Source organism: Camelus dromedarius, chromosome 33 (genome assembly GCF_036321535.1).
Source record: "Camelus dromedarius isolate mCamDro1 chromosome 33, mCamDro1.pat, whole genome shotgun sequence".
Lineage (NCBI taxonomy): Eukaryota > Metazoa > Chordata > Mammalia > Artiodactyla > Camelidae > Camelus > Camelus dromedarius.
In genome coordinates, this window is record NC_087468.1 from 11,395,372 (window position 1) to 11,496,645 (window position 101,274).

Sequence of the window (101,274 nt, forward strand, 5' to 3'; positions counted from 1 at the left end):
CGCATACACACACACACACACACACACACCCTTTAAACCCTCGTTAGATGCTTCAGTTTCCTCAGTCGGAAACGGGGCTCCTTAGCCCCTCCTTGCCTGCATAGTTCACAGGACTGTTACCAGAGGAAGAAGCGGGTAGAAAAGGGCTTGGAACAGGATAGGGGCCTAAGCAGACCTACGTTTCGCTATGGTGAAGAACCCTGGGGGCCGAAGGCTGGAGCTGGAGGTGGGGGAGAGTACGGGCGGTGTATCCGGAACCATTTTGAGAGAGTCCGGGGATTCAACCGGTCCCGTCCGTCGAGCCCACAAGATCTTAGGCAAGCGGAGCGTATTCACCAGAGTACGCCCCGCCCACACTTCCGGCGCGCGACCCGGAAGCGGAAAGGAACCCGTCTCTTTCTCTCTCCAGTGCGTCTCTCCTGCGTTGTTCCGGCGCGGCGGGAGTTGAGAGTCACAGCCGTTGGTAGCGTGTGTTTCGGGGGAGCGGCGCTCTGAGACCCCCGAGCAGTCGCAGCCATGGCGGATGTGACCGCCCGTAGCCTGCAGTACGAGTACAAGGCGGTGAGTGTGGGCTAGCGGAGGGTTCCGGGCCGGGGAGCCCGGTGGGGAGGTGGAGGCTGAGGAAGGGAGTTTCAGTCTGAAGGCCTGCTGGAGAACCACGAAAGCAGAGTATAACTCAAATTGGGCGACGGTGGGAGTACACGGCAATATGAATAACCCCACTGGGGTCTGGGGCTGACGGGATGGGCTAGGAGCTCTGCTAGGAGTGTTTGTCCCTTGTACCCTAAGCGCTATACCCACCCCCTTTCGTATGTCACTCCCGGCATGCCCAGCACTTTTCTCAGGTGGGTGTTGTGGGCAGTGATTTAATTGCCCTTTGCTCATGCGCAGTTGTATGATGCTCTCAAGGAAAACGTCTTTTTATTCCAACTAATCGTTATCAGCGCTTAGTTGCTCCGATTCTTAACTTCCTTTGTTATCAGCTGGTGTGTAAGAATTGATCCTACTCATGTCAGAGTTTCGATAATACTGTGATATTTTCAGAACTCGAATCTTGTCCTCCAAGCTGACCGCTCTCTCATTGACCGGACCCGCCGAGATGAACCCACAGGAGAGGTGCTATCCCTGGTTGGGAAGCTGGAAGGCACCCGGATGGGAGATAAGGCTCAACGGACCAAACCACAAATGCAAGAGGAAAGAAGAGCCAAGTAAGTACCAAGAGGAAAATGATTTTTTTTCCATCCAGAGTCCACTTTCTCTTGGCATTTGAGCAGTGTTTTTGCTGAAATGCTTGGTGCAAGATGAAACATCAGTGGCATTAAAACAACCCAGTGAAGGTAAAAACAGAATTGAAAAGTTCTTTGATCTTAACCAGTGTACCTGAAGTGGAAAACAATTTTTAGACCTTTCTCTAACATATGTGTTTCTTGTTCTTAGAGAGATCTTAATTTTCTTCATGATGTTTTCAAGACTCTTGATATTCCCTTTTCATAATAACTCAACTCTTTCTTCTATTATTAACTTCCCGCCCCTACTTCTTTTGTCTTCTGTTTTTTTGTCTCCACTTCCACTTTTGTTATAAACTATCATCCAAGCATCCATGTGTGTAAAAGACAGGTCTTTTGGTTTTCGTTGTTTTTTTTACTTTGGGGAGGATATATTTCAAAACTTTAAAAAATCATCGAACTTTATCTCACTGTTATCTTTTGACCCTGATCATCTCTGTCTTCCTCCTCTCCACTGATGAAGTCTTGAAAATTCATAGACCTAGTTTTGGCTTCTTTTCCAGGAATTGATGGCAGTAGCTTCCTTTGAAGCATCAACTTCTCTGGCAGAAAAAGAAAATGTGTTTGAGGGCAAAAAAGGGCTGATATTGTCATACAAATTAAAAAGGATTATCTTAACTTTTTTTCTTACTTTTTTTTTTAATTGAACTATAATTGACTTACAATGTTGTGTTAGCTTCAAGTGTACAACTTCAGATTCTTTTCCATTATAGGTTATTAGAAGATGCTGAATATAGTTTCCTGTGCCATACAGTAAATTGTATTGTTTATCTATTTTATGTATAGTGGTGTGTATCTATTGATCTCATACTCCTACTAATTTATCCTTCTCCCTCCCTTTTTCATTTGGTAACCATAGGTTTGTTTTCTGTATCTCTGAGTTTGTTTCTGTTTTGTAAGTAAGTTTGTTTTATTTTTTTAGATCCTACGTAAGGTGATAATAATATTTATCTTTCTCTGACTGACTGACTTTAGTATGATAATCTGTAGGTTTATCCATATTGCTGCAAGTGGTAATATTTCACTTTATTTTATGGCAGAGTAACATTCCTTTGTATGTATATATACATATACAGATCTCCTTTATCCATTCAGTTGTGGTGGTCACTTAGTTTGCTTCCGTGTCTTGGCTGTTAATAAATAGTGTTGCTGTGAACATGGATGTGAAGTTTGTCTTTTTTAAATGAATGAGGAGGATGTCTTATTGTTGTATTTAGTGCATCCAGTGAGAGAATGACAGAGGATTCCCTTTCTGTTACTGTGTTTCTATAAAGAAATACTCCTACAAGTGACTAAGGCCGAATGGGAATCATTTGCTAAGTACAGATTCATGGTTTTAAATAACACCTGTTTGTCATGAAGCTAAGGAGAGGAGGGCGGGCTTGATTTAGTCTTGCTTTTGAGAGGGAAGGTTCTGCCTGTTCAGCGTCACACTGTGTGTCCTTTAGGCGAAGAAAGCGTGATGAGGACCGCCATGATATCAACAAGATGAAGGGTTACACTCTGCTCTCGGAGGGCATCGATGAGATGGTGGGCATCATCTACAAGCCCAAAACTAAAGAGACTCGGGAGACCTATGAAGTTCTGCTCAGCTTCATCCAGGCTGCCCTTGGGGACCAGGTGAGGCAGCCAGAGGCTGAAGCTATGTTTCTGGAAAGTCACAAGCAGGAGGCACTAAAAGGAACCTGGCCTGTGGATTTTCCTGTGTGGGCCATACCAATATGTAGAAGTGGCTAATATTTACTGAGCATTTATTTTATGTGGGATAGCACTTTGTGTCTTCTCTCAATCCTCACATTAGCTCTGTGGCCAGGCACTGTTAATATTCATTTTCCACTTTACAGAAGAGAGGAATGAGGTGAAGAATACTTAAGTAATTTTCCCTAGTCACAGAGGTTGTGTTTGGCAGAGCCATGATGTGACCCTGGGTGGTCTGTATCCAGAAATCATGCATGCTCTTTATATTATACGTGGGATTAGATTAGGGATCGCTGTGAGTCTCTGAGAGACGGGTGAGGTGGGTGAGGACAGCATTACCAACAGGGTGGCAGGCTGGGGGTGGGGGCACTGCAGAGTGCCTCCCACATGGGACAAGGCGGCAGCTGTGGAAACCGAGTCCTTCTGCTTCCTAAGACCATCTGCCGAATCTTTTTTTGAAGCAGATGGGTCTTCTTCAATTGTGTGACCCTTGGCATTTTTTAATTAACATTAGGGAAAATGGTCAGAATATGGTCACATAAAGCTGGCCAGTGATGTTCTGTGTCTGAGTCTCATTGTTCTAAATTTTTTTTTTGCTACCAGCCACGTGATATCCTTTGTGGGGCAGCTGATGAAGTTCTAGCTGTTTTAAAGAATGAAAAGCTTCGGGACAAAGAAAGGAGAAAGGAGATTGACCTGCTGCTGGGTCAGACAGATGATACCAGATACCATGTGCTAGTGAACTTGGGCAAAAAGATCACAGACTACGGTGGAGACAAGGAAATCCAGAATATGGGTGAGTGAGCTCTCTGTGTCCTGACCATATTAACTAGTTGCTCCCTAAAGGTAATCTTCTAGCCTCAGTCATAAAGCTTCTGAATGTGTCATTGAGTTCCCATACCATTTGCTGGTTTTGGAAGAGTTATGATTGATGGACACCAGAATCCCTAGACTCCAGCAGCCATTTCTTACTCTTAAGACCCTTCTATTATATAGAACATGGGAGAAAACTTGGATGGTGCCTGGGCCGGGGGACGGATGGGGCTGGGTGAGGTCTTGAGGTGTTGGTGCAGGTGGCTGAGCAAGCAGAGCAAGGCTGTATCCAAGCTTGGCAGGTTGGAGGAGGCCTCAGTGGTGGCTGCACAGAAGGTTCTCATATATTGATCATTTGTGAGTCCTTAGACCTTAGGTCTGTCCTGAGGAGAGAGGCAGGTCAGGCAGTTAGGGAGGAAGTGAGCTCCACGGTGCCTCATTTCACTGACTGTCTCCTGTCCTCATTTTCTAATCTCTCATTGCTTCAGATGACAACATTGATGAGACATATGGAGTCAATGTACAGTTTGAGTCTGATGAAGAGGTAAGTGATGGGCAGGCAGACCCAGTCTGGTTTGTTATTTTTTTTTAAATGGTTAAGGTGAGGGGACCACTTCTCGTGTAAAGGAGCTACCTCACGTAAGCCAGGTAAATTTTATGGTGTTGAAGGGATATCAAACTTGGGTATAAATACTATTTTGCTGAAAAGATGCTGTACTTTCCTTTAGATTTTATAAAGCAGATTTAAACTTATAAATTAATATAATAATTGAAAACAAACTGAGTGAATCAGCAAAAAGAAAAAAGATAAGTACAGTGTATACCTTCATTGAGGGTATTTGCTGTTGTGTTTTACTGCATTTTAACCTTATTGTGATTATTTCACACTTTCCAGTACTGTGTCTGCCTATTTTAAAAGTATGCGTATTTGCTCAAGAGCATGGGCATGTTTTGTACATAAGGTTGTTGAAGTAACAGTTGCAGCAACCACTGAGGTTTACCATCTAATCAGAGTTTCTCAAATATACCTAACAGGAACAAGTGGAGCACTTGGAAAAATGTGCACAGTTGCCTTAGAGTTCTCAGTGGGTGCATTTGGCTCCTGAAGGGTAAAATGCTGGCCTTGGACTGTCATAAACTAGGGCAGGAAGGAGGGGTAGCACAGGAGAGTGGCAGGAAGGAGCACCAAACTGGGAGCCAAGAAGGCTGAATTTTGATCCTATATCTTGGGCAGGTCATTTTGCTTCAGTTTCTCCATCTGTCAAATAAGGTGATTGAGATAGATGACTGCTAAGCCCCTCCCTGCAGTAGTTGATAGGATTTTATGGTTTTAAGTAGCAACAAACTAAAAGAATGCTTTGCTAATAGGCATTCACTCATTTAAGAAATGCTTATTATTAAGGACCTGCTTTTAACACGACACTGCTCAGTACACAGTACAGTGTGAGCAGGAATGTGAGTAGCGACCATAAAGCAGAGTGTGGTCTCTGTATGTCAGGAGCACTGTGTACTTTTCCAGGTGTGCTTCTGTCTAGTTCTTCTCTCCTGTTACCTGATCGCTCTTTTTTTCATTTACTGATTATGTGTACGTGAGCGAGACTGTGATCCAGTTGATTGCCGTAGTGACAGCGTAAGGCGAGGAGTAGAAAGGAGAATAGAAAGGTCTAATGAACCCGTGCCAGGTGGACTGAGAGTAGGGAGGTCATTTCCACTAAGTGTCCTTGGGAGTGAGGCTGACCCTGGTTCTAGTGAGCTGTTGGTTTCGCCGCAAAGCCTTTGCTCTACCCATGAAGCTTACTTTAAATGATTCGAGGGAGAGGTTCTATGGTGATGTGAGGTTCAGCTCCAGATCTTGAGTTGGGGTTGGGGCTGTGTCCACAGGAAGGTGATGAAGATGTGTACGGGGAGGTTCGAGAAGAGGCATCTGATGATGACATGGAAGGAGATGAGGCGGTGGTGCGCTGCACCCTCTCAGCCAACGTGAGTACAGCTTGCTCTTGCGCATTGCTGCAGGGCAGGTTATTTCTGGGTGTAGCAGTTCTTTCCCAGACCTCATTCCTATTACGTATTATTTATTGAGCTATGTTTTTATAGGGTGAGCCATAATAAACTAGTATCTTGATTTTCATAAGATTTCAGTCAATCACCCTCCAAGCCAAAGGCATATGCTGATGAAATCTTAGTTTGGTGTGCTCCTCAACTCAGTATAGCAGTGTCCCCTGTAGTCCCCCTCTCCCTCCCTGTCTGTCCCCCCCACCCTCCTGGAGTCCTCAAAAGAAGGTAGGCTGTAGATTCCCAGTAGAACTTGGTGGTAGGGTGCTACGAAAGCACTTGGGGCGGACAGAGACATCAGACATTGTGAGTCAGTGCCTGGTTACTTTGTAGCTTGTGGCCTCAGGTGAACTCATGAGTTCCAAGAAGAAGGATTTGCACCCTCGGGATATTGATGCGTTTTGGCTACAGCGGCAGCTCAGTCGCTTCTATGATGATGCCATCGTGTCGCAGAAGAAGGCAGATGAAGTGTTGGAGATCCTGAAGGTATGGCCAGGATCATATTTCTGTGTTCAGTGTATCCTGGCAGATGGGACAGCACAGGAAGCAGATGGCTGTGTCTTGATGATGGTGTTTCCTTCTCTCTACAGACGGCCAGTGATGATCGGGAATGTGAGAATCAGCTGGTTCTGCTCCTTGGTTTCAACACTTTTGATTTTATTAAGGTGTTGCGGCAGCATAGGATGATGAGTGAGTATACGGGGGACGCCTCTGCGGTGTGCGTGTGTGTGTGTGATGGAGATCATGTTGCTTTCATAGCTTTGCCACTTGTGTCATTTCCCCGAGGTTGAAGGTTGATTTTTATCTCACTGCCTCCTACTCCCTTTCCCTTTGTTCCTTTTGCTGTTGACAGTTTTGTACTGTACCTTGCTGGCCAGTGCACAGAGTGAAGCTGAAAAGGAAAGGATCATGGGAAAGATGGAAGCTGACCCAGAGCTATCCAAGTTCCTCTACCAGCTCCACGAAACAGAGAAGGAGGATCTGATCCGGGTAAGGGCTGGGTTTATCTGATTCCTGAGCTGGAGTGTTTGCTTTGGAAGAGACACTAGTTAGAAGATTGTAGCATAACGCTAAATTTCTATTAAAGGAGGAAGTCAAAGAAGTAAAGTATTTTTCTAAATTCCTTGAGGTTGTTCGTTGGTATGGATTAGAATCAGTGCTTTCACACTGGTGTAGTGGAGAGACTGCTGACCTGTTGTTGTCTTCACCAGCAGCTGGGCCCTTTCCTTTATTACTGACAGTCTAGGAACAGAACACATTTGTTTGCTGGACACAGAACCCACAGTTTTGCCCCTCAGGGACAGCCCTTGATGCTGAATTGTTGAACATTGACTTCTGAAATCCCGGCACTGTGCTCTGTACCCTGAAAGCGGTTTGATCTCATCACTCTGGTGGTCCCCTGTCAACTGTCTGAACGTCAAGGGCCGTCCTTCTGTTTCAGGACTTAACTAGTCAGCACCCATGAGTCAGGCTCAGTTAAGGGACTGAAAAGGACAAGAAGCTAGAATGGTGATGAATCATTACTCTTCTTTGTATCTTTTCCCTGTCATAGGAGGAGAGGTCCCGGAGAGAGCGAGTGCGTCAGTCCCGGATGGACACAGATCTGGAAACCATGGATCTGGACCAGGGTGGCGAGGTGGGTATTAGGGCCATTTCCAAGGCTGTGAAGGAGGGAAACTCGTTTGCTTGGCTTGCTCACTTCCTTTGTATTTTTGTTTTTTATACTCCCAGGCACTGGCTCCGCGGCAGGTTCTGGACTTGGAGGACCTAGTTTTTACCCAGGGGAGCCACTTCATGGCCAATAAACGCTGTCAGCTTCCTGACGGATCCTTCCGTCGCCAGCGCAAGGGCTATGAAGAGGTGCATGTGCCTGCCCTGAAGCCCAAGCCATTTGGCTCAGAAGAAGTGAGTGAATTGCTTTGCTCAGTTTTCTGCTCAGTTTGCCTCCCTTCAGTTTGAATTCAACCCATTGACCAAAATGTGGCTTTGTTTAAGCATGATTGGGAGCCTCTGGAACCCAGTGGCCTTTGGGGATCCCCTCTGGTCTCAGGGCTTCTGCCTGAAGTATCTCTCTGCAGCCACTCAGTAGCTTTTAACCACCCTGGAACCCTTTCCCAAGCCTTGGACCAAATGAAAACAAAGTTTTTTGCAAGGAAAAAAAAAAGCGGCTTTGTGCCATAGATAGTTCATTCCAGAAGTGGAACCTACTGCAGTTTCCCTTTTTGATTTTGAGCCCAGGGGAAATATTGAGCTCTCTGGTCTAGTCTTCAGTGGAGAGTTACTCAGGGAGGTTGCCAGGAAGTGGAATCTCTCAGAAATATTGTTTGCACAAGGATGCTTCTGATGTGATGTGCGTGGCATTTCTCTTTTGTAGCAACTGCTTCCAGTGGAGAAGTTGCCCAAGTACGCCCAGGCAGGATTCGAGGGCTTCAAAACTCTGAATCGGATCCAGAGTAAGCTCTACCGTGCTGCTCTGGAGACAGATGAGAATCTGCTGCTGTGTGCTCCTACTGTAAGCACTGCCTGCCTGCTTTTTTCTTGTGTAATGAATGCGGTGTATATTTTAGGGGGCAAGATTGTTCATCTCCACCCATACCCCCTAATTATTTATTCTTTGACAGAAAAGATGTTGAACGGTAGGATAAAATGCTCAGGACATGGTCTGTTTCGGTGATGAGCCCATGGAAGTTGGCGCAGTGAGCATAACGAGGTACTCAGGCCTTCTTGTCCTTGACCTCCCTTAGGGTGCCGGGAAGACCAACGTGGCCCTGATGTGTATGCTCCGAGAGATAGGGAAACACATTAACATGGATGGCACCATCAACGTGGATGACTTCAAGATTATCTACATCGCTCCCATGCGGTCTTTGGTACAGGAGATGGTGGGCAGTTTTGGAAAGGTAAGGGGGTAGAACTTTTGTCCAGAAGATATTGGGTGCAGCTGTCAGAGTATTGGGAAGAGGCATGGTGCGTCTCTGCCTCCTGTGTTAGGGCATTTCTGGAATGGCTCATGTGGTCTTTTTTTCTCTCCTTCAAAGATGGAACTTGTTCCAAGTACAGAGTGATTCTGAAACAAGAAAGTCCTGGATTTGTCTTGAGCTTTTATAAGGGTTTACCATCTTTTTGTCCTCTCCGTAGCCATTTTCTGCATTGGTATCGTTCACATTATTGAAGTATTTATGAAGCACTCACATGGATGGTTGATAATAGACCTAGTGATGTTATTCCAGGTCCTCTTGTCTGCAAGCTTCCATTCCCCCTCTTGTGTGCAGAGCGCTTTGTCTGCTTCATTAGCCTGAGTGTAAAGCTGGATTTGTCTTAGAAATACACGTTCATGTGCTCGATCTGATACACCTGATATTTCCCTGATGGGTTGATACCTACTTCCAGTGCCCCACACTCAGACTTCTCGGGTAGAAGTGTGGTGTCAGGACCCCCTCCAAGCATTCTTGCCTGATGTGCCTTTCCTCCATCCAGCGCCTGGCCACGTATGGCATCACTGTTGCAGAACTGACTGGCGACCACCAGCTGTGCAAGGAGGAGATCAGCGCCACTCAGATCATCGTCTGCACCCCCGAGAAGTGGGACATCATTACCCGCAAGGGTGGGGAGCGCACCTACACGCAGCTCGTGCGGCTCATCATTCTGGTGAGCAGGGTGGACTTGGGGGAGCTTGGAGACCAGGCCGGTTGAGTACGGTTTGTTGGGTTTTAACACTAAACGTTTCTTCAGTGCCTTTTCTCTGGTCACTAGCCTTTTAATGGCAGCTGCTGTCTGTTACTCTTGCCGCCGAGTGAGCATCTGCACCTAATTCAAACATTTCCCAGTAGGTGCACGGTGTTTGCCATTAGTCTTTATATCTTCTTTATGTCTTAAGTACTTTGAAATAAATGTAAGCAGACAAACAAAAAAACTACTTATTTTCTCCCGGAACAAAGAGTTTTAGAGATAAATAATCCACTCTCAGAAGGAATGCGTAAGGAGTCAGAATGCTGTGTTCCCAGAGAAGCAGCTGGGAGGAACGACTGAGTCTGAGTGTAGTTTCTTTAGACTGGCTGGGAAAGCAGAAAGGAGACCCTGTGTGCTTATCTGCAGCGTTCTAGAATAGGGGTTGGCAGTCTGTGCTACGGGTTTTTGTGTTAGAACACAGCCGAACATGTTTGTTCATGTATTGTTCGCAGCTGCTTTTTTGCTACAGTGACAAGAGTTGAGTATTTTTAACAGTGAGTGGCCCACAAGCCTAAAATACTGCCAGTGCTTGCTGTAGAGCCTGCTACTCAAAGTCTTATTAGAAATGCCGAGTGCCTTGCCCTGCTCAGACCTGCTGAAATGCAATCTGCATTTTAATAAGGTCTGCTGCTTTTGAGAAGGCACTGCCTTAGGCTATGTGAATTCTTCATTGCTTCATATCTTTCCTTCTCGGTAAAGATAATTGCCCAGAGGTGAAACCTTTTTTGATATAAATATGGTCTGATCAGAAGCTTCATTTTTAGTGAAGAAATTTATCTTTGAAGTTACAAATTCATTTGCCTGAAGAGTCAGATTTTCTTACCATAAAGCATTGTTTCACTGACCTGCAGCAAAGCAGCTCGTGGTCAGAGCAGTTACTTCCTGGGGTATTTCATGTCTCATCCTTTGGGTTTCTCTGGCTTCGGATCCCTTTTCTTGTCTTCTTTATTTGACATGTCAGGTACCTACTTAGTACCAGGAAAGGGGGCCACATTTCTCTAGTCCTACAGGTAGTTTATTGCCCTTCCATTCCTTAGGATGAGATCCATCTTCTCCATGATGACAGAGGGCCTGTCTTAGAAGCTTTGGTGGCCAGGGCCATCCGAAACATTGAGATGACCCAAGAGGATGTCCGACTCATCGGTCTTAGTGCCACCCTCCCCAACTATGAAGATGTGGCCACGTTTCTGCGTGTCGATCCTGCCAAGGGCCTCTTCTACTTTGACAACAGGTATGAGAGAAGACTAGGAGACATGGCTTTTTTCCTCTGCCTGGATAACTAAGGTTTATCTGGTGCCTCTTAGTCCCTGGGAGAAGTTTAACCAGGGTGACCTTCCCGCTGTCCTTCCCCTTTCTCAAGGAGCTCTGTCGGATTGGGATTTAGAAGGGCCTTTGCATTTTGATGGGATGTGAATACAAAAAGAGGAGTTTAGTTCCCTGGCAGTGAAAAAAACTGTTTATTTCCTCAGTATTCTGTGTCAGAAGCCTCATTTGTCTGTTTAACTTGTAGCTTCCGCCCAGTGCCTCTGGAACAGACTTACGTAGGCATCACAGAGAAAAAAGCTATCAAGCGTTTCCAGATCATGAATGAAATAGTCTATGAGAAAATCATGGAACATGCTGGAAAAAATCAGGTCTGTCGTGGTTTCTTGTTATTCTTGAACTCTGTTTTTTTGAAGTTTTGACTGACCATCAGGCAAGATTGTCAAAGAGAGACCAACCCAAGTCACTGGTACCAGGAACGAGGTGGAATATTAGTACAGAATCTTTAGCCTTTGAAAGGATAATAAAAGAATACTATGAGTAACTTTACACATAAGTTTGACACCCTAAAAGAAATCGGCCAATCCCTCAAAAACCACCAAAACAGCCTAGATGAAATGAATACCCTGAAGAGTCCTATAACCATTAAAGAAATTGAGTTTGTAATTGAAGAAATCCCCCAGGTGCAGGTAATCAGTCTGTCTACATTATCAAGGGTTCTTCCATAAAAGATTTGGGTGGCTTACACTAAATATATAGTAGAAATAAAGATAAAAAATTAAAAACTAGCGGAAGGGCATTTTACTAGAAAGTGTATAATTTTTTCATTGAACACTAAGTATTTTTGTCTGATAAAAAACATAAGAATTTAGATGAAGAGACAAATCTTTTTTCTTGACACCAAGTACTTGGAGGACTTTATTTCCTACAAAATCATGCTAGTTTCACACTGAGACTTACTTCCTAAGTCTGTTTATAAAGACCACTGCCCGTTACTTTACATAACGTTTTAGCTGCTGTCTTGCCGACACTTTCATTTGGCTTAGAATCTCATCAGGCCTCGGAAATTGAGATTCCTGAATTTGCATCCCTGTTGTATTTAAACTTACTGTTAAAGAGAGGGTGCCGAGAGTCAGTTTAGTTTCCTGGTTATAAGACCCTTGTCACTGTACTTGGGAAGTTCATTCGCTCAGGGTCTTGCTGACCCTGTTGGGCTCCTGGGCCGGCACGCTTTCCTGCCCTTGCCCCTCTTCATGACCTCAGTTTCTGGCCTTATAATAGTGCAGCTTCTGCTTCCTGTCGCTGGTTCCCTGTGGCCATGGGAGTGGCTCTTGGAGCTGTGGTTCTTGACTCTGGCAAACCCTGTGGTTTCTACTCAGGTTCTGGTGTTTGTCCACTCCCGGAAGGAGACTGGGAAGACGGCCAGGGCCATCCGGGACATGTGCCTGGAGAAGGACACGCTGGGGCTGTTTCTGAGAGAGGGCTCAGCCTCCACGGAAGTCCTTCGGACAGAAGCTGAGCAGTGCAAGGTGAGGAGAGGCAGGCCTGGTTCTCTCATTCCTTCCTGCTAGCTGGCTCAATCTGAGTTGTCCAGGCAGTCCTCTAGGATTGCATCGTGGTGCTGCTTCACACAGGTTGAGGTCTGATGTCTGGTCGTGGTTACATGGAATATGTAAGGGGCCGAGTCTCATGTGAGGAGACTTTCTTAGTCTCTGGGAGAGGTCCCTCAGGAAGGCTTACCTCACCACCTGCTCTTTTTCTGTCCCACAGAACCTGGAGCTGAAGGATCTTCTGCCTTACGGCTTTGCCATTCATCACGCGGGCATGACCAGAGTTGACCGGACACTTGTAGAGGATCTTTTTGCTGATAAACACATTCAGGTGAGGAAGGGCAAAACGCAGACTTCAGAAGACCCGGCACATCGAAGGTGGTTGCACACATTTGTGCCCAGTACTTCGTTGTTTCTGGCTCAGGTAACCCAGGTCAGAGGGTTGTGGCAGGTACGTCAGTATAACTTCCCGTGCTGCACGAGGGAAGGTGAGTGAGTTCAGGAGAGTGTCTGAGGAGCATAGCAAAATGGGCATGTGGATGCCTCCAGATGTCAGACAAGGCCTCGTAAGGCCAGGAACTTGTTCATTCCCTGGCTCAGGAGAGCCTGTAGTTTTAATTGCCTGGTAGCCTTAAGTTGATTCACACAGGTCTGCACTTCCACCTCATCAGTGTCTCTAGAGTCTTGAAATGTTAATTCTTGAATAGACAAGGAGCCCAAGGCCTCCGCTCTTTTTTGCTCTGGTGTTGCATTGACAAGTACGGGACCTGCCTCAGTCCTGCTGAATGTTCTAAGGCCAGTTGCCTGGAGAAGTTGAGGAGGTTAATAATACTTGGTGGTAATTACGTCTACTTTCCTTACTACCTTGCTTTGCTTCTGTAGGTTTTAGTTTCCACGGCAACTCTGGCTTGGGGTGTGAATCTCCCCGCACACACCGTCATCATCAAAGGCACCCAGGTATACAGTCCAGAGAAGGGGCGCTGGACAGAACTGGGGGCACTGGATATTCTGCAGGTACGGAGCTTTTGAGTTTATTCTCAGTGGGGAAAAGTATGCTGTGTATAAAATGCCAGGATGCCCAAAGGATGGCAGATGGAAGGCGCAGTTCTATAAAGCAGAAGCCTGGAATCAAACCCAGAAGCTGTGTGGCCACAGCCCTCTTGGTTTGCTGTCTCGGACGTAGATGCTGGGACGTGCTGGAAGACCGCAGTATGACACCAAGGGTGAAGGCATCCTCATCACTTCTCACGGGGAGCTCCAGTACTACCTGTCCCTCCTCAATCAGCAGCTTCCTATTGAGAGCCAGATGGTGTCGAAGCTGCCCGACATGCTCAATGCGGAAATCGTGCTGGGGAATGTCCAGAACGCAAAGGTAGGGAAGGGCTCTGCCCTTGGTGCCTCCTGCCTTCTCCAGAGAGTCCAGGGTACCAGGAGTGGGGTGGTCTCTGTTGTGATGCCCTGGGCCACCGGCGTCTGGGGTCCTCCAGCCCTGGGCCCAACATCTTCAGTGTAAGCAGTCTCTCATGAGCTGCTTGGGTCTGTGGCTGATAGTTCCACCTTGTTGCTAAAATCTTAGAAAAGACTGTGTTTCTTTAGTAATGAAATATTATAAATATTCTCAAGACAGTATAATACATGTCCTCATAGCTGGGAGTTAATTTCTAAGTGAGCCATGGCAGCTTTTCACTTGGACATCAGTTCACACTAAGACCCACGAGCTGTCTGTTGTAGGATGCAGTGAACTGGCTGGGCTATGCCTACCTCTACATCCGAATGCTCCGATCCCCAACCCTCTACGGCATCTCTCACGATGACCTCAAGGGAGACCCGCTGCTGGACCAGCGCCGACTGGATCTGGTTCATACTGCTGCCTTGATGCTGGATAAGAACAATCTGGTCAAGTATGACAAGAAGACGGGCAACTTCCAGGTGAGCCGGCTGAGGGATGGAGGCAAAGGTCCCAGCAAAAGTTGTGGCCCCAGGACTCAATTTTTCACGTTGTTTTCTTGATTTGAGTACTTCCTGTCTCATTGTCTGTTGCTTAGAACAGTGGGAAAACTGGATGGCATTGGATTGTGCCCTTTGAACCTAGGAACTTCTAGAACAGTATAAAACCTGACAGTGCCTCCTTTAGTGTCGAGCTGGGATAGCCAATTCAGCTATCTTTTCTGTGTGGGCATCAGTTCTCTGTGGGTCAGACTGTTGTGCCATCTTTCTTTCATGGGCTTGGGCCTGGCACTTGTGCTGGGGTGAGTTCATCCAGTGGGCACGCGTTGTCCACAGTGAGAGGTTACCACTGGATTGAGTCTTCCTTCTTCGTAGGTGACAGAGCTCGGCCGTATAGCCAGCCACTACTACATCACCAATGATACGGTCCAGACCTACAACCAGCTGCTAAAGCCCACTCTGAGTGAGATTGAGCTTTTCAGAGTCTTCTCCTTGTCCTCAGAGTTCAAGAACATCACTGTGAGAGAGGTGAGTCCACACACACAGCGTGTTGGAACCAGAGGTTGGTACTCAGCTCCATGTCGCTGGATGGTTCTCTCCTTGGCCTCCTGGCTTCTCCTTGACCTGTTTGCCTTGTGGCAGGAAGAGAAGCTGGAGTTGCAGAAGTTGCTGGAGAGGGTGCCCATCCCTGTGAAGGAGAGCATCGAGGAACCCAGTGCCAAGGTGAGCCCAACTCCCCTGTGCTTGGGGTGAGGATCAGGTGATTTTCCTAATCTTCTAAAAGATGAACCTTGAATTTGGGCCTGTGCCTGGTAACCTCAGTTCTCCCAGTTTCTGCATCTTTCTCGTGTGTTCTTTTTACATGGAGTGACAATTATTTAATGCCTGTAAATCAAGAGCTCTAGAAGATCCTACGTGGCTCAGAAGCCTAGAGCAGAAATGGGGTTTACTTTCTTGGGCTGTTCAGTGATTGGCTGCCTCTGGCTGACCTTGCTTTTTTCCAGATCAATGTGCTTCTCCAGGCTTTCATCTCGCAGCTGAAATTGGAGGGCTTTGCACTGATGGCTGACATGGTATATGTTACCCAGGTGAGGACAGGGTTGTGTCACCCCCTGAACAGTTCTAGTCCATTGTGTGCTCTGTGTGTTTTGAGAAAGTGGGCCTGACACTAGTGAGGGAGAAGTGCTGAGTTCTGTGGTATTTGGCTTTTTGACTGGTGCACATGTGATGTAGCCACTCTGTTTTACTATCGTGAGCACGTAGGAAACATAAGGCCTTGAGAGAGATGCTGGGGAGGCTCCTGGGAAGATCCACAAGACTTCAGCGTCTGCCTCCCTCCAGGGAATTACATCCCACTGTGGCTGCTGGGCTCGTGAGTGAATCCAGAAATGGTCAAAGGCTTTATTAGCTACTCTTTGTGTTTACCTCCAAGGGCACGTCATTTGCGCCCTTAATCTTACTAGAACATTAAATGGTAAATGAACCGAAAGCTTTAAAATCATGCAGCGAGTGATGGGTTAAAACGCTGTGCAGTGAGCTGGAGCTGCACTTCTAACTGTCCTGCATTCAGCGAGCACTGCTGTAGGGGAATTGGGAGTAATTACAGAGGGACTCGGCTTTTGAGTCAGTGTCGCCAGTTGCATCAGAGCTTGAGGTAATGACACCCCATGTAGAGCAGCTTCATTAGGTCTGGGACAGTGGGGACGTAACAGAGGGGGCACTTCATCTTTCTGTAGTCAGCTGGCCGGTTGATGCGGGCCATCTTTGAGATCGTCCTAAACCGAGGCTGGGCCCAGCTTACAGACAAGACCCTGAACCTCTGCAAGATGATCGACAAGCGCATGTAAGAGCAGCTGAGCTGGAAGCCGGCGCCAGGAGTTGGGGTCCCCATGCGGCGGGGTTTGGTGGGGGAGCCCTAGAATGCATCTTCTCTCCCTGACATGGGACAGGCCCCTTGGGGTGGAGCTGGAGCATCTTGGAGGGTGTTGGCAGATGTGGCCCTCAGGCCTTACTGCTGTCACAGTTGTGACTGTCCTGTGTGGTCACAGGAGAAGGCAGTCTGTTACCAGCCCTGCTCCAGGACTGACAGTTCTGTCTCCCTCCTGGGTAGGTGGCAGTCCATGTGTCCTCTGCGCCAGTTCCGGAAGCTGCCTGAAGAAGTAGTGAAGAAGATTGAGAAGAAAAACTTCCCCTTTGAGCGCCTGTATGACTTGAATCACAATGAGATAGGTGTGTGGAAAGCGCTCATCCTTGTCCTCACAGCTCAGACTTCCTCTTAAGCCTGCCTGCTTTCTGGTTCCTTGGCCCCGTGCCCTAATGTCCTGTGGTCACTTGTCACATCCCACTTAATTACGAGGCCAGCTCTTGGTCTGGGGGCTTTGAATCCTCTGGGCTCCACTGAGAGTGAAGGGCAGAGCCTGCCCCACTGGGGTGGAACCTGCCCGTTTCCCGTGGAGCTTGGGGCCCAGAGGGCAGGTGTGTTGGGCAGGCCAGCTGCAGCCCCTGTGCTCTCTCGTGCCCTCACAGGGGAGCTTATCCGCATGCCCAAGATGGGGAAGACCATCCACAAATATGTCCACCTGTTTCCCAAGTTGGAGCTGTCAGTGCACCTGCAACCTATCACACGCTCCACCCTGAAAGTGGAGCTGACCATCACGCCGGATTTCCAGTGGGATGAAAAGGTCAGGTTGTGCGTGGCAGGGCTCTGGCTTCAGGGTGACCTTGAGGAGTGCGGTATTGCAGGTCTGAGGTCCCAGCGGCTCACGTTCCTTTCACTTGTGCTCGTGTGGGCAGGTCCATGGTTCCTCAGAGGCGTTCTGGATTCTGGTGGAGGATGTGGACAGCGAGGTGATACTGCACCATGAATACTTCCTACTCAAGGCCAAGTATGCCCAGGACGAGCACCTCATTACGTTCTTCGTGCCTGTCTTTGAACCACTGCCCCCTCAGTACTTCATCCGAGTGGTGTCTGACCGCTGGCTCTGTGAGTGCGTCCCCTCAGCCAGGTTGTCCCGGGGCAGCCAGAAGGCTGTCTTGCCCCTTGTACTGGGCGGCCTTAGCTGGGGGAGTGATGTGTGTGCTGCCTTGGGGTTCCCAGTGTGCTTATTGCCCTCCCGTTTTCTTTTCTGGCAGCTTGTGAGACCCAGCTGCCTGTCTCCTTCCGGCACCTGATCCTGCCAGAGAAGTACCCGCCCCCCACCGAGCTGCTGGACCTGCAGCCCTTGCCCGTGTCTGCCCTGAGAAACAGTGCCTTTGAGAGCCTTTACCAAGACAAATTTCCTTTCTTCAACCCCATCCAGACCCAGGGTAAGTGTTTCCACTCCCAGGTGGTCAGTTCCTTTGGAGGCCGTCTAAGGTCCCCTCGAGACAGCTCAGTTCTCTGGCAGGAGGGGAAGTGGGCAGGTGCTTGGCATGGGTGGGGGCTCGTCAGCGCCACCTGTTGGGGCGGCCAGGACGTTTCTGCTTCCCAGAGGCCAGTGGTTACTGTTCAATTTGCTGCTTTGCACATCTCACTGAGGAGGGTCGATAGAGCAGGTCTCATCATGGGGCACTGTCATTTCTCACGCTCAGGAGGCTCCAGTGTTGAACCAGGGTGTGTGGCGTTGACTGAGGCCTCCTTCTCCATCGCTTTAAAGAACAGCTGTGTTCACAGAGCACATCCTGTGTTCTATGTGTTTTGGGCTGGGTGCACCCCAAGTGTTTTCTCTTTTATTCTTCCTACTGCTCCTGGGAGGGATTTGCTGTTGGAGTTACTACTGTCAGTGTCCTATTCTGCAGATGAGGAAACAGGCAGGGAGAGGCACCCCATTGAACCAGCTAATAAATACTAAAACTTGACTTGAACCCAGTCTGGATGCCAGAGCTTGGGCTTTTATTTTCTTTCTCTATTAGTTGTTTCCAGGAAACTCTGGAGAGGGTTAGAAGGGCAGAGGAAGGGAGCTGGTTCCCTTTTGTTCAGCATCCTCATCCCTGGGGAGACTGGCAGGGAAGCAGGGAAGGACTTTGGCCTCCTTTGCTTCTGTCGTCCCCCCACATATCTCCACAGGACCTAAACTAGTGACCTTGGTCTTTTCCTCTCTTGTGTGGGAGGGAGGGAAGGAATGATGGGGAGAGATGTTGCAGGCTGACTGCAGTTGGAGGCCCTGTGCTGTCAGCCCTTGGTGGATGGCAGTCCGGACTAACTGGCTGCGTTTCCCGTGTGTCCTCTGTTCTGGGTCTCATCTCCGTGGACGTTCACCCTGTGTCTCTGTCGGTTCTCAGTGTTTAACACCGTGTACAACAGCGATGACAACGTGTTCGTGGGCGCGCCCACGGGCAGTGGGAAGACCATCTGTGCGGAGTTCGCCATCCTGCGGATGCTACTGCAGAACTCAGAGGGGCGCTGCGTCTACATCACCCCCATGGAGGCCCTGGCAGAGCAGGTGCGCCACGTGTGACTCTTCCCAGAAATTACTTCCCCCTGTGAGTCCAGAGCAAGGTATTTTTGAGTCCTGAAGTTTGCAGAGTCAGCTGGGGTAAGACTCTGCCTGCTGTTGGTCCTTTCCTCAGTCTGCATACTAAAGAAAAGCATTCCCATCACTTAGAGGTTGGTGTGCGATTATGAAGTAACTTGGGATCTATAGGGCAACAGGTCTCTGTGTTTGGCTTCTCAGCTGTTTCTCATAATAAATGAGATGATATTATTCTGCCTCCCCGCCCGTCCACCCGTCCGCCCGCCAGGTGTACATGGACTGGTACGAGAAGTTCCAGGACAGGCTCAACAAGAAGGTGGTGCTGCTGACCGGGGAGACCAGCACCGACCTGAAGCTTCTGGGCAAAGGCAACATCATTATCAGCACCCCTGAGAAGTGGGACATCCTGTCCCGGCGGTGGAAGCAGCGCAAGAACGTCCAGAACATCAACCTGTTCGTGGTGGACGAGGTCCACCTTATTGGGGGCGAGAATGGGGTATGGCCTGACCTGCAGCGCAGAAGAGAAGTGGGGACCGGCAGCGTAGCCTTGGGATTGGGCCTTATGTTTGGGCCCGAGGCCAGAGACCCGGGGCTTCTCCCAAGGGGATTTGCCCGTCACCTTCCAAAAGGATGACGTGAGCCTTTTTTGTAGTCCTCTTGGAGAATAGCATCGCTTAGTGGAGATTGCTGCAGTGGAGGAGGTGGGCCCAATGGTGGGAGAGCCCCTAATTAGAAGGCAGAATGAGGAGATCATCCCGAGGAGGGTGGGCTGAACAGGAAGGGTGACTCAGGGCCGAGGATGGAGGGCCTGGGCCAGTAGTGACCCCCTCCTCCCTCTTCCCAGCCTGTCTTAGAAGTGATCTGCTCCCGTATGCGCTACATCTCATCCCAGATTGAGCGACCCATCCGAATTGTGGCGCTCAGCTCCTCACTCTCAAACGCTAAGGATGTGGCCCACTGGCTGGGGTGCAGCGCCACCTCCACTTTCAACTTCCACCCGAACGTGCGCCCCGTGCCCTTGGAGCTGCACATCCAGGTAGGACCCGCTCTTCCTGTTCCCGAGTGGCCTCATATCCAGGGTATCCAGGTTTCGTAACTTCTTCCTTGGTCTCCAGGGCTTCAACATTAGCCACACGCAGACTCGCCTGCTGTCCATGGCCAAGCCCGTGTACCATGCCATCACCAAGCACTCGCCCAAGAAACCTGTCATCGTCTTTGTTCCGTCTCGCAAGCAGACCCGCCTCACCGCCATTGACATCCTCACCACGTGTGCGGCGGACATCCAGCGGCAGAGGTGGGCTGGGCCTGGCTGCTGGGGGCGGGTGTGAGGACAGTTGCTCAAGTGCGTCTGGTCCACCTTGAAGGGAGTGCTGTTCCTGGGGGTGGGGGTCGCCCCCGCCTGGCTTGGGGCTGGGTGTGGCACAGCCAGAATGGTCGCTACTGGGGTTGGAACTGCTCCGGGCTGACTGAGTGCTCGTGCCCCCCAGGTTCCTGCACTGCACCGAGAAGGATCTGATCCCCTACCTGGAGAAGCTGAGTGACAGCACGCTCAAGGAGACGCTGTTAAATGGGGTGGGCTACCTGCACGAGGGCCTGAGCCCCATGGAGCGGCGCCTGGTGGAGCAGCTCTTCAGCTCAGGTAAAGAACACGCCTTGAGGCACAGTGAGATTAGCTCCCAGGGTGTCCCAGGGGGTGGGTGTCAAACTTTTGGGTGAGGGTGATATTTCTCTAGAGCACACTAGTCATTTTCAAAATGTTTATCAGATCATTTCTTATGTTTTATCTTATTTGATCCTGTCAATATCCTTGTGATGAAGGTGGAGCAAACATGACCCCTACTGCTAGGTGAGAAAACAACAGGCCCATAAGGTTGTACTATTGCAGAACCTGGTTTTTCCGACGAGAACCTTTGGCTTCTAGACCTGGTTCTCCATGGACCAGACTCAGCAGGGTGGTTAGAGATGTAGTGCACACTGTTAGTTGCCCTTGGGTAGCTGTGTGCCACTGTCCCGTGTGGACATCTGGCATTTTGTGCAGAATATTATCATTCGGACACTGCTCAGTGGAGCTGCTCCTGCCAGATCACTTACTGTCACTCCTTGACCCCTGAATCTGTGTGGTTTGGGGCACACTCAGAGAGAGCTCGATTTTGCTGCTGTGTACTGAGCCAGCCTGTGCTGACGTGGTGTCAGCACCTTTCAGTTGACAAGGCCTGGCTGTCAGGTAGGCGTGTCAGCCTAGCTTTTCCCGGGCTTGGCATTCTGTCCTAGGACTACCTCGTTTCTTCTAGGGTAGTCTCACAGCAGGGCAGCAGTGGCCTGAAGCCACCTCCTGCAGCACCGTGTTAGCCTCTAGTCACGTAGCTTGCTTGCTCCTGGCAAGCTCTGCTCTGAGTTCTGAAACGGAGCACGAGTCAGTACCTACCCAGGAGGCAGCAAGTCCTGCCTCACCCAGGGAGCCCTGCGCTCAGTCTCCTCCTCCCTCTGCCGCTCAGGGGCCATCCAGGTGGTGGTAGCTTCTCGGAGCCTCTGCTGGGGCATGAACGTGGCCGCGCACCTGGTGATCATCATGGACACCCAGTACTACAACGGCAAGATCCACGCGTGAGTACAGCCGTGCTCCGCGTTAGTGGGCCCCTCCCTCCTACAGTGAACAGAGCACTGCAGATCCACATGTTCACTGTCCTGAAGAAAAGGTTAAGGGAAATAAACAGCCAGCCTCGATTCCACCCCAGCCAGAGTTTTACTTGTGTGAACTTATTTTTTAATGTCTGAACCTGTGTCTAGGTTTGGTTTTTGAGTTGAGTAACTTGATCACTCTTGAAATACGAAGCTTTGAAGTTTGGTAGCTTGCCTTAACGTATTGGCTAATGTAATAAGGAGTAATTCTGCTCTTGCCATTAGATGGATTTGTAGCTTTGGTTCAAGGACCCTGAGCAACAAAGTCACAACGCTTACACTTGAAAACTAAAATGACATGTAGGTAACATGTGAAACTAGTGCCTGGCACAGGAACTCGGAGACACGGAGTTTGGCTGTTGTTTGCCCACATCTCCCCACACTTGGATTTTATTCGACGTTTAGGGCATCATCCTCCTGAATGTGGGCTCTGTTGATGCAGCTTTGCCTTCTCTCCTCTCCCATCCCAGGTACGTGGATTACCCCATCTACGACGTGCTGCAGATGGTGGGGCATGCCAACCGCCCCCTGCAGGATGACGAGGGGCGCTGCGTCATCATGTGCCAGGGCTCCAAGAAGGTCCGCCCCCGCCGCTCGCTGGGCCTCAGAGCAGACTCCCTCCTTGGATAGATGTCTCTAGTTACTCTTTTACGTTCTTCTTGTCAACCTCTGCTTCTCATTTTCCACGCTGCTTTTGTAATAAGCTTCTCAGCTGCGTAGAACTTTGTAGCCTTTGATTTTTGCTGCTGCAGTTGGCTCTGTGTGTTGAGGTCTTTGCCCTTGGGCTGGTTCCATCTTTCCTTACGCACTGCTCGGACTGTGTGACTTGGTGCCCCTCTGTCCCCACTGTAAAAATAACCAGTGATACCTGTGGAAATAGGCATACACCCCAACTCTCCTGGTCCAGACCCAGCTCTCCTTGTCTGCAGCTGGTTTCTTCCCTTTTGTATTAGCTGTGTCTGTCTGTCACACAGGGGCCATGCCCTGTGGATTTGCCCTTGGCCCTTCTTCATGACCATATCGTCACTGACTTTTTTATTGCTATTTCTTCTCCTGTAGGATTTCTTCAAAAAGTTCTTATATGAGCCATTGCCGGTAGAGTCTCACCTAGACCACTGTATGCACGACCACTTCAACGCTGAGATTGTCACCAAGACCATTGAGAACAAGCAGGACGCCGTGGACTACCTCACCTGGACCTTCCTGTACCGCCGCATGACACAGAACCCCAATTACTACAACCTGCAGGGTCAGTGGACACTGGGGCTCTCCTTACCCTTTTGTGGTTTTCATGGCCCTTGCCTGCCATCTCCCTGTGACTCCCCACTCATCTCTCACCCTCAGGCATCTCCCATCGTCACCTGTCTGACCACTTGTCAGAGCTCGTGGAACAGACCCTGAGTGACCTGGAGCAGTCCAAATGCATCAGCATTGAGGACGAAATGGACGTGGCGCCCTTGAACCTGGGCATGATCGCTGCCTACTATTACATCAACTACACCACCATTGGTGAGGGCCGGCAGGGGCTGCTGTCTGTGGGGGCCTGAGCCAGGGGAGTCTTAAAACGCAGGGTCTGCAGCCCACTGGGATGACAGACCCTGGGGCTTCCGGTGCCCCATGTGTTTGTCAGAGGGACGTATTGAGGGGAGAACTGGGATAGCCCAGGAGTAACTCCCTCCTCCCTGCTCCTTCTCTGCCTGCTTTGACTCCTCCCAAATCTCCGTCCCTTTTCCTCTCAGAGCTCTTCAGCATGTCCCTCAATGCCAAGACCAAAGTGCGAGGGCTTATCGAGATCATCTCCAACGCGGCCGAGTATGAAAACATTCCCATCCGGCACCATGAAGACAACCTCCTGCGGCAGGTGAGGACGTCTCGGCTTCAGGAGAGCTTCCTTGGAGTTGAAATTTGGCCTGTGTGCCCAGAGCACATGATACCCCTGCCACCGTGGGAAAACACCAACCCCTCCCCACCCCCGACCTTCCTCACACACCACACACACCTCAACCCCCACCACCCATCCACCGCTCTGGGTTTTGAAGGGCTGTGAGCCTGGGACAGGTGGTGCTTTGGGCCTGAGAGCTGGTCTTAGGCAGGGTCACTTGTTCGTCACCAGCTCTTTTTCTTCCACTCTCCAGTTGGCTCAGAAGGTCCCTCACAAGCTGAATAATCCTAAGTTCAACGACCCTCACGTCAAGACCAACCTGCTCCTGCAGGCTCACTTGTCCCGCATGCAGCTGAGCGCTGAGCTGCAGTCCGACACAGAGGAAATCCTCAGCAAGGTACGGAGTGGGTGCCGTGCGAGCTGGGTGGAGGGGCCAGTGCAGCCTGTGAAGTGGCGGTCCCAACCCTGCCTGCTCCTGCTCTCCTGCCCCTGTTCAGGCAATCCGGCTCATCCAGGCCTGTGTGGACGTCCTGTCCAGCAACGGGTGGCTCAGCCCTGCTCTGGCAGCCATGGAACTGGCCCAGATGGTCACCCAAGCCATGTGGTCCAAGGACTCATACCTGAAGCAGCTGCCACACTTCACCTCAGAGCATATCAAACGTTGCACGGACAAGGTGAGCCGGGTCCCACCTGGAGTGCTGGGGCCTGAGCCTGGGAGCTGAGGTCTTGTCCTGGGGGTGGTTGTGGGAGGGGTCATGGGAGCGGAGACTTCTGGTTCTGGTTTCTTGGAAGCTGTTACCCACCTAGATGCTGGAGAGCCTGACAACTGCAGGCCGTGTTCTTTCTGAAGCCGTGTCTTCTTTAGATCTGATAGCGTAGGAAATGCCAGTTTCATATACTGTTAGTGTGCGTTCTCTCTTCTTCCCTGACCTCGAATGCCCACTGCAGGGGGTGGAGAGTGTTTTCGACATCATGGAGATGGAGGACGAAGAGCGCAACGCGCTGCTTCAGCTGACTGACAGCCAGATCGCCGACGTGGCCCGCTTCTGCAACCGCTACCCCAACATCGAGCTGTCCTACGAAGTGGTGGATAAGGACAGCATCCGCAGGTGAGCTGGAGAGGGCCAGGTGCTCTGCCTGGGGCCCCTGCTGGGCACAGGGCGACAGTGTGCTCTGACGGGCGCCCTGCTTCTCTCCCCACAGTGGCGGGCCAGTTGTGGTGCTGGTGCAGCTGGAGCGAGAGGAGGAGGTCACAGGCCCGGTGATTGCACCTCTCTTCCCACAGGTACGTGCTGGTGGCTGGCTTTACCAGGGGTCTTCTTGGGCCCTACCTGTGGGCTAGAGTCTGGGCTACAGTGGTACATAGGCACTGCGGGAGTGAAATTTAGAGTAATAACGAAGGGACAAGGCTGAATATCAATCTTGGGGTCCTGGGTGTTTTTTGTGGGAGTTTTTGGGTGGTTTCTTGTGTTAAGACAATTCAGGTCATTAGGTCACTATTGAAAGCCCGTTTTGTGGAACTGCTGACATCCACGGCTAGGAAGAAGCATTTGTCTTTAACTCTAAATAGCTCCAGGACACTTGGCCTTTGCCAGTTGGTGTTTCTTCGCTCTCCTTTCTCATTGCTACTTGCTCTCCTTCCGGTTGCTTGGTTCTTTACTACTGAAGAGGAAACCTGATCCCTTGTATGGGAGAATAACTGAAAGCAGAAACCAGATACACTGTAATATTTAACTTTACAAACTAGTTGTTTAATGAGCTCTGAGGAAAGAGCACTTTAAATTGGAATACTTGGGTTTTCTGACAGTGGAGCAGCCAGCCGAGGGATTCCTGACAGAGGCAAGGCTCATCTCCGTGTTAACGTGTTTTTCTCATCTGGCATATATGCCTTTTACTTGAAAGTGTCTCTGAGGAACTCCAAGCTGCCAGGCCCCAAAGACTAAGTGTCTCTTAGTGGAATCTTGGATTTAGTGGCAAGCACTAAATGGGAGAAAGTACTCTGGGACAAGGAAATGAGCCAGAACCAATAAGTGAGTTCACCTGCTTAATGTAAACATTGAGCTCACTTGTGATACCTCAGATTAAAACCTTAGTTACATCAAATTGTATTTTGGGAAGAAATTTTAGAAAGTTTCCTGTTTCTGGTTTTTGTTTTCTTACTTCTGTAACTTTTCTCCTGGTGTCATGGCCACCAAGTTTTACATGCTGAAATTGTTGGCTTTTGGTCACTACAGAAACGTGAAGAGGGCTGGTGGGTGGTGATTGGAGATGCCAAGTCCAACAGCCTCATCTCCATCAAGAGGCTGACCCTGCAGCAGAAGGCCAAGGTGAGTGTGCCCTCTGGCCCCAGCATGCTCTGAGACGGGGCAGGGCGAGAACTCTCCCCGTGTCCGAGCACGTCCTGAGATCTGCCTCTCTCTCCAGGTGAAGCTTGACTTTGTGGCCCCAGCCACTGGTGCACACAACTACACTCTGTACTTCATGAGCGATGCTTACATGGGATGTGACCAGGAATACAAATTCAGCGTGGATGTGAAGGAAGCTGAGACAGACAGTGACTCAGACTGAGACATTTGCTCATACAGAGGGGAGGGTTAAACCTGAATTAGGAACATGTACGTTGTATGGGACCTCAGTAGGGGAGACCTGGTCTGGCCTGTCGGTGCTGGCCCACCCCCACCGTTTTTCCTTCTGGCTCCCGTGCCATCCATTCTGTCGATCTAGTGTCTGCGGGTGTCCTGTAGCTTGTCGAGCATAAACGTGTACAGCATTTGTAGGCATGTTCTTTGTAGTTCCTTTTGAGTCACATTCTAATAAAATGACTTGAGAAACCATGTCTTTGCAGTGATTCCAAATTAAGTTTCCTTTCTCCAACCTAAGGATTTGTTTTTTTAGCCAGTGCTGGGGGAACAGGTGGCAGCTTCCCGTCAGTCAGGCTTATGCCCTCGGTCCCCTCCACTGTACGCTGCCCACGATCAGTGCTCCTGCAGGAACTGACACCGAGTTTTGGTTGAGAGATCAATAGGTTAGAGGTTTCTCAAGATCTAGTGTCCCCTCCGTGTTACGGGGCAGCACGAGCTGGGTGTGGCCCAGTTCTTGCCTTCTGTTGTCTTTTAGAAGTAAATGCATAATATTGGAAGATGATTTGGAGGAGTAACTTCCCTAGGTTGGCAGTTTTCAATTTTGGTCTCCAGACCCCTTTACACTACATAAAAAATGAACGCCAAACAGCTTTTATTACCTGGGTTGTATCTATTGGGTATTTACTACATTAAATGCATTTTTAAATAACAGTAACTTAATTATGTTAACTTTTTATGAAAAAACAACTTCCAAAACATATCCAGGGAGAAGAGTGACATTTTACATTTTTCCAAATCTCTCTTGATAGTCTGCCTTAATGGAAGACAGCTGGATTCTCATAGCTGCTTCTACAATCTGTTGTCTGTTATTTGAGTTGAAGTAAAGCTGACTTCACACAGATATGAAGCTGGAAAAAGGAGTTTTTAAATAGGCTGCTGGGGTAACAGGCTATTCTGCATGACGCCACCACGGTAGTCTCTTACAGGTAATGTCGAATCTGAAACCTTATCAATGGGATTCCTATACTCTTACATTAAAACCCACTGGTCTGTCTTACACTTTTAAGGAGTCTTTTACCCATGAATGATGTTGTAACATTATGTACTAGTCATTTGGAAAACGGTGGTTCACTGAATGAGGCAAATCTTCCAAATGTCAATACATTTCATCATACAAATTGCATTTGTTCATATCACCACCAATCCCCTCAGGAAGGTCTAAGCGTTGGGAAGATCGCAAGCTCACGGTGGCAATACAAGTTTTCAAAACTAATTTTTGCTCGAAAGCTTTCATTTTATCATTGGCAACACTATCCATTTCCCTCGAGGTGAAAGGCTCATTTTGTTCCACAAAATCTCTCCCCAACAGCCAAGTCTAAATACAGTAACGTGCTAGTTCTTGCAAGTAAAACCAGCTGTGCCCCAAAGACCACAGCCGACTGAGACGGCAGCCGCACCACTGCCTTCCCTCACGGCAGCCAGACTGCAGCGCTGTATGCACGTTCCTCCTCGTCACAGAACACTGGCCGTATTCTCCAGGGTCAAGGTTTCATACAAGTCATTTTTATTGGTTCTATCGAGGACATTTCTAAATGAAGTTGGCAATATTTTTACTGAGAGCAAGTCATGGAGACACAACTACAGAATTTGGCTCCATTGCCTTGATTCCTGCCAAGGCACCAACAGCTGACCTCTTGAGCTCTCCTGGAAAGCTCTAGGGATTTCCAGGGACCGGAAGACCACATTTTGAGAACCACTGCTCCAGGTACTGCCCCAGCTGTCTTTTCAAAATCTAAGGTCATGATTTCTGTGGTGTAAAAAATGTACGTGAAGGCTGTGGCCTTGAGGACAGTCCTTGAGTCAAAACCCATGTGGAAGTGCCTGTCAAAAGACAACCTGAGTAGGACCGAAGCACTGTCTGCCTGTGCCAGTGTTTCGCTACTTTTTTTCATCATCATTCCTCTAAGGGACCTTATTTGGCATCTCTCTCCTGCTCACCCCCACCATGAAAATCTAATACAACAGACAGACTGTGTACTTATGTACTGTGGTTCTTTGGAGGCCATAAATTATTGTCTCTAAGGTTTTTTTGCCCACCACCCAAGAACCAGTTCTCATCTCCACTGAGAACGTATGACCTGTGGCCAACGACTCTCCCTTTTAGGGTTCACATCCTCCCTGTTCATTTCTCAGTAGTTCCCGGCTGTCATCACAACACACAGCATACATAGAAAGTACATGACGGTTTCTAAGGGAAGGCAGAGGTGTCTCTTACTCTAAATTAACCTACATTAAAAAGTTTCTTTCAATATTGACTGAATGTCTTAAATGCAAGGATTTACCCAGAAATTGGGAAGGCAGGACCTATTTCAGAAAAGGACTCACCATGGAATTCTTTTAGACGGTGAATGTCCTTATAATATAAAATAGGACTTGGGACTCAGATTATTTCTATAAGGCTTACAGTCTTAGAAAGAGCTGAAATACATCTCTCCTACATATAGATATGGTGATTATAAAGTAGGATATTCACTCCCCCCAAATTTAACACTGTGCCCTAAAGCAAGCAAAATCCGGCATAAGTACTCTAGCCCTTTCCAAGGACCGCGTGTCAAAGGAGGGGAAAGCGTGAATGGTTCTGTGGCTCTGCACTTCTACCCAAGTCCGAATGGAGGAGGGCCAAGTCAAAAGAAGGTCAAGGATGCTTCTCCAGGTCCTCTCAGGGGCTGGGAAAGTCTTACGACATTTTCCAGGGAACCATGATTCTGTCCAAAGTCAAGGTGGCTCAGAGGCCTTCAGGCCGCTGATACTTCCAGAAGGCCAACTCTCCATCATCACTGCAGGAGGCCAGGAGCCCCCGCTCCTTAGGGTTCCAGGCCACACAGTTGACATCCTGAGAATGGGCCTGAGGCAAGTGGGCCATCAGGGAGAAGGTGGGCTGCTGCGGATCTGAGCCGGGGTCCTCCTCAAACACTCGGATGGCATCGTCCCCACAAGCAGTAGCCAGGGCCCCTGTCAGCTGACACCTGGGAGGAACATGTGCATCAGCGCCTAGGCAGGTGGCTCCTCCCTCCCCAACCTGGCAAATTAGGTAGAAGAGCCTGAGTCTACAGCCTTCCCAAACCTCTTACTGAAGAGCCTCCCTAACTAATATACAGCCACAAAGATCACTCCCAAGCTTCCAGGGCTGCCACGTATGTTTTCCTCCAATATAATTAACCTAAAATACTGTACGATTCTGAATTACACTTTTCGCACTTGGCAGAAGCAGTTTCTCTGTCATTAAGTATTCTTGATCGTTTTTTGTAAGTAATGTAACAGGCCACTGAATTTTACCATTCTTTACTTTAGTCCATTTCTGTTATTCCCAGATGTTTGCTAATATAAATAAAACTTAGATGCATATTAACTTTTTTTTCACTATTTAAAATTATTTCCCAGGGATAGATTTTCAGGATCAGAACTGCCCTCTGACTGACTCTCCTATGTGAATGGTGTGCCTCTTCTAGACCCTGTAAGAGTAGAAGCAGTGTTACCAAACCATATAAACCCCAGCCGTGAATCCACAGTTTCAACAATAAATATTTCAGGATAGTATAATGCTGTGTTACCCTCAAAGGCAGGAGCTGCCCTCACAGCTTGGAATCTTAATGCAGGGACAGGCCTGGGTCTAAGTCTGATCCCTGCTCCTGTGAACACAGGGCCTGCCAGCCCTAAGGCAGCATGGAGACAGTCTGGCCTGATCTGAAGATATGAGGGTGGCTGCTCTCTATCCCCACAGGGTCTTGACTTCTCTAAAATCTCTCCAATGGTTGGGGGAATGGGTGGGACAGTGAGGGGGCAGGGAGGGGGGGAGGTCTTACCAAGCGATGTCGTAAATGGTCCTGGAGTGGAAGCCTGACAAAGTGCAGACACATTTCCAGCTGGGGTCAGAGCCGCTGCACGCCACCCCTGCGTGACAGACTTGTCTTGAGCCTAAGGCATGTCTGTGTCCTGGCCACCCCAGGGGAGTGAGTGACTGCCCTACTGCAGAGGAGATCCTAATTCGCCCTCCCCTACCCCCACCTTCAGTCAGGAGGCCTCATCTTCATTCCTCTGTCCCCATCCTCACTGATCTGCCTTACACACTGCAGCCAAACTGGTGCTTTTACAGCAGGATTCTGAGAAGGAAACATCCTGTTCCTTAAAAAACCTTTTGCTGCAGACTATGTCCAACTAGTTAGCCTCCCTTTTAAGGCCACCCACCAGCCAGGCCAACTCACCTTATTTCTCTCCAAGCCCTTCGAACCCTATTCTCGACCTATACCAATCCGTGTGTTCCTGGGTTAGTCTAGGTTTTCACCTTCAATGCCTTTGCTCATGCTGCTCTGTTCATGACCAGAATTCTCTTCCTGTGTGAAAATCCTACACACTCCTTCAAGTCTGGATGAAACGGCCCCTCTTCCACAGAGCTTCCCCTGACTCTCCCCCACTCTACCTGGAGCCCTACTGTGGCAATCTCCCATTCTACCCCCGTTTACTGTGACTTGTCTGTGTGTCTCAGCCCCTTAGCAGACTGTAAACCTTGTGACAGACGAGTCTTCTTTAGCTCCAGGCCTGGCCCCTCACCTTGCTCATTGCCTGGCAGATACTGGTGCCAGATGCGTACGGTACGGTCATCACTGCAAGACGCCAGGCGTTGGCCACTGGGGTCAAAGGCCAAGCTCCACACGGTGGATTCGTGGCCTTCAAGGGTGGCACAGCATACCCAGTCATCCTCTTCCTCTCGGTAGAGCTTCACTGTATCATCATAGCTGGCGGAGGCTAACAGCTGTGGGGAAGGCCAGGGAAAACACAGCACTTGTCTGCTCAGCCCAGGAAGTACCTGTGGCTCCAATACTTCCTCCCAGGACAGGCAGTCCTGGGGATCTGCTTTTATAAAAGGATTGATGTTTTTGGGTCACAGATAGAGATTCTTGGAAAAGCCGGATTGAGGCTGAAGAGCAGAAAAAGGCTGGGCACAACCTTCCACATCAGAAGTCCTTCCCACCAAGATTCCTGACTCTTACCTCCTGGCTTGGGTGCCAAACCACATGCTTGACATCCTGCGTGTGGGAGTTGAGGACACTGACACATTCATACTCATCTTCTTCATCAACTGTGGATGAGAAAAGAAGGGAGCCCATGAGCCGACCCTGTCAGGCACACAGGGGGAGATCTGGTGGCATGTTCCCAACTGCACCCAAAGGGACCTGGACTCACCTTCCCAGACCCACACACTCTTATCTCGGCTGCAGGTGGCAAGGAGGTTGCCAGATGGGGCCCAAGCCACTGACTTCACCTCATTTTCATGGCCCTCCAGAGTGGTCACACACTGTGAAAAGGGACGAGCGAAAGGAATCAACAGCAGCTAAGACCCCTGTGGTCCTTCTCATAGATAGGTACAGCCCAACTGGCTCAGGTTGGCTCAGGTTCCTAAACCAGCCCCAGCGAGCAAACAGGCAGCAATCCTGATCCTATCCAGCCCGGTTACCTCAAAGTCATCCTCCTTCTTCTTCCAAATGCACGTGGTAGCATCAAAGCTGGCAGAGGCCAGGTAATTCCCGCAGGGAGACCAGGCCACCTTCCGCACAGTGCGTTGGTGGCCTTCACAAAGGACAGATTTGCAGATCCAGCTGTCACCTAAAAGCAGAGGACAGGCCAGGCTCTGGAGCTGGGTGCACAAGAAGGTGCTGAAGCGCCATCAATGCCACTGGGTAACGGAAGTGGAATATCAGAGCCCAGCTGGGGGCAAAGCTCACTGGGTGCACTTAACAACATGCTTTCAGAAAGCTGTAACTGACCCCACTTCTAAACAAATCTGAGTCACTCTCCCCATTTAAAACTTGTCAATGGCTCCCAAATGCCCTTGGGATAAAATTTAAACTTCATCATCTGTTGCAAATTAGTCTGCAGGCCACTTTCCTACCACCTTCTCTTCTCATTTTCCTGCCTCAGCTACTATCACAGTTCCCTCAACAGTTCAGTCTATCTACTGACATTTTTGCTTCTAGGATTTGCCAACTCCTTTGCCCGAAAAGCGTTCTCAGCGGCTAAAGCACACAGACCCCTCGAGGGCAGGGGCCGCGCAGCTGGGCCAGGCGGGGCCTTACCCTCAGTGCCCCAGATGCGGACGCTACGGTCGCCACCGCACGAGGCCAGCAGGGTTCCGGAGGGGTTCCAGGCCAGGAACCAGCAGCGGGAGTCCGGGTGCGCCAGGATACGGTCAAGCAGGACCAGCGAGTCCTTCATGGCGGCCAGACACAGGAGGAGGCGAGCAGCGCCAGCACCACCAACTGCAGCTCTCACCCGACAAAACCCTTTCTGCCCAAGGGGCCGTGGTCCTCCTTGGAACTAAAGCGCCCGCTGCTGAGGCCGCGCTACCTTCTGGGAGTTGTAGTCAGCTTCCTTCCCCTTCCAGGGGAAAGCATCGCGGAACAGCCTCGAACTACGAATCCCATGAAGCCCTGCGCAGGGCGCCGGCGGCGCGCCCGGGCTGTGTCGCGCGCGGGGACGGGGTGGGGAGCCGGAGGAGGCGGGGGCAGAGGTGGAGGAAGCCGGAAGTGGATCGGGCCCGGGTCGGTCCGGGCGTTGCGGGTTTGGGGCCTGGGATAGCTCGTCCTCGGGCAGTTGAGGAGACCGTGACGGGACGGAGCGACGCCATCCCGGCACTGAGGCCTGCTGACTGGTGAGGATCAGGAGTCGGTGAGGGGTGGGTCCTTTCTGGGCACAGATCACACCCCAGAGCGCGGTTCCCAGATCCTTGGTCCCCGATCCCTGCGGCCCAGCCTGGTCCTCCGCCCCTCGGCACCTTCTGGCCAAGACCCCGAGACCGGGTCTCTCTTCCACCAGTAACGAATACCTCGGCCCCAGCCTCCCTTCCCACTCCGCTCTGCCAAGATCCAGTGGACCTCCAGCCCTCTCCAAGTCCTTATCCCGCACCTCCGCAGCCCCACTCCGGGGACCCCGTCCCCGCCCCCCGAACCCCTGCAGCCCTACTGTCTCCACTCTGCCCTCAGTCCCACCCCATCCTCCGGTGTCGACCCTGACAGCCCCGCACCAGCCTCACCTGCCGCGAACCCAATGCGCTGCTCTCCTCCCCGGGACAGGCAGCCTCTGTGCGCCCCGCGGAGGTCGGCGGCGACCAGCAGCGACCGCGGAGCGACGGCGGGCGGCCCCGGGCATGTACGCCCCCGGAGGCGCAGGGCTGCCGGGAGGGCGCCGGCGGAGGAGCCCGGGAGGCAGCGCTCTGCCCAAGCAGCCGGAGCGTAGCCTGGCCTCGGCCCTGCCAGGTGCCCTGTCCATCACCGCGCTGTGCACTGCCCTCGCCGAGCCTGCCTGGCTGCACATCCACGGTGGCACCTGTTCCCGCCAGGAGCTGGGGGTCTCCGACGTGCTGGGCTACGTGCACCCGGACCTGCTGAAAGGTGAGGGCGCTACGCGCCGGCCCTTTTCTTTCTGGGCGACAGGGCCTTCTCTGCAGGGAGCAGAATGTGGTGCGGGCTGGAGCTGAGATAGCCTGGGGCAGGCACTTGGTTGAAGGAAACAGCCCCATTCCTGCATGCTATTCATGCCCACCAGGTGGCTCAGTTTGGGGTCCGGCCCCTCATAAATTCTGATGTTATTCAGCCAAGCACCCACTCCTCATGCCATACTAATCTGGACTATTTTAGGATTCCGCTGGAGGAAGGGCGCTTTAATATCGGAGAGAAGATAAGGGTGCTGGGCACCGCAATGAGCTGTCTCCTTCTAAGGAGCCTGTGGGATAGAGGAAGTTTTCTTTGGGGCAGCCTGATTGATAGAGAAAAAGGGGCTTTTAATATGACTACATTTTGAAAGATACTTTTGAGTTCTTCACTAATTGGATTGTTGTTAGATAAAAAGGGAGTCTGGTGTTTCCAGTAATCAGAAGTCGGTTCCATTGCCATCCTCGGTAGAAAAATTGGAATTTTGCTCTTGGAACCATTATAATTGTGCCCGAACGAGGTAAGGTTGCTGTGTTCATTATCGAGCTTCCTAGCCAGGTAGGCAGAGGAAAGGGGAACAGGAGCGTTGTCTTTGCTGGACACAGGGAGGCCGGTAGCTCACTGCCCAGCCCTATTTCCAGTAATGAAGGTATAGGCTTTGTGATGTGGGGTCAGGATTGCACTGCCTGGCTTTTGCAGGGAAATTTGGTCAGTGGATTCCAAACAGCCCTTAGTAACAGCAGAGTTCATCACCCCCAAGGCCTTTGAACCATTCTTGAAGGTCTTAACATTTTCTCCCTGTGCCACTCCCTGACTATAATTCATTCCAGACGTTTAAAGGGTACAGGCACTGGGACTTGGTGAAAGATCAAGTTCTCCTTTGTGCCTTGGATCGTATACCACTTCTGCAGGTTGCGGCCAGAAAGCCCTATCCTTGTGGCCTAATGTTGTTGCCATTCTCTTAGAGTTCTCTTACTGTCTCACATTTCTCTTGTGTTTTTGAGGCTTTAGGATGAATTTGTAGAGAACGGGATGGGGACTTCTGGTTTGTTTCCAGATTTCACTGTGATGACAGCTTTTGCTGCGTTGGCTCAGTAAGACTGAAGTTTACACAGGATGGAGGCCTTGTGATACACAGCTTTCCTTGTGGCGTGTAGCTGATGGCAGAAAGCCCATCAAGCTTGACTTGAGTCTGGATGGTTTTCTCTTTTTGCGCGTTCCCCTGCATTTGCCTTCTTTGAAGCACAGCTGCCACCTTTCCACTTCTTCATCCAGACCTTGGCCATTGATCCCCTGGTGGTCAGTGTTTCAAGAGCTTGGTGTCATTTACAAACTGAGAGAGAGTTCACAATGCTTCTCCCTTTCAGATCATTCCTGGGGATGCTCAGAAAATTCATGCTATGGAGGGAGGGGCAATGTGATCCCATGTCCTTATTACAAAAGTCCAGGAACCTGTCTCAGAGAAGGGAAGTGATCTCTCCAGGGCCCCACAGCTGGGAGTGGCAAAGCTGAGTGTACTTCACTGTTGACTCCAGTATAAAGTGATGCTGTCTTGTTTATGTTTCTTAACCCTTGTTTTACTTCAGCCATCATAAGGAATGCTCTCACAATTATTCATCCCGCTTTGGTATGCATCCTTGTCAAAGGCATGTAAAAAATTAAAACAAATTCTTGGTGTATTTCTCCTTGGTTCACATATATATTTACCTTTTCTGAGGAATTATTCAAGCCAGATTTTGTCTTTAATAAAGCATGTTTACACTATACCTGCTCATGTGTTTAGGGATCTTAACCCACGAATAGTTTCAGCCTGCTTTCCTGTGGCCACCTCCTTGGTCGTTGTAAGCTGGGAACACTTGGTGTCCATTAATAAGGGAGTTGACAGTGGTACCTCATGATCTATCATAGGCGAAGGCAAGGAATCAGAAGGTCCCTGATTGGTTCTCTTCTTCTGTGGAGGTTTTTTGGTGCCCCGTGGGCCTTCAGACATATGCTATTCTATGTGATTACACTTATCCTCAGGGCCTAACAGATATCCTAGCATGGAAGCTTGGGATTTTCCCCATCTCAGGAGGGAGCAGAGCTGTGGGGCACAGCTCTGATGCCTGTAGATGCTTCCAGAGGGAGAACAGACCATGCCAGGTGTCTGCAGGTGACGGGGAGTGGGCAGGGCCAGCAGGCTTTGAGATGGTTCCTTCCCGCTTCTCAGCCCCCTGCCTGACTGCCAGGCACTGTGCTAAGCACGCTTCACGGCTGGCTGTAGTTTCTCCTCAACAGCATCTTTATTTGGTAGATACTGTCATATCTCCCCCCGCCCCCGCCTCTCAGGCTCAGGGAGGTGAGGTCACTTGCTCAGGGGCACACAGCTGATGTGCATGGCATGGACTCCACTCTCACCGCTGTCCCTTAGTGCTCTCCGGGTTTCTTTTTCCTTCTGCCAGAGTGGTCCAAGGCGTCTTACTTCCCCCTTCTAGTTGAATTCTTATCACAAGTTCAGCCAAAGCTGTGCTTTTTATTCCTCACCACCCCAAGCTGGTGATCCTGAGGCAAAGCCATGCATCCTTCCACTGTCACCCGCAGAGCCCTGTCAGCTTTAACAAATGCAGGCGGCTCAGAAGATCCCGTCCTGAATTCTTCCCCTCCCCAGGGGTGCCTGCTTCTCACACAGCTCTTCAGCCTGCACATGGGTTCAGATATGTGCCCAGACCTCTAGTGGACCCCAGCAGGGGAGCCCAGATGATCATTCCTTCTGAGCCCCAGTCCCTCTCTGCCTGTCACGGGCGACCAGCAAAGGGCAGCAGGGACAACAGCTTTGAGCAGCATCTTTGGAGAATGAGGAAGTTTGGGATTTGAAGTCAGGTGAATCTTGGTTGACAGCAAGCCATGGGAAGATCAAGGGCCTTCCCGGGAGGGCTGGAGTGCTTAAGGGGTGGTGACCGACTCACTGGCCTCTTAGGTCCTGTCAGAACCATTGGTACCTGTGGTGATGACCTAGCCAGGCACTGGAGGGCGCTCTTGGAATCTTGTGTCGGGAGCCTGTCGGGAAGCTCAACAGTCACAGTGGGGAGAGGCTGTGCAGGTGGGCGGGTGAGTGCTGAGGAGGGCTGGGGCCCGGGGGAAGTGCTTCTGACTCAGGGACTCCAGTGAGGAGGGAAATAGGAGATAGGACAGAAGAAGGGAACTGGCCAGAAGCCGCTTTAATCTTCCTGTCTGCAGCCTGTTTGGGTCAGGAGAGGGTGAGAGAAATGGGCAGGTAGACAGGAAGAGCCAGGGCCTTCAAAACAAATCCAGCCCAGTGACTCACCAGTGACCTTGGGCAAAGTCAGTTCCTTGGGATCCTATTACACAGCAGCTGCCTTCTTTCCTGGTGACTGGAGGGGACAGTAAAGCAATAGTTACCAAAATAAACAGGCCACAGCACAACTGGAGGATAGGATATGTTCTGTCTCCCCATAGTGTAGTGGACTGCACCACTGGTTTGAATTTAAAATTAGGACCCTGCCCCACGTGCTATTTTCTTCCACAAAATAGCACACGTGTAACATTTGACGATTTTATTTCTCTTTGGCAGTCCTCCCCCTGGAGCAGATAGTACTTGTCCTCCCTTCCAGACCAGTGTCTGGCAGTTAGAAAAGATGTTGAGACCTTGACCCCAGGAGAGTCGGAGCTGGGTTCTAAGCGTGTCTGGCATAATGCTGCCTGCCTCCCCTGTGTGCTCTGAGACCCCCCTGGTGAAAGACTTCCGGGGACGTGGGGCAGGCTCCTGGGTATCTATTAGCATCACTCCAAGGGAAGGTTCCATTTGAAGGTTTGCTTAGAGCTTTGGGATAGAGAAAAGCAGAAGGTGGTCACGTTGAAAGAACACCTGTTTGAATTTTGGGTCCAAAGGCCCTTGTCTGTACCACATCATCACCCTGGTGACGCAGATCCTGGGTCTGGCATTGGTGGGCTCCTCCTCTAGCCCACGCTGGCTGACAGTGTGGACGAGGAAGTCTCAGTTTAAGGAGTAAAGCACGCCAGGGAAGACACCGCTGTGGCCCCGTTTAAACCACCCAGCATGGAGGGAGTGAGGCTGCTCACCCACAGCACTTTGTGAGTTGACTCTTCCCCCCCAGCCCCCCACCCCCGTGCCTGTGCAGGTGGGGCAGGCGTTAATTGCTTCCATTTGACAGGTGAGAGCTCAGAGGCCAAGGGCAGTTCAGTGACTTGTTCAAGGTGATGCATGGTCTGTGGTAGGTCCATTTGGTGCTGAATCCAGTGCCTTCTGCTTTTAAGAGCGAGGCTCTGATGGCTGCAGAAGCTTAGACCACACCCAGAAAGTTTTGCCCAATAATTCCCAGTATGAGCTCTTTTCATTGCTTAATGACCCAAACCTTTTTGCCTTGAAAAGATTTCAGCCTTCCAGCTGTTCCCTTAGTGCGCTCAGCAGCTGCTGGCCCTGAGGATGGCTCCGACACCATTCCTAGTAACTGTTGACATTTCATTCAAATACAGCTCTTTAGGATTTGATTGATTAGCTCCATCTGGGAAAAATAAGACGGCTAACTCTGGTGCTTGGTGGTTCTGAACATCACGATGCAAGAGAGCCTGACCCAGATTTGAAGTTGAGCTCTGTGCTGTGAGACCTGGAGGAAGTCACTTAACTTCCTGGAGCCTCTAATTCCTCATCTGAACCGTGTGCTGAATACCCCAGAGTGGAATGAGGCTTAACCAAGATAACGTTTGACCCATCTATGTGCATAGCCTATTCCTAGAGGGGTGCATAAAAAACAGCCAACAGTGTGTGTCTCTTGAGGGGGGGCAATTGGATATCTGTGCAAGTCTTCCTTATTACTAAGATAAGTGTATTATGAAACATAAGACACATAGGAGTGTATTTAATAGATGTACATTTAGTTAATTAATTTATTTAAATTTTGGGGGGAGGTAATTGGGTTTTTATTTATTTACTTTTTTTTTTTTTTTGATGGAGATACTGGGGATTGAACCCAGGATCTCATGCTTGCTAGGCATGCGCTCTACCTCTGAGCTATACCCTCCCCTTAGACGTACATTTTAAAGGATGATGATAAAATGAGCATCCTGTACTCACTGTGCAGCCAAAGAAAGTATCTTTGAAGCCTCGTGTATTACATTTTTCAGTTAAAACTGGCTGTTAAATTAAAACTTAGTTGATTTTTAAGTACCACAATTAAAGCATCACTCAGGGCCTGGCCACACTGAGTAATGCTGGTGGCATGTGAACACAGGCCGCTGCGGAGCAGAGTGTGATGTAAGCCCTTACACCCTGCCGCTTGCAGGTTATTCTTGGAGATACTAGAAGAGCTCTTTCATCCTGCCCCAACCCATCCACGTGCCATGTGGACCCCCAGAAGAACTATCTCAGAGAGTTTTTAGCAGTATTTAAAATGCAGCCAGGAAACAGCCATCTCCAGGGCCATGTGGGTTTCTAGACTTCTTCAGGCCTGCAGGGCAGAATTAAATGAAGGCTGGACCTGGTTGCTGGCAGAGCTAACGCACAGGCAAGCCTCCTGGCAGCAGCCATCACCCAGGCTGGATGACTGGGCCCAAAACAGATGGTCAGCTGACAAGAGAGTGACAGATAGCTCTGAGGGCAGCTTGGCGGATGACCTGAAGCCAGATCGAAGAGTATGAATCATGTGTGGGCTAAGCCAACGTCTGCCTGGCGACTTCAGAGCCTGAGGTGGGGAATGCATGCTGTCATAAAGGCCGAGGGCCTCTGGGTATCTGGTCTGGTGTTTTGGTGTGGGAGGCCGGGCTCTCTGTCCAAGACCCCAGGGTGCTGATGTCTGTGGGTTGGAGTCTGCTTTGTTGAGTTCAGAGCCCCTCCCCAGGTTTTTGGACTTTTCTTCATTAGTCCACCTTCCTCTACATCCAGGATCAGTGTTTCTTGGAGTGTAAGGCCACCCGCGTGGGAATTACCTGTGCTGCTATTAAAATCCCAGGCCCTGCTCCAGACCAAGAGCTCAGACTCTCTGGGGCTGGGGAACATGCTTTCAACCAGCACCCCGGGGATTCTCCTGTGCAGGAGAGAGTGATGATACCATCCTACAGCCTCTCAGCCTGAGATCAAAACTCAGGAGAAGAGCTTACAGTGTGAGTCTTGCCAGGCCTTTTCAAATTTTCCCAAATCACTTAGTGACCTCTGGCCTAAATAAAAGAAGAGCTTGCCAGTGGCTGAATAGAGGAAGTTAAGGCCCTTTTCCTACTTTTTATCAAAGCTTAAAATGGTTTCTTTTTGGATCAGCCTTTTATTCTGTCAGTGTGTTTCTGGGAGCTGTGGCAGTTTGCATGGATATCAAAGGGAACAGACAATGTGGTCTAGATAGAATTAAGGGGGAAAAAAAAAACCAGAGGATGTTAAAGTCCTGGAAGGAAATATAGGTTGCTCTTAGTGTCTGGTGTGCAGTCATCATCCTGGAATCTCCCTTCACCATGACCTTGGGGACTCTTTACTCTTTGAATGTCGGGTCTCCCGTTTCAGCATCTTCCTTTTTCTTGGTTAATTTCCTTTTTTTTTTTTTTTTCCAGTAGAGCGAGCATCCCCCAGTGGCTTTGCCCTCATTTTTGGAGGTATTGGGTGCTGTCAGGGTCTGAACCTTTCAGGCTTTTGTGGTGTAAGTCTAGTTACTTCTTAGCTTTTCCCACTTACAGCTTACACTTCAGCTTGTCTAGTATGTCAGGTCAGTCCTAAGTAGTTCTCAGTCCCTTTACCTCCCAGTTTCCAGAATTTGTTTTGCCCTTCCCCTCTGTGTGGGTTTATGTCTTAAAAATTCTTTTTCTTTTGTTTTAGTAGGGTGGAGGGAGGGAGAAAATAAACGTGAAGGTCCAGGCTGCCACCTTTCCTGGTTTATTTAGTACTCTCCTGTAGTTACACGTTTCTCTAAGCTGCTTCAACTTCTTTTTGAAACAAAAGGGAATGGATGAGTGACTGGATAGAGGATAGACCCGAATGGGCCTCTGGCCTTAGCCTCTTTGGCTGTCTCAGGTCAGAAGTCAGTGGGCCTTTCCTGCCAGCCCGAAGCATGCTATAGCAGAATGGGTTAACATGCTGATTAATTGTCAGGGTCTTTAAAAATGGGTAGGAGAGGGGGCAAGTACAGTTAACCCTTGAACAACATAAGGGACCCTGACCCTCTCAGCAGTTGAAAATCCACATATAATTTGTATAATTTATAATCAGTCCTCTGTATCTGTGGGTCCACATCGTGGATTTAACCAACCCCGATCGTGTAGCACTGTAGTATTTACTATTGAAAAAAATCCACATATAAGTGGACCCTTGCAGTTCAAACTCATGCTGTTCAAGAGTCAACTGTACAATGAAGTGGAGTCTTGCACTAAGACTTGATTTGTTGGAAAGGGAGGAAGGGCTTGAGGTGCATGGGAGCAGTGACCCCGAGTTCCCGTCTGCTAATAAGGAGGCTTTTCCACTTCCTCCGCAGGCCAGCTGGGAGCAGGAGCTGAGATCATGCCTCCATCCTGTCCTCCCCAGTTCTCCAGGGCTGTGGCAGAGGGAGACAGACTCCTCCCAGGGGGTACTTCCTGCACCAGGGTGTTGCCTTGGGCCCTGAGAATTTGGTTCTCCCCCCTACAGATTTCTGCATGAATCCTCAGACAGTCCTGCTCCTGCGGGTCATTGCCGCCTTCTGCTTCTTGGGCATCCTGTGTAGCCTCTCTGCATTCCTTCTGGATGTCTTTGGGCCCAAGCATCCAGCCCTGAAGATCACCCGTCGCTATGCCTTCGCCCACATCCTCACAGGTAAGCCGGGGCCTATTCACAATGGGGAAGGAACTGCCACGGGGTAGGGGCGTCCTGTCTGGATTGTGTATGGGCAGACACCATTCTCATTGCTCATTTCAGCTCTAGTCTTCCACAGAGCACTGGGGTGTGACAGCTTGTTTCTGTCATTTGCATGTATAATAATCCCTGCTGCCAGGACCACTAACCCCCTCGGCCCAGCTGTAGGCAGGGATTATTAGCTTCTACAAGAACTCTCATAGCTCTCTAAGAATGGGATTCAAAGCTCAGCCGGGCTCCTGGGGCTGGAAGGCCCAAAGGAGGAACCAGCGTGTCTCGCTGTGTCTTTCTGACTCTCCTCCCACTTCCTGCTTCCCTGCAGACCGGGCTTCTCTCCTCCCTTGTGATGGGGCTGGTGTGTTGATTTGACTCGTGGTGGTAGTGACGCCAGCTCCAAACTACATGTCCTTGTCTATTTCTTTCAGGCACCCAAACACTCTTAGCAGCCCTAATATCCCAATTCCAAATTCTTAAGATAGGGAGAATCTGACTGGCCCAGGTGGGGTCAGGCCTCTGTCCCAAGCCCCGGCCAAGAGAGCTCCCCCTTGCAGGGTCTGGGCCCTGGCATGTTCTCTGAGGATGGGGTTTGGATAGAGAGGCTGCAGTTGGTTCTTCCAGGATCCTGGCTGTGGGGTGCCTACTAACCGCCTTTATCTGCTGTCCCTCTGTCCCCCAGTCCTGCAGTGCGCCACCGTCATCGGCTTTTCCTACTGGGCTTCTGAACTCATCCTGGCCCAGCAGCAGCAACATAAGAAGTACCACGGTTCCCAGGTTTATGTCACCTTTGCTGTTAGCTTCTACCTGGTGGCAGGCGCTGGTGGGGCCTCAATCCTGGCCACAGCGGCCAACCTCCTGCGCCACTACCCCACGGAGGAAGAGGAGCAGGCGCTGGAGCTGCTCTCGGAGATGGAGGAGAATGAGCCCTACCCAGCGGAGTATGAGGTCATCAACCAGTTCCAGCCGCCCCCGGCCTACACACCCTAATGCCCGCCGTGGGCTCCCTCCTCAGCAGCCCTCCCCACTCTGCCGCGCCTCTCACACCCAGAGGCGCTCCATTCTGGTAGGATCCTGACCATCTTCACAAACCTTCCTCGGGAGAGACTCTGCCTGTAGGGTTGTTCCTGGATCCCTGCTCTTGAAACCGGGGGTTCACTGATTTTATATAATGCACCGTTTCCCCTCCTGCCACCTTCCTCTCCCATCCCCAGTCATCACCAACCAGGGGCGGTCATACATGTGTTCTTCCTTCGTGGGCCCTATCTCTGGGACTGGGATTTTTCCCTTGGGGAGCTGTTGACAGTGGACAGTCCCCGATAGAAGCAGTGTCCACAGGGTCCCCGAGAGAGGGGACCAGGCCCTGCAGGCTCTCTCCCTACCTGTCAGCGTTCATTCCACCGCTGTAGCTCTGGGCTGAGCCCCAGCCCCGCCCCGTTTCTGAGTGCCCCGCGCTGGGCCGCCCACTCTGTGGAGTCTCTGCACTTTAGTCTTTGGACTGCCCACCACGTGTGTTCTGGTTTTGCAGGGAGGAGGCGTTGCTGCTGGAAAGCAGAGCACGTGCTCTCCCTGCCCCGTCCCTGCCTGGTGGCCGGAGCCCCGCGGGAGAGCAGCACCCGATGTGGGCCTGCGGCCTCCTGGTACCCGGACAGGATTAGAGTGAAGGGGGCCGAATCCCCCGAGCCCCTTCACCTTTTAAAATGTGAGTGGTTTTAAAAGGGAAAAACAAAACCGAGCAACAGTACCAATGCTCTCTTTTTAAACTAGCAACCAGACTGTTGTCATTCTTCAGATATTTATCCCATTCCTCTTGGCCCTGCCATGTTGGGGCCGCAGTTCCTCAGCCCGTGGTAGTTCCCCTTGAATCTCTCCCAGCAGAATGCAGCCCTCCCTCTCCCCTGGCTCCCTCCTTCACTCCTTCCCAGTGACCTTGGCTCCCTGAGGCCTTCCTGTGGAACCCAGAGCCACCTTGGCCCAGCGGGCTGAGGACTGTGGCCTGGCTGGCTGGCCAGCGTGGTGCTCCTCAGGACTGTGGCGCTGAGATGTAACCTGGCCTCCGAGCAGGAACAGGGGCCCCAGCTGGGCAGGAAGCCCACCGCTCTCCACATAGGAACCACAACCGGGGGTGGGGGGCCCTGCCACGTGAGGTGTCTGAACCACCCTGTCAGACTAGCGGACCCGGCTGTGTCCGGCAGGCTCAGTGTGTCCTCAGGACTGTGACTGGGGGCAGCAGCTTGCTGCACACCCCTCTCCCCTTCTCGAATGTACTCTGGTCTTACAGTGTGCTACCGGCTCTTTCTTGCCCGGCCATCACTCTGGATGTTCTGTGTGCCACACGTGGCTCTGGATCAGCTGAATCTTCTGCCCTGAGATCTGGGGAATAAAATGAGAGAAGCTTGAGAGACCGTCAGTGTGGATTCAAATGGCCATGCTTCTTTGGAATCAGTGTCCAGTGCTGAGCTGAGAAGCAGATGGATCCCAGTCTCCTCCACAGGCTGTAGACAGAGTGAGACTGGAGAACGGACATCATTGTTGAACTGTGGCTAGAAAGAGACCATCATGTTTCTTGTCCTTCTTTGGCCAGACCACCCAGGGATGTCTGGACAGACGCCCATGTGGATGGTGAAGACTGTGTCTGAGTGAGCTGCTGTGTGGGGTTCACTGTGATGCCAGAGTGTGTCCCATGGTGACTCTCAGACTCTTCTAGACTCTTCTCTTAGGCAAGAAAGACTGCTGTGTGATACCTGAGCACAAAGCCAAGAGGCTAAATTAAGTCTTGTCTTGCTGTAAAGTCCGAGATTGTCTTTGGCAGATTTCCAGGGTGTGGCCAGCTCTCTCTGACCCTGGGTACCTGAGCAGGCAGACAAGGAGACCGGGCACCGAACACGCATGCCAAGGTGACTGGTCATCTCGTGAGGACCCAGACATGACCCTGTGGACCATTCCACATGATTTGGAACCCACTTTTTATTAGCTACCCATGCCTCTGGCCTTTCTTTCTCTTTTCCCCTGTCCTCCTGACACTGATAGTTTGTCATATAAATTCCCCTGGTTGTGTTTTTTTTTTCTAGAAAAAAGAATTAAAAAGCAAATCAAAACAAAAAAACAGAAACCACAGATAAGAATGTAAATGCCAGTGGCTCCCTGTCATTTTTCTTGTCGCAGTTTTCCTGGTTTGGTTTCTTCCCTTCTCTTAGAGAAGGAGAAACTGAGGAGGTATGAATGTAATTTAGAAAAAAGTTAGAAGGGGCCTGGATGTGTCTGCTCCACGCAAGGCATTTGCACCTCTACGATCCTAGGGCCTAGTCCTGACAGCTTCCACACCGAGGTCCTGAGGCTGGGAGCCAGAGATACCCCTCCCATGTCCTTGACTGTGACCCACCCAAGCCCTTTCCTCTATATCCCCTGAGCTGCAGAAAAGAGCGCTGCTTCTGAACGCCAGCCACTGCGTGGGAAGAGAGACGTCTTCAGGGCTGGGACTTGTAGAAGCAGCTGCACTTCCTTTTGAAGCCGTGGGGAATGATCCCTGACTTCCAGGGAGAGGTGTGAGAGGGGTAACCTGTGGGAGAGCGCTCCAGTGTCAGTGCTGCCGCTGCCCACGTCCCATCCATTCACACCTTCAGCCCACACCTCTCGCCCCCGTGTGTGTCACAGCTTAGGGCTCCCTTGGAGGAGCCGCCCAAGCGGGTGTTTTTTCCATTCCTGGGAAGAGTGCATGTCTGTCTCGGGAGTCGGGAATGTGTTCTCTCTCATTTCGTTTCATTTCAGACATTTATGAAAGGCACCTTGTGTACAAAGCTCCGTTTTGGCACCATGAGAGAAACGTGATGACCTTCGGGGACCCTGTCTCCAAGGACTGTATATTCTTAGTTGGGGAGATGGACTTGTCCACGGGAAGGCAGAGTGAAGTAAGTGGTCTGCTGGACGGCTGGGAAAGGCGCTGTGCTGGGCGGGGGGGGCTGTTTCTGACCTCGGTGGCTACGAGAGGCTTCCTGGATGGGGCAGCTTCATGTGAGCGGGTGTTTGGAAGTGAGGTTGGGGGGAGTCCTGCTGAGGGGACGGCAAGAACGGAAGCCCCGCTGGTGGCCAGGATGTGGTGACAGAAGAGGTTAGAAAAGCGAGGGCCCGTTTAAGGAACTAATAGCCGTGGAAAGCCGTGGAATTTTGAGGAGAGAAAGGAGGGCTTATGTGACTGGTATCACTGAGAAGGTTCTGCCTGGTGTCAAGTGGGAGAGTCTGAGGGCATGGGCAGTGGGGGCGGGTGGGAGGGGTGTGGAGGCCTGGGACCTGAGGAGCAGGCCTGGCTGGCCCCCAGGGCCGGGTCTCAGCCGTGTGTCAGAGCAGGGAGCCCCAGAGCCCCAGTTCCCAGTTCCTGCTGACACATCACCTGATGGAAGGCGGAGCCAGCGGCGCAGGCCTCACGCATGAGAAGGGGCAGGGTACGAAGGGGAGCAAGGAGGGAACCTCGGGGAACAGAGGAAGGGGCTGTTGTGTCTTGAGGGAGAGCAATTTTCTTAAGCTAACTAGAGAATCTTTTCAGCTGACATCTCGCCCACAGCTGTCCACACTCTCAGCCACTAAATTAATGGGTCACAAGGTTCTGTCCCCACAAAGGACCTTCCGATCCAGCTGTCAGGAAGGAGGAAACCTGAAGCCTTGAGACAGGAAGGCTTCATGGAGGTGGAGACAATATGGTCCTTGAAGAATGGGCAGGCTTTTCTGAGAGAACAAGGTAGTCAGTGGGAAGGGACGGGCTTTAGGGAACATGGAGCTGGTGTTCCGAGCAGTGACGATACCCACAGGAGGAGGGTGATTAGGTGGGTGGCCCCAGCCTGTGAGGGTCTGGAATGCCAAAGTTACTGTCAGAACACTTACGGTTGTTATGGTATGGAACTCTTTAACATAGAACCATCTTAACTAAAAGGAATTTATTGGTTCCCATAACTGAAAAGGTGACTTGGCTGGATCCAGGGACTCAAACAATGACGTGAAGACATGATTTCTCTCTGTCTCTCTGCTCTGCTTGTGGGCTCATGCAGTCTCTTCTCAAAGGTGGTGAAGATGGCCCCCAGCCCCAGGATCACACTAACTTCTTATTTAAGGACCGGATAAGTCTCTTTTGCCCAACTGAGATCACACCCCTTTCCCTAAACTGTAGCCAAGGACTTGGAGCTTTACCCTACAGCCCAGGATGAGGAGGGCTGGATTCAGAGCTGGTGCCACCAGTGTTGGTTGGGATGTATGAGCACAAGGGTGAGGCCTACACTGAGCTTCTTGCTGGCCTGAGCCTCCAACATGGAGATGAGATGCCCGTAATGTCCCCTCAGCCTTCCTTCCAGTGCTGATGGGACATGAGGCCACTGACCAGCTCTGCTGTCTTGCAGAAGTACTGTGTGTCCTATCTTTGAACAGGGCTGGGCCTGAAATCAGACTTGCCTGCTTTGAAACAAGCAAACTGGGCCTTGATTCCACAGGCCCTGTCCTCGGGGATTGTCACTTCGCCTTCTCTCTTACACTTGCCCCTTTCTCCCAGCTCCATTCCAGGGCCCACCCAGCTTCTGACTTTCCCAACTTTGTTGTTTTGTACTCTGAGCTCAGTACTTTGCCTGAGTAGTGCTTGGCACTCCTGAAGACACAGCTTGCATGCATCCTGGTGGTTTTGGGGAACCGCCCACCTAATCCCAGTCCCACCCCTACATCACCCTCCTGAAGTCAGCCCAATGGGATGGGGAGGGAGCGGGCAGCAGCAGACGAGCAGAAGGCAGGGGGCTGATGCCACGTGCTACCATTTGGATACATTTTTGCATTAATTCCTCAGAACTCCTGAAATATCTTCTGATCTTGGAGCAGATACCTTCTTTAACACATGTTCAATATCTAACATATGTCCCTGTGGTGGGTTTCCTTTCCCCAACCTTCAACCTACGTACTTCAGAAAGATGTTAAGAAATTGGAGAGGGTCCAGGTAAGCATTCTAAGTGGATGAAGGTTGGAAGAAAAGTAAACAGTTCTAGAGAAAAGGATGGAGTAACAATCTGAAATTTGTCAGGAGACAGTTACCAAGATGTGTGACCTTTAAAGGCACTTCTCATGGGAGGGTGTAGCTCAAGTGGTAGAGTGTTTCTTAGCATCCACAAGGTCCTGGGTTCAATCCCCAGTACCTCCTCTAAATAAATAAATAAGTAAACCTAATTACTCCCCGCCAAAAAAAAAAAAAGATTTGTAAAAGGCACTTCTCTTGGGACTCAGTTTCCTCATCTGTAAATGAGGGCTGAACTGGATGACTATAAAGTTCCTGCCATCCCTAATCTACAACTTCCTGTGAGGTTGGTGCCACCCTCCATTAAGTGGGATCAAGAAGGAATGACTCAATTTATTTTAAGCCTTTACAAAACAACTTCATTTTGAAAAACTTTATACTTGCTGAAAAGTTGCAAGAATGGGACAATGAATTCCCATATACCTTTTAGCTAGATTTACCAATTATTAACATTCTGGTCACATTTATTTTTATTAAGATAGAATTCACGTACCATGAAATGCACCCTTGGGAAGTATAATTCGGTGGCTTCTTTTGTATATATATAGTTTTTCTTATTGAAGTATAGTCAGTTTACAGTGTTGTGTCAGTTGCTGGTGCACAGCACTTCAGGCATACATGAACATACAAATATTCATTCTCATATTTTCATATTCTTTTTCACCATAAGTTACTACAAGATGTTAAATATAGTTCCCTGTGCTATACAGCACGAACTTGTTGTTTATCTTAATAATTCAGTGCTTTTTATGTTCACAAGGCTGTGTAACCATCACCACTAATTCCAGGACATTTTTATCATCCCCAAAGGAAACCTGTACCCATTGGCCCCATTCCTGTCCCCGGCCCAGCCCCTTACAACCACTAATCTACTTTCTGTCTCAACAGATTTAGCTATTCTGGACATTTCATGTAAATGGACCATGTGGCCTTTCCTGTCTGGCTTCTGGCACTTAGCAAATGTTTTCAGGGCTCAACCATGTTGTAGCATGTGTCAGCCCTTCATTGATTTTTATGGCTCATACTCTACCATAGTTGTACACCACATTTTGTTTATCCATTCATCAGGTGACAGACATTTGGGTTGTTCCTGCTCTTTGGCTATTGTCACTAATGCTTCGACAAACATTTCTGTACAAGTCTTTGTGTAAACGTATGTTTTCGGTCCTCCTGGGTAATGTCTAAGAGTGGAATTGCTGGGTCATGGTGGCTGTGTTTAATAGTCTGAGGAACTGCCAGACTGTTTTCCAAAGTAGCTGCCTCATTTTATGTTCCTATCAGCAATGCATGAGGTTTCCAATTTCTCCACATTCTCACCAACATTCGCTATTTTTCCTCTTCATGTTGAAACCTCTTTTCTGATCTTACGTAAGGGTATATTTAGTGAGTACGCTTTTAGTTGCAAAGTGACTGAACACTCAAATTGGTCATGCATGAAAGGAATTTACTGGCTGGGTACCAGCAAAGGCAAGCAATGCAGTGAATTCAGGGGCTCCAGAGGTGCTCTCTGGACCTTGTCACTCTCACTCCCAGAAGCTGGCTCCATTTCCCAGCCAGGCTTTTCCCTAATGGTGACACAAGGGTTACTTAGCTCCAGGCTTTCCTCAGAGCATAAGTTCAACCAAAAACAAAGCAAGCTCTACTTCCTTGCAGTTTACAAGTGTCCCAGGGTTCACTCTAATTTGACCAACTTGGGACTGGCCTTGTTCCCAAATAAGTCCCAGCGGCCAGGAAGTTTGAGTGCCCTGACTGGCTTGGTCTGGGGTCACTTGTCAACCCCTGATGCTGGGAATAGAGTCACACGGGTGAAAGGAAGGAGAGGTGGTCCCATGAAAAGGAAATAAAAGTATTTTTACTAAAGGAAGGGGGAATAGAGGCTGAGCAGCTGAGACACAGTGTCGCCCAGAATTGGAGAGGACGCCGGGCCTGTGGGGCCGCCCCGTGTTCTGAGCCTTCCCTTCCCCCGCAGAGTCATGCTGCCCCCGTTGCTGCTCCTGACAGAGTCTTATCTGGAGCCCCATTAGCACACTCGTGACGTGACCTCGTCATTGTTTCCAAGTCTGTCTCCTGAAGTTATTGTTTTCATTTGTATTTGTCTACCCAGCTGATCTCCGGAGTGTCTCTCTTAGATCTCAGCTGGTGAGGGAAGGAAATAAGGTAGTTACCCAAATAATGAAAGGTCGTTCTAGAGACACTCCAAAAAAATGCAGTGGGAATTACAAGATGGGCAAGACTGAAGGGGTCAGGAAAGCTGTTCTAAGGTCTTTTTGAGGGTCTGAGAAATAAAGGAGGGGCCGACAGAGGCCAAAACATCCCCTTCATTATTGGCAGAGAGGCTGGGCTGGAGGACAGTTTAGGTCTGTTAGCTAAGTAGACTGCTGACATAAATCCCATAATGAGGCCGACTAACCCATCCAGTTGTGCTAGACCAGAGAGAGCCTCCCCGGACCCTTGACCTCTGACGGGTTGAGCCCACCTCAGCAAGAGCAGTGGGATTCTGTACCCTGCAGGCAGCTCACTCCCAAGAGGAAGGATGGGTGGAGCTGGCCTATGCATGACCAGAACAGTCATCTTGTATGTTCCCTGAGGCAAAGCAAATAAAAGGGGAGAGAGGGGACAGGAGTATCACCCCTAGTGGGGCTCCTTGCACAAGGAAGAAAATAGGTAAGGTTTGCAAAGGTGGAAATGGCCTTATGGAAGGTGGCATTTAAGATGGGTCTACCTAGGTCCTAAGCAGGAGGGACTGAAGGAAGAGGCTTCAGGCCAACAGTCTTAGATGCAGTTTCTCATCACCAGTTGCCCCACAGTCCTGATGACTGCCCCGCTGGCCTCCTGGCCCGGGCTGCTCTACTACTTCTAGAGCCTGGAACTTGAGTCCTGACTTGCTTGTACGTGGTCAGGCATCTCTGTACCTGAAGATCTTCTCCCAGCTGTAGCTGAGCTGGTTCCTCTGCCCCTCCCACACTGCACTGAGCGGTCCACTTCCAGGACTGTTGTGAACGAGGCCAGGCTGAAGTAACCTGCACTGAGCCAGAAAGGCACTGAACGCAGGGAAGGCAGGCAGCATGAGGAGTCACGGGTCCCACTTCACCCTCAGGGCTCCAGGCCGTCCACTGTCCAGTAGAGAAAATGGGGGCAGTTCTCACTTGTGTAAGTCAGGCAAGGAAGCCTTGCTCCAGAGGCAAGGCTGGTGGAGTCTGCCTGAACAGCATTCTCACCAGGGATTTCCATCTGGTTCTGGGAAGAGGTGACCTGTCTTTGGCCTTGCAGTTCCACGTACAGCCCCATCCTTGATGGAAAAAAACATGCTCTCGTGAATTGTTTTTAGGTTATGAATTAGGGACAAATTGCCTGCTATGAAGAGATTCCACATACTGATGAGTAAGTGGAAGACACTGTAAACACTTTCCATTAATAATAGATGAATAGAGCTTTGGGTGACATACCCTTCTGAAGTGAAGAGAAGGCAATTACTGTTATCTTTTGGCCTGACAGTTGGAGCCCAGGGGTTGCATCAAACTCAAGCAAATTACTTTCCAAGTACTTGGGGAAAGGGACTAAGGCATAGGCGTCAAAATTAACCCTAATTCACTCAGAGGGAGTCCATTTAACCCTCTGGGGAACGCCTGTTCTCAGGTGGATGCCAGAGGAATGATTTCTACACATGCCACCGCTAAGCCGATAAATAGGTGCTTCCTAACTCTCTGCCAGATCCCCAAACTGGGAGAGATGCTGTCCAGTCCAGGACCTGGGACCTGCTGGCCATAAGGAAGGGCAGAACAGGGCAAGGGCATCAGCTAAGGGACACCAGAGAAGGACGGCTGGGAAGTGCAGTGCAGTGTCCCTTACACTTCGGAGGCAGAGAGACAGCCATGACCTAACTCCCAATACCAGCTCCCTGCATGGGCATACTCTCCATGACAGAGCCTGATGCAGGTTGGGTCCCCTGGGCAGCAGACTTTGGGATGGAGATTAGCATGTGGTATTGGGGATGCTCTCAGGTTCAACACCTACAGAGGAAGGGAAGGAAGCGGCCTTGGTCAGAGGGAGAAGGTGGGGTGCCAAGTAGTCTCGACAGAGGCCTCAGGTGACCCCACAGAGAGTTGTGTTTTGGTTTGTTTGGTTTTTTTTTTTTTTTTTGCGGAGGCACTGGGGATTGAACCCAGGACCTTAGGCATGCTAAGCATGCACTCTGCCACTGAGCTATTTCCCTCCTCCCTCTACAGAGAGTTCTGAAGCTAGGATGACCTTTTGAGTTGTCCTGAGTTGGGGGAGAAGGGACCAGGCCTTTACACCCCAGCTTCAACCAGTCCCTGGATGCCTGCTGTCCCCAGAGGGGAGGGTGCAAGTTTGGGTGAGGAAGCTCTCTTCACCTGGGGGCAGTTCCTGAAGAGGGCGGATTACTGAGGGCTGTTAGCCAGCAATACTCCCAGCAGCTAGGGCAGAGGCCCTGCAGTCGTGAAGGTCCGCCTGGGTGGCCTGTTGTGGTGTGTATTACTCTTTATGCCACCCAGATCCACTTCCTCGTATAAGTTCTGGGAGCAGCTCTACTTTTTCCTGGGGAAACTGATGGTTAATGGGACAAACCCCAGCCCCCATCACTGCAGCTGATCTTGAGGCCCCAACTGATGCTCATCATCTCCCTCCTTACTCTTGATTCTTCTCACCCTCAGGAAGCACCCCTGCTGAGCCCCTGGTCGCCAAGCCCTTTTTAGGTCATGGCTGCTGCACTTGTCTGTTTACCATCAAAACTGAGCAAGAGTGTAAAAAAGAGACACCCAGCTGGATCGTCTGCTTGCCAAACATCATCCTTTTTGCTCCCATTGTGTAACTAGAGTCCTGGTTCCTCCTGATGATCAGGGTCAATTACGGCTGCCAGGATGGTGACTCCTGCTTCTTGCCTGCTAGTCCCTGGGCATAAGAAGCTCAAAGTGCCTGGTGGCAAGTGTGAATTAGAGTTCAGCGGGACTTTTGCTATAACCCCCTGCTGGAAATATGTTCTCTTTGAGAATCAGGACCTCAAAACCCTCAAAGCTCAGAGTTGTGGTGACAGAAATACCCCAATGGAGTTAATGGTAAGTGGAGCCACTCCTTCCTGCACGCCTTGGTTCCTGCACCTATCTGTCCTTCCTATTGGGACACAGCACCATATTGATTGTTGATAAGAGTGTATGTAAACTGTGTCCTTAGTTGGTAGCATATCTGTGCTGGCACCTCAGCTGTGCCTTCACAGGCATCTCCTCTCTGCTCAAGCTGGTGTCTTCTGGATGGTACAGAATGTGGCAGGGCCAGTGGCTCCCATGGTCATGTGCCACTGTCATGCCTCCTTTGCTATGCAAGGGGTCCTTTGGTCAGCTTCGACATTATATGAGACCCTGTGTCAGACATTCAGTAAGCACTCAAGAAAGTGGTGCTGGCTGAGGCCCTATAGACAAAAAAGGCAAACCATACCCAGCACGCAGCAATTCCAATCAAAATAAATTGTTGCCATTTCCAGGATGGAAGGCATCCAATGTAGGCAACTTGTCATCAAGTGGCTGGCTGATCTCTATGAGGAATTCTGCCATTTGGGGGGCTCAGCATTTAATTCACGGCTGGCAGACTGGGCGTGGGGGGCTCAGCATTTAATTCACGGCTGGCAGACTGGGCGTTCAGCAGCGGCAGTAGCTACATCAGCCCTTGTGATCGGGAGCCTGTGATCTTGGGTCCACGTAGTGTTCTCATCCCTGCCACGGTGGCTGCTCCATTCACTGCCAGTGCCGAGGTGGCTGATAGCATCTGGCTGACACCAGCTGGCGAGTCACTGTCTCTGCTTGGTTGTTTAGTGCCTCTTTCATCGTAGATGCTCTCTGGTGGGCATCTGCATACCTTTTGCCCATAGACAAGATTTAGAAATTTTGTCCTTGATCTTCTTTCTACTCCTGGGCCCTTCTTTCTCTCTCAACCAGCCAAGCCATCTGCTAGTGCCATGAGCCCATATACAGTCCAACCTTGGCTACAAAGCGAATGCCCAGGTGCACCACTGAGAGGGTTTATTCATTAGGAGAATTTCCCTTGCCACTGTCTTTCAAGATTACCCTAGGGTGAGGTGATAGTGTAGCCACAGTTCATTTTCAGCTTGCACCCACATACCACTCTGACTTATAAGCAAATCAAACTGTTTTTTTCCCTCCTTTATCAGCTGGTCATAAGGGGACTCCACCTTCTATGCAGCCTTGGGTGTGAGCTGAGGGAGAGGCATCCGTGCACAAACAGCAGGTGACAAAGATATGTAGGCCATCTGTTCGTGTGGCTTACTGTGCCCCTGGCACATCCCAATTCTGGATGTACCCCTTCTGTCTTACTATGGATCATGGCTGGGCCTATTCAACTTTGTTGTGGGTCTAACAGGCAGAACACAACTTATATAACATGCGTTCATGATGAAGAATTTTGAATCAACTTAAATGTATACAGAGGGAATAAACTTTTTCAACATTGTTCTGGGGATACAAAAGCAAAACAAAGTTTGATAATGGACTGAAGAGAGGTTAGGCCAGAGAGTACTATTAAGGTCTGAACTACAAAGTGGTAGAGAGAATGGTGTAGAAGAAATGGATTTTTAAAATTCTAAAGAATTGATAGGTACAGAAATGGATACAGCAAGCAGGTTTATGCCATCCTTTCAAAATCAAAACCATAGCTGTAAAAGGAAGGAGAAGGAGGTGGTATCTGGAAAGAGGAAAAGTTAAGTCTCTGTTTTTCCTATTTTGAAGATGAACTTAATTGTTTTATGTACCAAGGGGAAAGAGGCAAAAAAGATGGGAAAAACAGCCAGATTAGAGGGGCTCAGCTGGCGTTCCTGAGAATTCATTTTGTTAAGCAGAATAAAACAAAACAAACAGAAAGTGAAACAAAAAAGAAACAAGAAGAAATGCTAAGCTCCTTTTAATCAAAGGAAGGACAGTAGGAAAATTCAACCTCTCCCCTCATACTCCCTTCCAGCCATCCCCACCATCATTGTGAAAACCCTGGCTCAACAAAGCATCAAACACTATTTTCTGTTATATACCCAATTCTCCTTACCCACTTTCAAGGGAAAATAAACGTCAGTACCAATCCTCAGAGTAAAATCAGACCGTCTGGACAGATCGAAATTTCAGCTCCCAGTAGAGTCTGTTTTTTTTGGGGGGGGGGGGGAGAAACATCTTTTATTAAGAACATCTAAAATTGCTCAAAGAGGTGCATTAAAAGTAAAATTTCTAAATGCACTGCCTTGGCACGCACAGTCCCTTTCACATCGACTTCCTTTTACAGTATTTTGTTTGTCAATCGGGTGCTTAAAAATGTAAGGGAACAATTTCGTGTAACGTTTCCCTATTGGACATCCCGCATTTTCGTTTTAATGAGGTTGGGTACAGAATAGTAATTTAATGCCCTTTCAAGATCATTTACGCAGGTTCATGGATGGTGCAAAACTGTTTACCTTCTCACGCTGCCACCTTTGGGTCAAAGAAGAGAGAGGGACAGCTACTTCTCGACAGGGGCATCTGCTCCAAGCAATTCCATTCTGCTGCCCTTTTACCAAAGGGCTACCGCATTTCCAGACTGCGACGGGTCACCTGCCCACGCAGCTCTCTGGAAAGTGTCCTGGGCTCTAAGGATGTCACACCTGCCCACTCTTGCGTCGCGGGTTCGCAGACAGAAGGCAAGTGTTCAGGCTCCGACCCTCGGAGGCGGTCTCGGCGTCCCGGGAGCTTCGGGGAGAGCCACCCGGGGAGGCCGAGGGAGCTTTTGATGGCAGCTGCCACCAGGCCTCAGCAGGGTCTCCATTCCCCAAAGGCGTCTACACCGTTCTACCCCTGGCCCCCCAAACTGCACACACGCAGCGCCCCGCAGAGGCAATACCGAGACCCCATCCCACCCTAGGCTCAAATTATTGAACGAGGCGACGGCCGCCGGGCTCTCGGAACAATTGTGCGAGCACCGCGCAGGAGTCTAACAGGTACCTGGCCGCGCCCCCTCGCGGGGCGGGGTCGGGTGGCCGGAAGATGGCGGCGGCGGCGGCGGGGTCTGACGGTCAGTCTTCGAGGCGCCCTTGACTAACTCTCGCCGCCGCGCCACCTAGCTTGCTAGCAAGGGGTCCCGGCGCGCCGCGCTAAGGGGCGGGGAGGGGCGGTGACTAGCACTTGACGCCGCCAATCAGCACCGGGAGTCATGGCCGCGCCCAGTCAGGGCCGGGCGGCGGGACCGGGGTAGGTTGCAGGCTGGCAGCGTGTGTGGCGAACGCGGGGCGCTCGGGACCTCGCCGCCACCTCACCGCTTCCCGCCAGCTCTGCACCACGACTCCTGGCGCCGGTTTGAAGACGTCAAGGAGGCAGGCGACCGACAGGGCTGACCCGCCGTCGGTTCGCCCGGGGCGCAGCCCGCACCAGCGAGCGCCTCTTGCAGCGGTTGTGGGCCTGCCCCCGCGGCCCCTGCCATGACCGAGTCCCTCCCCCAGAGGAGACTCGTCCTCAGCGGTTGCTGCAGAGAGAGATGAAGGACCTGTTAGACCGTGAGACTAGTTCGGGGCCCGCCAATTAGAGGGACTCGGCGGAAGGTCGCCTGCGGCCTCCCGGACTCGTTCTCTTCGCCGCGTGAGCGAGGCCTCGCTAGCCTCCGGGCGCGCGGCAGGCGCAGGGGGCAACGGGCCCCGGCGGAGCGCGCGGGCGACATGTTCCCGCGAAGGCCGCCGGCCGGCCTGGCCGCCTGGCTGGTGGGCGCGGCGGCGGCGGCCGGGCGCGCGGGGCTGCGGGGCGGGGGCCTGCTCGCCCTGCTGGCCAATCAGTGCCGCTTCGTGACGGGCCTGCGCGTGCGGCGCGCGCAGCAGATCGCGCAGCTCTACGGCCGCCTCTACTCGGAGAGCTCGCGCCGCATCCTCCTCGGCCGCCTCTGGCGCCGGCTGCGCGGACGCCCGGGCCATGCCTCTGCCTTGATGGCGGCGCTCGCCGGCGTGTTTGCGTGGGACGAGGAGAGGATCCAGGAGGAGGAGTTGCAGAGGTAGGCCCGGTGGCGAGGTCGTGCCTGTTCCCTGAGGTGGGGAGGCCGGGTGTGGAGGTGGGGACATGGAGCCCTGGGGCCTGCCTTGGCGGTCAGTGCCTCTCGTGTACCGAGTGGTACTGGAAGTGACGATGCAAGTAGCTTGATCCTATTGTAGCAAACCACGTTTCTTTATTGCCTCTATGTGTTAACTTGATTTGTCGAGTTAGAAATAACTGCAGGTGTAGGTTAGTGGAGGACGAAGACTTTGGGAAGCATGACACTGAAATAACATTGTGAAAAATAGGTATTCGGGGGGAGGGTATAGCTCAAGTGGTAGAGTGCATGCTTAGCATACACAAGGTCTGGGGTTCAAACCCCCATACCTCCTCTAAAAATAAGTAAACTTAATTCTCCCTCCCCCCTCCAAAAAAAGAAAAACAGATATTGAAGGCATGTAGGCCATTGTTCACGTAACCTTTTTTTTTAACTTGTGCATTATTTTTCATATCCTTCATTACAGGTTACTTACAAGCCATTGAATATAGTTTCCTGTGCTATACAGTAGGGCCTTGTTGTTTATCTATTCTCTGCATAGTAGTTTGTATATTCACGTAATCTTTAACACATCCAGAAAGGTGCAAATTCCAAACAGGTTTTAAACTTGACCTGAGGGTACAGATAATGCAGTTTACAAAATTATTTCATCCCGAATGGGACTTCATGAGAAATGCCAGGGGAGCGCTTTTGTCATTGTGATTCGTTGGCAGAATTATGAGGCTGGAAATGATTTTGCCCCCCCCCCCCCCATACAAACCAGAAGTGCAGACATTTTAACCTGGAAGAATTAGGTGAGTTTTATGCTACTGCCGCTAGAACTTTGGAAGTACAGTTTCATTAGGCTTAGAAATCACGCTGTCACCATCAGAACTTCTTCGTGAAAAGTGCAGTACCACTGATTAAAGTTTTCAATCCATGGTTCTAAACCTAGCCGAGCCCTTACAGTTTTCACGTAATATCATGGGGAAACCTTGCTTTGGGTCTTGTTTTACATTGTCACTGTATTTTCTTTTTAACAGATGTTCTTGAACTGTTCTATCTATCCCACCACACACACTGCCCCCTCAACTCTGAGACTGTGATTTCAAGAACGTAGGATTGTCCCCTACCCCAGATAAATCCCACACAAGTGTACTTATTTTAGCCATTTCTTCTGTTACTCCACATTTTTGGTTAGGTTAAAAGTGGAAATATTTCAGTAAAGTACCGTGACCTGTTTGGAGGTGTGGCACCTGGATGCCAGGCAGCTATTTGTGCAACACTGTGAATTGTGGGTAAATGCAGGTGTATCTTAAGAGCTGGTAATATTTTTCCTAGCAGGAAAGATGGCTTTTAAATGCAGTTTAAAATCATCACTACAAACAACCTTATTCACAAAAAAATTAAGATAGTGAAACGTGATGGGTAGCTTGCCTAGTTTCTGTCACTGTTCTTTTGCTATTTGTCCAGTGGTTCTAATTGTGTTCTTGGGTGTGAGAAATAAAATAATTTATGGGACAGAAACTTTTAAATTGAGAAATTACCAATTAAGTGTTTGAATTTTCATTCTGTCTTTTATGATGAAATACCCGTGTTCCACAGTGGTGAAAGTTGAAGGGAAAATTCCTAGTTGGATCTATTTGGGGAAGAGAAGAAAGACCAGGAAAGAGCTGTTGGGTACTAAAGAGAGGGAAGATGTTTTGGGGTGGGAGTTGAATAGCGTTAGGACCTAGGTGGTAAATGTCATTCTTTGGCTTATTTCGATGTTTTTATTTTTATGGACGATGTCCTAAGCCCTCTGATTTGCAGGAGCTGGAGGGGAAAATAAGATAGGAAATAGATGTGGTAAACATTTGAGTCAGTAGTGACTGCCCACTGTGGCAGAAAGAGATCAGATGGTTGCAACATTCTTGGTTCTAATCCAGCTGCTAAAGAGATACTGTTCTGCGATAACCCGCTTGGGAATTTCAGAAGCTTAGACAGAGGCCAGTGAGTTTACTTAAGGTGCCCTTTTTGACCCTCTCCAGAGTTGTTCCAGTGAAGCTCCTCGTTTAACACTCCATACCCATCTAATTCATGCTTGAATTCAGTCATATACTTAAAATTTGAGCAACTCACCCATTTTGATTTTTTTTTTAATGTCTCTGTAGGGAGGCAGACATGCTGTTCAACTGCGTCTTGATTGTACAGTGATTTCACAGGTTTTTGTTTTCATAGCTTATCATGTTTGTATTTTCTTGCATGAAGTATTTGGAGCACAGGTTAACTTTTTTTGGCTTGGTGTTTAAATATTATTTGCTTTAAAGGAAGCACTGCTCAGGTTGTCACAGCTAGCTTAGAACATCTTAGATTTTGTTTGTTCTAATGAGACGATTTTGGGTATGATTTCTTCCATAATGGAGCACAGTTGAGCGTGCCTCGGGACAAGTGCATTTCTTTCATTAATGGAAAAAGCATAATTGTCCCATGGCCCCTAAATCCCAGCCCTTGGCCCTTCTGTGCTGTTTCTGTACCAACGTGCCCTGGTACAAACTAATTCTGATACTGTTGTCTTAATCAAACAGTGATGGAGCATGCAGGACCTCTCTTTGAATGTGTGCTTTAAAGTGGCATGTGTTTTTTCTTATGTTAGTTAAATTTCTTTTCAGAATGACAAAGAAAAACCTTGCTTTCCATTCTCCTGTGCTTAAGAACATCTTAACAGATAGGAACTCATTAATCGAGGAACAGCAAGAAAATTTGAGAAAAGAAGTAACTGGAACAAAGTGGCTTTGACTCACTGATAGGCCATGTGTAGAAATTAGGACTTTTAATGCTTAGTCTAGTATTCTTACCCAATTGGCTTCAGTTAAACGATCAAACAAAATAACTTTTAATCACTGTTTTTGGTGCTAGCTGGCAATCTGTGAGCCAAGGGAAAACCTTTTGGAAAAATACAGCAGTAATTTTTGATTGCTTTGGAACATTAAAAAAGTTTTTTACAGGAAGAAAAAGAGGAAGGAAGTTAAGAAATATGAAAGGCTAGGGGAAAATGTTCCATTAATCTCTCCCCTCTTTTTTTAAAAGTTACAATTCATTACTCTAGAAGTTTGAGTAAATAAGTGCCTGTGAAGTTTCGTAAAGAAAATTGTCCATTTCGGTCTTTCAGAGCATTCAGAATACTTTTAACTTTTCAGTGTTCTATTGATTAGATAAATGATCAACAAAATGTCCTTTTGGCTTAAAGGAACTTTTTTTTTTTTGCCCCTGTCATTTGAGGGTTTTTACTATTATACCTTTGCAGATAATCAGAAGTGTGTAAAAGCTGACTTAAATTTTTTGAGATTGCCTTGATTATTTTATAGTTAACCAGTTTGGCCCAGAATTGCAGTGAGCTGGTTGATGTCTTTTACTGCTGGGTATGTCCCATAACGATTGTACTTGATGAAGTTCTCTAACTTTGACCGTAACTGGGAACTTGAGGAGAGGATCATTGAAATGAGGCAGTTGTCTTGCTGAAGTTACTGATTGCAGGGACGGCTTCATCTGAATTGTTTTGGAGCCTTATATCAAGCTGTACACCTAGGGCAGGGAGGGGCCCCTAAATGAGCCAAATATGATTATACTTATTTTTCTGTTTTATTGATGTTATGCCTTCAATTTCCATAGGTCTTAGTCCATCCAGTCTTTCTCAAATATTGAAATGACTTCAGTTTTGGAGAAAGGAAAGCATTGACTGTCTTCCCTTGATCCTCTTACTAATCAGCTGGTTCTGTTACTATTTGGGGAATAATCTCTTTTGTCCTTCTTTCCTCTCTTCTTATTGCTTGTTTAAGTCTATTAGATAACAAGGTTTAGACACCTATCCCATCCAAATAAGATTGGGTACTGCAGGCTAACTTGAGGTTTATGATGAGAGGTTTTTCCTTCACATATATGATGGTGACCGTGTGCCTGTGTGCTAATAATTATGTCTGTCATGTCAGAGTTTAGGAGTTGAGACCCTTCTGAGATTCTTGAACCTGGAACATGACAATCATTGATGTTTTCATGATGTAATCTCACTCCAGCATTCACATTGTGCTCTTCAAAGAATGAATGTCATACCTTCACAAGACATCGCTATCCCCCTCTAGGGACTTAGTCTCATGTCTAATCAAGGCCACCTGGTGACCTTTAATCAGGTAGGAGAGGTTGATGAAGCAGTGGGTCAGAGGCTCTGCTGAGTCTTAGAAGGCTGTTAAAAATATCGCCTATAGACATACAGTTTAATTTCCTTAAAACCATGTTACTATATAATTTTATGAGCCTCTAATGTATTTTTAATGAGATGTTCCTGCCTCTCTTTATTATGTGATAAGAAGGACATTCAAGAGTCATGCTTGGTTTTTACCAAAGACTGCTTTACTGGTTCCTGAGAAGTGCCATAGCTGGTTCCACAGGATGCCTGGATTATTCTCTGAGCAGGTCTAGCTATGGTTTTACTTTTGCTTTCTCCTCTTTAAGGTCTTATTGCCTACTTTAAAGTTCCTTCCCTTTTTCTACAGTTGGACAGTTTTTACAGTGATAGCAGTCAATCCTATTTTGCAACTTTTGATTCAAATTGAAACTTTAAAAAGAATGGTTAAACCTTTTTCATCAGAACATCAGTATAAATTGTACTGGCTAGGGTACTTGGTTGCAAGCAAACTGAGATTGGTTAACTTAAGCCAAAAAGAGATTAATCAGAAAGGTGTTAGGTCACTCAGATCATTGACAGGAAGGCCAGGGAACAGGTTGGCCAAGAGAACAGCCAGGACCTGCTACAGGAATACTCTTTGGGCAGTATTGTTGGTTGTGTTTCCTAGATTGGTTGGATTCTCAACTCCCTCAAGATCACAGAGAAAATGTAAAACCTGTGCCTTGTGTCAGTTCCTCAAGATTCAAATCCTCTACCAGAAGTCTCTGATTAACCTCACTTAAATTAGGAGCTGTGCTGTCACTGCTAGGGGTTAACAGGGGGGCTGTATCCCACCTATTTCGGGATTCTCCCCAAAGAGAAAAAGATCTCAGGCAGTTAAAACAACAAATGTCCCCATAGATAAATATTTTCATCTAAGTCCAAAGTTCAAAATTCAGAGAATTGGAACTTTAGAGCTAATAGAAACCTTTAAGGAATAGTATCCCCACTTTATAGGTGGGAAAAGGGAGGGCTTTGCAAGTAAAATGACTTGCATAGGATCACACCACTAGTTGGCAGAGCCAGGACTTGAAAAGAACCCAGATCTCTACCCTCACCATCGCTTTGGATTGCTCTAAACTTTAATCTTGGTTTACCAGTGTAACATTGAAATTTTGGCTTTTAAAGCAGTGTATAAATGTGATCTTTAAGTAAGAATTTGAATTATTGAGGGCTACTTCCATATTTATTTATTCACTCAATTTATTCAGTGAACATTTGTTGAGCATGTCATGTCTACCAGGCACTTGATTGGAGCTGGAAATGAAAATATGAAAAAGACTGATTCTGAGCCTTTAGGGAATTCACAGCATAGTAAGTGGGACAGATATAAAGATAGATTAATTATAAGATAATGTGATATGTTTCTATAGAGGAATAAATGTAAAAGTGTATATGGTTAACTCTGCCTAGGAGTTAACCTTGAACTGTGTGTTTTTCTGGAAGGTTGAGGAGGAGTAATAGACAGGATGTGTCAGTAGGTGGTGTCTTCAGTCTTGTATCACAGAAGCATTTGTATGTGACACAGCCAGCAATCTTGCTTTCCTATTTGCTACTTAAAGGTTTTGGGGAAAATGCAAGCCATGTTTTTAAAAAATATAAATAAAATGTTTCACGTATATAAGAAGGTTTAAAGAATAACATGAATGTTACAAATGCACTTACATTTAAGATATAAAATATTGTAAATACAGTTAAAGCCTTTTCTGGACCCTTTCCCAACTGAAGTATCCTCTGTCCTCCAGATTATCCCTGTTTGTTGTATTCCATTCCCATCTGTCTTTATACATATGTATACATCCCTAAATGATATATAATGACACATCATTTAACTTTTTTTTTTTAATGGAGGTACTGGGGATTGAATCCAGGACCTCGTACATACTAAGCATGTGCTCTTCTACTGAGCTGTAACCCACCCCATATGGTATTGTTTTGAATATTTTAAAGCTTTATGCAGCCCTGGACAAAATACTAACAAACTGAGTCCAGCAACATATAAAAAGGATTATATTCCATGAACAAGTGGGATTTATCCCAGGAAAGCAAGGCTAGTTCATCATATAAAAATCAATTTAATATATTGCATTATTAGAATGATGTACAAAAACCACATGATCATGATCATCTTAATAGATGCAGGAAAAGCATTTGACAAAATCCAACCTCCTTTCATAACAACAAAAAAAAATTCACGAACTAGGAATAGAAGGAAACTTCCTCAACATGGTAAAGGGTATCTACAAAAAACACAGCTAACAGCATAGTTAATGGTGAAAGATAAAGCTTTTGCCTAAGATCAGGAGCAAGACAGATGTCTGCTCACCCTTCAACATTGTACTGCATAATCTTGCCAGGGAAATTAGGCAGGACAAAGAAATGAAAGGCATCCAGATTGGAGAAGAAGGTAAAACTAACTCTATTTACAGCTAACATGATCTTGTATATAGATAATTGTAAGGAATCCATAGGAATTTATTAGAGCTAATAAATAAGTTCAGCAAGCTTGCAGGATATAAGATCAGTTTACAAGGTTGTGTTTCTGTAAACTAGCAATGAACAGTCTGAAAATAAAGTTAGGAAAACAATTTCATTTGCCATAGCATCAAAAAGAATAAAATACTAAGGAATAAATTTAACAAAATAAGTACAAGACACCCTGAAAACCACAAAAGATCATTGAAAGAAATGTTAAAAGACGTAAATAAATGGAAGGATATACTGTGTTCATGGATTGAAAGTCTTGATATTGTTAAGACGGCAGTACCACCCAAAGTGATCTGTAAATTCAACACAGTTCCTATCAAAATCATAGCAGGTTATTTTGTGAAAATTGACAAGCTAATACCAGTGCTTAGATGGAAATGAAAGACCCAGAATAGTCAAAACAGTCTTGAAAAAGGACAGAATTGGAGGACTCACCCTTCCTGACTTTAAAACGTACTACAAAGCTACAGTGATTAAGATGATATGGTACTGGCATAAGGATAGATATATGAATTGTAGGTATATACAATTTTAGAGTTTAGAAATAAACTCTTACCATTATGGTCAATTTGATTTCTCAATAAAGGTGCCAAGACAATTCAGTGGAGAAAGAATAGTCTTCAACAGATGGTGCTGGGACAACTGAAGATGCACATGCAAAATAGTGAATTTACACCCCCTGCCTCACACCATACACAGAAATTTAATTGGATCAAAGACCTGAATGTAAGCTAAAACCCTTAGAAGGAAATATAGGCATAAGTTCTTAATGACCTTGGATTAGGCAGTGGTTTCTTAGATAAAAAAAACACCAAAAACTAAGCAATCAAAGAAAAAAGATTAACTGGACTTTATCAAAATTGAAAACTTTTGTGCGTTAAAGGTTACTATCAAGAAAGTGAATAATCTAAGATTTCAATAGATCTTTCTCCAGAGAAGATAAACAAATGTTCGGTAAGCACATGAAAATACGCTCAACATCATTAGTCGTTATTCGGAGAATACAAATAGAAGACCACAATGAGATAGCACTTCACACCCAGGAGGATTGTTAGAATCAAAGAGATGGACAAGAACAAGTGTTGGCAAAGATGTGAAGCAGTTGGAACCCTCATACATGGTTGGTATGAATATAAAATGGAACAGCTGCTTTGGAAAATAATCTGGCACTTCCTCAAAAAGTTAAACATTGAATTACCATGACCCAGCAAATAACACTCCCAGGAATCTACCCAAGAAAACAAAAGCTTATGTGTATACAAAACTTGTACGCCAGTATTCACAGCAGTATTATTCATAATAGCCAAAAAGTGGGAACTACCGAAATGTCCATCACCTGGTGAATGGATAAACAAAATGTGATACATCCATAGAGTGGAATATTATTTAGCCGTAAAAAGCATAAAGTACAGTGTGAATGAACCTTGTAAATATGCTAAGTGAAAAAAGCCAGATCGAAGAGATCATCTATTGTAAGATTCCATTTATATGAAATGTCCAGAATAGGCAAGTCCATAGCGTCAGAAGGTAGGTGAGTGGCTCTCAGGGGCTGTGAGGAGTGACTACTGTTGGGGATGGGTTTCTCTGGGGGATGACAACAGTGTTCTGGAATTAGTGGTAATGGTTGTACAACCTTGAGACTATACTAAAAAGCACTGAATGGTATACAGTAAAAGGATGATTCTTATCATATATGAGTTACCTCTTTAAAAGAGAGGAGGAAAAATACATAAATACTCTTATAATGTGATAGGAAGACAACGCAATAAAAATGGGCAAAACATCAAATGACCTTCATAATTATAAATCATAATGATTAACATTTGAAGGCTAATTATATGCCAGGTACTAAGCACTTTACATGTAAATTTATTTAATATTTACAGTCAACCTTTGAAGTAGGTACCATTATTATCCGCGTTTTACAGATTAAGAAGTAAGGATTGGTTAAGTAATGTAACACTCTAGTTGATGAATGTTGGACTAGGATTCAGACTCATATTTTTATTCACTACACTTTATACTGCTTTAAACCCACGCTGTTCTGTACTCTTGTTTGTGTGGACGTTTCATTTCACAGGACTGACTATGCACTGTGCCTGTTTTTTTCCTTTCCAGATCCATTGATGAGATGAAACGGTTGGAGGAAATGTCAGGTTTGTTTCAGAGCTCTGGAGTTGAACGCCCCCCTCCCGAACCAAAATCCCAAACCCAAGGGCATGAGGATTCAGGAGGCAAAGAGCAACCGTGGGAAATGGTGATGGACAAGAAACACTTCAAGCTGTGGCGGCGGCCCATTGCAGGCACCCACCTTTACCAGTACAGAGGTGAGCCCAGCCCGGCTGCCTGGGGGTGTGCTCCGCGGTCGGCGGGTGCACAGCGCTGTGTTCCTCCTGCTCTCCAAACTCTTCTATTCTGGTTGTTCCTCAGGAAATTTGCCCTGGTTTGCTGTTTGTTGTTTTTCCTCTCCCAGATGACGAGCGTCTCCATGTCTTTGCTATACTTTGCTATAGATTGTCTAACTTTGCTGCCCCAATGTGACTTCTCATTCCCGAATCTGCCTCTAAGATCTGTCAGTGCTCTGTAATTGAGATGCAGTTAAGTGACAGTGAGGTGAGTGATGAGACCGTGGCAAACATCCGTATTCTTTCCTGTCGTTCTAGTTTTTGGAACCTACACGGATGTGACACCCCGGCAGTTCTTCAATGTTCAGGTGAGTAAATTTTTCTCCCCAGTCTTGGAGCTGCTGAGCCTAGAAATCTACTTGCCATTGTCTGCATGAGTCATTTCTCTGACTCAGAGGACACTGGCTTCAGTACGTCCATCTGTCTCTGAACCCTCATCTCATGTCCAATAGCATCTGGGTAAACGTTAGACTTAGGATTTCTTTGTTTGTCCAGTGGGGATAAGGCTGATTTAATCCCTTACAGGGGCTGTTGGGAAGATCAAATAGAGGGATGGATTTGAGTGCTTTAATTTATCTTATAAGGCTTTATGGTTTTTTTTCTAAACAATTTGAGGGTAGGTTATATACCCTTTATTCCAAAATCCTTTGATACGTATATTTTAAAAACTAGACGTATTCGCTTAACTAGCCATGGTACCATTATTAGCCAGTAAATGTACCACTGATGCAGTATTTACAGAAGCTTTGTTTGTGTTCCAGATTTATCTGTTGGCCCAATGATGTCTTTTATGGGATTTTCCCCTTCCGTGCGGATCCAGTCAGGATTTAGTAGTCTGAAACTAGTCCACAGTGACGGTGTTTATTTAGTAAAGATGAAAGGTGTCTGTTCAAAGACTGCTTTCCTCCTTGGAGGGAAATGTATGAAAAGGGGAGGTGGGATTACCCAGGGTTCTATAAAAAAATTTTTTTCCCTTCCTGGATCTTTCTTGTTTTACTGGACTTGCAGTCACTACTTTGATGATTATAACACCCCCTGTGAATATACAAGAGCATGCTTTCCCATAAGCACTGAATTTTGTCAGTCTGTATTTAATTTTTGTTGGTTTGGATGTTTATGATCTGTGTTGTATTTTGAAATTCCTTAGTTACTAGTGATGCTAGAAATTTTTAAAAATACGCTACTTGAATTTGTGTGAGGTGTCTGCTCGTGTTTTTGGACTTTCTGTCTGTTGATAACTTACTAGAATTATTTTACCCTTACCTGTTTATATCACTGTCTGCTGTATTTTCCCCAGACATATCTATTGTGATATTTTTTTCTTACACTTTCTTTGATTTGGCTTTTTCTTGTTAAGATTGACTTTCTAGGTAATGGTAGTGGCCTACAAGAAGGGATTTTAAAAGACTCTTATGTAGTGAACACAGCCATGTCTTTTGACACTCTGGCACTGCCTTTTGGGTCAGATCACTGTTTTCAGAAGAAGGTCCTTGGGTCAGAGGTCCAGGCATCTGGAGACATCTCCCGCAGCTCTGTTTTGGATCTCTTGGGCTCTCATGGTCTTTTCTCTTCCCGCAGCTGGATACAGAGTATAGAAAAAAGTGGGATGCCCTGGTGATCAAGCTGGAAGTGATTGAGAGGGATGTGGTTAGTGGATCTGAGGTTCTTCACTGGGTAACCCATTTTCCTGTGAGTATTTTCTCTTCTGGTTTTACTTTTATCATGTCCATGTGAGGCAGCGCACTAATCCTGCCCCTCCTTTCCTTTAGTATCCAATGTACTCACGGGATTATGTTTATGTTCGGCGGTACAGCGTGGATCAGGAGAACAACGTGATGGTGTTGGTGTCACGGTATGTATGGTGACCTGTGGCTCCTGCTCAGTCCCCTTAGCTGTGTCCTTCGTTCATTTGTGTCTGTGGTGGGAGTGTGCTTGTCCTCAGTGCCTTAGAGGTGAAGCCAGGGCCCCGTGCATCCCAGCTAGAACGTGAGTGGGCTGTGAGGACTGAGGGGATGTAAGCTTTTCAGTAAACTAACGAATTTAGTTCCTTAATGTTGACAATTAAAAAAAGAAATGCTCTCTTCTTCAACACAAAGCCTAGCGAGCCAGGAATCACCAAGTTAACTCACTTGGTTTTTAGAACTTATTTTATATTCATTCATCTTAGTGACTTCTGTTTTATTTTAAGATTAGAGGCAGCCTTTTAGATTTTCCTCTTAACTTTAGCTCCTGTATTATTTTCCTTGTAGACAGTAAATTACTAAGAGTTTCCTTAACTTTTCTCTTCCTAGTGCCGTGGAGCACCCTAGTGTGCCAGAGTCTCCAGAATTTGTCAGGGTCAGATCATATGAGTCCCAGATGGTTATCCGTCCCCACAAGTCATTTGATGAGGTGAGTTCTGCACCATCCAGGAGGTGATGTGGAGTGGCTTTGGGATTTTCTCACGGAGTGCCTTTTATCTGAACCCGGGGAGCTTGGCTTGCTGTGCCCAGTGGTTCTTGAACGTGGCACACATCAGAATCCCCTGGAGCTTGTTACAGCAGTGCTGGGCTGTGGCTGAGAATTTGCGCTTTTTAAGAAGTTCCCAGGTGAGGCTGATGCTGCTGGTCTGGGGACCACCCTTGAGGACCCCTGCTGTAGAACATTGTACCTGGAGACCCCCCTAGACAAAGCAGTGGTGGCCATTGGCTCCCGTTACTGCGGGACAGCTTGGAGATGATGGCCCCTGACTCGTCAGCCGGTCGGTGGCAGCGTTCTTGGGTGAGCACCTTTCCCATCAAAATTTCACCACAGTGGGCAGAACACCTGCCACCTTTCTGGACTCTGTTTCCTTGTCTGTAAAATGAGAGAGCTAGATTCATGCTCTCTGCCTTCTTTAAAATTTTGTGACCTTTCTTTGAGAGAAATATTTTCTTCAACTTAGTGCAGTGTTTTATTTTTTATTTTTTTAGCCAAATCTCTGTTGAGTGTACATATTCATTATTGCGGTTGCTGGCTTTAGTTCTGTTTCACTTTATAATGGCTTTGTTTTAGAGCTGTATGACTGTTCTTTTAGCATGGTTTTGTTCTCGGCAAGTTGTTTCATTTCTCCACCTGAAGTGGGACTTCTGGTGTGACGGGAATGGTGGTTCGCCTCAGTCGGTGTGGTGTTTCACTCTTGTTTTACTGGGAGATCTATGTGTTACTTCTGCATCATTTTTAGAGCAGTATTTTTCAAACCACGGACTGCTACCCAATAGTGGAAGACAAAGTTAATTTAGTACTTAAAAAGAAAAGGAATTAATAGAAACTGAGTGTAAGTATATTTCATGAAACGTTTGGTTACAGAAGTATGTATGGGTGTGTGTGTATGAGAGAGAGAACTAGATTGCAGTATAAAAAGGATTATTCACAGTGTGTTGTAAATATAGTTAAAAATGTTGTAAAGTCCTTGCTTTAGAAGCTGGACAAGAAGTCTGCTGTTGGTGGCTAGCTACCTTTAGACTGGGGAGCCTGGGTCAGGGTGGGGATGGTGTGGGAGTCGGGATTGCACCTCACTCACTTTATGTTGCTTTTGAAATTTGAACCTTGGCCATGTAGTTCCTATTTGGGAAAAAAAAAAAAAGTGACGAGTTCCAGCATTACTGCTTTAGATACCATGACCGTGAGACAGCTCAGGCAGAGTTTTGCACCTGGCAGAGTGTGTTGCATCCAACAAATAATTTCAATTGGGGTGGGGGAACAATATGAATTAATCTGTATAATTCTTTTAGTATATTGTGGCAAGTTCTTATGCAAAAGGTTAGTTCTTTTGAAAAGTTGGTTCTTGTGAAAAGGCAGACTGTGGATGGAGGAGAGCAGGAAGGGCACTGGAGGCAGAGGACGTGATTCCACCAGAGACAAAGGTAGAAATGAGCCTGGGATGTTCAGAGACTTACTGTTCAAGAAGGAAGGTAGAGGTTAGGGAGGGGTGAAAAGTTACAGTCACCATGTGCAGAGGGACTTGAAAACCAGGCAGCTGAGTTGGGATTTGCCAGATGGGAAGTAGATCCTTGGGCCAAGGTATGGTGTTTGGTTTGTTTTACTTTTTATTGGGAAAATTTGAAATGTATACAGAAGGTGAAGAAGTAGGATAGTATAGTGAACCGTCTGTGTTCTTCCTGACAGTGACCGAGCCATGGCCAGACTTGCTTTGTCTGTTCCCTCCCCCGTTCCCTTTCCCACTCCCTGATTATTTGGAAGCAGATCCTTGCTTTGCTCTAGAAGAACCCTTACATGAATTCTTCCATAGATATTTCAGTATTTATCTCAAAAAGAAAAGAGATTATTGAAAACATAATCTCAATATCGTAATTCTCTAAAATCAGATATATATAGTGTTCAAATTTTCTTGATCTTCCATGAATTTTTTTGTAGTTGGTTTATTTGCATCAGGATCCAAAGATCCAGACATTGAAACATGTTCATACTGTCTGTAGCTTTGTATCTATCTCTTGAGTTCCCTCCTTTTTTTTTTTTTTTTTTTTTTTTTTTTGCGGTTATATTTATTGAAGAGCCAAGTTCTTTATTTGGATCTTGCTGGTTATATCCCTATAGTGTCCATAGTGTCATTTAACATGTCTCTGTCCCATGTGTTTCCTGGATGCGGATACTTCGATCTAGAGGCTTGAACAGATTCAGGTTGTTTGTTTCGAGGTTGTTATTAGAAGACAAACAATGTCTGATTTCCTCCTTTTTTTTGTGAATTTGGAAATGACGATTATTGCTCAGATCTATTTCATTTGAGGTTACAAAATGCTAATTTTGTAATTTCTTCATTCTTTCTTCACTTATTTCCATTTATTAGGTGAAATACTTTAGGTGAAAATTTCCTCATAAATTGTTTCGTTTCCTGTAGTTCACAGGGAAAGGGAAATAAGAGGAATGCTTGATTTGTTTCCTTCATTTACTAAGTTTTTTGGTGGGGGGTGGGGGTAGTAATTAGGTTTATTTATTTATTCTTAGAAGTACTGAGGATTGAACCCAGGACCTCATGCGTGCTAAGCATGCATTACACCACTTGAGCTCTATACCCTACCCCCATTTACTAGTTTTTTAAATAATGTATTATTTCTCTGTAGTGATTCTTCAAAGGTAAAGTTTCAGTTTTTTGTTTTTGTTTTTGTTTTTGTTTTTTAAAGAAATGCCTTTATAAACTCACAAATTTAAACATATTAGGTTGGTCTTAATCCATTACAGTTACTATTGTCGGTGCTCAAATTGTCACACTTTTGGCTGTTAGGAACCTCTTGTTACTAGCTGGAATCCTTTTGACTTGACCTCAGGAACTCTCCTGTTTTCTGTTATTATAAGGTATTCCAGGTTCATCTTGAATAGTTTTAGCTGTTAACCTGGAAATTAGCATTTCTTCTAGGGGCCCTGATGCCTTTTAAGGACATGGCATTTAACTACCACAGTTTGGCCTCTAGGAGTTCTCATAGCTCGGGGCTTGCTCATTGTTTTTAGGCCTTTTCAGAAGATAGAACTAAGTAATCAGGTTTGTTTGTTTGAAAGGTGCATCCTAAGTGCACACTAGTACTTTTAATTCAAATTCAGGACCGCAGAGTGTACGTCTATTTTGTCCTTAGGATATGTATACACTGTGTGCAAAATACTGAGTTTTAAAGTCACTCGAATTAGGTCCTCTCTTTGTGGTTTTTCCTACCAACTCAGGTCATACTTAGGTTCCTTGTTTGCTAGTTTTTTTAGATACTGCTTATTACATTTAAGTTTCTTCTATTAAATAATGCAAAAAGGTGGGAGGGTGTAGCTCAATGGTAGAGTGCCTGCTTAGCATGCATGAGGTCCTGGGCTTAATCCCCAGTACCTCTGTTGTGTGTGTGTGTGTGTGTAAAGAAATCACCACTTTAAAAATAAAAAATAAATAAAAATTTAAAAAGTAATAATGAAAAATGTGTGTTTCCAAAGTCAAATATGTAAAAGAAATAGAGTAATTTAGCTTACATCCCTGTTCCTTCTACCCAGTTCCTTCCTTCCAGTAGGTAACCATTGTTTTCGATATAAGCAGTAGTGGATGAGAACCCTGGTCTTTTGACTTGTGTTTTATGGGAAGAATAATTTAGTCTGTGTGTACTAACTCATTCAGTCTGGTAGCCAGCCTCTGTGGTGGGAGCTGTTACTGTTACCATCACGCGGGCTTCACCTCTCCTTCCTCTTTACCTCCGTGGTATTCAGTCTGTGTCTCTGTTACGGCACCTGTTTAACCTGTTAGTTGGAAGCTCCTGAGGGCAAGGACTGGCGCATTTTTATTTCCTCTGTGGTACCTAGCACAGTGCCAGACACAGAGCAGACATTCAGATACATGTTGAGTAAATGAATAAAAGGTTAAAACATTTCACCCAGGAAATAAAGAAGATGGATTTTGGTGTGAAGACATGAGAGGTTAAAGTCATAGTGCTGCCACCTACAGTTGTGGCCAGGCTGCTTTAAGCAGTGCAGACTTGGAAGTGGTTGTCTCTTACCCACTTTGGCTCACACCTCTCCTAGGCTCAGGATACCTAGAATCTCTTTAATCCTTATCCTCACTGTACCAGGCAATGTGCGGACTGAGCCAGAGAGTGGGTGCCTGGGCCTTGTGGTCAGAATTCTGGGTTCATCCTGGCTCTTGTTGAGTATGTGGGCTGCCCTGGGCAAAGTCACTTAGCCTCTTTGTGCTCAGTTTCCTCATGTATAAAATGGGGGATAACAGTACCTACCTAATAGGATTGTGAGCAGCTGAAGCAGTTCCTGGCATGTGGTTAAGTGCTGTATGTGTTTGCTATTAGTAGAAGTGGTAGTAGAGTTCGTATCATTTTGGTAAAGATTAAGATGTTTAAACACTGCAGGTAAGCGTAGGGTCCTCAGGACGCCCCCACGTTCACGTTCGAAGATTCCCTAGAAGGACCCAGCTTGCAGTCACTCTCATGGCTGAGATTTATCACAGTGACGCAGGAAGGATGCACAGCTGGATCAAAAGGAGAAGGACCCAGGCAGAATCTGGAGGAATCCACTGCAGGCTTCCTCCTCATGTGCTCCCTCCGTGAGGGCTCACAGAGCACGTCCTCCCCCAGCAACAAAGACACAGCAACGTCTGTGTGATTTTTTTTTTTCCTTGCCCGAGGAAGCCAATTAGAGATTCAGCACCCGAGATTCTTACTGGGGGCTGCTCACATTGGCGCCCTCTGCCTAGCTCATCCTAGAATCCCAGCCCCAAGAGGAAAGCAGATGCTCAGCATCAAGCGCACTGTTTGCACAGATGAGACCCAGGGAGCCACCCTTTAGCATTTAACTGTGGACTGGGAGCCGTCGGGAGCCAGGTTCCCAGACGCCAGCCTGGGGGCAGCCTCACAAGATCATAACCTCTCAGGTCTTCGGTGTTAATAACTCAGAATTTTTTGCACAGGGTGAAAAAAATGCCACTTTCCACCCCAGAATCTGATCTTGGTTGTTGTGTGTTATGTGGGGGGTAATTCATCTTTGTGGTTTTTCTTTTCCAGAATGGCTTTGACTACTTGTTGACATACAGTGACAATCCCCAGACTGTATTTCCTCGCTACTGCGTTAGTTGGATGGTTTCCAGTGGTGAGTGGGCACTTGTAAAGAGGGCCTGGAACCTGGGCTGAGCGTTTTTTTCTCTAGCTTCATAATGGCAACAAGGAGATTCATGCTCATCTCACTAAAGCCCTTTCAAGTTCATTCTTGAATATTGTTTTGAAGTTATTAAAGCTTCCAACTGCAATTTGGAGTGAGTCCCAAAAAGGAACTTAGGTTCAGAGGAGAGTTATAAGAAGAACATCAGCTTAATGCCTTAAATGTGGACTGTGCACATTAATATATTTTAAAATTTGCTGCTTAGTGTTGGAAGCCATAAAATCTAGCATAGAAAGTGTGATTACAGGACAGTCACCTGGAGAGAGGGGCCACCACCCTTGCCTGACAGAGGCTGCATGTCACTGCTGTGCCTGCGCCCTTCCCTTTTACTCTCTTGCCTTAAAAGCATCCTCATGTAGTTTCCTTCCTTCTGGTTCTCCACAGGCCCCTTCTTATACCTCAGGGGAGAATGATGAGGGAGAGATTGGGTGTTTCTGTTCAACATTTCCCTAAACAAGGTTGGCAGATACTTAGGCTGTGCCACTGATACATGATATTTTTTTAATCACCTGAAAGAGAGCCTTTGGGGATTTGTGTGACCTGATCAGCACCCCTTTTCACAGGGTCTCAGGGGTTATGGGTTGTTTTCACTCCCTGTACGCTTTGGTTGTCTGTCAGTCAGGCTGCGATCTCTGTTAAGGAGGCATTGGCTCCCTACCATGAAAGAAAGAGGCCCATCTGGTTTTAAGACTACTGCTGGGTTGTATGTCCGTCTGTCTAGATTTCCCTCTCCCAACAGGCATGCCAGATTTCCTGGAGAAGCTGCACATGGCCACGCTGAAAGCCAAGAACATGGAGATCAAAGTTAAGGACTACATCTCATCTAAGCCTCTGGAAGTGGGTAGTGAAGCCAAGGCCACCGCCCCATCTTCCGAGCGGAAGAGCGAGGGCAGCTGCGGCCCTGCCCGGATCGAGTATGCGTGAAGGACTTTGGGAGAAGAGGGACAGGCTGCTTCCAGCCCTGCCTCGGTTTCTTATCGCTCCGCTGCGGAACAGGACATGTGTTAGAGGTGTCTGCTGTAACCACCAGTGCAAGATAATTCAGCAGTGGTGTCCAGTCTCTTCAGAGCCCTTCTGCTCTTTATCAAAACAGAGGAGGCGGCATCCGTGGGGGCATTGTCATATTCTCAGGCCGAGCATTTTGAGATTCAGTATTTCACTGAGCTAATCTGGAACCAACGTCTCATCTCAGGCCAGAGGGGACGACATCTGTTGCTTCCTCTGAGTGGTTTCCTCCACCCACATTCCATTCTCAGCCTCGGTTCTGCAGTACTTTGGGTTTCCTTTGGTTCTGAACGTCCAGCTGGACCGACTGGGTGGTTGAGTCTCCAGTGAGGGTCATGGGGAGCGCTCTTGGTCACAGTCTTGGTGTTGAGGGGTGTGAACTGTTGCTTGGCAGTGTAAGTGCCTTGTCCTCACCTTGCTCCTACCTTTAGGGGCAAAGTTTGTACCAAGAAATGTCTCTTCACCTCCCATTCTTATCTCACTGACTCACCCTACCCGAAGCAGTTTCCGTGGAGTTGGCCAGTTCGTCTGTATTCACGGTCTATATTAACTTACGTCGTTGCCTCCTTCTGTAGCCCATTTACCAAGAACACTGGGAAGCTGATCCTTTTAGACATCACTCTGTATTGTCAGTGTTTTTGACAGGGTCAGTGGAAATGCTCAAACCATTACACTTTAGCATTTTTTTTTTAACCTTTGTGTCAAAAAGTGGGAATTGGGGAGTTGAATAGATTTTCCCATAGTCCAGCTGTACAGAGAACACCTTTTTGATTCAGGCATATTTTTCACACTTCAGGTTTGATTGGATGCCAAGGACTTGTCCATGTTGGGAGGCTACAGGCAGAGAGATGGGGGTTGGGCGGCTCCCTCTCAAAGCTGTAGACAAGCTGTGTGAACGAATAGATGGAATCTTGTCCCAAATGCTAATATAAGGAGGATGTGGTTTATGTGACCCTCTCTCGTTCCTCTGAAGAGGTTTTCCTCTTCTGAGCTGAAATAAAAGCAGACGGCGCAGTTTGGATACAGTCACAATCAGGTGGGATCGGTCTGGCCTAGCTGAGTGACTAGGTTCTCCCCCCAACCCCCGCTACCCTTTTGTGTTGTTGAAAAGAGGAGCTAAACCTGAGACTAACTTTAAGCCCCTTGACCTTTTTGTTGCCTAAGTTTTGTGCCAAGGAAATGCCTGCCCCGGTGTTTCATGTCTTGCCTTCTCTGCGTCGTTGGCAGAGCAGAGATGCGTCAGGCAGTCCCAGCTTCTTTTCTCTTCTCATCCCCAGGACATGACGCAGCCAGGGCAGAGCCCCTGGGTTCGGTGTGAATTTAGCGCCCGTGGTTTTTGGAACGTGGTCAGGTGTGGTGGGAGCACATGGGTGTTACGGAGCTGGGTGTGGCAATTTTACTCTGCACTTGGGGTTGGTCTGTACAGTTACTCGTGTCATTGTAATGATTTAACCCCTGACTGTGACATTTTTATCAAATGTGTGAATAAATACATAAAGATTGGTACCAAAGAGTGTGTCTTCAGACAGATGTTGGTGGGGAAATCTTGCCTGCTGGACTGACTTCTCCCTGATCATGAAGTTGGCACGTGGGAGCGGCGGAGCTTGGTCTTCCTCGGCGGTAACTGACACACAGCTCGCCCCTCGTCTAGACTGTCAGCCCTTTCCAGGTGACCTGTTTGGCAACTGAAAACAAACGACCTGTTACCACTTCCTTGTCTTGATCTACTACTGACCCATACCCTTTGCTTTAAAAGAAGGATCGACGGAGGAAACAATTTTGCTGATAGTATTACTAGGGAGGGAGTGAGGAGAGGAGGGGACTCAAGCCTGGGTGTGGACTGTGGGCACACATCAGGACCCTGGCCGGGGAGGGAGGGTGGAGAGCTCACAACGCGAGACCTGGTGGGAAGTGGGGTCACACAGGCCATCCTGCTGGAATGCAGATTTGTTCCAAGGTGATTGATACATCAGAGACACCCGGAGCATCACATGAATTTGTGATTTTGCCAGAGGGGAAACACTACGTGAACACAAATGCACAGCCAAACTACGACGGTCATCTCCCTGTTGCTCCCAAATAGTCACTGGAAAGACCCCTCTCCTGGCAGACTGCCTGTGAGAGGTCGTGTGCTATGCCGCACACGTGTCTGTGACCGTAGGTTTAGGAAGCTGGAGATTCTGGCCTCTGTCCTAATGCGGGGACCCCTGCTCAGCACCCCTGCCAAATCCAGGCTCTGCATGAGCAGTTCCGCTGAGAAGCAGCTGAGTTCTTGTTGTGAGCAACACTTCCGTGGTCAGACAGCTCTGGTTTCAGGAAGTTCTTTACCTGGAGACCAAATGTGCCTCAGTGTCTACCGCTGGGTCACACCCTGTCCTTGGAACGACACGAGAAAGTGCTCCCGTTGGACAGCACCTCGCGTTCTTGAGGATGGTGCTCATGGGACAGCTTTTCCTGTGGTTCATGTCATCTGCAGCTTCAAAAATCTTCCAGCTTTTTATTTTGAAAATGTTCATACATGTTGAGAAGTGGAAAGAGTAATGATACTAAGACCTTGTGTGCCTTCCCCTACCTTTGCTGGTTGTTCACTTGCTTTATCTTCCTCTCTGTACACACTTTGTTCCGGACTAGACTGTGTCCTAAAGTTGGTATGCTGGACCTCTAACCCCCAGTGTGACGGTGTTGGAGATGTGGCCTTTGGGAGGCAGTAGGTTTAGATGAGAGCATGTGGATGGGGCTCCCATGATGGGATTGGGGCCCTTACAAGAAGAGACCAGAGGCTTGGTTGCCCTCCCTCCCACATGTGAGGACACAGGGCAGCTGTAGGTAAGCCAGAGAGAGAACTGTCATCAGGAACAGAAGAAGCCAGCACCTTGATCTTGGACTTTCGGCCTCCAGAACTATGAGAAATAAATTTCTGTTGTTTAAATCACTCAATCTAAGGTGTTTTGTGCTGATGGCCCAAGTAGACTAATGCACTTTTTCATGACCATTTGAAAGTAAGTTGCAAAGCGTTTCACACCTAAACACTTGAGCATGCTTTGTTTTTCTGTCCGAGGTTTATTGAAAATATTACAGCACAGCAGAAAGATTCAAACAGCTCCCCGTGGTGTTTTGAAATTCATCCTGTCAGCTGAGTGACCTGCAGTTTGGACAGACTGGCAGAAGTCCAAGAGCTTCAGTATTTCCTTAGTGTCAGGACCTACTTCAGTGATCTCCTGATCCAGGGTTGAGACCTCGGGCATGTAACTGTCTCTCCTTTCTCTCCTCCTCCAGCAGCTTGATGGAGATGCCTCACTGGGCCTCTCTGAACCCACTTCATCAGATGTGTGACGCAACCTGCTATCTTGTCGCAGTTTCTTGCTGGGAATAATGGCGATCCCACACATGCGCTTGTTGGTGTGGAAGTAGCTGCCCAGGCGTGTGTAGTATTTCTCAACGATGACCTGAGCCGCCTTTACAGTTGTGGTGTGAACGCGGCCCATGTTAGCGGGTCCTTGGTAAAGGATGAGCATGCTTTTTATAATAAGGATGTACTGTGTGACATGAGCACACTGACAAACAATGGTCATACTATCTAATAATTGAGTCCATATTAAAATTTCCCCAGTTGCCCCCAGATGACTTAACAGCAATCCACCCCCGCGTTCAGTATCCAATTCTGTCTTTTGTCAGTAGCTAAGTTAGCAGCTGCCCTTTGTAATGTGGCTTCATGGGTGCCTGAGATAGTTCAGTGCGGCGGTTCCCAAACAGCAACACCTGGAAGTTTTGAAAACTCCCACACCTGGGCCCCACCCCTGGCCAGTTACATCAGAATTGCTGGGGGTGGGGGCATGTTAATGCAAGCGAAAGGAGAAAATAGGCAGCAAGCTCCCTTGAGCTGCGAACTACTAATATAAGCTGCCATTAACTTGTTACCAATCTTGTCATGCTGTTCGCTTCTGTTGGGCTTGGCATCAGCTAATAATAGCACTGTCACTGAGCACCTGCTGTGCCAGACACGGTGCTTCGTGCTTTGTGCAGGGTCTCATCTAATTCTACAACAGCCCAGTGGGTATGTGGCTCTCCCTGTTTTATAGGCAGGAAGTGGCATCAGAGATTAAGTAATTTTCTTGCTCAAGGTCACACAGGAAGTGACGGAGCAAGGATGCAGCCCTCTAGCTTTGATTTCTACAGACACCTCTGGCAGCATGGCTTCAAACTTAGGTTAGTTTCTCATAAATGCTGTCATGCTAGATTCCTTGCCAGGGCTGTTGACTTAACTTTGGAACCTGGATCCTAGGCTTTCTTTTTATTCGTCTTTGTTAATTTCATGAGGTTTACGCCTCCCTTACCCCCAGCTCCATCATTTAATTGCGAATTGTTTGATGGTGCTCTTTGTCTGGGTTTTGGGAGCACAAATATAATTTCTTCCCTGAAAACATCAGGATGTGCACCACTACCACGACATACGAGTTAATATAAAAAGATAGGGCAGTTTTCTTAGGGACATCTTGAGGTTGTATTTTCTAAAAATGTTTAATTACAAAGTAACAAGTCTCTGAACCCAGCAGGGTAGGAAAGGAGTTTGGAAATACTTTCCAAAACGAAAATATACTTCATAAAATATGAGAGCTCTTATTTCTAATTATTAAGCTTGAAAGTGTCTAAAAAATTAAACTAAAGCCTGTGGATGGAAGTGATTTTAATGAAAATGTGCTTTTTTTTTTTTTACCAACCTCAGTGGTACTTGATAGAGCATCATTTCAAAGGAACTCCCAGGCCACAGACTGTCACAGTAGTTTTAATAACCTCATTCTGGTCAATTCTGGTCCACAAATGCACTTAAAAATTTTTTTCAGACATAGAACTTATAAATGACCTAACTTTATCATCTATTTTTAAAGAGCCTAACCACACCTTAAAAATGTAGGGTGGATGTTTGAAAGTAGTCCTGTTTGGGTGTTTTTATGGTTAATGCATTTTATCATACCTTAAAACTCTGCTGTGGATGTGAGTTAGGATTATGTTCAGCCTTGAGAGACAGAAACTCAACTCACAATTTGGCCTAAACAAGACTAACCTTGATGTTTCCTTGTGAATGTAGCCGCCCCAGGGCTGGCCCGGTAGCCCACAGTCCTCCCAGCCCCAGGCTCCTGCAGTCTTGTCCCGCCCTCATCACAAGGGGGTGGAATCACAGTTACATCAGAATCTCTGGGGGTGAGCCCCAAGCACTGTTACAATCCTGGATGTACTACAGTTTGTCAGTGTTCTTCCTAAAATGTGGAGCCCAGGACTGCACTCGCCTCTGTTCCCTGGCAGGTGAGCATCGCAAGTTATGTCTGCTCAGTGCCTCCGTGGGGCCGGCTCCCTGTCCGGCCATCACGTCGTGCTCTGTGGGTGGGAAGGAGCCAGGGAAAAAGAGAGTGCCCCTCCCCTTGAGGACACTTCCCAGGGGGGGCACACCATGTCTGCTTGTAGCCCGGGGGCCAGAATTTAGGCAAAAGACCCAGGGCTGAGAAGTAGTCTCTACTTTGAGCAGCCACATGCCAGTACAATTTGAGAGGTAATTTTGCTGAGGAAGAGGGAGCCAATGAAGATGGGGGCCCGGGCAGGCTTTGCCAATTTTTGGCCAAAACATTTCTACAATTTTAAATGCATCACTTCATGGACTGTTCAGAGACTCAGTTCAAAGGGCAAAATAGCCAGTAGGTATTCCAGCTTGCTAGAGCTGCCATAAGAAAGTACCACGCACTGCGTGGCCTGAACAGCAACAGTTCCGGAGGCTGGAAGTCTGAGATCAAGGTGTCAGCAGGGTTGGCTCCTGCTGAGGCTGCGAGGGAGAAACTGTTCCGTGCCTCTCCCAGCTCCTGGTGGCTGGCGCAAGCTTTGGCATCCCCTGTCTTCTAGAGGCATCACCCCATCTCTGCCCCCGCGTTCATGCGGCGTTCTCCCTGTGTGCGTGTCTGTGTCCAAATTTCCCCTTTCTGTGAGACCAGTCACACTGATCACAGGCCCGTTCTATTCCGGTATATCCTCCTCTTAACTGATGACATCTGAAATGACTATTTCCAAGCGAGGTCACATGCTGTGGTGTCGGGGAGTTAGGACTTCAACATACGAGTTTCGAGAGGACACAGTTCAATCCACAGTAAGAGGAGATTGCAGAGAGCTCAACTCAAGAACGACTTTTCAAAAGAAACGGCCCCTTGTGGAGACCAGCAGGACTTCCGTGCCCGGCCATGGGCACCCGTGCTGAAGTTCACTGCGGCGGCAGCAGGGGGCAGGGCTGCGCCACCTGCCGGGAGCCGCTTCTCCCGCTGCCGGTGGACTTCACGACTCATCGAAACCGACCGCTCACTGTGGTCTGCTTGGGCACCACCACCCCTCCCTCCAAGCTTTCACTGGCATCAAGACCTATGAATAAACGAGAGAGGAAGTGGGTCAGACGACCACAGCCCGTGTGGGTGTGTGTAGTAGGTCGAGGGGAAGGCGAGGCAGAGGGCAAGTGGGAACTTCACAGGCCCCCAACCCGGTGATCCTGGAGACAAGGCAGAGCTTCCATCTGCTGCCTGCTCCCTCCAGCCTTCCTGCTCCTAATGGCCAATCCAGTCCCCAGTCTAGGGAGGTGGTCAGCTCCTCCAGACGCAGCCAGGACTGGTAGGCCAGGTGGAGGACCCAGCCGTTTGATGTTCCATCCTCCGGTTGTAATTCCTACATCCCCTGTTATAATTCTTGTCTGATTGCTAGTCAGTGCCTAGAATGAAGGCAGGATGTGGTGATATTAATTACTGGGGCTTTAATTACTGAAGGCCCCCTATGTGCCTGATGACTTTCAAAAGAATTGTGAAGCAGCTGGCCGCACGGCACTGATGTGGACAGAGCACCGCAGCTCTGCAGCGAGGACCAGCGGCGGGGCGGGCGGCGGGGGCAGGACTCCATCACGAGACCGACAGACTGTCTGGGACATGTCATGCTGAGTCATCACCGAGAACGTTCTTGACACTCTCTTGGATTTTGCCTTCATACTCTTCTATTTTCCAAAGCAATCATCATGTGATTAAAAAGGGGATGCATTTATTTTATACATAAGAATATAAAAGAAAAATTATCTTTAATCCTTATAAGTCAGAGACTCAGGGGCTTTTTTCTACTTCCTTATATCTGTACATAATTTATTTGTAGTTTTATCTAAGCATTCAAGCACATAGTATAAAAAGTCAATAATTCTTACAAAGTGCGTTGTGAAACCCTCTTTGCTACCATTTCCCTGCCCGGGGACAGCCAGTTTCACCCATCACTGGGGGTTATACTGGTATTTCCTCCAGATCTCTAAATCATGGCCTTATATTACAACACCCCAACTTTTTTCATTTTAGGCATTACAGTTGGTCCTCCATACCCCCGGGTTCCACAGCCATGGATTCAACCAACCTTGGATTGAAAATATATTTTTTAAAAAATTCCAGAAAGTTCCCCAAAAGACAGCAACCATTTACATAGCATTTACATTGCATTAGGTACTATAAGTAATCTAGAGATGATTTAAAGTATACGGGAGGATGTGCGGAGATTATGTGCAAATACTGTACCAATTTCTATAAGGGACTGAGCATCCTAGGATTTTGGTATCTGAAGGGGGTTCCTAGAGCCAGTCCCCCGTGGATACCGAGGGATGACTGTATATGAAAATTCCCCTCTTCCTTCCTTTGCCTCCAACCTTCCCATCTCCTCATCCTCCCAAGGTAGTTACATTGAATTTTATTTACAGCGTTATTTAGCATTTCTGTTGTCATGAGCATGGAAATGTTATTCACAGACAAGACACTATGATTACTGTCTTGCATACCCTTTTATTTCCCCAGTGAGTACTTGATGTTTTGTTTTCTTCATTTGCTGTGTTATCACAAATTCAGTCCCGCACCCTCTGTGCCTGTTGTGGTTGCTGGCTGTTCAACAGAGCAGGTGTTCAGTTTCTCCTCTGGGGCTGGGAAGACGGTGCTGCACTTGGTACCCACCTGGTGCCTAAATCTGCCTTCTCCTCCCGCCTGGGATTCCCTCCATGTCCATCCCGTGTTCTCTATATCCCATTCTTCCTCTGTCTTTGTTTATTTCCTCCTCGATTGTCAAAAGAAAAAGGGTCCCTGGATGGTAAAAATTTTTCAGGTCCTCACATGTTGGACAGTTTAGCCAAGTACTGAAATGCCAGTTGGAAGCAGTTTTCCTGGAGAACTTTGGCAAAGTCTGAAGATGTTTTGACCCCTTGTTTTTTATCTGCGATTTGTAGCCTCCCCCATCCTCCAGCCTCCAAGCTTGTGAGATTTGATACTGTCCGGGTTGTTTTTACTATTGTGCTATCTTTGGGCCCTTGTTGGTAAATTCATCTTTCAGTTCTGGAGAACTTTCTTGAATTATTTCCTGTTCCCTCTTCTCTCTTTTAGACTTTCTGTTATTCAGATGTTCAGTCTCCCAAACTTGTGCTCTCATTTTCTTATCTTTTTTCTTCTGTTTTCAACCATATGTCTTCTTGCTCTACTTTCTGGAATTTTCCCTCATCTTTATCTTCCAGCCCTGAAATTGTTTTTAATTTCTGCTGTCTTATTTTTACAGCCCAAGAGATCTGTTTTTTAAATATTCCCTTTTTGTGGTAACTGTCCTTATTTCATGGGTGTAGTATCTTCTCCCTCTAAGGATGTTAGATCCTTGTTAATGTTTCTTCTTCTGCGTAATTTGTTTTGTCCAAGTGGCTTTTCCCCAGTAGCCTCTCCTATATGATGGAGGCTCTCCTTGGATGGCTAAAAGCCGTCGGTTTTTACAGGTCCATGTTAAGAAAGCTGGCCTGGGTACTGTGAGCATGTGCGTGTCGGTGGCTGGCTATGATTTCACTGCACTGTGGGCTGGCTGTGCTTGACACAGACCTTTAACTGTTCTTATTGTAGCCCCTCACTTCACCCATCTTGCTGCCCCACTTATCCTGAGCCTTTGGGGATTCTGCTCTGTAAGCTGGATTGACTCTTGTCCCCATTATTGGCCAGGAATTCAAGTTTTTGTTCCCCTCTGACCATTAACATTTTGTGCATCTGCTTTTCAGTTTCCAAAACATTTTTCCTGTTGTTCCTCCCCTTTGTCTTTGATTGTGTGGGTTTGCCTTAAATTTTGCTTCCTTTGCTGTGGTCAAAGTGAGGTTTCAGGAGGGAGCAAAAGCAAATGTGTGTTTTCCATCTGACATCTTTACTTGCATCTGTTTTTGTTTGCTTCTTTACATAGTTTCCCTCTTCCCAACTTTACTGAAATGTAATCAAGGTACAATTAACTGCATGTATTTAAAATGAACCATCTTGGGTTCAGTCCCTAGTACAGCATCAATAAATAAATAAATAAATAAATAAATAAATAAATAAATTTATCTCTTCTCTGAAAAAAAATTTTTTAAAAGGAACAATCTAATCAATTTGACGTGTATACACCTTTGATGTCATCATCATAATTAAGATAATATTTCTTTTTGTTTGTTTTAGTTTTAATTTTTTTTTTTGATGGTGGGGAGGTAATTAGGTTTACTTATTTAATTTTTTTTTAATGGAGGTACTAGGGATTGAACCTAGGACCTTGTGCATGCTAAGCATGCGCTCTACCACTTGAGCTATACCCTCCCCCTAAGATAATGAATATTTCATCATCCAGAAAAGTTTCCTTGTGTCCCTCGTAATTCTCCCCCAGCCCCATCCCCAGGCAACCACTGATCTGCTGTCTCCATAAAATAGTTTTATGTTTTCTGGAATTTTACATAGATGGAATCATCTGGTATAATGATTCTGAGATCTGTCCATGTTGCATTTATCAATGGTTCATTTCTTTATATTGCTAAGAATTAGTCCGCTGAATGGATCTACCACAGTTTGTCTATTCATTCACCTATTGAGGGACATTTGGACAGTTCCCAGTTTTTGACTAATACAAATAGAGCTTCTATAAACATTTATGTACAAGTCTTTGTGCGAATATGTTTTCAAGGTTTTTGTTTTCAGATAAATACCTGGGGGAGGAATGGCTGAATCATATGGCAGTTGTATGTTTAAATATTCTTAAGCAACCACCAAACTGTCTTCCAAAGTGGTTGTGACATTTTATATTCCCACCAGCAGTGTGTGAGAGTTCCAGTGGCCCCATCTTCTTGCCAAAACTTGTTACAGCCAGTTTTCTCGTTATACTTTTAATTTGCATTTCCTAATGACTAATGATAGTTAGCATCTTTATGTGCTTATTGCCATTCATGAATCCTCTTCTGTGAAGTGTCCTTTGAAATCTCTTGCTCATATTTTATTGGGTTGTTTGTCTTCTCATTACACTGTAAGAGTTTTTACAATGTAAGAGTTTTATTTTTTCTCTTCTTTTTAATAATTGAGTTATCATACGTATATCATAAAATTCACCCTTTTAAAGAGTACAGTTCAGTGGTTTTTAGGATATGCACAAAGTTGTGCAAACCGTCACCACTATTTAATTCTAAATGTTTTCACAACCCCACCAAAAAAATCCCCAGACTCATTAGCAGTCTCTCTCCCATCCTCCTCCTCCTCCTGTTCCCAAGCAGCCACTAATCTACTTTCTGTCCCTATGGAACCTTCGATATAAATAGAATCATACAATATGTGGTCTTTTGTGACTGGCTTCTTTCATTTAGTGTCATGTTTTCAAGGTTCATTCACACTGTAATAAGAATCAGTACTTCATTCCTTTTTACGACTGAATGATATTCCACTGCATGCGTATACCACATTTTGCTTATTTATTCATCAGTTGCTAGACATTTGAGTTTGTTCCACTTTTTGGCTATTAAATAATGTGATTACAAAGTTTTTGTATGGACATATGTTTACAGTTCTCCTGAGTTTATTATACCTTGAAGTAGAATTGATGGGTCATATGATAACTCTGTGTTTAACTTTTTGAGAAGCCAACAAATTATTTTCCAAAGCAGCTGCACCATTTTACATTCCCACTAGCAACTTAAGAAGGTTCTGATTTCTGCACATCCTTAACAACACTTGTTACTGTTTTGTCATTCTAGCCATCCCGATGGGTGTGATGTGGTATCTCATTGTGGTTTTGATTTGCGTCTCCCCAGTGACTAATAATGCTGGGCATCTTTTCATGGGGTTATTGGCCATTTGTAGGAATATCTATTCAAAACTTTTGTTCATTTTAAATTGAATTGTCATTTTATTGTTGAGTTCTGTATTTACATATTTTAGATGCAAGTCCTTTGTCTGATATATGTGTTGGGAATATTTCTTCCCTGGCTGTGGCTGGCCTTTTTTTGTAATAGTATCTTTTAAGCAGAACAAATTTATAATTTTGATGAAATCCAGTTTATCAATCTTCTTTTATATTTGTGTTCTAAGACACCTTTGCCAAACTCAAGGATGCAAAAATTTTCTTCTATGTTATCTTCTAGATATTTTACAGTTTTATGTTTTTACCTTTAGGACTGTGATCTGCTTAAGTTAATTTTTATATATGGTGTGAGGTAAGAGTCATATCTAACATTGAGTATATTTCCAATTATTTTTCATTCTATATTGTTATATATAAATCCACACTGTGTGTTATTTCATATTTCATATGAGACAGAATGGGAGTATCATTCCTTTTCTTCCCCTGCCATTTTTCCCCTCCTCACCCTATCCCACCCTATCCTACACTTCTTATAGCAGCAGTTTTCTAGTTTTTGGTTTTTGTGCTTTTCTTTTTTAAAGAGTAAAAATACACAGAGATTTTGCTAATATGGAATATATTTTTGACTCAGTCCTGCCACATTGCTTTCCCTACATCCTTGCCAACACTTGGTATTATCTGACATTGATATTTAATCTTTATTAACCAATTAATTAATTGAAGGACCATCAGTTACAATGTGTCAATTTCTGGTGTACAGCAAGATGTCCCAGTCATGCATATACATACATATATTTGTTTTCATATTTTCTTTATCTTTTTGCCAATCTGAATGGTGTAGAAGGATGTCTTATAGTTTTATTTTCGATTTTTCTAATGGCTAGGGAGTTTAAGTATTTCTTCACATACTTGTTAACCACTCGCATTTCCTTATATAAGTTGCTGATTATGGCTATATCCATTTCTCTATTGATATTTTTCTCTAATTCCTCTATTTTTCTTCTTGAATTGCAAAAATTCCTTGCATATGCTAAATTAGAATTCCTTAATAGTTAATTTTATGAAATTAAGCGTAATATGTATACAATAACCCTTGTCAGTTTTAGAGATTGCAAACATTTTCTCCCAATCTATCATTTGTCTGTTAACTCTGTCTATGGTGTTTATTGAACAAAGATCTTTCATTTTTCTGTGGTGGAATCCATCATTTTTTTCAAAAATAATCTGTGCTTTTAAAATCTTTACTCCCTCAAAATAAAAAGGATCTCCTCCTACATGCTCATCTCTTAGCTTTATGTTTTTACCTTTTACATTAGGATATTTACTCCGTTAGGTGTAAATAGTGCTGTGAGGTAGGGATCCAACGTTAAAATTTCCACCCTGGCTTCCCAGCTCTGTGTACTAAACATAGCTCACACGGCAGCCAGGCAGCCAGGGAGTGGGAGAGGGGCGCGGGGGTCAAGGGACTCCTGAGTCTGACCCATTTGGTGGTTTTCTCCAGTAGCCTTTAGCCTCCACGGCCAGACTGAGACGACATTAGGGCTTTCCAGGTGTCAGAGTTGGAAGGTCCGGGAGGGAAGGGCATTCAGGACTTGGCAGGGACGGGAGTGGACCTGAGAGGCATGAAGTGCCATGGGCAGGAGCAAGGGTCTCTGGTTCCTGCGGGTGTGGGCAGGTGCTGGAGACGTGGGAACATGCTTACGTTAGAATAAGTGAAGCTACGACCAGGCAGCCGAGTGTGCGGCAGTAACCCAGTGCCGGAATGTGTTGGGGAGCTGGCCTCCACCCTTCCACCCTCCTTGGAGTTGGCACAGACCAGGGTAGACTGATGGTAGAGGGGGCTCTTAGGACAACGGCAGTCAGAGTTTGGCCCAGCGACAGCTGCCCTTCCACACGGGAAGGTTGGGTTGTCCAGAAGGTGTGGCCCTGTTGGTGGGAGAACCAGGCTTGGAGCCTGGCCTGGCCCTGACCTGACCCTTCCCCTCCCTCCTTCCTCTCGCCCCTCCCCTCCACCCTGGTGCTGGCCTCTGCTGAGCCTGCCCGGCTAGACCACATTTGACTGTCCCACCAGGAGAGCAGAATCAAGTGTAAAATTTTTCAAGCCCCCCGGGAGTTGAAAACAAGAGGCCTGTACCCCTAGAACGACCCAGGAAAGGTGCTGTGAAAACCCAGAAGGCGGGGGTAGGGGCCCAGGGCTTGGGGCCCAGGGTGTCAGCGGGTGGAAACAGGATGTGAGCAGAGAGGGGGCTGTGAGAAGCAAGGTGGCTCCCAGCAAAGGCGGCCACCTGGTACGCTGTGTTCTGAGCCACGGAAAAAGACCCTGGGCTGCGTGGGAGTTGTTACATCCTGCTCCTGGCCGGGCCTCCCCCGCCTGCCTGGTTCCCGGCCAGGCAGAATCTGACTCTTCAGCTGGGGCTGGGGGTGGGGGGCTAGTGAGAGAAGGACAGGACTGTAGCCTTTTGGAAGGATGGGGATTAAAATCTGAACAAGGGCTCCCAGCTCCCCTCGGGGAGGCCTGGTACCCAAGGGTGAAACCAAAAATGAAGGAAGAAACAGGGCAAACAGCCCACACTGATGGAGGACCTGCTGGGGCCAGAAGCAGGGAAAGTGAAACTGCCAAGACCCACTCCCTGAATTCAGGAAGGCCCAAGTACTGGGAGGGTCTGGTGATGGGGCCAGTGAAGGGCAGAGGTGAGCCTGGTCTCTGGGAGGCCCTGGGAGAGGACCTGGGTTCAGTCTGAGGGTATGGGAAGTCTTCCTGGAGGAAGTGAGACCTAAGGGGAGTCTTGAAGGCCGGATAAAGTCATCCCAGCCAGAGTCAGCCAGCACAGGGCGCGGAGGGGCCACCTGGCCGAAGGTGTGTGGGTCAGTGTCACTGGGGGCCTCTTTTTGCCCACCTGGCCGGAGCCCACCCCATTGGCCTGCTCAGGGCCTGCAAATTCCCCTTGGCCGGGCCCCTCACCAGCATTAACACGACATTCTCTTTCCTTGTCAGAGCCACCCATGCCCTACATCCCCCCAGCAAACCTCGGGGCCCTTCCCAGCACTCACTGTCCTGCCCAGCCATGGCAATGTCGCCCCCCACCCCTCCAAGTCACCGTCAGCCTCCTGGCAGCTCAACGCTTCTCCTCGGTTTATAATCAGACTTTTCCTCTTAGAGCGTCTTCATACACATCTGTGTTTCTACAGAATGTAGAGCTTTCTCTTCTTGATAGAAATGCCATCATACTGCATGGCGTTATTTGGTAACTCACTTTTCTCACGTTGTCTTGGAGCTTGTTCTGTATCAGTGTGGTAGGTTTACCTCACTGGTCTTTTACAGATTCTTGGGGTCAAAGGGTTTTCCACGTTTGGATAGGTCCTGCCCAACTGCCCTCTAAAGAAAGAGACCAGCTGATACTCCCACCAAAAGGGCATGAGGTTGCCCATCTCCTGGCCCCTCCCAGCACTGATGGTTCCCAACCTGATGGAAGAATAATGCCGCCGCATCCCTTCAGTGGGGAGAGCCCGCGTTTTGCGTGCTTCCTGGACATTTGCATTTCTCGGTCTGTGAATTCTAAGTTGCTGCTCCTTGACTTTTTCTTATTCACATTCAGAGGGCCTCACATCTTGCCTGCCTTCTCCACACTCCCTTTCCTCCTTCCCTGTTTTTTTTTTTTTTTTTTTCATGACTGCCTGTCCCTCCCTGCCCCGTTAAAATACAAGAACCAAGAGGGTAGGGGTTTGTCATTTGTTAGTGCTCATATTTCCAGCACCTAGGACCACGCCTGGCACATAGTAGGTACCCCCTAATTAATTGTTCCATGAATGAATGAATGAATAAAATAACCTTTTATCTGTTGCTTTTCTAATACTTTCTCCATGTCTGTCACTTGCTCTTTACCTTTGTTTATGATGAATTTGATTGTACAGAAAATTTTAATTTATATGAGGTCAAAGCTTTCAGTTCTTTCATACGTGGCTTTTGTGTTCTTTATTTTGTTTAAGGCTTTTCTATCCCAAACATATTCCCTAAAACTTGTATATTTTGACCTTATTTTAAGTGATATATTCCACATGGAATATATATTTGTGAATGACATGAGACACGGATCAAAAAAATTTTTTAATGGACAGCCAGTTCTAGTCTTGCTACATATTGTAAAGTCCAATCTTGGCTCTTTTGGTTTGAAATGCCACCTTTATCACACTGGGCTTTTGAATTTCTAGTTGGTTCCATTGATCCATTTGTCTTATTACTATGCCAGAAACACTCTTTTAAAATCATTAGACTTTTGCAGTTTATTTTTGTATCAAGAGAGACCTCTTTGTTCTTAATTTTCAAAAATTTCTTGGCTATTTTTGGACATTTTCTCTTTTTCTTTGCTATTTTTGGACATTTTCTCTTTCGGTTGACTATGAAAACCGGCTTGTCAGATACCATTAAAACTGCCTGTCATTTTGATTGGGTTGTGATCACTCACAGATCAAGTCAGGTGGGACCCGACATCTTTATGCAAATGTTCCTGTTGAGGGGCAAGATACAATTATCTGTATAATTAACTCTATCTTGTCCTTCAGCCAAATTTTATAGCTGTCTTCATACAGGTCTTACGCATTCCTGTGAGGCTTAGGTCTTGGTACCTCACAGTTTGGGTTAGTATTTTGAATGGCAAACTTCCATTACAATTTCTCCTTGGTTTTTCTGGTGTGTAGAAAAGCAACGATTGTTGTGTGATGACCGTGTATCTGGTGATCGCTGACTTCCGTTTTTAATCCTAGCACTTGTCAGATGATTCTCTTAGGCAGTCATATTTTCTACAAATAATGATCTTTTTTTTTAACTGAAGTATAGTCAGTTACAATGTGTCAATTTCTGGTGTACAACACAATGTCCCAGTTATACATATATATACACACATATGTTCATTTTCATACTCTTTTTCATTAAAGGTTATTACAAGGTATTGAATATAGTTCCCTGAAGAATGATCTTTTATGCTCTTCTCTGACATCTCTTTCCTGCCCTATTGAAGGACCCCCAGGACCCCTAGATCGTGGCATAGCAGCCGTCTGGGTGGGTTCACTTGTCTTCCTCCTCCTTCATGGAAGATGATCCCAGAGTTTCATTGTTAAGTATGATGTTTGTTGGGGTGAAGAAGACTTATTTTTCTATTTGTAGTGTTGTAAGAATTCTGCTTTTCTGTTATCTTGGATGAGTGTTAAATGGTATTGGTTTTTGACAAGCCTGCTTGGGACAGTGGAGATTGGGATTTTAGCTGGGCCCATGGATGCCCAGGATAATCAAAGCCTTCCCTGCGGGTAGGTGTGGCCAGATGACCACCCTCTGGCCCCTGGGGCATAAGCAGAAGTGACCACAACTTCCAGGAAGTGCACTTAAAGTTCTGAAGGGGACACAAGGAGAGGGGAGGGCGTCCTGGGAGGCCACCCACTTCCCCACACTCATGAGCCTGTTGTTCCTTAAAGATTTACATTTTACACCGAGATAGCCCTTCATAATTTCCAAAATGATGCCTTCCCGGATGGCAGCTCATTCAATTCCCACAACAGCCAGGCGAGGCCCTTCCCCAGGAGGCAGCTGAGGCTGGGGTGACATGACTCACTGCGCCTGCCCACCAGCTGGCTGCCCACAAGGGGCCGCCCAGCAGTGCTCGCTGGGAAGGGGAAGATGCCACCCCGTCGCTCGTATGCAAGCAGTTTCTGTTTCATTGGTTGACAGGGGCTGTGAGGCCTCTTCCTCACTGGAACCTGTCACTCCCCCCACCCCCAACCTGGACCCAGTCTGGAGGAGTGGCCCTGTTCCCCTGCAGGGTAAATGTGGGGTGAACCCCACCTGGCCTCTCCTCAGGGCTTTCAGGCAGCTGGTCACTGCCTTACCCAGTGCCCCCCAGACCCACTCGGCCACCCCACTGCTCTGGATGCTTCAGTACCCAGTCCCTCCATGTCCAGGATGCCAGCAATGTTGCCTCCGGCCCCTGGAGCTCTGAGTGGGGAGGTGGGCAATCATGGAAGATGAGTCAATGGACAGCAAGCCCTGGAGGGCTCAGCGGTGCTGTTGTGCTCCTGAGAGGGAGTCAGTGCTCCATGAGGGCTACCAGGCAGGCTTCCTGGAGGTGGAGGCGAGGTGGGCTTCTGTCTGAGACGAGGTGGAAGGGGTCCCCAGTCCCTGGAAGATGGAATCTGGCCCCTCTAATTTGTAACTACATGTGAGGTCCCCTTCTGGGGGTCCTGCTCCCTTTGGGTGAGCAAGGGGGGTGACTGCTGACTCCAGTCAAGATCAGAGGCTGCCAGGAGCCATGAAGGAAGACAGCCCAGCAGGCCTGCTGCCCAGCCTTGGGAACCTCTCCCGCAGGCCATGGGTAGTGGGTTTGGGGTCCGGATACACCTTTGTGGTGCTCACTGTTGTCGGGGAGGCAGCACCAATGCACAGAGCATAGGGACTACACGGGGAAAGAAAGGGCTGGCATTCTAGCTCAACCTTGAGCATGCTAAGGAAAATCTCTGAGTCTCAGTTTTTTTCATCTGCAAAATGGGGAGAATGAGCAATTCCTATCTCTTAAAGTGATGTAAAACTGATGAGAATGTGATGAAATGTAGCTAGCACATGGTAAGTCTGCAGAAGTGTGAGTTTGAAAATATTGCCAAATGGTTCTTGCTTTCAGCCAGGAAGTGATGATCCTTGTTCAATCTCATGTCCAGTTTCAACACCGTCCCAGGCCATTCCAGTTCTTCGAGAGGCCTCAGTGACATAGCTGTGGGTCCTTCTAACCAATCTCCCATTACCTTTGGGTGCTCCAATAAATTTTTTTTTTTTATAAACAAACTCTTTACTACTTAGAAAACCTCAAGAGCACCCTCCCCCCATCATTAAACATGCTGTTCCTTAGTGGGATCTAGGTCTGCTAGAGTGTAGGAAGAACCTGTTAGACTGACACTTGTGTTTAGTTTTATCTAGCCCTTTTAGTGTTTGTGTATGTTTGATAATGGCATAAGAGTACAGTGGTATATGTACATCATTTTAAGTAAATCATTTAATTTTTAAAAATGAGGCAACATCATGGGACTGCTAGAACAGAGCCAAGAAGCTCTCGGGGTCTCAGATGGGGCAGCAGAGGGTTATCTAGTGCTGGTCTGGCCTCCAGGACCTGGGGAATGTGGCTCTACATTCTGAGTGGCTCCCAGCTGGGCCCATCAGCAAACTGGACATTCTGGACTGGAGCTTGTGGCTAGGCAAAAGGGTCTGATGGGTGGCGAAGGGTGCAGGGAGATGCGATCCTGGTACATGCGGAAGCTACCAATACTCTTGTTCTGAGCCTCCTGTGCTGGAAGGAACTCTTCAGTTTGTGCCTGCCATCCCCCGCCCTCAGTGAGGGGCTTTGGCACCCAGAGGGAAAAGATGTCTCCAGGCTCTTCGGCACCTTTCCTGTGGGGGTGCTGGGGAAGTTCTGTGTCCTGACCTCATAGTCCTGGTTTCCTAGCACCCCTTCTGCCTTGATGACATAAACCTCAGGCTGAGGGTAGGCCTGGCTGGCGGGCAGGGTAGGGGGGCAGGATGGTGGGGGTACCTTGCCCTGATGCTCAGGGAATGGTGGCTGAGCTCCTCTTTTGGCTGCGGCTGCCCAACCTGCTCTGCCCACAAGGCATGTGCCCAAGCTGTGCTGGGTCTGGAATGGGTGTGGTGCCGCAGGGCAGGATGGAGGGGGCTCCCAGAGACCCTGGCCTGAGGAGAAATCAGCGGGGCCCTCAAGGCCAGGCCCATGAGTGCGATCTGGGCCGTCACTGCTCGTAGTCTCTGAGCAGGGAGAGGTGGGCTCCACACTCAAGCAGATGCGGCCGTCAGGGGCCCCAACCTTCCTGTCCGCATGAGGAGGCTGCAGCCCTGCAGAGAGGGGCCTTGCCCAGGGTCACCCACTGAGACTGGGGCCGGGTCCCTGCCCCACCTCACTGCCCCTCCACCTCCCTGGGCCGCCTCTGCCTGAGGTGGATATTAGAAAAGGCTGAGGGTGGAAGGCAGCCTGAAGGAGTGGAGGGAGGAGAGAGGGGCTGGGGGAGGAGGGGAGAGAAGGGGAAAGAAGGGAGAGGAGGAGTGGGGCTGGGAAGGGGGCGGGGGGGGGCAGGTGGCCTCCCAGCGGCAGGACTTTCTGGCTGCTGCACCAGACGCCTCCCTGGCACCACCTTCTGCCCTTCTGTGGGTCCTCTTACCAGCAAGGGCAGCACATCCTCCCAGCCCTCCTGTGTGCCTGGTGTCCCTCCCTCGCCCTCAGCTCCCAGACCAGCAATGGGGAAGCTCCCGCTGCTTGGGTTTCCGGCCTAATGACTATTGTCTTTAGGGCTGCGCTCTGGAGCCCATGGCCTCGTGCTGGCCTGCTGCCTGCCCTCACTCGGGCCCACTGCCGGGTGATCTTGTAGCCCAGCCAGCCAGCCCCACGATGGCAGGACCACCGGGCGCCTGGCCCAGCCTGGCCCCTGCGGGCTCCGGGAAGCTGAGCCTAGGCCGCTACTGCCCCTGCCTGGCCTAGCCTCCAGGGGCCTGTCCTGTCTCAGACTAAATCCAAGGCCTGCTCCTGCCCCTGGGGAAACCGAGGCAGGCAATCCTTGCCTAGGCCGGGCTATGTGTGAGTCAGGCTGGCGACAGGGCCAGCAGCTACACCCTGGAAAGGAGCAGGGGCAGCAGGGAGAAACTTCCCGATTGGGATGCTCGAGAAGGGCCTGCTGAGGGGGCCGCCTGTCCTGGCCCCTGGAGCAGGGGTTCCTGACTTGGGGCAGTGGATGGGCTCCAAGGGATTGTGTCAGTGGGGATGACAGGAAAGCCCAGCTCATAGTGAAGTGTTCCTGGGGCAGCCAGCACAGTGCCTGTCACTCAGGAAAGCCATTACCACGGTATTTTCAAAATCAAAGACTACTATGGGCAATCTTATTTAACCTCAAGGTGACATCCCCTCCAAAGAACAGCACTAATGCAGGAGACGACGTTGCAAGGTGTACGTGCGTGTGTGAGCCTCCAGGGGGCTGAGGCCAGCCCTGAGGAATGGCCCTATTTGGACCCCCTACCAGGCAGAAAGCCAACTTTTTTCTGCGGCAGTGCAGACAGGGTACAGTGGCCATGCAGGGAAGGGGACTGTCACATCTGAGCTGTCTGAGTGAGAAATGGATTTGGGGACTTGTATCCAAGTTAAACGGGAGTGGGGCGCTGCTGGGCAGGGACAGGTCTCAGGACGGGTGGTCAGGTGTGAAGGTTTGTGGGCTGCACAGGCAGGTGGGTGTCCGTGAGACAGTGCAGTGGGTCCCGGAGCCAGGGCTGGGCCTGCAGGTCTGTGGACTGGCCCCTGGGGCCACTGGGGCGGGACTGCTCATGGAGGGGTTTCTGTGGGTTGTCCTGGAGCTGGGGAGGCCACATCCCAGTGGCATGAGCAAGGGTCCATAGGTGATGGGAAGGGGCTTGGGTTTGATCATGTTTGATGACGTGTGACACTGTGTGTGCCAGTGAGGGCAGGTGTGTGAGTGTCTGTGTGCACGTGTATGTGCGCTTGTGGGTGTGGGGGTCCAGGGCGACTCTCTGAGCAATGATGGCTTCAGCTTTTTCAGAAGCTGTCATCTTCAAGGGTAGCATAATCCGATTTGAGGCCCTAATCCTCCCTAATCCTCGGAAGGCACTTCCTTTCTGGCATCCACCCCCAGCCATCTGTGCTGTACAACCTCAGCCTTGGCCCCCAGGCCGCTCCTCAGCCCCCCAGAACCTCTCTTCTCTGTCCTGTGCCTGCACAGGTGTCCTTCTCCTGGTTGTAAAAGTGAGCCCTGGAGTGGGGGGACCACACGCAGCAGCTGGCATCCCTCCCTGGTTCCGGAGTCCCCTGTCCCATGGCGCACGTGCCCAGGCGAGCCCGGGGATCAGGAAGGAGGGGAAGAAGGCTCAGGCTTCCTCATTCTCTTAGTCAGCCGCCCACCCGCCATGCTCAGCCCAAACCCAGGAGCCCTCCTCCCCTGCTCCATCCACAATTCCTATCTGTTCTCCCCACACCTGATCCTGGATCTGCCCCACTGCATTCACTGCAACCCCAGGTCCAGTCATCATCCCTTGATCTCCCTGCAGCCATGAGCCATTCTCCACCTACAGCCGGAGGGGCTGTTCTGGTGTCAATCAGGTGGGTGGCTCCCCTTAATTAAAATCCTCCAACAAATCTCATTGTCCTTTTAATCAAATCAGATCTACTCAGGCCGACCAGACCCAATAGGAACTGGCTGTAAGACTGCTGGAACTCTGACTCTCCAGTCGCCCGCCCAGTAATTCTGGGGGCCTGCCAGCTTGTTCCTGCAGGGCCTTTGTCCTTGCCCCCACCAGCACCCCTCACCCCCGCGCCACCTCCGATTGTTGGCTGGTATCGCGCTTCCCTGCCTCCTCCCTGGCTGGCCCGTTCTCATCCCTCAAGTTACAGCTCCAAGGCCACTCCTCCTGGAGGCTTCCCCCTCGGTCTCATTCCCCTCTGGGGCGTCATCCACAGCACCCACCCTCGGATGACATGATCTTATTTTTTCCTTCAAGTTTTATAGCGATATACCTGACATACAGCCCTGTGTAAGTTTAGGGTGGACCGCATCATCATCTGACTTACATCCACCCTGAAATGATGACCGTGTTAAGCTTAGTGAACATCCATCATCTCCTACAGATACAAAATTAAAGAAACAGAAAAAAATCTATTTTTTTCTTTGTGATAAGAACTCAGGACTTCCTATTAACCATGTTCTTATACAACATGCAGTAGCATTAATTACAGTTACCATGTTGTACATTACATCCCTTGTACTTACTTGTCTTACAACTGGAAGTTTGTACGTTTTGACTGCCTTCATCCAGTCCCTCCAGCCCCCCAATTCTGGTAACCATAAATCTGATCTATTTTTCTATGAGTTTGTTTGTTTTGGAAATATAATTAAACCACAACACGTGCTAGTTCCTTTTACACAACATAGTGACTCCATGTTTCTAAGCATTTCAAAACAATCACCATAATAAGTCTAGATACTCTGTCACCATCCGAAGATATTACATAATTATTGACTATGTTCCCACGCTGTACACTTCATACCCATGAGACACGTATTTTGCAACTGGAAGTTTGTACCTCTTCATCTTCCTCACCTATTTCTCTCCTCCCCTCGTCCCCCTCCCCAACATCTCACTGTAAATTTTTACTAGTTTCTGTCTCCTTGCTGGAAGGTCAGCCCCACGAGGGCAGGAAGTTTATCAGTCCTGCTTGTGGTGCAGCCGCAACACCCAGATTGGAGCCTGGCTCTCCAAATCCCCGGTGGGTGCATGAGTGCTGGGACAGGAGGGAATCCCGTGGCATCAGCGAGCCCAGGACCTCTGAGCTGTGCTGGCAGAGCCCGCCCTGGAACTCGGGACATCTAAATCCCTGCACACGTTACAAGGGGCTCTTCCATTCACATGCTGGTGTGTTTACTCTCTGGAACCATCCTCTGCTAGGAGGACCCCAGGGCATCTCTTCCGCCATGGAGCGGGGGCAGGGTGGGGGGAGGGACCAGGCAGGTCCCATCCTGACACTGACTTCTGTCCAAGGTTGTGGGTTTTCAACTTCCCCAGTAACCAACTTTCTGCTTGAGAGCTAGCTGGGGGCACAGAGACAAGGCACCACATCTACAGAGATGCATCCTCAGGCTCCCACTGTGAGCTGGGCCCTGTGCTTCTCCATGCCCTGCGCCTTGTGCGTCCCCAAGGGGTCTGTAGCTGAGCCGAGGAGACAGCACCGATAACCCTAAAAATAGCAGGGTCCTCCAAGATCATGGCATGTGTGGCCAGAGCCCAGCAGAGAGATAGGAGGGCTTTGGGTGAGGGTGGGAGATGGATGGGGAGAGCCTGGGCAGGTGGGGTGGGGAGCCGGCTTCCAGAGTTCAAACTCTGTTTCTACCACCTGCTAACCATGACAGCTGAGTAAGTTAGTTAGCCTCTTGATGCCTTGGTTCCCTCATTTGCATCTGGGGTACCAATCTTTCCCACCCCTCAGGGCTCTTTGTGGTTTAAATGCAGTAATTCCTGCAAGGTCTTAGAATAGGGCCAGGCACAGGGCAAGCATCAATCAGGGTTAGTTGTGTAGTTGTCATTATGGAGAGAGATGAGGCCTGGCAGGAGCTGTGTGCTGGCGAGGGGGTGATACAGGACACAAGTGGGCCCAGAAGCAGGGCAGTCTAGTGGCTGAAGCCCTGGTTCCAATCCCAGAGCTCCCATTTTCAGGCTGTGCAGCCTTGGTTCAGCATCCTAACCACTTTGGGCCTCAGTTTCCCTATCTGCAAAGTGAGGGTAGTGATGCCAACCCCAAGCCCTGAAGCTGAGATGCAGTAATGCCTCGAAGACACCTAGCACAGCGCTAGTAATCGCTATTTTTTAATGAGGGCACAGAGAGGTTAAATCACTTGTCCAAGGACACACAGCGAGGAAGCAGCCCAGCTGTGTTTGAGCCAAGGCAACCTGATGACATTGCCTTCATATTCCTGGTATTACTGGTCTTCAGGATAGTGGCCCAGCCTGGTCTTTGATGGTGGTAAAGGTGCCGGGGTGACAAAGTGGGGAGGAGTAGTCTCTGGCTCCTCTGAGCCTCGAAGTCCTCTTGCCACCCCTCACACTGTACCCAGCTCTTCCTGCGGGGGAGCCCTGGGAGTCCTCTTGTCACAGACCCTGTGACCGCAGTGCGGTCACATTTCTGAGAATCCGTCACCTCTTGCCCAACTGTTACTATTAGTGACAGAGCCTTTCCTTAGTAACTTCCTCTCCCCTTGGCTACCTGGGCCCAAGCCAAGGGTACCTCTGGTCAACAGGTGGGAATGGGACCTGTTTAATCACTGTGGTGGCCATGGGTTGGGGGCCAAGAGTGTGCTGGGAGTGGGTGTGTGGCATGGGAAGAGACTGAGGGGGGTCTCCTCTGGCTCCAAGCCCAGGCACATCCAGGGATGCAGCCAAACCCAGGTCCCCTTGATGGACATGCCCACAGAGCAGGAAGGGACCCCAAGCAGTGGAGCTGGCTCTGGCCTTGGCAATGAGTTTGGCTCTCCTAGACCCCCTTCCTTCGGCCCACAGCCTTCTCTCATCACCTCCATGCCTCATGCTCCTCTCTTGATGGGAGACCATGGCAGGAGGAGAACTGAACCCCACAGAAGGGCATCGTGCCAAAGCTAGGAGGAGCGGCAGGGATCCTCTCCTGGGCGAAGACTCCAGTGTCTGCTACCTGCTTCACACTTTTTTTTTTTTTTAAACATCTTTAGGTACCATCTGTACTATTCAGCTCAGATTTTACAAACCTAAAATTTATTTTAAAAGGAAACCATATCGTTACTCTTGGTGAATAACTAGTATCACTTGCCATGAACAAAACATAAAACATAATCACAGAAATTAATATTATGCTAACAATGAGGTCAGCTCTCCGAGGTGATTTACTGTGTATCTCCAGCACCCAGAACAGTACCTGGCACGCAGTAGGTACTCAACATATGTTTTTTGAATGAGGGGCCTGGTAAATAAATAAATAAATACAGAAAGGAATGTGTGGCCAGGTTGTGGATGCTCTGAGAAGGTGCAGAGCCTTTGCTAAAAGGCAGAAAAGCAATATTCGAGAGCCATGAAAGCCACATCAGCCCCAGATGGAGACTTTCTTCTTGATGTGTCCCTTGTGTCTGGGTGACCGTCCTCAGCAAGGCTGCCCAAGTGTCGGGACACACATGGGGACAGACGCCAGCCCCTTCGGCCATGCGTGGGCCACTTCTGAGTCTGTCTTGTGGAGGGCTGGCTACCCGAAGGGACTCTCTCCTCCCTGCCCTCCTCGACTCCACCTTCCCCGCTGGCTGGATAGGGCCATCTTGGCAGAGCGGGGAGTCACTGTCCCCGTCTGGCGGGAGCCTGTGGGGGTGGCCACCGCGCCGCCTTGGCTGAGACCTGGCACAGGAAACCTGACGTCACCCTGACTCACTGCTCAGGCGGGCTGGGGGTGGTTGTCACTCGTCACTCTCACCTTCATACCTGCCCTGGCCTAAGGGTCATAGTCACACCATTCATTTCTTCCTCTCTCCCTCGGGGCATCTGCTTTGGGTGTGGGTTTGGGAGGAGGAGGGAAAACAGCACAACGCAAGGCCACATCAGCACAGAGCTTTGAGTGCCTGTGGAAGAGAAGCTGCTTACCCGAGGTGGGGAGGGGGGGCATGGGCTGGGTGGCTGGGCTGGCGGGGCAGGGAAAGACCCGGAATCCCAAAGGCAGGAGGCCAGTGACATGTAAACAGCCGTCAAAATAGATGGTTACAAACAAGAATGACACAATCATCATTTGTTCCAGTTAGGTATTTTAATTACAAAAAAAAAAAAAAAAGCTGAGCCCCGATCTTACTTCATTGTCTGCTCTGTAACAGCCAGTCCAGGAAAACAAAAATTTGCAACACCTCCGAGTATGGCCACGCCTCCCCTCCCCCAACCCGACGCCGTCTCCTTACATCTAGTGAGGATGCACGGGGTCTGCCCTCTAGGACTTGCAGCCTGTGGGGCATCCAGTGTAACCCAGACCCCTCCTTACACTGTTCTCCACCCACGTGTCCAGAGCCCTGCGGGGACCAGTGGTCCTTGAGGAGGTGGAGAGGGGGAGAGACATCCCGGGTCATGACTCACCAAGGGTGAGGGGATCTTTAGTCAGAGCAGAAGTGGGGGTGGGACGTGGGTTCTGTCCTCTTCCCCCTCTTCTCTTACCCCGAGCCCAGGCTTTCGCCCAGTTATGGGGGTGGGGGTTTCCCTAGTTTGGGAATAGGGGAACGAGGCCAAGGGGAGCCCGTCCTTCATGGTTAAGTCAGGCCTCCTTGAGCCTGGGCTCCAGAGCTGAAAAGGGGACAGCCCCAAAGCAAGTGGCATTGAGTGGGGGACATACATGGAGCCAGCTCGGGCAGAAATCACTGGTCCTGGCCAGAGCGCCACTAGCACAAACCTTCATCAGTACACTCCCTCTCCCATGGGGGTCTTCCCGGCAAGGTGCAGGCTGCTCTCCCTAGGACGGGAACAGACTGGAGCCCCCACAATGCTGAGTTGATTTTCACTTCTGAGCCAGGATCCCAGCTGGCCAGTCCTGTCTGCTCCTCCCCTTGGAGCTGGAAGCCTGTGGCTCCCAGCAGAGGAGGTGACGCCAGCCCCACGGGTCAGCAAGACTGGACTTGACTATCCTTTTGCGTGCTCTGTAATTTGCCCCTGGAGTCAGCCATTAAGTCATTTGCCAGGCTGATGCCAAGGATAAGGGCCCGTTATCAGCCGCTGGGATCTGTGGCCCAGACTCCTTGGCTCTGTTGTGGGCTTGGCCACATCAGCCTCCAGACTGGCCTAGGAAGGAGGGATGGAACCCTGCAGGTGTCCAGGCAGTGGCACAGCCTCAGAGCCTTGGAACAAGTGTGGCTGAGCAGCTGGTTTATTATAAACTCCCATCTTAAAAGTGGGGACACTGAGGCCTGAGAAGGTGACCTGGCCCCAGGAATCTTTGGAGTCCTTGAGGCTTCTCTCTCCAGAGGGATGCCCCGAAGCACACACAAGCTACAAGCGCTGCCTCCAGCATTGCAAAACAGATGATGCTCCAACACACAGAGACACATCAGCACACAACTGGGAGGAATTCAGAGTTTACCAGCCAAGTGGAGGGCTTGGGGGTCCACAACAGGTCCTAGCTGTAGTCCTCCAAGACGGTCTGGACATAGGAGTCTGCAGCACGGCTGGAAGGGTCTTACAAAGGGCACAGGGTTGTACACTCAGGGGGTTGAGGGCCTAGGGGTTTGGGCTCTGAAATTCCATGCAGCTAGGGTGGAAGCGGGGGCAGCTCCCACTCCAGGGTACTGTCCCCACACACCTGAACGTCTCTGCTTCGCAGTTCAGCTGCCAATATTTTTTCGCTCCAGCCCAGGGGCCCAGACCCCCCACGCACACCTGGAGCTCACCACATCCGCCCCAGGGCTGGCGGCTGGGGTGGGGGTGGGCAGAAGGGATGTGGACTCCCTAGCGCCCCAGTCTTACT

The 101,274-nt window shown here is 48.4% G+C and overlaps 4 protein-coding genes and 2 long non-coding RNA genes across 8 annotated transcripts; 4 read left to right on the forward strand and 2 right to left on the reverse strand.

Annotated features, from left to right (window-relative positions):
* Positions 1-390: 390 nt before the first annotated feature.
* On the forward strand, positions 391-26,184 carry SNRNP200 (small nuclear ribonucleoprotein U5 subunit 200). The gene is made up of 45 exons (XM_031441197.2): positions 391-561; positions 1,045-1,208; positions 2,735-2,906; positions 3,588-3,780; positions 4,286-4,341; positions 5,679-5,777; positions 6,183-6,335; positions 6,440-6,539; positions 6,703-6,839; positions 7,402-7,485; positions 7,581-7,754; positions 8,224-8,361; positions 8,594-8,749; positions 9,327-9,497; positions 10,616-10,809; positions 11,089-11,212; positions 12,221-12,370; positions 12,612-12,722; positions 13,274-13,405; positions 13,575-13,763; positions 14,123-14,320; positions 14,714-14,866; positions 14,981-15,061; positions 15,343-15,426; positions 16,075-16,181; positions 16,449-16,567; positions 16,865-17,019; positions 17,132-17,321; positions 17,471-17,644; positions 18,599-18,759; positions 19,058-19,285; positions 19,634-19,825; positions 19,905-20,083; positions 20,277-20,428; positions 21,285-21,393; positions 21,939-22,047; positions 22,528-22,717; positions 22,813-22,977; positions 23,208-23,329; positions 23,604-23,747; positions 23,848-24,024; positions 24,299-24,459; positions 24,554-24,635; positions 25,585-25,677; positions 25,775-26,184. The coding sequence occupies exons 1-45, from the start codon at positions 517-519 to the stop codon at positions 25,916-25,918; spliced, it is 6,411 nt and encodes a 2,136-aa protein (XP_031297057.1). The 5' UTR covers positions 391-516; the 3' UTR covers positions 25,919-26,184.
* Positions 26,185-27,473: 1,289 nt separating this feature from the next.
* Positions 27,474-32,349, reverse strand: CIAO1 (cytosolic iron-sulfur assembly component 1). The gene is made up of 7 exons (XM_010984571.3): positions 32,064-32,349; positions 31,445-31,593; positions 31,174-31,285; positions 30,981-31,069; positions 30,541-30,742; positions 29,796-29,883; positions 27,474-28,958 (listed from the first exon to the last, which is right to left on the reverse strand). The coding sequence occupies exons 1-7, from the start codon at positions 32,200-32,202 to the stop codon at positions 28,718-28,720; spliced, it is 1,020 nt and encodes a 339-aa protein (XP_010982873.1). The 5' UTR covers positions 32,203-32,349; the 3' UTR covers positions 27,474-28,717.
* A 127-nt stretch (positions 32,350-32,476) lies between these two features.
* On the forward strand, positions 32,477-42,864 carry TMEM127 (transmembrane protein 127). 2 transcript variants are annotated; one of them, XM_031441199.2, is made up of 4 exons: positions 32,477-32,638; positions 33,003-33,377; positions 41,035-41,199; positions 41,915-42,864. In XM_031441199.2, exons 2-4 carry the CDS (start codon positions 33,134-33,136, stop codon positions 42,220-42,222), a joined length of 717 nt encoding a protein of 238 aa, XP_031297059.1. In that variant the 5' UTR covers positions 32,477-32,638; positions 33,003-33,133; the 3' UTR covers positions 42,223-42,864. The 2 variants fall into 2 exon arrangements, with proteins under 2 accessions (XP_031297059.1, XP_031297058.1); XM_031441198.2 differs by having other exon boundaries at positions 33,060-33,377.
* Positions 42,865-42,895: 31 nt separating this feature from the next.
* On the forward strand, positions 42,896-52,805 carry LOC135319856 (uncharacterized). The gene is made up of 2 exons (XR_010378800.1): positions 42,896-45,140; positions 51,946-52,805. It is a non-coding gene; the product is annotated as an uncharacterized LOC135319856 (long non-coding RNA).
* Positions 47,620-55,386, reverse strand: LOC116149538 (uncharacterized). Its single transcript, XR_004133138.2, has 3 exons — positions 54,738-55,386; positions 54,338-54,427; positions 47,620-50,561 (listed from the first exon to the last, which is right to left on the reverse strand). It is a non-coding gene; the product is annotated as an uncharacterized LOC116149538 (long non-coding RNA).
* A 102-nt stretch (positions 55,387-55,488) lies between these two features.
* STARD7 (StAR related lipid transfer domain containing 7) lies at positions 55,489-75,585 on the forward strand. Of its 2 annotated transcripts, none has more exons than XM_010984591.3 (8): positions 55,489-56,293; positions 65,115-65,323; positions 65,660-65,709; positions 66,980-67,090; positions 67,171-67,253; positions 67,693-67,792; positions 72,916-73,000; positions 73,809-75,585. In XM_010984591.3, the coding sequence occupies exons 1-8, from the start codon at positions 55,968-55,970 to the stop codon at positions 73,991-73,993; spliced, it is 1,149 nt and encodes a 382-aa protein (XP_010982893.3). In that variant the 5' UTR covers positions 55,489-55,967; the 3' UTR covers positions 73,994-75,585. The 2 variants fall into 2 exon arrangements, with proteins under 2 accessions (XP_010982893.3, XP_064337974.1); XM_064481904.1 differs by lacking the exon at positions 55,489-56,293 and adding an exon at positions 63,566-63,722.
* The last annotated feature ends 25,689 nt before the right edge of the window (positions 75,586-101,274 follow it).

Coding starts and splice junctions, on each gene's coding strand:
- SNRNP200 (XM_031441197.2), top strand. CDS start 517: ATGGCGGATGTGACCGCCCGTAGCCTGCAGTACGAGTACAAGGCG. Junction 5,778..6,182: donor GCTGCACCCTCTCAGCCAAC/GTGAGTACAGCT, acceptor GTTACTTTGTAG/CTTGTGGCCTCAGGTGAACT. Junction 19,826..19,904: donor CCTTGGAGCTGCACATCCAG/GTAGGACCCGCT, acceptor CTTGGTCTCCAG/GGCTTCAACATTAGCCACAC.
- CIAO1 (XM_010984571.3), bottom strand. CDS start 32,202: ATGAAGGACTCGCTGGTCCTGCTTGACCGTATCCTGGCGCACCCGGAC. Junction 31,286..31,444: donor AGAAGGAGGATGACTTTGAG/GTAACCGGGCTG, acceptor CCCTTTTCACAG/TGTGTGACCACTCTGGAGGG. Junction 31,070..31,173: donor GAGTGTGTGGGTCTGGGAAG/GTGAGTCCAGGT, acceptor TCTCATCCACAG/TTGATGAAGAAGATGAGTAT.
- TMEM127 (XM_031441199.2), top strand. CDS start 33,134: ATGTACGCCCCCGGAGGCGCAGGGCTGCCGGGAGGGCGCCGGCGGAGG. Junction 33,378..41,034: donor GCACCCGGACCTGCTGAAAG/GTGAGGGCGCTA, acceptor TCCCCCCTACAG/ATTTCTGCATGAATCCTCAG. Junction 41,200..41,914: donor CTTCGCCCACATCCTCACAG/GTAAGCCGGGGC, acceptor TCTGTCCCCCAG/TCCTGCAGTGCGCCACCGTC.
- STARD7 (XM_010984591.3), top strand. CDS start 55,968: ATGTTCCCGCGAAGGCCGCCGGCCGGCCTGGCCGCCTGGCTGGTGGGC. Junction 65,324..65,659: donor CCACCTTTACCAGTACAGAG/GTGAGCCCAGCC, acceptor CTGTCGTTCTAG/TTTTTGGAACCTACACGGAT. Junction 67,091..67,170: donor ACTGGGTAACCCATTTTCCT/GTGAGTATTTTC, acceptor CCTTTCCTTTAG/TATCCAATGTACTCACGGGA.